This window comes from Balaenoptera borealis (assembly GCF_965194805.1).
Source record: "Balaenoptera borealis genome assembly, chromosome: 20".
In the NCBI taxonomy this organism is placed as follows: domain Eukaryota; kingdom Metazoa; phylum Chordata; class Mammalia; order Artiodactyla; family Balaenopteridae; genus Balaenoptera; species Balaenoptera borealis.
Window position 1 is genome coordinate 6583565 of NC_138879.1, and position 117232 is coordinate 6700796.

Genomic DNA, 117232 nt, shown 5'->3' on the forward strand with positions numbered 1-117232 from the left:
TGTTCCCATATCTCTTCCCTCTTGCGTCTCCCTCCCTAAGAGGCAGCTTTGCACCAGGAGAAATCCCGGACCACCGTTCACTCTGTGGGTGTCAGGTCATCCCGATGGTGACTGAAAGTGCTCTTTATTTTTAAATATTTATTTATTTACGTATTTATTGAGGCTGCTCAGGGTCTTAGTTGCGGCTTGCAGACTTCCCAGCTGCGGCATGTGGACTCTCAGTTGCGGCACACATGCAGGATCTAGTCCCCTGACCAGGGATCAAACCCGGGCCCCCTGCATTGGGAGTGCGGAGTCTTACCCACTGGACCACCAGGGAAATCCTGAAAGCGCTCTTTAAAAAATAAAAAATGACTGTGTTAAGAATCTTACTGGGGAAGGACACAGGGTCAGCTACCCCTTGTTCCCAAAGGAAAAAAAAAAATCCAGTTGCCACTGTGGCTAGACCTTGATAAAACAATCATCGCAGGGCACACTGACTGAGCACTTGATCTCTGCGTTAACCCCAGAGGGAGTGATATCACCACCTACAATCCCTGAGTCACGATGTGCCAAGCAAGGCACAGAGAGAGGGAGGGAATTGGCCAAGTCTCCTGGGGGCAAGTGGCACAGCTGGGACTTCAGCCCACCGTCTGGCCTCGGAGTTCACGCCCATCTGCACCCCACCCTCAGGTCCCCCAGGAAGGGCAGTGGGCCGGCCCGGCTCCGCTCCCCGCCCAGGGTGGCATCCAGGCAGAGGGTGCGGGCACACCCCGCACCCTGCTTTGTAGGATCTCCTGTGATAAGGCCCCTCACTGTGGGAGGACACAGGGAGCCCCAGTCCTGCCTGAAGAACAGGGGTTTCAACTGGGGGTGGGTTTTTGTCTCCAGTGGGACACTTGGCAACGTCTGGGGACATTTTGGATTGACGAAACTGGTTGGAGGGTGCTACTGGCGTCCCGTGGGTAGAAGCCAAGGGTGCTGCTAAACATCCTACGGTGCACAAGACAGTCCCCACCACAAGAGGTCAGCAGTGCAGAGGTCAAGGAACCCTGACTTAGGACTTCCCTGGTGGCGCAGTGGTTAAGAATCCGCCTGCCAACGCAGGGCACATGGGTTCGAGCCCTGGTCCGGGAAGATCCCACATACCACGGAGCAACTAAGCCCATGCGCCACAACTACTGAGCCTGCACTCTAGAGCCCGCGAGCCACAACTACTGAAGCCCGTGCACCTAGAGCCCGTGCACCTCAACAAGAGAAGCCACCGCAATGAGAAGCCCGTGCACCACAACAAAGAGTAGCCCCCGCTCGCCGCAACTAGAGAAAGCCCGTGCACAGCACCGAAGACCCAACGCAGCCAAAAATATAAATAAATAAATAAATTTATTAAAAAAAAAAAAAAAAGAAAAGAAACCCTGACTTAGAGAAAAAAAGTCTATCCAAATGAAACGTCCTGGAGAAAGTCAGAGCTCCCTGCGTTAGCGCCGGGAACACCGATGGACCCCTGGGTGAGATGCCGGGCTGATGAGCCCCAAGGGAAAACATTCTTTTGCTTTACTAGAATTTGGGCCTTTGGCTTCTGCTGGCAGGGGTGGGCCACCTCTGGGGCCTCAAACCCTTCGCTGCAGTACAGAGGGTGCCACTGTGCCGGATGGCATTTGAGGAATGGGCGTGGGAGAGGCGAGGAGGTCCCCTCGGACATCGCGGGGCAAAGGGTGGCGTGAGCCCTGTGAACGCGATACCCATCGCTGCCCATCCTCACCGACCACCGTCCCCTCCTCGGTCACCAGCCTCCCTGGAGCCTGTTGCCTCGTCTTTCCCAGCAAGGAGCAAAACAAAACCACGATGCATCGCTGGAGACGCAGGCGCTGCTGGAAAGACCCAGCCCGTGGGCGTGGAATGTGGAACGTGGAGGACAGGGCCTGGGTGCGGGGACACATCCAAGCAGGGTCGGAAAGCGGCTGAAGCGGTGGCCGGACCCAAGCCTCCACAGCACAGTTAAGGCCCCCCCCCCACCGGTCCATGCACACCCAGGGGAGAGTGTGCCCCTCCTCTGGGACCTGTTCCACTCGGCTGCCGTGACTGGCTACGATGCCGCTTACCGATGCCGCTTCAGTTGCAGCTGCGACAGCCCCGTGCGCTGCAGGGGAATCACCGTCCCGCGTTCCCTTCTGTGTGGCAACCAGATACCGTGGGCCCCAGGGCAGGACTCTGAAGAAGGAACCCCCTTTGCCCTTCACTAGAAACAAAATAAAGTGCTCCCTGGGGTCCAGAGGCCCCTGGGATGGCACTGCCCCCGGGGGAGGCAAAGGTGGCAGCTGGTAACCCACCAGGGCCAGATCAGCACCCACTTTTGGCTCTTCTCTGTCTCCCAGAACCAGAGGCCCAGAGGCCCAGCACCGGGGTGCTAAGGGCCTGATGGTTACCCTCAGGACAGGCATGAGAATGGCAGACAGCAGCAGCGCTGTACGGGGCTCAGAGGCAGGCGAAAGGGTCTGGGCTTTGGAGTCTGCCTCCAGCTCAGGTGCTTGCTGTCTGGGTAACGCCGACTTTGCTCCGCATCGTGCCAGGCCCCGGCCACGGAGCAGCAAGCAAATAAGCCAGATGCAGGCCCTGCTCTCCCGGAGCTGGTACACCAGTGGGAGAAATGGAGCCCTGACAAATACACAGATAAATGTAGAATGACAGTTGTGCAAAGTGACAGGGCCCTATGAGCGGGATAATAGGAGGAACTAACCTAGACTCTGGGGGCGGGGGGGGGGGAAATGGGACTGTCAGCAAGGCCTCCGTGAGAAAGTGACAGTGAAGCCGAGACCCAGGACGAGCGTGAGGCAGCCAGGCGGTGTGTGCGCAGGTGCGGGTGTGTCCGTGTGCCCGTAGACGCACACGCGTGATTGTGGAGGTGTACAATGGAGGGGGCAGTCGGGCAGAGGAGAGAAGATGCTGGAGCTGCTGTCTGGCCAGCAGGCAGAAGTCGCTGTTGGGGAAGTGCGGTGAGCAAGGGCTGGAGAGACGGGGAGAGAGCCTGGGCGGCCAGGACCTTGACGGTCCCGGGAAGGATTTTGACCTTTCTCCTAGTATCACTGAGAAGCGGGGGAGTGGTGTGATCAGATTTGTATTTTTACAAAATCACTGGGCTGCTCACGGCTGATGCCGGGAGGGAGGTGGCCTGGACCCTGGTTGGAGGATATCAAGGTGTCGGGTGAGAGAAGATGGCAGCTTGGAGCGAGGCGATGGCTATAGACTTACTTACCTCTCTGTATCTCTGTTACCTACCTGATTATTTGGGGGAGTCAATGAAATAACACGTCAACATAACACCACAGTTGGGTTCAACGTGAATGCTCGATTAGTGTCTATTACCTCTCTCATTTAGGAGACTCTGGTGGCAGCCTTCACCATGGGCAACAGGTTCTAGGTTAATAAGAGAACCTACTAGGATGATGTGTGAAATGGTTTCTCGGGATCCCTTCAGCAGCTGAACCCCAAACCTGGAAGGGGATGCTGGGGCTTCTTCCTAAGAGACAAATCCTCAATGGGTGCTCTGTTTCCCAATGACTCTCCTTCATGTCCCCTCCCAAGCTATAAGTACCCTTGTCCAGCTCACAGGTAGGGGGGACTTTGATCCCTTGGGCCCTCGAGGGTGACAGGGCTTTAGAAAGTGCTCAGGGCTCATTGAAACCAGTGGGTTCCAACGGGGGTGGGTTTGGAGGACAGCGGAGAACGTCACATACCTCTGATTGAAAATACCGTTGTGCGAATTCCCTGGCGGCCCAGTGGTTAGGACTCAGCTCTTTCACTGCCAAGGGCACGGGTTTGATCCCCGGTCGGGGAACTAAGATCTGCAAGCCAAAAAAAGAAAAAAGAAAGAAAGAAAGAAAATACCGTTGCTCCATGCAAATAATAGTCATTGACAACATCAACACTCAGGAGGGCAGCGATGGCCTTTTATTAGGTAAGGGAGCTTTTGCCCACTGGAAACTTCAGGTGAATGACTGAAGATCTCAATGAGCTCAGAAAAGCCAGAAAAGGGGGAGGGGCCATGTGAGATGAGTTTTGAAGGCGGAGTTAGCCAGAAAAATAAATGGAAGATGGACAGCCAGGACAGAAAGGCAGGAACAAAGCCCAGGAGTGATTGAAGAGCGTGGCACATCCAGAATACTTCCCGTGGTTGAGCATGGCCAGAGCAGGGGCAGGAGGAGGGGACGGGCCAAAGATGAAGCGGGCAAGGCCGGGACTCCAGGCTAAGGGGCCGAGTCCGTATGCAAGGCAATAGGGAGCCATGGCAGGATCTCAAGTGAGGTGATGACACTGATCTGTCTCTTAGAACAATGATGGTGGGAGTGGGTGGGAAGAGAGCAAAGCTGGAGGTAGAGCAGGCAGGTTGCTGCGGCCACCCAGATGGGACACTCCGAGGTCCCAGCCTGCGGGCAGTGGCAGTGGGGATGCAGAGGAGGGTAGGTACTACACGCTCCCCAAGTGCCCGGGCCCCTGCCCTGATGGAGCCTACTTTGATGGCTCTTTGAGGGCATAAAAAGGAGATTTGTGGAGAAGGAGGGGAGGGGTCTAATATGGAGGACCAACAAATTCAACAGAAGTTGGAAAGGGCGTAGCAGGCAGGGAGACCAGCATGAGCAAGGTAGGACCCAGCACCAGCATGTGTTTGAGAGCAAACAAGGAGTCAGGACGGGTGGATGCAGACCAGTGTGCGGGTTGGCGGGGGCGTGGGTGGGCGGTTAGGCTGGGCAGGGGGCTGAAAAGGAGGTTGTGGTGAGCGGGGTACCGGCTTCTACTTCCAGGTCAGAGCTGCAGCTTTCAGAAGTGGAGGAGACCGCAGGCAGGGGGCACAAGGGGCCATGATGTTGCCCAGGTAAGAAGAGGTAAAAGCTGGAGCCCGGGCCGGGCCAGGGCGGGGAGGGGAGGGGGGGGGATGGCCAGGAGACATCGAAGAGGAGACACACTTGCAGAAGTAGAACCGCCAGGACTGAACATAGAGATGAGAGGAGAGGGGAAGTCAAAGACGACTTAGAGGTGTGGGGCTCTAAGGACGGGGGTGTCATTGACAGAAACACGGGAGTCAAGTGGGGGACGTTTGAGGATAGAGATGACTTTATGATAAGTCAGAATCTAAGTAATATGGGCTGGGACCACCTGCTTAGAAGCTCCTCTTATTTTTACCACCATGGGCCATCCTGAGTAGAATTTATGCATGAGGAGGAACAGAAAAGAGAGAGAAAGATAGCTATAGTGTAATTGATTAGAGGCCTCGTGTGCTGAGCCAAATGGATTAGACTCGGGGGTCTGAAATGCAAGGCTGGAGCGTGTTTTCTTTCCTTCCTTCCTTTCTTTCTTTCTTAACAAATTTTGGATTTTCTTTCTTTTTTTTTTTTTTTTGCCTCACCGCAAGGCTTGCGGGATTTTAGTTCCCGACCAGGGATCCAACCAGGCCCTCGGCAATGAAAGCACAGAGTCCTAACCACTGGACCTCCAGGGAATTCCCTGGAGGGTGTTTTCAATCCAAATGACACATCTTCAAACTTACCTGCTTCTCCACGCAGCTCGCCCGTTTGCAAACTGTCCAGCCTCCGTGCGCAGCCCCGGGAGCAGCCTGGGCCAGAGGACGGGACAAAACCTTGGGACCCCGTGCTGGAGTGTTTGGTTTCCACTGAGCTTTACTGGGTTTATCTATTTATCAAATCCAAAGCCGCCGGCAGCTTTCTGCCACTGTTTATTAATAACTATACCTGACACGAGCTCCTTGGGGTCAGCTGGGGAAGCCAGTCCCAGGACACAGGCTGGCATCATGTCTGGATGTGTGCCAGGCCGTCTGAGACAGCCCCAGGGGATAAGCAGCTCTTCCTTACCCAGCTCCTTAAAAGGGAAGTGAACCCCACTGGACTCCCCTTGCCCAGTCTTTGCAGGGGGGCTGCCTGGCTCAGCTTCAGTGGGGGGAAGGAGAAGACAAGAAAGATGATGGCTTCTTCCATCAGAAGCAGGTGGAGCTCCACCATCACCCAGGAAACTAAGGCCCAGAGAGTATAGAAAACACTGACTCCAGGTGGTTCAACAAGTTGGATTCAGAGCTGGGACCAGAATCCTGTTTTCCTGGGGCCCCTGAGGCCAGGAATCTTTCCACTGTGCTTCCTGAGTGTGTAATTGCTGTCGTTCTCACCAAGAATGGAGACTGCAGCGTCTGACCTATACTTTCTTGAACAGTATCGTGGCTGTTACAGCAGGCAGGGAGCCAGAAGGCACACAGACCCAACCATCTTGACCTAGATTCTGGGTTTACGGATCAGGTCTGGTTTGCTAGTGAGGTACACTGAGAGGCGGGCTCTTCTGTGACACAACCCAAGTGACATAGGTGCTCCCCTGCACACGCGGGTGGGCAGCCTGGGCAAAGGGCCAACTCTTTGCCCGCTCTGTCATTGGACACGCGGTGGAGACACCACGCCAGCGACACGAGCCCACAGCCACGATGCACGCAGCGCCCATGGAAACACAAGGCTGCCAGCCGCCGCCCTGGAGACGCTGAGTCAGACAGACAGACAGACAGACAGACAGACCGGCAGAGGATGCTCGCGGCCCGAGCGGGAGGCAGCGTGTCTGTCTCTCGAGCCACGCGGCCGGACGGGCGCCCCCTGGAGGGCCGTGGAAGAGGAGCCCAGGCCGCGAGCCCCGGGGCGCGGGGAGGCGGCGCCGAGAGCTACCAAACGGACGGACGCAGGGCCGCGCCGAAGGCCGGAGGGTCGCACGGGCGGACGCTCGCCGGGAAAGCGGAGCAGGCCAGGGCGCCTCCCCGGCGGAGGCGGCCACCCCTCGGCAGCAGCGCGGAGGGGCGGGGGCGCGGGAGGCGGGAGGCGCCGTCGGGGCCCTCCCCCGGCCCCGCCTCCCTGTCAGCGCCCTCGGCCGCGGGCGCGTCGTTGGTTTCGGGTTGTCAGGCAGCAGCGGCGCAGGCGAGGCTGCGAGGGAGCCGGCGGCGGTGGGGCTGCGGCTCGGCCATGACCGCTGTCGCGGCCTGAGCCCTTCCACCCGCCGCAAGCATGAAGGACAGCGGGGACTCCAAGGACCAGCAGCTCATGGTGAGACCCCGTCAACCTCCCTCTCCTCGACCCCATCCCTGGTCCCCCGAACCCACACTCGCGGGCGGCCTCCGGACCGTACTGTGTGTCCCCGCTAAGAGGACACAGGGTCAGCAGCTGGGAGTGTCCAGAGCAACTTTCCCCGAGTCGTGCATGTCAGGAAGGAGGGCATCGTGGCCACCCTGCTAAGGCCTGGAAAGTTAGCCTGGCTTCAGTCCCATCCCCCTTTACACCTTCCCACCAGGGACCCCCCACCCCGCCACCTGTGCAGATGGGGCTCTGGAACAAGACTGCTCTCTGATCCAGAAAAGCCAGGGGCAGGGAGGGCTTGACCTACCTGCCCGGGGAAGGAAGGTGGGAGTTTCCTGGTGAACCAGGGCATGCCAGCCCGGTGGCGTCAGGAGTTTAAAGGGTTTGGGGATCACAGGTAGGTAGACAAGAGCCCCCAGGTACCAGAGGAGCTGGTACAGGGTTGAAGGTGGCTGGTTATTGGGTTGCAACACAGATGTTGCCCAAGTAAGGACTCTAAACATTTCAGAGAAGTGCTGGAAGCAACCAAGATGGCCCCTCAGAGCCCTGGGGACTGGGGCAGAGGAAGAGGTGTGAGTGGGGGGCACGGGAGACAGGTGGAGGCAAAGACAGGTTTCTGATTGTCACTGGGGCCAGACTGAGTGATGGGGGGAAGACTCAGTGACCCCAAAGCCACTGCTTTCTCCCAGCCCCCTCCCCATCCCTTAACTTCTGAGATCTGGGAAAGGGCTGCCATCACCAGCAGGTGGGTGGTAATGTAACTGGAGGATAATGCAGCCCCCAGAGACTCCCGCCTCTGTAGGGTGAGCTCGCTGCTCCGAAGACGAACCTCAGCCCCAGGCCCCCAAGCAAGCCCGGGGCTCTGGAACATCCTCTCTGGCAGTTTAGAATTGTCTCTTTGAAAACGGCTCACCTTGGCTTGTGTGGCACGCGCCCCTGGGGCAGGGATGGAGGGGCCTTCCCTGCTACCTGTGGAGTTTGGCTGAGGAGGCCGGTGTGGGCGGCCTGACAGGCAGTGAAGTGCCTCTGAGAGTGAAGGGTTCTTACCTGGCATGAGGGCCCGTTAGTTATACCCACACACCCCCCCTTGGTGCCCCTCAAGGGCAGCTATTTCCCCTTGATCAGTAGAAGAAGCAGCTCCCCGTCTGTGGGGAGACCCAGGCCCAGGATGAAGACCCACCATCTCTCTCTGGTGGGAGGGTAGAGGGAGGTGGGAGCTTCCGATGGCACTGTCCCCAGGTGGGAATGCGGTCACAGGTTGTCCGCATGAGGAGGGGATGTCCCCTGGGCCCCCCGTCCCACCTCCCGCCCACATCATTCACAGACGCGCAGACAGCCTGCGCCACTGCCAAGGGCTCCAAGTTCAAAGCCCAGGGGCGCTGCAGGTGCTTAATTTGGGGTGTGACTGATGCAGCCTGGAGGAGCAGACAGCTCTCTCCCTGGGGCACAGGCTCCTGGGAAGTTCATAGACTCAGACAGAGCCCACACTCTGTGGACCTGGTACCCTCGACCTAGATGGTAGCCTTGAACCACTGAGTTTTCCTTAAGATAAACCAGGCTTGGATGGCTGAACAGAGAGGAACCCATGGGGCTGGTCCAGGGGAGGATTCCTGGGGTCCTCTCATCCTTCTCTCTGCGGCCCCTCACAGCCCTCTCCATCTAATCCCAGGGGTCTGGCCTTCCCTCCCAGGTGGCGCTCCGGGTCCGGCCCATCAGCGTGGCGGAGCTGGAAGAAGGAGCCACCCTCATCGCCCATAAAGTAGACGAGCAGGTACATGGGGCTGTGGCTGGGAGCTGTAGGGCAGGGCAGAGGCACCTACTCACCTGGTGGGGGCAGGAAGGGCCCTTCCGCTACCTCTGAACTCTTGTCTGTACTATTGACTACATCATCAAGGAAACCACAGTCCTTCTTCCAGGAAGCCTCCCTAGATTGATCCAAGGAGAGCTAAAAGCTTCCCTGGTCTGGGGGGGAGGGGGAGCTTGAGCCCCTCCCTCCGGCCCTGAAAAAATTCACACACCTTCCGTGTACCCATGACTTGATTTCCCCACCTTAATGGGTCTGCTACCCGTAGAGCACGTGTTCATAGGGTCTAGAGCTAATGCTCATCTCCAGACTCTTCATGTTTTGCAAAGTCTTTGGATGTCTATTTGCTCTCTTGGTTCTCCTGTCAACATGATGAGGTGGGCAGGGCAAGCCCCACCTCCATTTACACAGGAGACAAGAAATATTTATCAAGTACCCACAACACGCTGGGGACAGTGCCAGGAGCCGGGAAACCACGGTGAACAGAAGAGACCCTGTCCTCCCTCCGTTGCCAGTGCAGGGAGATGAGACTTAAATGAAAGAATTGAATCATGAACATATGAGTTTGTAGCCAACAAGGGCTGCAAAGAAATGCGTGGAGATATGAGAATAAGAGGGAACTTGACCTCGACCCAAAGGTCAGGGAGGGCTTCCTTGAGAAAAGGTGCTTGAGCTGAAACAGGAAGGATGAAGAAGAGGTCATTAGGAGTGTGCTGAAGGGAGAAATTTCAACCAGAGGGACGTGCACGTGCAAAGGCCCTGTGGTGAGAGGGATTGTGATACACTTGGGTAACTGAGAAAAGGCCAGCGTGGTTCAAGCCAGAGAGAGAAGGGGCGAGAGGAGTGAGATAAGGTTGGCGGCGTGGGCAGGAACCAGACCGCGCACTCTGTAGACCACGGCCAGGATGGTTTTTGGGGTAGGCAGTCGAGGACTCAGGTTTGGGGTGGGGATGGGCACAGTGGTGGGGGCAGGCTTGGTGCCTGGGTAGAAGCATCATGGTGATATGGCCTCTGGGGACCCCGAGAGCAGCCCCTTGCCTCTGCTCTGTGGCTGCTGCTAGCTTCTCCTGAGTGCCCAGGCCCATCAAGGTGGCGGGAGTGCTAGGGGGTCAGAGGAGTCGGGGTGGCCCAGTGCATTGCACAGAGAGGCGTAAAGTGGGCACCTGCTGGCCTTGAGCCTGGCAGGCCGGACTCAGGAAGCCCAAGGGCCATGGTAAGAAGACCATAGGTGGACAAAGCCTGCGATGCCTGCCTGCCTCGGGGCCCCTGGGGGCAAGTGCTCACCCCTCCCAGCCTCTTCCTTCAGCCCCAGTGAGCTGTGGCCACAGCAGAGCTGGGTGGCACCAGCCTCCTGATTTCTCTTCCTCTGTGCCCTCTTGGAAAAGGGTAGCCTTCCTCAAAGACCTGAAGGAAGGCAGGGGAGGGCTGGGAAGAGCCCATCTAAAGGCCCGGTGGGAGCAGGACGAATGCACACAGCAGCCGTGTAGCGTATGTTCCATCATTTACCCGCTGTGTGGCCTGGGCCATGTTGCTTCCAGAGCCCCAGTTGCCCCCTCTGTAAGTGGGGACGGTAATCATTATGCCTCCTCCGGAGGATCTTCAGCCGCAAATGTGTGCCCGGTGCTTCCCCAGGGCCTGGTACCCAGCAGGCATTTAACAGCTGTGAGTTATCGTCTATAAGTGACTGAGAGTGCCCAGGGCTGCTGGATTGGCTGATGAGAGGGGCCAGCCATGAACGGCCAGAGAACTCGAGAGGAGAAACCTCCTTCCAGGCAAGGCCACTCCCTGTTTTTCCAACTTGTCCCCAAGGATATCAGGTCCTCAGAGGTGGGACAATGATGATCTCTCTCTGGGCTGCTCCTGGCTCCCAGCCAGAGTGGGGGCTGATAGATATTAACTGATGCTGATGGAAACGCTCTGGCCCAGGGCACAGCCCATTGTGTGCCCACGCACAGCAAACACTGGCTCCTTTCTGTCCCTGCCAGTGGAGAGGGAGGCCGAGCTGCGCCTCCGAGAAGGTCCCAAGGGCTGGGCAGTCCCAACGGGGCTGCTCCTTTGTCAGCTTAGACATGGAGAGAGTGGTCTGAGCAGCGTGGGCTCAGGGCTCTCAACACAGACTCCAGGCCCTGCAGGGAGAATGCTAAGCTTCTGGCCCCCAGCATCTTCTCTCCCTGCTGGATTCAAAGATGCACTTGCCTGGGACTTCCTTGGTCCAGTGGTTAAGGCTCTGCGCTTCCACGGCAGGGGGCCCAGGTCCGACCCCTGGTCGGGGAACTAAGATCCCGCGTGGGTTTCTGCATGGTGTGGCCAAAGAAAACAACAAAAAAAACCCAAAGATACACTTGCCTGGGCTGCAGTTTGGGAGAAACCACAGCAAATGGCAGGCTGGGAACCTCCGAAAAACCAGCCGCCGCTCAAGTGCTCCGTCCCTCTGACCAGTAAGGTGAAGTCCAAAACGTAAAATGGATAGCCTCGCCCTCTGGCTAGGTCCTGCCCCCTGACCTCCATCCTCCTCCGGTGACCCCCATGGCGTCTCTGTGGCCCAGGCCCCCCAGGCTTGCATCACTGGCCCCGAGGGAGGCTGGGGGCTGCAGGCTTGGCCAGCCTCACTGATGGGCCAGCTGCCCGGTGGGCTGGCAGGGTGAGTTTGGGAGCATCCCCAGGACAACAGGGCCTTCGAGTCTTTTCCCAGCAAAGGTGCAGCTGGGCCCAAGCATCCTACACAGCACCCGGCCTCCGCTAAAGAGGCGTCCGCTTGGGAAGCGGATCTGCCCTTTACCCGGCTGCCTCCGTTGCTCCCTTGGTTGTGGCCCTCCCTCACGGCCCAGCCCCGCAGAAGGGCTCCCCAACCCAGCCTCTGCTGGCCTGGGGCTCTGGGCTCTGCCTCCTCTGTGATGCAGGGCCTACTTCACCCCTGCTCGTGCTGTCTCGGGCTAGCGGGTGGGGAGCCGCCGAGCAGAGCAGCCCAGAGGTCCCTACTGAAGCCCGGCCCCTGGTGGTCAGCAGGGAGGCGACGCTGCCAAAGCCCACCAGCCGGTGAGTTCTGAGCGGGCAGAGGTGGACCGAGGCCTCAGCCACCCACTGGCTTGGGCCACCGAGAGGGGCCCTAGGACCGCCTTGCTTAGAGCTGGGCGTCATTCTCCTGCAGATGAGGGAGACACTGGCCCCCTGGCTTTGCACAGGTGGACGCTCACTTGGCAGAGTGTCCGCTGGGGACAAGAGGCCGGTGTGCCGGATTCTGGGGAAGCTGGAGTTAGGGTTTGGATTTGTAACGAGGTGGTCCGGGTGCCTGTGGTCTTACCCACCCCCATCGCCCCATTTGATTCGGGATCATTGTCACGGCGCCGTCTTAGAAGTCTTCATGGGCTAACGCCTGCCCAGTGCTTGCCCAGCAGCTGGCGCACAGTCAGGGTTTAACAGATGTTAGTTTATCTCCAGGGCTGACACACGGGATGGTTTCAAGCCCCAGAGGTAAGTGAAACCCTGGCCCACCTCCTGCCCGCCCCCTTCTGGCTTCAGGGCTCCCTGTCTGGAGGTCCCCAATCTGTCACGGCCACACCTTTGTGTTCATGGAAGAGTCAGGTAGGAGCTTGGTCTCCTAGCATCTGGGGCGGGAATAGACCCTGACGCCAGACCCCTCAGGGATGCCACTGATGACCACAAGGTGTGGGGGCGGCCTGAGAGGTCGCTGGGCCCAGAAGTTCCAGAACAAGCAGCTCCCTTCACCCCACAGAGCCCACAGCCTGCTGACCCTCCCCGCAGCCTTCCAGACCATGTTTGTCCACAGGATTTAAGTCACCTGACCATATGCATAATCCCGCAATTAGCCTTTATCTGCTCAAAGCCCAACTGTCACCCCCCCCCCCCGTGCCCCTGGGGTCCTGTCGGAGGAGCCAGAAGACAGTATGTTAAGAACCTGCTCCGCTGTTGGACTTCCCTGGTGGCGCAGTGGTTAAGAATCCGCCTGCCAATGCAGGGGACACAGGTTCAATCCCTGGTCCGGGAAGATCCCACATGCCGCGGAGCAACTAAGCCTGTGCACCACAACTACTGAGCCCACGTGCCACAGCTACTGAAGCCCGCGCGCCTAGAGCCCGTGTTCCGCAACGAAGACCCAACGCAGCCAAAAATAATTAATTAATTAAGAAAGAAAGAAAGAAAGAAAAAAAGAACTTGCTCGGCCCAGCCCAAGAGCTGTTGAGAGGATTAGAGGCGACCCTGTAAGGGAGAGCTGTGCCACGCAAGTGCAGGCTATTGTGAAAGATGAATAAAGTCTAAGGTGACGGATGCTGGGAGCAGCCCGGGCGCCTTCAGCCCCACTCACCTGCCCGGGGGCGGAGCCCTCCCTGCACACCCACCACCTGGATGCTTCTTGGTTCTGTGGCCCCACAGGAGGGTGACCGGGGGAGGATTCGAGAAGTCTTTCCCTCCACCCTTAGCCACCACCCCGCCCATCTGCCCAGCCCCCTCCCGGCCCCAGGAAACCACTTTCCATCTCTATAGATTCGCCTGTTCTGGACAGTATGTGGAAATGGAATCATACAATATGTGGTCCTTCATGTCTGGCTTGTTTCACTGAGCATAAGGTTTTCGAGGTTCATCCACATTGTAAGACCTTCCCCGGCGGTCCAGTGGTTAGGACTCCATGCTTCCAGTGCAGGGGGTGGGGCTTTGATCCCTGGCTGGGGCACTAAGATCCCCCAAGCCACGGGGTGCAGCCAAAAAGTTAAAAAAAAAAAAAGGCTGCATCCACCCTGTAGCCTGGGTTCAAACTTTATTCCTTTTCGTGGCTGGATACTATTCCATGCTACGGTTACGCTGCATTTAGTTGACCCATTCATCAGTTGATGGGCATTTGGGTTGTTTCCTACCTTCTGGCTATTACGAATAATGCTGCCAGGATGCAAGGATTCTTACACTGAGTGCCTGAATGGGTACAAGGCAAGAGTGCAGGTTAAAAAGGCAGATCTGTGGGCCCAGTTCCCCAGAGATTTTCATTCAGTGAATCTGGGTAGTGCCTGGGAATCTGTATTTTACAAGCTCCCAGGGTGACACTGATGAAGGCATCTGTAGACCCATGAGAGATGCAGCCCTAGACGATCTTGGTCACACCTCCTCTCACCCGAGGCCTCAGGGACCTCAGAGTCTTGTAGGCAGGTGGGGACCTGGCCAGGACATCAGCCAGGTGTGACTCTGTCCTGAGCAGCCAGCTGGGCCTTGGTGGCTTTATGAGCTCAGCGTTCTGGTCTTTTCCATCTAGCCTGAAGGCTGTCAGGGCCCAGGGACACCCTTCCTGAGATCAAAATCTCCTTTCCTGAGTACCCACAGGATGGTACTTTTACAACTAGAACTATGACCAGCCATGAATTTTCCTTCTTAAAGAAAAAGCGAACAAAAATCTAGAAACAGCCTTACACGGGTGCTAGCCACCTGAAATCAGGCTTTTGTTTTGCTGTGTCCTGTTTACACCCTGAGAATACAGGAGCTATGGGCTCAGCTCCCAGGACTGGAAATGACGTCTCCTAGGCTGGGGCCTCCCCAGATGCCCGTTCTCTGCTGGGGCTTCCTGAGTAGGCGAGGAGTGCTGGCACGATTTCTTCTCTCAAGGCTATGGCCTTGTTGGTCCTCCCAGACTTCCAACTGGGAAGCACTTGAGGCCCAGAGAGGTGGTGCAGTTTTCCCGAGGTCACACAGCAGTATGGAGCCTGAACCCAATTTGCATATCCCCTTCCCCGGAGATCTTCGCTGCCAGTTTGGAGGCTTGAGGAGGAATAGTCTAGGTCAGAGGTTTTCAACTGGGAGCGATTTTGCTCCCTGGGGGACATTCGGCAATGTCACAACTGGGAGGAGGCTGTGCCATGGCCTCTAGTGGGTAGAGGCCAGGGCTGCTGCTAAACGTCCTACAACACACCGGACAATACCTGATAACAATGATCCAGCCCAAAGTGTCAATAGTGCCAAGATTGTGAAACCCTGGTCTCAGTTTAGCCGTTTGGAGGCCAGAGAGAAGCGGTTAAAACTGCAAAGCCGATCAAAGCCCGGCAGCTTAGCGGTGTGCAGCAGGAAGAACTCCCGACACACTTTGTTCGCGGTATTTCTCACCTAGGAGATGCTGGAGAGGAGCCTGGTCCCTAATGGGGACACAGGCTACGGATGACACCCTCCCCCGAGCCTGAGACCCCCTACTTCCCTTGCAGGTCTTGGGTTTCCAGGCCCAAAGCTAGAACCGTGGAAAGGTCACAGTCGGCATTGAATGAAAAACAGGTCTGGAGGTAGAGGCAGTGGGGGCAGGGAGAGGTCAAGCCCGGGGGCCTCTGCTGAGCTAGGAGGCCTGGACCAGTGGGGACAGAGCCCTGCCGTGCGCCACCCACCTTCCCCACTCCCGGCCCTGCCTCCCAGCCTCCCGCCAGCATCGGGAGGGCCCTGTGTGTCCTGTGTGGTCAACGTGCCCCTTGAAACCTCCCAGAGTCAGGTGCCCAGCATGCCACAGGCATGAACATTTAAGATGCAGAGGGGCTTCCCTGGTGGCGCAGTGGTTAGGAATCCGCCTGCCAAGGCAGGGGACACGGCTTCGAGCCCTGGTCCAGGAAGATCCCACATGCCGCGGAGCAACTAAGCCTGCGCGCCACAACTACTGAGCCCGCAAGCCACAACTACTGAAGCCCATGCGCCTAGAGCCCGTGCTCCGCAACAAGAGAGGCCACCGCAACGAGAGTAGCCCCCGCTCGCCGCAACTAGAGAAAGCCCGCGCGCAGCAACGAAGACCCAACGCAGCCAAAAATAAAATTAATTAATTAATTAATTTTTAAAAAAATAAGATGCAGGGAATTGTGAAAGAGAGCTCCCAGACTAGCCCACCCCCTCAGGGCTGAGGGACGAGCCCGCCTCCAGTAGTGTATCACTTTGTAAGGCTGCTGGAACCAAGTACCACAGACTGGGGGGCTTAAACAACAGAAATATGTTCATTCACAGTTCTGTGGCCAGAAGTCTGAAGGGCTGGCTCCTTCTGAGGCTGCAAAGGAGAATTTGTTCCAGGCCTCTGTCCTCGGCGTGCAGACGGCCATCTTCTCCCCGCGTCTTTTCCCATCATCTTCCTGCCACGCATGTCTGTGTCCAAGTTTCCCCTTTTTATAAGGACACCACCAGTCCTTATAAAGGGACCACATCCTAACTTAACCGATTATAGCTGCAACAACCCTCTTTTTAAATAAGGTCACATTCTGAGGGACTGGGGGATTGGACTTTAATATTTGAATTTGGGGAGGAAACAGTTCAACCAGGACAGGCCCCAGGAAGGCAGCTGTTGGTCCAGAGGCAGGGGCGGGAGGCCTGGCGGTTAGGAGCCTGGGTTCTGGAACCCAACAGCTCTGAATCCAACGAGCTCTGTACTTGGCAGTGCAGCTTTTGGGTACCAATCTGATTCCTCATGATAATCCTGAGATGATACAAGTGCCTACTCTTAAGCTGTTGGGGAAAATGAGAAAGTGCATGCAAAGCACTTAGCACTGCATATGGCACATTCAAAGTTCCCTCCGTGCAGCTTTATTGAGAAAACATTCCTTGGGCAGGTGCTGGGTGCCAGCCTAGGTGACATTTAGGACGTACAGGAGCCTCCCAGAGCGGGGGTAGCATGTGCTCACAGAGGGGCCCCGATGTCTCCTTCTGTGGCCATCTTGGGTCTGTGCTCTCGAGATTCCTGGCAGAGAAGACAGGAGGAAAAATCCCTGCCTTTCTCGCAAGAATCGCCAGTGATTCTGAGGCCGTCTGCCCACAGCCTCCCTCTCACCTCGCAGCCTTGCTAGTGCTTTTCCCTCGTCTGCTTTCCTCACCTCACATTCCTCAGCCAACTCTTACTCATCCTTTAAGACTCAGTGCTGGGGACTTCCCTGGTGGCGCAGTGGTTAAGAATCTGCCTGCCAGTGCAGGGGATACCGGTTCGAGCCCTGGTCCGGGAAGATCCCACATGCTGCGGAGCAACTAAGCCCGTGCGCCACAACTACTGAGCCTGTGCTCTGGAGCCTGCGAGCCACAACTACTGAAGCCTGTGTACCACAACTACTGAAGCCTGTGCACCTAGAGCCCGTGCTCTGCAACAGGAGAAGCCACCGCAATGAGCAGCCCAAGCACCGCAACGAAGAGTAGCCCCCACTCGCCACAAATAGAGAAAGCCTATATGCAGCAACAAAGACCCAATGCAGCCAAAAGTAGATAAATACATAAACTTAAAAAAAAAAAAGAAAAAGACTCAGTGCTGGCGCCACCTCTTCCAGGAAGCCCTCCTGCAGGGGAAAACCTGGATCACGGATCACATGCCCCTCCTCTATGCTCTGATTGCCTCCTGGAGCCCGGCGCTTGTTATTACAATGATCTGTTCCCCACTCCACTGTGATGTCAGAGGCAGGAAACCACATTTCATTTTCTCTGTCCCCTCGGGGGCCCCGCTTAATGCCTGGTACAGAGAAGGTGCCCCGCAGTCGTGGTCACCTGGCCTGAACTCCCTGTGCTGCTCCCTGTGGGCCCACAGCGCCCCACCCCACCCCAGCCCTCCGCGGCTCAGCTCCATTCACCTGGCTGAGGGGCACAAGGGCTCCATTGTATGCCAGAGTGGACCAGGATGGGGGTGGTGCTGTGAAGGGTGGGGCGCGGGCTGGGGCCCAGACAGATGGAGGCCCAGACAAAGCCCTCTTTAAGGGGGGATCGTAGCAGGCGTGCTGACAATGTCCTGATTCAGGAGCCTGGATGTCAAAAGAACCAAATGCCGATGGTGCCATGAACTTGGCAGTGCCCAGAGGTCATTTGAAGGTGATCAGTGGGTGACGGGCATCAGTGCACACAGCTCACCCTCTCCTGCATCAAAGGTCCCTAGAGGGTGGCCCTCAGGCCGCTGGCGCTGCCGGTATGCACAGGAGTTCTGGCACCGAGGGTGAGAGCTGTACATCTGGTCAAGTTCCATCGCGTTCCACTGGGACCCACACCTGGGGACTTGTGGGCGGGCGTATCTTCATTTGGGTCTGAAACTTGATCAGGGCTCCTGCTGCTGGCGTTAGGGCCCGAGCCAGGAACTGGATCCTGGGACAAGCTTACAGGGCACTGGGGCTGAAGCCCTGAGGTGGTAGCTGGGGACAGGTGGGCACCCCAGGTACAGCCGCAGGCCCCGACACCCTGCACTCAGCTCACCATGGCCACCCAGCCTCTGGCAGGCTGTGAGGGGGCCTCAGTCAGTGGCCTCATTCTTTCCCTGCACAAAGCCCCAGCCCCACCTGTCTGGAGCATCCCCTCTAACTGGCTTACCTGGAATCCCATCTGATTGGATAAGACCTCTGGGTGAGGGTCCCGGGTCGGGTCTCCTAGGGAGCTGTCTTACCTCCTCCTTCTTCCCTCCTCCATTGAGAATCCCAGAAGGGGGCCCTGCTGGGACCCCAGGGGTCTTGGGCCAGTTTAGACGCAGTGAGCACAGGTGTGTAGCTACTGGGAGGAGTCTGGTGGGAGCTCCAAGGCTGTGGTCCTCCCGGCACTGGGCCTCCTGAATCCTGGTGCTGGACAGGGGTGCACCCACAGGGACCCATGTGGATCTCCCAGGTCCACGGAGCTGGGCCGGGCTCCCAAGTCAGCCTCCTCTGTCAATCAGCTCCCTCTGCCCCTCATGCCTTGTCTGCTCTCAAGTCCTCTCTGGGCTGTCACTGGCCCTGGCTCCCCTGCTGACCCAGGAAAGGAGCTCCATCACTGTCTCTGCGACCTTGGGTGGCTCTAGGACAGCCCATCCCCCTCAGTGCCTTGTCCTTTGTCAGGACTCAGTTTACCTCCTTGGCCCCGGCGTTCCTGGACACAGAGCATCGTCCCCACTCCTTCCCATGTGCTGAGTGAGGAGGGTTGAGGTCAGTGGTCAGTGTTGACATTGGTATGGGCCTGGGGCTCCCGGGTGACCACCAGCCTCCCCTCGGGTGCCTTTGCAGATGGTGGTTCTTATGGACCCAATGGAAGACCCCGACGACATCCTGCGGGCGCATCGCTCCCGGGAGAAGTCCTACCTATTCGACGTGGCCTTTGACTTCACTGCCACCCAGGTGAGGGACGCCTGGGCCCAGGGACACGCAAGATCCTCTCTCTGCCCTTTGACCCCCTCGGGAGGGAGTCCTTGGGGGACCCTGCCACCGACCCTCAGCCTTCCTTCCATCACTTGCTCTCTCCCCACACATGCAAGTGTGCGTGCGCCTGCGTGGTGCATTCAGAGCCTCCTGCGTGGACACACCCCGGTCAGCACGCGCAGATGCCACCCTACACGGGGACCCACCCAGCACACCCCACAGGTGGCCCCTATGGGAGCTGGAGGAGAGTGCTTGAAGCCCATCTGGTGCTGGGAGGGGAGCTTCGGGAAGCTGACACCCTCCCAGGGACCCCTGTCTTGCCCATCTGCGGGATGCTCCCAGTGGCAGGTGTAATGTGTCCTCGGGGCTGGGGGCTGGGAGCCGGCTGTGGGGGGAGGCGTCTCAGGTGTCCTGAGCTCTCTTTCAGGCTGGCATCCCCCCATGGGGTGAGAGCAGAGACATCCATCCCCCACTTCCCACCCCCACTTCTCTGGGGCCGAGGGCTCCAGGGACAGAAGCTGCTTCTGTTGGGAGCCAGGATGTGCCCGTGGGCCTGTGTGCTCTGCCCTGCCTGTGCCCGGGCCCCTGACGGGTCTCCTCTTTCCTGCAGGAGATGGTGTATCAGGCCACCACCAAGAGCCTCATTGAAGGCGTCATCTCAGGCTACAATGCCACTGTCTTTGCCTATGGGCCCACAGGTGAGGGGGAGCCCAGCCCACGGAGAGGACTGTATGCCCTGGTTGTCCCCTCTGAGAGTAAGCCCCCTTGCCCTCCACCGCCGAGCTAGTCTGGCCCCAACCGGAGCAGGATCCGAGGATGTGGCTGATTAAAACCACCCTCCCCCAGGGCCCTTTGGACCCAGAGCCCCATCCCCAGCCAAGGATGCCATCTTCTCCCCTTCCCCCCACCTCTCTGGCCATCTGGGAGGGTCCAGCCTTGAGGACAGACCCAGGTTTGCCAGGAGCCCCTGCGCTCCCGGCCGCTGCCCTGCTCACCCGCCCCCCTGCTCTGCCCCAGGCTGCGGGAAAACCTACACCATGCTGGGCACAGACCATGAGCCCGGCATCTACGTTCGGACCCTCAATGACCTCTTCTGTGCCATTGAGGAGACCAGCAACGACATGGAATATGAGGTGTCCATGTCCTACCTGGAGGTTGGTCCTCCCTCCACCCTGTTCTGTGAGCTTGGACAAGAGGTCCATAGGACCGGGCTGGCCCACCTCCCTGGGGCCAGGTCACGGGGCAGTTTCCTGGGGTGCTCGTCACTGCTGCTCTCCCATGTGCATATGGTTGGCCTCACTTTATAAAAACTGAGGCTCAGAGAGGTTAGGCAACTAGATCGAGGTCACAAAGTAAGTGAGGGAGCAGGGATTCAAACTCAGGACCCCAGGGCTTTAAAGCCGAGCCGTGCCCATTGTGCCACACTCCAAAGTAGCCTTGTCGCTGAGCACAGACCTCAGCCATCCTCCCAGACGCCATCCTCCTGGGCACACTCCTGAAAGCCAACCCTGTCTGCCCTGCCAAGCTACCTGCAGGCACTCGGTGCATATAGGTACAGGTGGGAACTGCACTTACACGGACAGGCTGGGACCTGCCAGCCTTCGCTATCTTGCCACAGCCTCTGATGCCCACCTGTATGAGTGCTACCACCAGGCAATGAGGGGTCAGCGGGGGTGGCCGTGGGGGAGGCGCACACAGAGGCCAGAAGAGGCAGGAGAGCCAGTGGGCTAGACGCCATCTGGCTCCTGGCCTCTCCGGCTCCCTCCGGGAGCTGATAATCTCCTGGGTGACAGCTCAGGAAGGGCAGCGAGACATTGCTGCCAGCAGCTGCTCCAGCCAGCGTGGTGTTGACTCAGCCAGCAAGATGCACTTTGGGGGCCTGCGAGGTGGGAGCAGGTGAAGGTAGAGTATGGGTTGCCTAGAAACAAACAGGGCTCGGCCATGGGTCAGGTCCCATCCCCTGTCCCGTGCCTGGCCAGCCTGCAGAGGGAGTTCCACTTGGTTCTGATGCCTTCTGTACCCTCGACTCTGGCAGCCCGATGTTTCCCTCTGGATGCTGAAGCCCCCTATGCCACCCCATAGAAAGGAAGGGGTCTCTCTCCTTAACCAGGGTTTCCCTGAGAGGAGCCTGGAGCTCTCGGGAGGGACGGAGAACCTGGCCATTGCCTGAACCTCCTGCCCTTGGTCTCCCGTTAACATCTGTCCCCTGCCCCTCCCAACCTGGCCCATCAGATCTACAATGAGATGATCCGGGACCTGCTGAACCCTGCGCTGGGGTACCTGGAGCTGAGGGAGGACTCCAAAGGGGTGATCCAGGTGGCCGGGATCACCGAGGTCTCCACCGTCAATGCCAAAGAGGCGAGTCTTGCGTAGCCAGCGGGCAGTAGGGAGGGCCACTAACCTCCCGGGGGGCTGGGCAGGAGGGGGCTGGACCCTGCAGCCAGGGAGCAGCTGCCCACTCAGCTGGGCTGGGGCTGGGGCTGGGGCAGACACAGAGAATCCTGGATGACACGCCCCCAGCCACGCCGACCCTGGGGGCTGACCAGGCAACCAGCCTCCCAATTTACAGACAGGCCCTGACCTCCCAGGCCCCGCAGCACACAGGGGGCCGACCCACCCCTGCCTGGACCCCTTCCCAACCTCTCAGATGCAGGACGTGGGAGCATCCCCACAGGTACCCAGGAGTGGCCTCCCTCCCCCGTCCCATCCACCCAGATCATGCAGCTGCTGATGAAGGGGAACCGGCAGAGGACCCAGGAGCCCACGGCCGCCAACCAGACGTCCTCCCGCTCCCACGCCGTGCTCCAGGTGGCCGTGCGCCAGCGCAGCCGGGTCAAGAGCGTCCTGCAGGAGGTGCGGCAGGGCCGCCTGTTCATGATTGACCTGGCTGGCTCGGAGCGGGCCTCCCAGGTGAGGCTAGCTCCCCGTGGGGCTGGGGAGGAAGCTTGGGGGGCAGGGCAGGGATGCTGGCCGCCCAGCTCCCCAAGGGGTGGGGGTGGGGACTGTCCCAGGGAGGGCGGGGATGAGGGGGATCCCGAGGGGAAGGGACTGAGGAATGTCTCTGATGAGCAAGAAGGATGTGGGGGGGGGGGACCCTGGGGAAGCGCTCAAGGGCTGTTTGTGGGAAGGGGCCTGGGAGTGTGGGGATTTCTCCAGGGAAGGAGACAGTGGCTGCCCCGGAGGAGGTGGGGGGAACAGGCAAGAGAATGAATGCGCCCAATGAGGAGCTGGGGCAGGGGGGAAACAACGTCCCTGACTGGGGGCATCGTGGGCAGAGCCGGGGAGGGGCCCTTGCCAAACACATCAGGGAGAGAAAAAGGTCCATCATCCATTTCTCAGCATTTGTCCCCCATCACTAAGCCCTGTCCGCCTGGCCCTGCGCCTGGGCCCGGGCCCCCTCCTGCGGGCAAACTTGGAGGTTTCACAGTCACGTGAGTGCTGGTGCTGGGTGATGTCACCGTTAGCACTGAAGCAAATGCAAGGGACAGGACAGCGCCAGGGAGATGTAACAGGGCTTCATATTTGAACGTGTGGGGTTGGTTTAAACGGGGTGGGGTTGGAGAAACACACCCCTCTCTTCCAGTAAAGGCCTGAGGGCTTCCTGGAGGAGGAGTACAGGGGAGCAGCCAGCTCCCCGCGGGGGGAGAGGGTGTGCCCCGCGGCCACCGGAGTGAGTGGCTCCCAGCTTCACCAGGCTGGCCAAAGACGTCTCCCGAGGGCGGCTGTAGGCAGAGCCTCCTGGGACTTGACACTGTCCTGCTCTCACACCCACTCACATACACCTCAACCCATTTCCTCACTCACAGACTTTCTTATACACATATACATGCTGTCACATATACACATGCAATTCACACACACTCACTCCCCCCCTCCACACACACACACAAACTTCCCTCTTCCCTCCCTGAAGCCTGGCGCACCCTCTAGAGCCGTGTGCCCGTGGCCACGCCTGTTGCCATGCCCGTGGCCGGGCCGGCTCTCAGCTGAGCTGCCTGGGAAGCCACGACCCACCTCTATCGCATTCTCGGCACTGCCTTAGCTGTGCCGCGGGGCTAGCCCCGGGGGGGACGAAGTGCCAGGGTCTCAGCCCTCCTCAGAAGCCTCTTGTCCCCCACTGTTGTTCAGAGGCCTTCGGGTTCTCTGACCTTCTCGAATGCCCTCCGTGACCCCCGGACAGAGGGCGGGACCAGGCCCTCAGCATCTCTCCCTTGCAGGGCCCCGGGGGAGAGGGGGGGGTTTACAACTCAGGATGGCCCAGGGCAGGGAGTCACGCCCACTGCTCGCCCCCCAGACACAGAACCGTGGGCAGCGCATGAAAGAGGGGGCCCACATCAATCGCTCGCTGCTGGCCCTGGGCAACTGCATCAACGCGCTGAGCGACAAGAACAGCAACAAGTACATCAACTATCGTGACAGCAAGCTCACCCGGCTCCTGAAGGTACCAACTGCCGCGGGCCCAGTGCCTGGGCACCCAGGGTGGGGCTGCCAGCGTCACAAAGAAAGATACAGGACGCCCGGCTGCATGTGAATTTCAAATAAACAAAATCTGTCTGGGTATAAGTATGTCCCATGCCATCTTCGGGACATACTTATACTAAAAAACAAAAAACAAAAACTCACTTGTTATTTATCCAAAATTCAGATTTCACTGGGTGTCTTGTATGTTATCTGGTGACTCTCACCAAAAACTGGGCAGCAGGGAGGGAAAAGGGCTGCATCTGACCCCCCACCCCGGGGCTGTGGGTCTAGCGGAACTGGGGGGTCGTCTGGATTTGGGGGTTCAGGTGGTCAGTCAGCATCATGGCTCCCAGAGGCTGCTGTTGGGAGGCCCCGCTCCTGCCTGGGCTCTGTGTTCGGTGCCTCAGCACCCCCTTCCCAGTTCCTCTCATCTTGTCAGCGAGTCTGAGTTAGGGGATTACTATTTCCATTTGCAGATGAGGAAACCGAGGCACTAAGAGGCTAAGTAACCTTCCCAAGGCCTCACACTAGTAAGTGCTGGACGTAGGGTCCCAGCAGAGGTCTGTCTGGGCTGATAGCAGAGCTGCAGGTGACTTAATGCTCGCTGGCCATCGGCCTGCCTGCATCACTGCACTTACAGCCTGGGAGGTAGGACAGTTAATTACTGCCACCCTCGAAACCCAAGGAAGCCGAGGATTAGAGAGGTGATGGAGCTTGCTTGAAGTCGCCCAGCTGGTAACTGCTGCAGCCAAGGGCTTTGTCTCCCGCCAAGCCCGCAGCCCCGCTGTACACTCTCTCTCTGTCCAGGAGGGCATTGCAAGCCCAGGGCAAGGGAGGCGGTGGCCACAGGCCAAATTCAACCTCCATACAGAGGCCCCCTCACCGCCTCACTCCAGCCAAGACAACAGTGCCACCGGCAGTCGGATGAAGGGGGACCTGGGAAGCCAGAGGGGATGGGGGAGGGGCCCAGGGCCCCACGGGGCTCTTCCCCCTCTGGTTCCCAGCCAACCAGGGCCGCTGCCTTTCCTCGTTCTCACGTATGAGAGGAGGAGAAGGGAAGCCGGGAGACCCTGACCTGGATACTCGAAATTTTCAAATATGAACTTTGGCGAAGAAGCTGGAAGAGGGAAGAAGGGGGGACGGCAGAGGAGGAGGGGAGAGTCCTGTGATGCGCGGCACCAGCACCTGTGAGAGTGTGTGTGTGTGTGTGTGTGTGTGCGTGTGCGCGTGTGCGCGTGTGTGTGAGTGTGAGAGAGAGAGGGAAACGCACACACACGCACACACACACACCACGAGGGCATCACGAACAGCCTGGCGGGAGCAGTGTGCAGGAAGGCAGGGCCCTGCTGACCGCAGCCCGCCCTCTTCCCCATCCAGGATTCCCTGGGGGGAAACAGCCGCACGGTGATGATCGCCCACATCAGCCCAGCGAGCAGTGCCTTTGAGGAATCCCGGAACACCCTGACCTACGCTGGCCGGGCCAAGAACATCAAGACCAGGGTGAGGGACCCCTGGTCTGTCCCCCAGGACCCGCCTTCCTGGGCCAAGATTCGAGCCCCTGGACTGATTCCAGGCCCTGCCACCCCACCCCACATTCTCTGGAACCAGCCACCATTGCGCCGGCCCCATTCCCCAGTCCAATGTCACCCCTGTGCCCTCCCCTGTTGCCGGCCGGGAAGCCCACAGCCCCTGAGAATCCCCTTCTTCTTGTTCAAGGTCTGTGCTCCCCCAGCCCCACATCCCCTTCCATCTTCCCGTTTTCGTCTTCAGATACTCATTCAGATGTTTACCTTTCCAAAGCCCCTAATCAGAATAGTCATAATAGAGGTGACCGTTACTACGCACGTATGTCGGGCCCTTTATCAAATCATCTCATCTGATCCTCCAATGAGGCAGGCGTTATTTCTGTCCCCATTTCACAGCTGAGGAAAATGAGGCTGCAGGGAGTTAAGTGACCTCCCAGTCCCAGGGCAGTGGTGACGCCGAGACTAGAGCTGTGTCTGCCTGTTTTCCAAGCCCACGTTCTCACCCTCTCTGGTGAACGTGTGAGAATCCTCGCTATCTGTTAGGACGTTTGTTTCCACCCGTGTGGGTCGAGGGGTGGGAATTCTAAGGCAGAATTTCATGAACATTCTCCCAACACTACAATTCGCCAGCCATTGTTCCAGGCACTTTATGTTTTATCCCAGCCCTCAAGGAACTTAATGATGGGAGGAGACAGGTAATAATAATACTCTGAATTGATAGTTCAGAATATTATTAACAGCAGGAAATGATGCCAGCGATCGGGGATGCGGGTGCTGGTGGGATCCCATGTAGCTCTTTGGAGACTGTGAGAGGGAAACAAGGATGGGGAGGAAATTGTGGGAGAGAGGGAGCAGTTAGGGTAGAGGTTCCGAAGGCAGGAAGGAGATGGTGTCGGTGGTGGGAGTGGGGCAAGTACGATGGTTCCTCGGCTGGAGCAGAAATGTTCCTGATGGAGCAGTGAGTCACAAGAAAATCTAGAGAGAGTGGTGGGGGAATCAGGGCATTCCCTCAAGCAGTAGGGAGCCATTGAAGGTTGGGCAGGGAAGGCAGCATTTTAGGAGTATGCCTCTGGCGGAGACACGTAGTGTTGAGAGGTTGTAGGATCAGAGGACAGGAGTCCATTACTGTCAGGAAGATCAGGGGTAAGCAAGAGAGAAGAGGAACCCGCAGGCAGGCCCTGGCGTCCAGGTGACCGTACCTGCTCCCCTCGCATCCCCACAGGTGAAGCAGAACCTGCTCAACGTCTCCTACCACATTGCGCAGTACACCAGCATCATTGCCGACCTGCGGGGCGAGATCCAGAGGCTCAAGTGCAAGATCGACGAGCAGGGTGGGCGGGGCCAGGCCCACGGCCGGCTGGAGCGGGGCGATATCTGTCACATCCAAGGTGTGTGTGGGGGTCTGTGTCAGTGGGAGCCCGTCTCCCGAAGCCCGTCCAGGCCGTCTCAAATTGCTCAGGGGTCAGGCAGGGCTGGGTTCAAAGCTAGACGCAGATTCTTTCTGGCTGAGTAGCCTTGGGCTAGTCATCGACCGCTCTGAGCCTTCAGTCCTTCAACTGTCAAATGGAATCATGATCTCTGCTTCAGAGACTCGACCTGAGGATTAGATGGTATCACACGAGTGAGTGGCACGTGGGCATTCAGCTGTGTGGGGCGTCACTCTCGGGGCCGCAGTGCAGGGCTCCGAGACTGTGCCTGGCATCGCCAGAAGGGATACGGTGCTCATACATTTTCTGTATTTGCTATGATGATTTTCCAACAGATGGCAGTAAAGTGTCTAAAGGGCACGTTTTATTAGTTGACGGAAAGGTGCTCTAAAGGCTGGCGGAAGCCCGGTTCATACAGAGAAGCTGGGAATCACCTTTGGGTCAGAGCCTGAAGACTCAGTGCGGAAGTGGGATGTGGGAGGGGTGTGGTAATCTAGGAGGTCTTTCTGGAGGAGGTGCTTGCACAGGAAGTCATTTGGGAAGAAAGAGAGGGGAGGGCCCCAGGTAGCCCAGACTTTCCTGGCCTGACCCTTCCTCCTCCACTGACCTCCCCCCACCTGCCGTTCAACGGCCAGCCAAGGTCCAACTGCACAGCGAGAAGGGTGAGCGGGCTGAGATGGGACCGCTGCGGGAGCAGCTTATCAGCGCCTTCCAGGAGCAGATGGACGTGCGGAGACACCTGCTGGAGCTGGAGAACCATGCCATGGAGGTGCAGATCGACACCTCCCGCCACCTGCTCACCATTGCAGGGTAAGCACCCCCCACCCCCTGGGACAGGGGCTGGGAGCTGGAGATGCATGCTGTGCCTCCCACCGTGGCCTGAATCCCGGGTCTCCCTCGGGGGTGGGGCTGCGGCAGCTGGGAGCACGAGAAGTCGCGCAGGGCACTCAAGTGGAGGGAGGAGCAGCGCAAGGAGTCCTACACCAAGGACGACAGTGAGAAGGACTCGGACACAGGTGATGACCAGCCAGACATCCTGGAGCCCCCCGAGGTGGCCTCCGCCCGGGAGAGCATCGCTGCCCTGATGGGAGAGCAGAAGAAGCTGCGAAAGCACAAGGTGCCTGGGGTCTGGGGGTCTGGGAGGGTGGGTTTGAGAGGCCCCAGCAGGAAGGGGCTGGGGGAGGCTTGTGGGAGGAGCGAGAGCTGGGAGCTCAGGCCACAAATCCCCTGTGACCTTACTAAACTCCTTCACCTCTTTGTGCCTCTCCTTCCCATCTGTAAAATGGGAGTAGTCAGCCCTAGTAGAGTTGTTGGGAAGATTAAACAAATGCCTTTCACATGCCAAGGACTCAAAAAATGGTAGCCAATATCATAATTAGGATTTTCCAGATCTCTGCCCTCTGTTCTGGAGCATATCCTCGCCAGGGGGTTTCAGGGTACCATGAGCCCTGAGGGCATCAGCTGAGCTGGGGCTCAGCAGATCCACGGAGCTGGTTCCAGGGATGGGTTGTGGTCAGGACGGCAAGAAGGTAGGCACAGAGGGGCCACTCAGGAGCAGCCCCTGGTTGCAAGGCCCGAGATGCAGCTTCGAGGGTGGGCCCCGGAATGGGGCTTCGGCCGGGAGCCCACAGTCCGGGGGCTGGAGGGGCGGGGACAGGCTCAGCGGCGGGCGAGAGCCCGCCTGGCGCTGACCCCGCTTGGTCCCCAGCTGACGCTGGAGCAGCGCTGCCGAGAGCTGCGCGCGCGCGGCCGGCGCCTAGAGGAGACGCTGCCGCGGCGCATCGGCTCCGAGGAGCAGCGCGAGGTGCTCAGCCTGCTGTGCCGCGTGCACGAGCTCGAGGTGGAGAACACCGAGATGCAGTCGCACGCGCTGCTCCGCGACGGCGCGCTCCGCCACCGCCGCGAGGCCCTGCGCCGCCTGGAGCAGCACCGCAGCCTCTGCGACGAGATCATCCAGGGCCAGCGGCAGATCATCGACGGTAGGGCCCGCGGCCCGCGCGTCCGAGCCACCCACGGGCCCCATCGACCCGCGGAGGGCCCGAGGGCACGCGCTGAGCCCTGCCCCTCCCCCGGCAGACTACAACTTGGCCGTCCCGCAGCACCTGGAGGAGCTGTACGAAGTGTACCTGCGCGAGCAGGAGGAGGGCAGCCTGGAGCGGGCCACCATCATGGACCGCGTGGCCTCTAGGGCCCTGCAGGTGGGCGCCTCGGGCCTGAGCATGCGCACATGTGCTAAGGGAGGGGCCGATGCCCAGGGCAGGGTGTGCAGGTCGTCGGCAGGCTGGCTGGTCCCCAGGGAGTTGACTCCTTCCTTCTTATCCCACCCAAAGCCTTGCCAAGCCTGAGTAAGCTTCCTTTCTCGGCGTATTCTTCTCTGGCACTCGTCCCCGCCCAGGGTCTGAGGGTCAGGTTTGGCTATCTGAGAAATGACAGATGGCCCCAGACGCCCTCCCAGGAGACCAGGCCACCAGGCAGTGCCACGGGCGATGCCTAGCATACCACAGCTTGTCCCTGGGGACCCAGAACAAGCCCACTGCCCTCTGGGGCTCCCAGCCCATATTACAGCCCCAGACACCCTGTGTGCCTTTGTCACCCTGCGCTGCTACCTGGCCCAGGACCAAGCCTTCTGACTGCCCCTTCTCCCCCTCCCCAGGACAGCTCTTTGCCCAAAATTAGCAGAGCAGGAACCTTGCTGACCCCAGAGTCTGACCCAGAGAGCGTGAAGACGCTGAGCTCCGAAGCCCAGCTCCTACAGAGCAGCTTCCTGCCTCCGATCAGCACAGACAGGTGAGACCAGGGACCACTTCCTGCCAGCCCTTCCTGCCTGAGCCACCACAGGCTGTGTCCCAGAGATGCCAGCACAGATTAGGGCTTCCTGGGGAGGATGGAGCGGGAACGACAGGGGGGAGGTGGCACAGGTCTGGAGCCAGGACCTTTGGGTCCTCTCGCCCTTTACATAACAGCTCCCCCCCTAGGGTGGGGGTGGCACTGCAGTGGGACCAGCCTGGTCAACAGATGCCCATCCTCCTCCGCCAACCTCAGTGAAGCCAACCACGTGCTCAAGGCCAGTTCCGGGGCCTGGCAGGTGAAGAGTTCCTCTGTGCCCACCCCACCCCCCATCCCGATTGGCAGCCTGGTGACGCAGGAGGTGAGCACTGGGAACCGCTGGCCCGATGGGCTCCTCTGCTGCAGGTGGGAGTACTAGGGTGGACACCCAGTGGTTGGGATACAACCTTTCCAAAACAGCCCCCTGGGGACATAGGGTCCCTGCTGTGTCCAGTGGCTTCTCTTCCCAACCAATTCGTCTCACAGGCCCCCACTCAGGACGGCCTGGGCAGCCTGAGCGGCCGGATCAACTCCTCCCCTGACAGCAGTGAGAACCTGTCAGAGATCCCTTTGTCCTGCAAAGGTGTGCCCCCTGCCCACCCTGTCAGCCTGAGCCTGGCATCGTCTAAACTGCTCAGATCACCCAGCCCAGAGCCCCTTCCTTCCCTCTGCACTGCTAAATACACCCATGCGTCGGGTGCTGACCATTCTAGAAAGAGAGGCACCAGTGCCCAGAGAGGATTAACGACCTGCTCTGTCCACACAAAGCTGGGGGCACAATCAGAAACCAGAAGGGGGAACACATGGCACTTAGGATCATGCCCCACCTTCCCACTCAGAAATAATTGTAATAGCAAATATAGACCGAATCCCTACCCCCTGGCCATAGGCTATGCCCATTATCTCAGTTACTCCTCATAACCTGGGACTTCCCTGGCGGTCTAGTGGTTAAGACTCTGCGCTTCCACTGCAGGGGGCATGGGTTCGATCCCTGGTCGGGGAACTAAGGCTTGGCCAAAAAGAAAAAAATCCTCACAACCCAGTGGGGTTAGTTTTACCATCCCCAGTTTACAGATGAAAGTAAGGCTCAGAAACTTGCCCAAAGTTTCTTAAACAGCAAGCAAGGGGGGATGCTTTGGCAGAGAAGGGGTGTTGGAGGTGCAGGAGAGGGAGGAATATGTGGCCTTGATCCCGGGTTGGGTGCTCCTTTGTCCCGCCGCAGAGAGGAAGGAGATCCTGACGGGCACCAAGTGCATCTCGGTGAAAGCTGCCCGGCGGCGCTCTCGGGCCCTGGGCGCCGAGGGGCGCCACCTGCTGGCACCCAGCATGGAGCGCAGCAGCCTGTCCCTGCACTCGCTGAGCGAGGCTGACGAGGCACGGCCACCCGGCCTGCTGGCCTGCAAGCGGCCACCCAGCCCCACGCTGCAGCACGCTGCCAGTGAGGACAACCTGTCCAGCAGCACGGGTGAGGCCCCATCCCGGGCAGTCGAGCATCGTGGCGATGGCCCTGGGCCCTGGCTGCGTGGCCAGAAGAAAAGCCTGGGCAAGAAACGGGAGGAGTTGCTGGAGGCAAAGAGGAGGAAGCGGAGGTCCCAGTCCTTTGAGGTCACAGGGCAAGGGGTGAGTCCAGGGGCAAGGATTGGGGGGTCTGGGCCCCTGCCTTGCTGGTGGGGCTCTGAGGGCTGGATTGCTCCAGCGGCCCCAGGGTACCCCTAGCCGTGCACCACCCTTCATGCCGTATCCCCCCAAGCTGGCATAGCAGCTGGGGCAGACCCCTGTATCAGATCCCCACGCAGCTCCCACCTCACCTCACTGCTCTCCAACCAACACAGCTCTCCCACCCCAAGACACACGTCCTGGGGCCCCGTCCCGTGCAGAGCATCTCGGACCACAGGGTGCAAGTGTGTGGGCACCCAGCCCCTGGTACCCGGCATCTGGGAAAGGTCACCCTGCCTATGGCCAAGATCAAACTCCCTCCAAGCCAGAACACAGGTCAGTACCAGCAAAGGAGGGAATGGGAGGGGAGCGCTTGGTCAGCCCAGGGAGGAAGCATGTTGAGCTCCCTGCCCTATGGCTGCCCCTTGCTGGAAACAGGTTTCTTGAAGAATATTTGTGGGACTGGCACCTTGGGGTTGTGCCCCTAGGGAGTTCAAAGCCACTGGGTGATCAGAGGGGATGGAGAGGCATTCCTAAAGCACTGCTCGTGGCCCTTCCCGTGTTGCAGGCCCTGGGGACTCCTCACTCCTCGCTGTCCCCTCCAACCCAGCTGGTGTTTCCCAACGGGCTACCCGGGGGCCCCGCCCGCCCCATGGCACAAGCACCCATGGCAAAGATGGACGCTTCCGACATAACTGAGGGGCCCTGCCTGGAACCGGCCCTCCTGCCCCCAAGACTGAATGGGGTGTAGCAGGAAATGGGAGATGGAGGCTGGGCAGATGGGGGTGACCTGGGAGCAGGAGCTCAGCATCTCAGAAGGCTGGGGCTCCTGAGACCCAGGAACGGTGAGGGTGCCTGCCCAGCACTTCCGTGCTTTCGGTGCCACTGGGAAAGGGAGGTGAGCCCAGGAGGCACGGCCGGGATGGGAGGGCTCCCTGGCCTCCCAGGCCTGGACAGAAAACCCTGCTGCCAAAACCCTGTTCTGAGACCTGCGGCCCGACTTGGCCTCAGAAATGGGGGGGAGGGAACTGTTAATGGGACAGCTCCTGGGCCCACATCTGGGGCAGGAGCGTTCACATACTGTGGTTGGGGTCGGGGAGGGAATCTGGTTTTGTTACTTAGCAGTGGCTTCCACCCCCAAGCCCCCTTTCTAACAATAAAATCCCATTTGAGTCTTGATGGTTGTGTTGGAAACTAGACCTTGTCTGAAATGTGGGGTGGCCATGACTGATTAAGATTCAACCCAACTCCCCACCACCACCAACCCCCCCACCAGTGCCCTCTGGCAGGTTGTACAGCACCAACCTACAAACACCTGGGGGAAAGCAGTTTTCCTCTAGACCCTGAGGTCTTTTCCCAGGAAGGGCAGGGCTATAAGGCCCATTCACATCCCCTCCCACCAGCCTTCCCCTCTGCCCAGACCCCCTCCCAGGAGAGGTCAGAGACTTGGGGTGGTCCACAACCCAAATGAGGTGGTTACCCCCTGCGAGTCGGGACTCAGAAGTTGCTCAGCTAAGCCCCCCAGCTTCAAGGTGAGAAAGCTCCCACAGGGGTACCTAGTGCCTTGACCATCTGGATGCTTTTACCTGCCCTGTTCCCTGTGGAGGTGGGGCCCTCAGGGAAAAGCTAAAGAAAGATGGGGAGCCCCTGACCTGTGCAGCCCTCCTTGGACTGTTTTTACCCATGAACTCCGTGGTTTAATCATCCCCTCGCCTCTCTGAGCATTGGTTTATTCTACCAAGAGCATTACCTTCAAGTCAGCGTGAAATCAGCTCCTGAAACCAGGCATATGGTCTACCACCCCTCGCCTGGATTCCACCCAGCTCCAAGGCCGCCAGCGCCTGGCCACCCAGGGGGCCACGGTAGGCACCTCCGCTGGCCATGCCACTCCTAGTCCCTCTGGCCCATCTCTGCCGGGCCTGTATTTCCCGATCCAGAGGCCTCAGGGACACCGAGCTTCCCGCCCCGGGCCCCGCTTGGCTACTTCGGGGTCCGGATGAGGGGGTGGTAGACGGGCTTCACGATGAGGTGCAGGTGCAGGGCGTTCTCCACCAGGTACTCGGAGTTGCGCCGCTGCAGGTCGGCGTGCGCCAGGAAGTCGCCGGCCTCCTCGCTGCTCTGGTGAAAGCTGTAGGCGTGGCGGACCAGCAGGCGGCCGTGCTGGCGCGTCCCCACCAGCACGGTCTTCTGGAAGCTCACGCCCGCCGCGTCGCCGCCGCTGCTGGCCGGCGTGACCACGAGCCGCGGCCGGCCGTCCTCGGGGCGCGCGAGGGGCAGCGCGGTGCCCGCGGCATCCGCGTAGACGGGCCGCAGGCTGACGGGCAGCCAGCGCGGCGAGAAGAGCACGTTCCACGTGACCCGGCGGCCCGAGTCGTGGCCGCTGGGGCCCAGCTGCGTCTGGAAGCTGGTGCTGCGATCGTCGCGGGCCGGGTTGTTGATGACCCACGGGGCGCCCCACGCGGGCGCGAGGTAGTTGCGGGGCAGGAAGGAGCTGCCGTTGACGTCGAAGAACTTGGCGTAGTGCAGCGGCGAGGCGGCGTGGAACTGGTAGGCCTGCAGCAGGAGGTCGGCCACCGCCGCGCCGTGGCGCGCCAGGGCCGCCGAGCGCGCCTGCAGCTGGAAGAGCTGCGCCGGCGGGATCATGGGGTAGCGGATGGAGCGCAGCGCCCGCTCGGCCACGGCCGGGGGCGGCCGCGCGCGGCCCAGCCACGCCTCCAGCGCGTGGAACAGCTCCAGCTCGTCCTGCAGCACCAGGTCCGAGCGCGGCAGCAGCTGCGCCAGCAGCTCGGGGCTCACGGCGCCCCACTCGGCGCTCCCCGCCACGGCCGACAGGTTCCAGGCCAGGAACTGCAGGCAGCTCTGGCGCAGGGCCTCGTCCCCGGTGCTCACCGCGTAGTGGTACCAGCCCACCGCCGGGCCCGCGCCGCCCGCCAGGTGCGCGCGCATGTAGTCGGCCACGCCCCGCTGCAGGGAGGACACGCCGTACTTGGCGGCCAGCCTGTGCAGGGGGATGGCCTGCGCCAGCAGCACGACCAGTTCGCCGCAGTAGAGGTACCTGCCGGAGAGGCGCAGGGATGGGGCGCGGTCAGGGCGGGCGGGTGGGCCCACCCCGACCCCACCCCGACCCCACCCAGAGCCGCTTTGTGGGTCCAGAGGGCCCCGGCCTTGGTCAGAGAGCATCATGGCCAAGGGTGCCAACAGAAGGGCCCTCCCACGACCATCCGACCTCACCGCCTCTTCTTTCCGTTTCTCGTGGGGACATGGAAATAGCATGCACGTATTGAGCACCTACTAGGTGCCGAGCTCTGTGCTAGAATAAGACAGATGTAGCTCCTGCCATTGCGGGGTTTACTATCTGGACTCATGTGCCGCCAGCTGCTTGCTATGAGAGTGGGCAAGCCATTTAACTTCGCTGTTTGCCTCTGGGACTAAAAGATGTTTCCCAGGCTCCCGTAGAGCGAGTGCGGCCATGTGACTAAATTCTAGCCAATGAGATGTCCGCAGAGGCACAGCGTGGGATCGGGGGAAGGCTGGTTAAATAGAACTGACTGGGGTGGCGGGCAGACCCTTTGGCCCTTCTGTGTTATCCCTCTTACCATTGCCTGGAAGTTGGAAGCAATGACCCGAATTCTGCAGCCATCTTGTCTAAGCCGTTAAATCGGGGTCACTTTCTCAGACTAGAGTGTGAATGGTGCCCCACTAGCAGGAGGCAGGAGATGGGGCAGAGAGATGGCTAACCTTTTTAGCTCTCTAGCCCTCTGGTTCAAAACGTGGCCAGACACCAAAGCCACCCGGAGACATTAAAATAAGAAACGACTGCTTGGGGGACTTCTCTGGTGGTCCAGTGGCTAAGACTCTCTGCTCCCAATTGGGGGGGTGGGTTCGATCCCTGGTCAGGGAGCTGGATCCCGCATGCCGCAGCTAAAGATCCCACGTGCCACAACTAAGACCCGGCGCAGCCAAATAAATAAATAAATATTTTTTAAAAAAGGAAAGAAACGACTGCTTGGCCCAACCCTAGACGGAAAGCCCAGGATCCAGGGTGGGGCCCAGGAATCTACAGTTTTTAAAAGCTCTCACGGCCAGATTTGGAAACAGCTCTGAGGTTAACTGGTAAGTGACATGAAACCACACAGAGCTTCCAGGCCAGGGCGGGGGAGTCACGCTGCATTTTGCAGGAGTGCAGTGGAAGGAGGGAAGAAGGAGGTGGTCGCACGGTCATCCTAGTGACATCCGGGGAATGGGCATGATGTCTGCTAGGAGCCAGGGCTTCCATCGCCCTGTGAGTGGAGAAGCCAGGGACCTGGGAAGTCCTGAAGTCTTCCCCCTGATCCTTCCCCACCTGATGAACTTGTCAAAGACCGCAGCAGCGTCCCGGGGCTCCTGCAGCACCACCTCGCTCTGGTTACTCAGCAGCTCCCGGAACAGCTCGCTGTGCAGTCCCAACAGCAGGCGGTGGGCGTGGAAGACCCGGACCTCGTCGGTGCCCGCAGCCTGGACCCGCAGCACCACGTCGCTGGCATTGCCCTGCCGCAGCAGCTCCTGCAGGCGTTGGAGCAGCGTCTGGGAGTGGTTGATGGAGGTGCCCGTTGACTCCCCGCCGACATCGGTTTTCTGGGCTGCAGCAGGAAGGAACACGGCACAGCCTGAGGAGGCACCCGGGCCCCGGGCAGCATGCTGGGGTTGCGGAGGGACCAGCTAGAGATGCATGTGGTTGGATGTGGGCAGAGAGTAGATGAGCCTGGGGCGGCTGTGTGCTCACCTGTCTGTGCCCGTGAAGTGCGTGGATGCATGCGTGTGCACACAAGCACATTCTGGGTGGGGAAGCTTGTGAGCCTGACCCTGAGCGGACCCTGAGAGGATGGATGCTGTTGGAAGGTGGGCAGATTCCTGGCGGGGAGAGCTCGTGACCCAGCATGGGACAGAATGTCCAGAGCTGGTCTCCATGATGCCAGACCCCTAGGGGAGGGTCGAGGAACCTCTTGGTTCCCACCCTTCTCACCTCCTGAAGAACTGTGCGCCTCACCCCTTGGAAGAGTTGTCCAAAGGAGTGCAGTCACTAACACACTGAGCACTTACTACAAGCCAGACACGCTCCTGGGAGCTCAGAATAGCACAGTGAACAAACAAGCCGGGTCCTTACACTCATAAAAGCACAAGTTAGCTCCTTAGACAGGCGATAAATACACAAATAAGCACTCTAGTTTTAGATCTTGATAAATAAGGGAGGTGATAGTAGTGGGGTGGCAGCTCCTTTAGGTGCAGGAATCAGAGACAGGCTCCCTGAGGAAGTGATGAGAAGGACCCAGCCAGAGGCCCTGGAAGAGGATGGGCTCAGCAGGCTGGGAGGGGAGCGAGGACCTGCCCTAGCCCTGGGTGGGCGGGGAGGGGCTGAGTGGGAGAAGAGGCTGCAGCCTGGAGGGGAAGCTGTTTCCAGGCCCAGCAGCCCTCCTGGGTCCCGTCTACACTGGCCTGCGGGAGACCGGAGAAAGCACAGAGGGCCAGCTTGCCCTGGACAGGACTCTCGGGGTACCTGTGCCTTGAGGCTGGTGTTCCCCGCTTCCAGGCTGGGCGCGCTGGGCCCTTCTCTCATGTTTCCAGGGATACCGTGAGGGTCAGCTGGGGACATGCCCTCGGTGACAGAAAAGTCAGTGACAGAGAACACTGCCGGCAGCTTCTCCAAGCGGAGCACAGTGTGAGGAGCTGACAGCAGCAGATGGGCGTACCCACCCCCCAGAGTGCACACACACGCACACACACACACACACACACACACACTCACACACACACACTCACAGTCCCGAGGCCCACGTGCGCTCTTGGAGAGGAGACTCACAGGAGAGCAGAGCACCTTTGTGTAAGCAAGAGGGAGACAGAGGGAGGAAGAAAGGGTGAGAGAGGCGCCTGAGGTTATTTCCCAGCCCCGCCTCTCCAAGCTGTCACACTGAAGGCCCTGAATGCTGATGGCACCCCACTCGCCTCTACCTGGGCCCAGCTGCCTGGGACAATGGACAGTGGAAGGGTCTTCTTGTCGTTGAGACCCCTGCCTGCCTGCCCAGCCCTCGGCCCCTCGGAGGCAGGCTGCCCTCCTCCACGGAGCTGTGTGATCAAATCCACTCTGCGCCCGTCCTGGCTGGCTGGACACCGCCCCCTCCTGGCCGTGTGTGGCTAAAGCCGGAAGGTCCTGCCCCTTCTCCCTGCCCCCTGCCCACTCACCTGCACGAGTGACCAGGCCCACTAAGGTCAGGATGGCCCAGAAGCTGGCCCAGGACCCAGGTTTGGTGTAGCCCAGCCTAAGCATCTTTGTGCCCGGCCCCCAAGCCAACTGGAGGAAGAGCGAAGCCCAGACCTCTCCACTCACATTCCTCCTCCTTATATAGGGTCCCGCCCAAGGGGCTGGTGCCCTCCCTTCCCCGGCTGGCTTCCCTCCCACCACCCAGCCTCTGCCGTGGATTGGTGGAAACGGGCCCCAGCTGTTGCCCAGGCAACGAGTTAAGCCAGAGAGCAGCAGCCCCAGGGGCTATTGTGCTGCCCGTGGGCCCCTGAGGGGGACAGATCCGGCACCCTCCCCCATAGCTCCTACCACCTGGCACAGCTAGTCATTCCTCTCCTGGGAAGTTTAAGGCTCTCCAAAGGGCAGGCAGAGGACTCCAAAACCAGTGGCCGCCACCAGCCCAGAGGGTCGCCGGGTCCCAGGCGCAGCCTCCACTCTGGCACAGAGCACGAGCTTGCCAGCGTCAGGGCTGGGGAGCCATGGTGAGCCGGCTGCAAAGGAAGGGCCTGGAAGAGGAACACGGCGGCAGCTCAGGTTCCCACCCCTCCCCCTCTCCCATTTTGGGGTGGGCTAGCTCTCCAGAAAGGAGGGGGCAAGGGTCTCAAATAGGGGCCCACGGCGTAACTGATATCATTTTCATGTTCTTCGTTGAAGAATGTTCCTGGGAGGGTGATGGGCCTTTAGGGAGATGGGGACTGTGACCATCACTCCCCTCACCCAGGGTCAAGGTGAGCCAAGATGGCAGGGCTGGGCGTAGAGGAGCTGCACCCGACCCTGTGCACCCCTGCACGGAGCACCCCTGCCCAGAACAGAGCTGGCCGCCTCGCTGGAAGCTGGTCCTCGGCAGGCATCCAACCCCCCTGCCCAAGCAGCCCAAATCCAGACATGGGGACTGGAGATGCCTGGTCACTTCCTTCCTTTAATTCACCTTCCCAAGAGGTCTCAGGTCTCTTGGTTCACCTTGTTGGAAGACTTCTTTTACCAGCTTCTGTCCAACGTCCTAGTGTAATTTTTCCCATCTCAGAGTTCCAAGGAGACACACAGCAGACACAGTACCCCACCCTGACAGTTGGAGAAACAGGCAGAGAGCTAGGTGGCCGTTTCAGCTGGGTTAGTACAGAGGAGAGCTCTTCTAAGGACAAAGGAACAGAGAGAGGAGGGTGGTGTCTAGAGCCCAAGGGGTGTGTGTTAAGGGTGGGCAGGTGCTGGGGAGGCCTCACCTTTTCCAGAAGCAAGTAGGGCCTGGCCCCGATCTTCACGGGAGGGAGTCCTTCCAAGTTGATGAATTGAAATGGTGGAGGTGGGGTGTGCTCCTGAGAGATCCAGCTCAGAGTTTCTCCCGAGGCTGGGTCTTTAACTGGGGATGGGTGGGAGCCCGCCCTCCCTCGCTCTCTGGATGCCAGGGACCAGCTCCATGCATTGATTTCTGCCCCGGGCTGGCACGGAGAGACCCAACAGCTCCACCCCCCTCTCTGGAGCCACAGAGAGAGCAGGAATTGGGTCTGGCACCTGCCTCGTCCGGGTTGGCAGAGCTGTAGCTGTCCAGCCCAGCGGAAACCCCTCCCGGCTGTCCTGACCTTCACGCCTGGTTCCCCTTGTCCAGATCCACCATCCCTTGCCCACTGGCTGCCCGCCTGCCCTTCCCGTGGGCTGCACCACCTCCCTGGCCCCGCTCAGCAAAACAGAGCCTCAGTGTGACGGGGGTCGGGGCCTCTGAGGGCATCCCGGCTTCCACGTGCAATGCTTTCCGCTAGGAATGTTGATGCTAAAAAGACGACGCTAAGAGAACCCACTACTCAGAAAATGGTCTTAACTTCTTAACTCCAGCCTCCTGAGGCTCTGCGTCAGCCCCTAGAGGTGTGGCTGCCTGCGCTGGAATCTCCCACACTCCACCTAGGAGCCAGGGCACCTGTGTCTTCTCAGCGTCTCGGCGATCGTCATGTACACCCCAAGCTAAGGTCTACCTGCTAGAATTACATGGCTGGCATTTCAAGTGTGCAGGGATCGGGGAGGCCCCAGGTTGCCAAGAAGACTCAGGAGGGTCACGTCTGACTCCCCATCTCTGAGAGGCTCCACCTCTTACTAGCTCTAACTTCTGTTATCCCTGAAACCCCTCTACTGATTTAGAAACTGGCTTTCCAGGAATACGCATTCTCTGTTCTCATTTTCTTAGTCTGAGGTTTTCTGGAGTGTGTGCATGCACGTGTGTGTGCTATGTATGTGTGCACACATGTGTATGTATGTGTGGGGTGTAGGTGTGCATGCATGTGTTTTGTTTTGTTTTGGCCACACTGCACAGCATGTGGGATCTTAGTTCCCTGACCGGGGATCGAACCCGTGCCCCCTGCAGTGGAAGGGCGGAGTCCTAACCACTGGACCGCCAGGGAATTCCCTGCATGCATGTGTTTGTGTGTGTGGCGTGCGTGAGAGTCTTGGAGCTGGAGAGAAGAAGGAGGGCGTTCGCCCTGCCCAATCTTGGAGATGGAAGATCTGAGACAATCTGTTTTATTTTGCCCTGTCGATCTGGAAGCTCCATAATTCCTTGAGAGCAAGTCTGAGCTAGAACAGAGAGAAGTGTTACTTCCCACCCGAGGCAAGGGTATGTATAACTCAGGTGACTTGTCTGAGGTTTCACGGCTCAGAATGGGCAGAGCCAGGATTCCAGTGCTGCTTTGCTGCTTGACTTTTCTTTCCACAGCCCGATACTGTCTTTTCTGGGAAGCTACTGTGTTGGCCAAGAAGTTCATTCAGACCTTTGGGTAACATCTTACGGAAAAACCTGAACGAACTTTTTGGCCAACCCAATGTTTCAGTAGTCATAGACGATCCCCGTGGGGCAAGGAATCTCTAGTGCTGGAAAAGCAAGCTTGGGGCAGGATGTAGAGTTTCTGGATCTGTGGTGTGAGTGATCAGACACGGGACGGCGGAGGGGTGGGCTCCCAGGCCCAGCCCCACCCCAGCTGCAGCCTCCCTTGCACCTGTGGCGTCTCCCTTCCTGAGCTAGGGTGCCCCCAAACGCTTAGATTGGGGAAGAGGGAATCCTGAGCTTAGGTTCCAGGCCACGTGGATTCAGGGGGGCAGAGCGTTGCTAAACAGGAAGGAATTGCTCCCTGAAGTAACTGACATGATATTGAAAGCTTCTCCTGAAGCCGGGCTGTCCCGCGGTGGCACACCTGCCTTCCTGCCTCCATCCTGCTGTCCCCCGACTGGAGGGCCTTCCATATCCGAGTGCTGTCTGCCTGGCCCACTTCCCCTCCCCATAAAGCCCGAGCTCACAGTGGCCTCGTGCTGCCTGAGCCCCTGCTCTTCCGGAGAAGGTGGTGGGAGGGAGTGACCAGCGAACAGCTCTGGGGGAGGGACAAACCCACGTTCAATTTCCAACCTCCACTTACTAGCTCTGTGGCCTTAGCATAGTTGCTGGACTTCTCTGAGCCTCGGTCCCCTCTTGTGTGAAACGGAGGTAACCTGAGTTAGCTTGAGGGGCTGCCGGGAGGGTGACACGTGTAGGACAGGGTAGGTCCTCAGGAAATGTCAGCAGAGACCCTCACACCCGGCTGTAAACGGCCCCCTGCTCATCCACAGCCTCCTGGCGCAGGGAGGTGGTGGCCTGAGGAATTATCTGTGCTACTTGCACCCTCTGGGGCTGGAGTCCTGGACACTCTGCCTGGGGACCTGAGTGGGTAGTGCCTACTCTGGTCCCACTGTGCCACCCAGGGGACCTGGCCAAAGCCAGAGGACTCTCGGAGGACTGCAGGGTCAGGCCCCAGCCACCAGGGGGCAGCAAGGCCTCTGTGAGTTCCAGGGCTGCGCGTGGGGGTGAGGCTGGGGGTGGGCGTCCAGGTAGCTCCAGCCCCAGAACTGGGATCTAACTTGGGGAAACCAGCTCTGGGACATCCCCAGAGGGTGAGCGTGGGAAGGGAGTGCTGGCTGGGCCTCAGCTCTCCTCCGAGTCACTCCACACGTTGTCCTGGGTGCCCACTGTGGGCTGCACCGGTCGCTCTTCCCCGCATGGGGTTGGGGAGCTGGCCGGGTGCAGGTTCCAGCCTCTCCAGAGTGCAAGCCACGCCGGATGGTGTTGATTTGCCAGTGACTAATTTTCCTTAAAGGATGGTCCATTTCACCAGGGCCAGGAAAACAACAGCTTGCGAGGAGCCGCTGGGTCTGGGTTTCCCAGCGCTGCTGGCAGCCTGGTCAGGCTTCTGCTGGCCTGGCCATCACGGCCGGCACTGGGCATGGCTTCCTGCCATCCTTCCAGGCCAGCGGCCCCCCTGGGTAGTCTCCTTCTCGTCCTACCACCCGCAGCCACTGCGGCACTGAGTCTTTCAAACCTGGCCCGTGAGGCTTCTCTCCAGATCTGGGTCCTGCCCAGGGCAGCCTCAGCTCTCCCTCCCCAGCACTGGTTCCCTCCCCCCAGCCCCCTCTGAGTCAGCTCCTGGAATCTGTCTGCCTTTCCCCAAAGGCCTCAACGCCCAGGGTTTGACCCCCAGACTGAGCCCAGGCCGGTTCCCAAAGTGCCCTGGAGCACGAGGCAGCCCAGCCAGAGCCCTGATGCTACCCCCTCCGCAAGGTCTCCCTCCCAGCCTCGCCCCTCCCCTGCCTGTGCACCGCCCCAATCCTGCTTTGCTCCAGGCAGCGACTACTTTACAGACTGATTCCCCTCAGCCTCTGCCCCGCCCTCTCCTTCCTCCTCCTCCCTCCTCCCTCCACCCCACCGCTCTGCGCGGCAGGCTCAGGACTGCTGGAATAATCCTGGGGCAAACAACCGCTCAGAGAGCTGGCGATGATGAGAGGGAGCTGCTGGGACCACCAGAAAAAGCCACAGGGTGACCCAGGACTCAGGACCCAGGAGCATGAGACTTGCAGGACAAGAGACAGGTAAAGCGCCCGGGGCCAGGGTGGGCGGGGGGAGTACGGTGGCAGGGCCAGTAAGGAATCTAGAGTCCGGGAGTGGCGAGCTTGAAGCGGAAATGGAAACATCAAAAGCTGGAAGGTGAAACCTAAAATCCTAAAGTGTGGGCTAAGAGGGGCAGGGACCAGAGCGTGAGGTTGGTCCTCATCCCGGACCGGCCACCTGCCTGCTGTGTGTGATGGCAGGCAGGTCACCTTACCCCCTCTGGACTCAGTTTCCCCATCTGAAAACCGGGTCCGTTCCAGCTCCAATAGCACTAGGAGAGGGTGCTCTCTAGCGTAGAAAGGAGCGGAACTTAGTAACATCTCTCCTTAAAGAGGGGGGTGGCTGTCGGGTAGAGCAGTGCAGCTGCCGTGAGTTACTGTGGGTCAGGATCACCCGGGATGCTTTAAAAACACAGCTGCCCAAGCGCCGGTGCAGACCCTCCAGCTCAGGCTGCCTGGAGCAAGGCCCAGGGCCCCGGTATGTCACAAGCGCCCCACCCCCAAGCCCCCTCCTGACTGTGCCTAGCAACCTGTTTAGGGCCCTGCTTTCCAGGCTGAAGGTCCTCCAGGAGCAATAGGATGGAGAAATAATTTCTGTGTCAGCAAGAAACGCCACTGAGCGCTTCTTCCCATCAATGCAGGAGCCGGGCCACTACGGGGGTGGGCTGGGGTGGAGTGGGCTTGGCAAGAGGGATTACCGTTTGGCTGGGCCTGACCAGAGGGTCTGCACAGAGTGGGGGTGAGTAAAGCCCTCAGGGTCAGGGTCAGGGTAGGGCTGCTGCCCGGCCAGGCTGGAAAGGAACCAAATGCTCCAACCCACCCTCTGCGCTTCCTAGCTGGCCAGCTGCAGGTGACTCTACCGTTCACACCCAATGGCAGTGGGCTGAGCCAGGAGTTTGAAGGCGATTGGCCGGAGATCCCAGAGAGGTCCCCATGTGTGGCCGGGGTCATCCCTGTCATCTACTACAGCGTCCTGCTGGGCCTGGGGCTGCCTGGTGAGTGGGGAGCTGGGTCTGGGGTCCTGGGTTTGCCCAGAAATTGGGGTTCTCCTTCAATGGGTGCCAATCCTCTGGGCTGACCCCTGAAACCCAGGATCATAGACCCCAGGGCTCTCCTTGCCTTTGAGGGGTGATCTGGGTCACTGGAAAGCCAAGCATAGTGGGGAGTAAAAGTGAGGGGCCAGGAGCTGGGGTGCTCTATAGCTAAACCCAAGTTTTCACCACAGCAGACAGCCCCCGTCTACCCCCAGGAATGGGCACCTCCTAGGATGACTAATCTCGTGCAGGACTGCCCCCAGCTCCATCAAAAGCTTCCTGTACCATCCACTGCGTTCAGAGAGCAGAGCTGGGGGTCGGGTGGGGTGTGGATGCAGGAAAGGACGGGTGGAATTAGGGAATTGCCCATCCCTGCCCGTTGCCAGGGAAGCTGGTGTGTAAGGCAGTGGCCTACGGTGCATGACTGGACAAGGCAGGGCTGATCTGGTTCACCTTCCAGGCAAAGTGAGGTTTAAGAAGGGTCTAGAAAGAGGAAAAGAGAAGCCAGAACCAGCAGGTGGGGAGGGACGATGAGAAAGCAAATCCGAGGAGCCCTTCTAACGCCTCTGACCTCTCCCCTCCCTGACCTCGGTTGCCATCAGTCAACCTCCTGACCACAGTGGCCCTGGCCCGCCTCGCCGCCAGGACCAGGAAGCCCTCCTACTACTACCTTCTGGCGCTCACGGCCTCGGATATCATCACCCAGGTAGTCATCGTGTTCGTGGGCTTTCTCCTGCAGGGAGCCGTGCTGGCCCGAAAGGTGCCCCAGGCTGTGGTGCGTGCGGCTAACATCCTGGAGTTTGCTGCCAACCACGCCTCAGTCTGGATCGCCGTCCTGCTCACGGTCGACCGGTACAGCGCCCTGTGCCACCCCCTGCACCATCGGGCCACCTCGTCCCCAGGCCGGACCCGTCGGGCCATCGCTGCTGTCCTTGGTGCTGCCCTGCTGACTGGCATCCCCTTCTACTGGTGGATGGATGTGTGGAGGGACGAGGACCCCCCCAGCACACTGGACGAGGTCCTCAAGTGGGCTCACTGCCTCATCGTCTATTTCATCCCTTGTGCCGTTTTCCTGGTCGCCAACTCGGCCATTGTCTGCCAGCTACAGAGAAGGGGCCAGAGTGGGCCTCGGCCCCGGGTGGGCAAGAGCACCGCCATCCTCCTGGGTGTCACCACGCTCTTCGCCCTCCTTTGGGCACCCCGGATCTTTGTCATGCTCTACCACCTGTACGTGGCCCCCGTCTACAGAGACTGGAGGGTCCACCTGGCTTTGGATGTGGCCAACATGGCGGCCATGCTCAACACAGCAGTCAACTTTGGGCTCTACTCCTTTGTGAGCAAGACTTTCCGGGCCACTGTCCAAGAGGTCATCCATGACGCCCACCTGCCCTGCACCCTGGGGTCACAGCCAGCAGGCATGGTGGCGGAACCTGTGCTGAAGCCTGCAGGACTCCCCAGAGGGGCAGAACTGTAGAGGAGGAGCCCATGCAAGGAGCTTGGGGTGGCTCACCGCCAGATTACTGGGGTCTTTGTGGTTGCTCCCACAAAATGTTATCAACACCCTACTTTGCAATCTGGGGATGGAAGGAGAGGCTCCTTCCTTCAGGGGTGGCTTCCCAGGAAGCTAAATTAATGTTGGTTGAATGAATGAATGAATGAATGAGTGAATGAATAGATGGATGGATGGATGGATGAATATGAGTTGTTTCCAGGCCACCCCTTCCTGGAGCCCACCTCTCATTCCCTGAGTTGATTACTTCTCTGGCTTCTAGTGGCAATGCCGGGGAGAAAGGGAGATGTCTGCAGGATTCCAGGCCTTTCCTGGGCTGCAGGAACCAAATGCAGGGGGCCGAACAATGGGAAAGGGACTGCCTGGGAAAGGGAGTGGTCTTTTTTTTTTTTTTTTTTTTTTGAAAGGGAGTGGTCTTAAGCAGATTCAATGCCCCAGCCCTGGGGTGACATAACCTCTGGGGTCTCTAGCATCCTGGACTGATTAAATCCCTGCCCTGGAACCAGAACAGGTTCAGGGGCCCAGAACAGCCCTGGGGCTGCACTTTTCATGGTTGCTGAGGACCAGGACTAAGAAAGAAAATGCCCTCTTAGCTCAGGGGCCAGGAGAGCGGGAAGGGGGATCCCGGCCACACCCCTGAGCTCACTCCTCTTGGAGAAGAAGCCTCTTTCTCCACCAAGGGGAGGAAGGGAGATGGCTCAGCCAATCTGAGACTATGAGGGGCTCTGCTCGGCCCCTCCCAGCCTCTCCTTTCAGCCATGCCAGCTGGGAGAGGCAGCTAGGAGAGATTAACAGACAAACCTCCCACCTGCTCCAGGCACTGGGTAAACACATTAGCAGTCTGCTTTCTGCTTTCAGATCAGACTGAGATGACCTTTCCCCTGAATGTGAGGTCCAGGCGGGCCCCCATCGGCACCCAACCCCTTAATGGGATCACAGAAAGGAAAGAGCCAGTTGTGTGCTGGGCAAACAGTTGGTGCAAAATAAATGCACTTGGCTTTCCCCCTTTCCTCTCTACTTCTCCCCACAGCAGGAATGTCCAGGAAGGGATTTTCAGCCACACCCAGAAGGAGGAAAAGGCAGGTCCCCAATCCTTTATCCACAATTCTAAACTCCAAAAACTCTGAAAACCAAGACAGTTTTCCTGAGTTTGCCACAAACACACCAGAATAGATACAAGACCACGTATATCTTGGTGCCGTCCAGCTGCATAGGTTCCACTGCAGACTCTCAGTGGGTGTGATTTTGCAACAACTCCCTACACCCTGCCAGAATAGAGATCTGTTACTTTATCTAAACCACACATTACCTTCCTCTATTCTGAAAAATTCTGAATTCTGAGACACCTCTGGTCCCAAGAGTTCAGAGAGAGGATTGAGGACGTGTAAGTCCCATCACTTTTGCCACAGCAAGGTCTCAGCTGGCCCTGAGTGGGTCTGGGGCATGGCAGATTCCCCCATTGTTACCGAACCAAACTTAGGTCCGCTTGCCTGCTCACAGTAAAGCCAATCTACTGACACCCGGTTGTGGTGAAGGAAAGGGCAACATTGATCGCAGGGCGCCAAGCAAGGAGTTCAGGCAGCTAATGCTCAAAAGGCTGCAAGTCCCCGATGGCTTTTAGGGAACGGTTTTTAGACAGGGTGAGGGAGAGGGTTGCAGGGTGAGTGATCAGCTCGTGGACACTCTTCTGATTGGTGGGTAGTGAGGTAATCAGGAGTCAACATCATCAACCTTCTGTTTCCGATTGGTCTGGAGTCTACATGCTTGTGGGCAGCATACAGTTAATTTCTTCCTCCTGGTAGGGGTTTCAGTATCTGCAAAACAGCTCAAAGGACTTGGCACAGAATATTATCTATAGCCCTTGAGGAGGAACTAAAGGTCCTTGACTTTGTTTAACGACTAAACTATTATTATTTTGTCTTGTTTGACTGTTTTCCTTTTTTCCAACAAATGTATTTCCATGTAATTTAACATACCAAATAAGGAGTTCGGGCCTTTTAAGCCCTAGCTGCCTGGACTCCTTGCTTGGTGCCCTGCAATAAATGTTGCACTTTCCTTCACCACAACCAGTGTCCGTAGATTGGATTTACTGTGAGCAGGCAAGTGGAATCAAGTTTGGTTCGGTAACACTATGTGCAAACAGACGTGTCCATGGGTAGAACTGATGCACCAGAGCTTCATTCCTTGCTTAAGGGGGAGGGGGTGCGAGTCCAGGTACCCCAAGAAGGGGCACAAGAAGATGAGATGATGCCTTCCCCAGCCCAACCCCAGGGGCCAAATCCACCCTACAGAGGAAAGGTGCTTTTGATGCAGAATCAAATGGAATGTCTTGAGGGAGAGACCCGCCTCCCCCTCTGTACGAAACCTGTGGGGCCCTGCAGGAGAGCTGCCCAGTGCCAGGGGAGACCCTTGGCATGGAAGGCAACTGCGGTGGGGCAAGATTGGAAGCCTGGGACTTTCTTGGTGGTCCAGTGGTTGGGACTTCATGCTGCCACTGCGGGGGGCATGGGTTCAATCCCTGGTCAGGGAACTAGGATTCCGCGTGCTATGTAGCGCAGCCAAGAAAAAAAAATGAAGATGGGAAGCCTCTTTCAACTGGCTGGTGGGCTGTCTTCAAGGAGACAGAAAGATTCACTCACCTGTCCCCAAACACCAGGGAAACCAGGTAGCTCCAGAAACAGGTGAGGAGGCTCTATTGAGGCAGGTAGCATTTTGCACTGGTGGGGGATTCAAGCCATGGGAATGTGGGTGTCCCTATTAATGTGACCTCACTTGTACCCACAGGCTGGAGCGACATCAGTGTTTTCAAATAACCCAGTATCCTGAGTATTGCAACCATTTTACAGACAGAGGAAACGGAGGCACAGAGAGGTTCAATGATATGCACGTGGCCCTAAGCTGGTCAAGAGCAACAGTGAGACTCAAATTCATGTCTACTGTTTCGTTCTCAGTCCACCCGTCACCTTGCAGGTGGTCTCGGGTGCAGAAGGTTAGAGGAAGGGCAGCTTCAAGGCTGTTTGCATCACTTATAACTTTTTGGTTCTGGACTTAACAGATTCAGGAACCAATATCATATTTCTCTAATAAGATGCATTAGGTAGCAGTTCCTTTTTAATATTTTCGTAACTTTTAATAAAAGGACGAGATCATCACTGTGATAAGCATGTCACTGAAATGGGAATGAAAAGTATTCTTAAGGCTGCTCATGGGCTTCCCTGGTGGCGCAGTGGTTGAGAATCTGCCTGCTAATGCAGGGGACACGGGTTCGAGCCCTGGTCTGGGAAGATCCCACATGCCGCGGAGCAACTGGGCCCGTGAGCCACAACTACTGAGCCTGCGCGTCTGGAGCCTGTGCTCCGCAACAAGAGAGGCCACGATAGTGAGAGGCCTGCGCACCGCGATGAAGAGTGGCTCCCGCTTGCCGCAACTAGAGAAAGCCCTAGCACAGAAACGAAGACCCAACATAGCAATCAATTAGTCAATCAATCAATCAATCAATCAATCAATCTTTAAAAAATAAAAAAAGACTGCTCATGTTTCCTTTATGCATTTCTATTGTTAAACTCTCAGTGGCTTCTGGAGAACAAGACAGCGGAAGTGTGGGTTACCCTTCTCGCCTCCATCCCATCTGCTGAAATAGCTTGGCTAACGGAAATGCTTTTTGGAATTCTAAGTTTTTTCCTTACAGGTCCCCCCCCAAGCCCCGCCCCACACACAATTTGTCAGTTGATCTTATGTTCTATTTTTAACCCTTTGTTAATATTTAAAGGCAATTATGTTTCTAGTGTCTTTCACATCTTTCCAAGTCTATATATGATTTTTGCTGTTTTCTGGTCTCTACATCCATGTGTATTTGTTTTCTAGGGCTGCCATAACAAAAAAAGCCATAGACTGAGTGGCTTAAACAACAGAAATTCATTTTCTTAAGGTTCTGGACGCTGGAAGTCCAAGATCAAGGTGTCGGCAGGTTTGGTGTCTTCTGAAACCTTTTCCCTTGGCTGGCAGATAGCTGTCTCCTATCTGTGTCTTAAAAAGCCCTTTCCTCTTTGCGGGCACATGCCTGGTGTCACTCCTCTTCTTTTAAGGACACCAGTCATATTGGATGAGTGGCCACCCTAATAGCCTTATTTTAACTTAATCATCTCTTTAAATTCACATTCTGTGGTACAGGGGGGTTAGGGCTTCAATCTGTGAATTTAGGGAGACACAATCCGGCCCATACACTAAGGTTATTTTTCTTCTCTTTTCTTTTCTTCTTCTTCTGGTTTTTTTTTTTTTTTTTTTTTTGGTCCCTGTCACACAGCTTGTGGGGTCTCAGTTCCCGGACCAGGGATTGAACCTAGGCCTCCACAGTGAGACCGCTGAATCCTAACCGCTAGGCCACCAGGGAACTCCCCACTATGGTTAATTTAAAGAAAATTGTTGGTTTGGTTGCATACCCAGCTCTTGATGAAAGGAATTTTTCTCTTAGCTTTATAGGAAATGTCCCTCCACTTTTCCTTCTGGTTGGTGTAGCAGGATTCAGCCTCAGTCTTGTATCTTTCAACACGACCGCTCCTTTCTCCCTGGATTCTTGGAAGATCTTGATTAAACCGTAGTGAAGATGTATCTGAGGACAAGTGTCTTCCTTCAAGAAGCTTTCCCGGAGTCTGCTACAGAGCTTTTAAATTCCACACTGAGAGTATCTTTTCGTTTAAAAGAATTTTCTTCATTTTCTTCATCGTGATTGGGTTGTTGGCCCCCTTTCCCCTCCACCGCTCTTATTTGTCATCAGGCAGGAGAATAAATGCGTCGTTTGCCACATTTCCTGGGTTCCCTTTAGTGCTCTCACCTCCAATAGCGTTTTTTCCATTCTGCGTCCGGCTTCAAGTTTGCACGACCTGCGGGCATCGCCAAAGACTCCCTGTTATCCGCGCTTCCTTCCTCTGCTTCCTCACGTGATACCAGTGCTCCCAGGGGCTTCTGGGAGCAATCTCACTCCCCCAGCGCCACCCCCACCCCGCCCCATTTACATTCCCGTCCAGCCCGCTTCGGGCTAGTTGGGTAAAGCGCCCCACAGCTGTCCACGTCCTCCTGGGATGGGGAAAGGTGGGAGGGGACCAATCGCCAGGCTTCTGGAACATCTGCTGTTTTCAGCAACCTGGCCCAGGGGAGGGGGTCCCCCCGCTCCAGAGAGCAAAACTATACTTTTCCACTGAATTAAACGTTGAGCGTCTTGGTCGGCCAGGTTATAGATATGCCGGCAGGGACAATGGGACAGTCTTTGACATGAGGGTGTCTTGGGAATCTTGACTCCCCCAGCCCCAAAGCCCTGGCTCCTTTGTCAGTGGGGAAGCTTGGGCTCCTTAGAGGGTCTTACGGCCCAACTTCCCCCTTCGGCCTGTCGCTATGGGCTCAGACAGCAGAGGGCGCTGCAGGACTGGAGGGACGGACAGACTGGCCTGGGAGCCTGGGGGCGGGGCTTTAAGCCAGATTTCTAGGCAGATCCGAGTTATTGCAAAGAAACGGTGTCAGCCCCGTGAGCCACGGCCAGCGGGGCGCAGTTGGGTGGGAGGACTCCGCTGTTCCCCTGGTCACACCCCTCCACCCTGAAGCCACGAAGCCACGTGCTTCCTCCCCCTGGGGTTGGGGGTGGAGGCGGGCGGCAGGTCACTGCAGTTTTCTCAGATCCTTCTGGTGGTTGGAAAGGCTTCCTGCGCGAGGCACTCTATGAAGGGCCCTTTCATCACCCTCGTCCCTCCCCTCTCCAGAGGCAGGGTCCGGCCAGCCCCTCCCCCCCGGTCTCAGATTCAGCTGCCTGCCTTCTCCAGTGTGCGGAGCTCAGCCCGCCTGGGTTCAGAGCCCCAGGGCTCCAGTCAGTCCTCCGGGGTCCCAAGTTCCACCAGCGATTCCTGCCTATGGCGACCACTTGGGCATCCTGCCCCCTAAGGGAGTTTGAGTCTTGTCACCAGCCGAACACGACAAGGATGGAGGGAAAGGGGCTGGGAAGGTGAGGAGGGAGGGAGCCTGCCAAACCCCACAGTGAGTCATGAGCAGAGCTGGGACCCAGGGCGGAGGGAACCAGGGTGGGGCTCCAACGACGCTCCCGGTCCTCTAGCCAGGAGGACCTGGGGAGGCTCTGGGAGCACCTTTGGGGGCAGGAAGCCAGGCCTGGGCTGAGGGGCGCCACGTTGAGCGGAAGGGAAGAAGGGGAGGTGGGGGGGGGCGAATCCAGAGCATACTCCCGTCTGAGGCCAGCTCCCAGGCCTTCACACCTCTACTCAAGGAGCCTGGAAAGGGGACCCACCCTGGGGAGAAGGGGGCCTGCCCGCCTGGCACTCCCTCACCTTCTCCTTGAAAGGAAAGCTCAGGCCATCCTCCAGATCCTCCTGGAGAAAGTGGCCGAGGGCCTGACTCAGCCTCAGGGCTGCCCAGAGTCCCCCCAACCTGCCCTCCTTTACCTCCGTTTCCTCCTCTGGGCAGGAGTGGGGAGGGGGTGTTGAGGACACAGTTGGTCTCCTTCCCACAGGTCACCCCTGACCTCTGAGCCCAGGTCCCCATCCCCATGGCCAGGTGTGAGGGGCTGCGTCCTCCCCCCGCCCCAGTCTGGCCTTGGGCGCCCCTCCCACTGGATTGCCAGTCCCCCGCCCCCTCCACAGCTGCTGGAGGTGAAAGAGTCAACGAGGTCTGTGGCATTTCCTTCCCAGGCTCCTCCTGGATGTATATTTAGCAGACAGGGCAAGGCCCAGGGAGAGGAATGCCCAGATGCCCTGGCACTGTAGCCCCTGATCTGCCACACCACTCCTGGGGGGGGAGGGGCGATGGAGGGGAACGGGGCAGGGATGTGTGAGTTGGCTTTAAACGGAAGGCTGTGGTCTCAGAGAGGATTTCGAGGCCCCGGTAGGAGAGGGCAGGACATTGCTCTTTTTCCAGGGAGAAGGACTGAGTGACCAGGTCTCCCAGGGACACGGGGGGATTGTGGAAAAGAGGGCTGGGATCAGAGCGCTCACTGTGGAGGGGCCCTGGGGCAGGGCTCGCTGGGAGAGTTCCTTCCGCCTACTGAGCCCCAGTGCTGGCCCCGGCCAGGGGGCCGTGGGAACTGAGGGTCTCTGGCAGGGTGCCCCTTCTGGTCCAGGCACCCACCCGGCTGGCTGGATGTGGCGAGAGGTGAGATGGCTGGGGTGCACTGTGCCGGGAGCTGCCTGTCCCCTTTGGGATAGCAGACGTTGCCACCAGACATTGCATGGGGTGGGGCTAGAGCAGAAGAGTTTTTCTAAGTTCTCCACGGAGAGCACTTCCAAGGGCTCTGCCCTGGAGAGCGTGATGTTGAGAAATAACTGGAGGTGGGCTGATTGCAGAGTATTTTGACTTTGAGAGGGTGGAAACTGTGAAGCAAGTAATCCAATTCCTCCAAGAACCTCTGGGACGCTCTGTTCTTGGGGACTATGCTTTGTTTGCATGTTTGTTTTTTTTTAATTGGAGTGTCTGCACCCTTCCCAGAGACCCAGGGAGAATTCTGCAGATCTTTACCTCTCACCCCCAGGGCTTGTCACCAGGGGCCCTCCTTTCTTCCCCGGGTCAATGGAGCAGTCCAGCCAGATCCCAGAGAGCCTCCCACTTGTCCTAGAACTCAGTTCCCTGACCCACTGACACCCACTGAGGCCTGGGGTACGCGCATCTTCGGGTGGGGCCCCCTCAGCCAGCAGAGAAATGGGCCCTTCCAGAAAAGATCCAGGGGTTGCCTGCCATCAAGACATGCCAGTGGTTACAGGACTTAGTCTGTTTGGATTCCCCTGAGCAGGGGTCACCACCCTTCTAGAACTTTCTGTGTCATGAACCCTCATGGTGGTAACTAACCCAAACCCCTTCCCCAGAGCGCCCTCTCTACAAACTATAAGGACGCAGTTTGACCTGATAATTCTTTCTGGGGGGAGACTGTAAAAGTAGGGAGATGGATGCAAGTGAGCTGGTCTGCTGTTTGATGCAAAGAGCACACAAGTGTTGCGGTGGGACACAGTGGGGAAGCCACTGGGCTGGCACCGGGGCACCTGGGTTCCAGGCCCTTCTCTGACACCAACGCACTGTGTGACTTTGGGAAAGTCATTTCCAACCCCGGGGGTCTCGGTTACTTTGTCTGTAAAATGTGGAGGTTGGACCAGATGAAACCAACGGTCAAGTCCATTGGCAAACTCCTGAGTCTTCCATGAACCTTGGTTCAGAGTAGAAGAGGCTGCTGGATGGGAGGCATCTCACAGAATAGGCAGCATCTTCTGAGCATTTTCCATGGACCAGGCACTAGACTGAACATTTTATTTGCACCATCTCATAGACTACTCACAATAACCTGCAGGAGGTGAAACCGTGTAACTCGGATTAGGACTTGAACCCATGTTTAACTGAGATCGCACACCTGGTCTCAGGATTTAATGAAGCTCAGGTTCTTGATGTCTCACCACAGAAAGAATTCAGTGAGAGACAAAGTGATAGGTAAGATGTAGATTTATTTAGAAAGATACACATTCCACAGACAGTGTGGGCCATCTCAGAAGGCGAGAGCGGCCCCAGGGTCTGGGGTTGTCAGTTTTTATAGGGGTGGGTAATTTCATAGGCTAATGAGTAGGAGGAGTATTCCAGCTATTTTGGGGAAGGGGTGGGATTTCCAGGAATTGGGCCACCACTCACTTTTTGACCTTGATGGTTGGCCTTGGAACTGTCATGGCACCTACGGGTGTGTCATTTAGCTGATGTGTTACAATGAGTGTATACTGAGGCTCAAGGTCTAGTGGAAGACGACTCCTCTGCCATCTTGGACCTATTTGGTTCTAATCAGTTTATGTCGTGTCCTCAGACTCTGTCATTCTTTCGAAGGTTATACCCTGCCCCCTTCCCTCCTGTTTCAGAGGCAGGAATTATTGCATGCATTTTCTAGATGGACATACTGAGGGTCAAAGAGTTAAAGCAATTGGCCTAAAGAACATACCTGGTTAGTGGGGGAGGCAGAACTCGGATCAAGGCCCGTTTACCTCTGCGTCCCGTACATCTAACCATTGTGCAAGGTTCAGGGAGACGCTTGAGTTAGCGTGGAGCCCAGGTCCAGAAGGGACGTACAGCGCATAGTCTGCACGTCCAGACACACACGAGCACACATCTCTTTACTCTCACTCTTGGAGACAGGTAAGAACAGGGAGTATTAATAGTTTGGTGCAGCCGGAGACTGGTGGGGGGGGGAGGGGGCTGTCGGCAGTGGGAGATGAAGCTGGAAAGGTGGGTTGGTGCCGGCGTGGAGGCCACTCTTTGTATGCAGGCTGAGCTTCTGAAGGTTCTTAGGATCAAATTCTAGAAGGATCCCGCCGACGGCATTCTAGACAGGGGATCGATGAGTTAGGAGGCTGGATGCCCCTTAGGAGACCACTGGGATGGTCCAGGCTAGAAAGTGAGTCCAGGACAGAGGCCCAGATGCTCCTGTCAGGCTATGCTGAGTTTGGAGGAGACCCGGGGACAGAGGGAGGGAAAGCTCACCCCCTCTGTGGCCCCTGGAACACTTCTGGGGAGAAGGAAGGTTGTGGAAGAGGCTGGACATGGAGACAGAGGAGGATATTTTGCCTGTGTTGTGACATAATCCCCCATGAGACGGTCCCTATATTACACCCTGGGTTTCCACCGCTACATAAGTTGGGGGGTTCAGCTCTCTCCCCGCCCCACTGATCAGCCTGTGCCCGTCAGGGCTTAGCCCTGAGTGCAGGCATGCAGAGGTGTCCCTCTAGACTCTGGACAGGTACCTAGAGGTGGGCTGAAGGGAAGGCAAGGTTGGGGGCGAGCAGAGATCCACCCCCCCCACCGGCAGCCCTGGTGGCCTGGCCTCCCCCCGCTCACCTCCCCTTGCTCACTTTGCCACAGCTGGCGTTTCTAGTGCCGGGGGCGCTGGGGCCCGTCCTTATAGGGCTCATGTGATGGCTACACGTAAGGAGCCAGAGGCCTGGGGGAGGCTGACCCAAACACCGCCCCCTTCGGAGCTCAGAACAGTGGCCCGGAGCAGGGCCGGCCGCTGAGGTCAAGAGGCTGGAGGCTCTTCCCTTCTCTGACCACCTCTCCTAGCCATGCCCCCTCCACCTTGAATCTTCCTACCTTACGTGCCTAGAATTCTGGGCTCTTCAGAAGCCCAGAATTCCCCAGCTCAGCCACATTCCCTGGCTCCTCTGACTCCAATATGGGAAAAAACGAAGGCCACTCAAATGAGAGCAAGCAGAGGCTATTTATCCAGAGTGTGCTACACAAGAAGTCGGCCACCATCACCCGCGCGGGACAGGGAGGGGAAAGGTGTCCTAGTGGGGCAAAGGGAAGGTGTCAGGTGTGCCCTGATTGGAGGCTATGGGCACAGGGAAGCTTAGGGGGGCTCACTAGAAGTGGGGTGTCCTTGGGACTTCCCTGGAGGTCCAGTGGTTAGGACTTGGCGCTTTCACTGCTGGGACTCAGGTTCAATCCCTGGTCAGGGAACTAAGATCCTGCAAGCTGCACGGCGGGGCGAAAAGAATAAGAATAAGAATAAAAATAATAGAAATGGGGTGTCCTATGTGACTGGTTAGAGGTGCATACCTGGTTTTCTCTGGTTGGTCCTAAGCTGAAAGCAGGGATGAGAGTTAGGGAAGCTGTCAATCATTAATCAGTTCTGGCCATTTGGGGCGATTGCTACAGGGGTTATTGTTTGGCTTCCTGGACCGGTTGTTGGAGATGGCGGTCTGATTCCCTGCAAGTCCAACTTACAGCTAGCAGGCCGGCTTCCTGGCTTGGTTGCTGCAGATTGTGGGTCAGAGTTCTATTTTTATAGATGCTCTGGCCATTATCCATCTGTATAGCCAGTCTCTCAACAACAACCCGTGAATATCACTCTGGTTTTTCAGGCAAACAAACTAGGAATCGAAAAGGCTAACTGACCTGCCAAAGTCCCAGAGCCAGTAAGTTTCAGAATTTGGAGAGGAGCCCACTGGTTTGTGCTGATGTTTTTTCCCCTTCAGTCTTCTGAAGGCAAGGGTCCTGCCCCCTAGTCTCCAGCTCCTATGCCAGTACTTTGAGCACGCTCTCAATAAATATTTACTTAAAGGAACTCATACTAATGTTTGAGGCAACCAAGTAGAAATGCAAAGAGAGAGTCGGGGGCGGGGAGTTCCCTGGCGGTCCAGTGGTTAGGATTCCAGGCTTTAACTCTCATGGCCCGGGTTCAATCCCTGGTTGGGGAACTGAGATTCCGCAAGCCATGTGGCGTGGCCAAAAAAATAAATAAAATAATAGAATAAAATAGTAAAGAGTGGGGGATCCTGGCTGAAGAGGCACCTGCAGTTAGAACTGCCGAGCTTTTGGCCACCTTCCCCCCTGGCATCCCGCAAGCATCTCTGCACTCCCAGCTTGGAAGCTGAAACCACAGGCTGAGACTTGTGAGTCTGGGCCAGTTGGACCGGGAGGGAACTGGCCTCTGGGAGACAAGAGCTGTCTGCCCACGGGCCTGTCCACCCCTCTGTTATTATCAGCGTACTGGGGGGTCTGGTCCAACCTCGCTGAGTGAAAGGGACAGCCAAGAGCTGAGAAGGACACTTCCTCCCAGGAGCTGGCCTGGGGGCATGGCCAGGTGGTGGGGATGGGAGCCTGGGGCCCCGCTGGAGGCAGAATTCTAAGGTGGCCTCGTCCCTGTCCTCAAGAGTTATTCCATAATTATATCATGTTACACAGTTAGAGAGATTCCTAGTGTGGAGAGAACCACACCGCAGGGCAAAGGCAGTGGCCTGAGGGCAGGTGGCCTGATGGGTCAGGTGATGGGGGTGCTCAGACACATGGCGGGGGGGGGGGGGGGGGGGGTCAGGTGACCTGGCTGCCAGCGGGTTCTGTACTTGCCCTGAGACTCTCCCCGAGCCCTAGTTTCTGTATCTGTGAAGGGAGGCGTTGGCCTGAGTAATCTAACCCTACCAATTATGATCCAGATTCCCTTGAGGCCAGGATTAAGGCCAGCTCCCCAGGGTTACGCAGGTCAGGTGGGTGTAGGTGGCTCCTTGGTCCCGGGGAAAGAGACAAGAAGAAGAAATCATTTCCGGATGTGGGTGTGGTGTCCGCAGGCCCGTGTGATTCCCTCAGGGCCCCTCACCCCCTCACCCCAGCCCCCCACCCCACCCTCCACAGCCTCAGTTCCTCTACAGCCTCAGGGTAGAAGGGCCACACCTAGGAAGCAAAAAGACGTGTGGCCATTGATATTTCCCGAGGCTTGGCTCTGCTTTCCTCCCGGGCCCTACAGGAGGAGGGGTGTGGTCACAATTGATATAGGCTTTTTTTTTTTGGCCACGCCTTGCGGCATGAGGGATCTTAGTTCCCTGACCAGGGATAGAACCCGTTTACCCTGCGTTGGCAGCGCGGAGTCTTAACCACTGGACCGTCAGGGAGGTGCCCTGATAAAGACCTTCTGAATCCCACAGCCTGGGGAGCATCCAGGAACCTGGCTCACTGCAAACAAGGTTGTGCCTCGGGAGTCTGAGCCCAGGCCGGGGAGGTGACTGACCCCTCGTGACCCCACATCACGGCCCTTCTGACTTCCGGGTGGACACAACTCGCTGCAGGAGAAAGGGAGTGGGCGGGGCCCTCCAAGCAGCCGCCTTTAGACATCTCAGTGGCTCTGCCAACTTCAGCTTTCTCTCTTCTTTCTTGTCTCCAGAAAGGCATCCCACAGAGGACTTGGTCCCTGAAAAGCTAAGGAAAGAAAAAAGCATGCAACTAACGATTATCATACTAGGTGAAGTAAGTCAGAAAGAGAAAAACCAATACCATATGATATCACTTATATGTGGAATCTAAAACATGACACAAATGAAAGTATCTATGAAACAGACATAGAGAACAGACTTGTGGTTGCCAAGCGGGGGAAGGGGGAGGCAGGGAAGGATTGGGAGGTTGGGGTTAGTAGATGCAAACTATTACATATAGAATGGATAAACAACAAGGTCCTACTGTATAGCGCAGGGAAGTATATTCAACATCCTGGGATAAACCATAACGGAAAAGAATATAAAAAAGAACGTACGTATATGTATAACTGAGTCACTTTGCTGTATAGCAGAAATTAACACAACATTGTAAATCAACTATACTTCAATAAAAGAAATTTTTCTTTTTGGAAAAGAAAAAGAAAAAGCGTCATGTAGGCTGGGCAGACAGAGGAGAGACACAGAAAACAAGCTGAGGATGCAGAGGGTGGAGTTCTGGGAGAAAAGGAAGTCGTAACCCGTTTAGCAGCCAGGATGAGAAGATGCAAAAAGAAACTGGACTTGGGAGACAAACCTCTCCTTCGGCAGAGGAGCTGCTTGGTGCCAAATCAGATCTGGCAAAGGGCACGCAGATTTCATTACAGACTCAGTTGTGGATTATTGGTGCTGATGGAGAGAAGGGAGCCGTGGTCCACAGGCCTCTGTCACCTCTCCAGGCTTCCAGCAGTGGGTCCCCTGGCCTCTCTCCTCCAGGCTTGTCCCCTCCTCTCTCTGCAGCCAGAGTCACCTATTTATTTTATTTTATTTATTTATTTTTTTTTTTAATTTTTTGGCCACGCTGCACAGCTTGTGGGATCTTAGTTCCCTGACCAGGGATCAAACCCGTGCCTCCTGCAGTGGAAGCGTGGAGTCCTAACCACTGGACCGCCAGGGAAGTCCCTCCAGAGTCATCTTTCTCGATGCAGTCCTGACCCTGCATATAGTCACTGCACAAAGCCCTCTGCTGGCTTCCTATTGCCTCGGGTGAGGTCCTGCCCTTTCTGGGGCCTGGCACCCAGCCTCTCAGCCCATCTCTCCCCACATACTCCCTCCCAACCACACTCCAGCCAAGCTGTCAGATTCCCAACACCTCCTCAGTGCCTGACAAATGGATGTTACTATCCATTAAATTCGTACCAAGTGCACAAATGATAACAGGAAATCTGGCCAATTGGAGAGTTTCCTTTTCGTTTTGGAATTCCGGGCAGGGCAGGCGGCACCTGCATGCACACCGGCCTGAGTGCCTTTGCTGTGTTACTCTGTCCAGTGACGCTGCAGAGAGTGTCTGGGCCCCAGGGAAGTGGGCGGCCGCCTGGGCCTCAACCACCCCCATCCTTTGCTCCCTGTCTGTCACTGGATGCCCTCCATGGGGTCCCAGAGGAAAGGAAGGGCTGCAGGCCCAACAGATGGCTTTTGGTGGGAGCTCTGGATTACATTGTTTGACTACCTGGACAGGGGCCCCTTTGAGTCCTCCAGGCCCTGAAACTCACCAACAGGAGTAGAGAGCAAGGTCGAATCTGAGATGGGTCTGAGATGCCAGCTCCTGGGCGGGAAGGAGGAGAAATCTGCACAAAGCGTCCTTCTGCAACGAGGGGCCCCAGCGGGGAGGCCTGCAGCTAAGAAAACATTTTTAGTGGTTTTTGCTGCAGGCACCTACATTCCTGAATAGCTAAAGGGGAGCAGGCCCCAGTTGGGGGCAGGGAGAGGCACCTCACCTGGCCTTGCTACAAGGAGCAGGCATTGAAAGGAGCTAGAAATGGCAGCAAGTTAAGGACAGACCTTCAAGGAAGCCTGGAGCCGACAGACAGGGCCCAGCTTTCTCTTGGGGAGTAGAGAGCTATGTGCAATGTTGAGTTTCTGCTTGGGGGGTGGGGGGCGGTCCTGTCTCCACGAGGCTTTCAGAGAAAGGAATTTGCAGCTGAGGGAGAGGAGTGCCTTTCCTCTCTATTCCTAGATTCCAGAGTGTATCTGGAAAGAGCTGGGGCCAGGCACGTTGGTTGCCCGACCATGGCTGGGTGGAACCAAGTGGGGCAGCTCTTTGCTTAAGAGACGAGAGTCTCTTTAGCTCCAAAGGACACCACTCTGGATCCCAGACCCAAAGCAACAGGCATTGTGGAAGGCAGACTTCTAAGATGTCCCCTGGGTGTTGCCCTTGAGATTATTTTTCATTAAATGGCAAAAGGGATTTTCAGTGGAATTAAGATTACTAATCAGTTGACCTTCAAATAGAGGGGTTACCCGGGTGGGTCCGACCTAAATTGAAAGAGCCCTTTATACATACATACATACATACATATATATATATATATATATATATTTTTTTTTTTTTTTTTTTTTTTTTTGCCTGTGTTGGGTCTTCGATGCTGCACGTGGGCTTTCTCTAGTTGCGGGGAGTGGGGGCTACTCTTCGGTGCACGGGCTTCTCATTGCGGTGGCTTCTCTTGTTGTGGAGCACGTGCTCTAGGGGAGTGGGTTTCAGTAGTTGTGGCTCGCTCGGGGGCTCTAGAGCACAGGCTCAGCAGTTGTGGCGCACGGGCTTAGTTGCTCTGTGACATGTGGGATCTTTCCGGACCAGGGATCGAACCTGTGTCCCTTGCATTGGCAGGCGGATTTTTTTTTTTTTTTTTTTTTTTTATGGCTGTGTTGGGTCTTCGTCTCTGTGCGAGGGCTTTCTCTAGTTGCAGCGAGCGGGGGGGCCACTCTTCATCGCGGTGCGCGGGCCTCTCACTATCGCGGCCTCTCTTGTTGTGGAGCACAATCTCCAGACGCGCAGGCTCAGTAATTGTGCCTCACGGCCCCAGTTGCTCCGCGGCATGTGGGATCCTCCCAGACCAGGGCTCGAACCCGTGTCCCCTGCATTGGCAGGCAGATTCTCAACCACTGCGCCACCAGGGAAGCCCGGCAGGCAGATTCTTAATCACTGCACCACCAGGGAAAGAGCCCTTTAAAAGCAGAGGGTTTTGGGACTTCCCTGGTGGTCCAGTGGTTAAGACTCTACTCTTCCACTGCAGGGGGCGCAGGTTCAATCCCTAGTCAGGGAAGTTCCTCATGCCGCGAAGTGTGGCCAAAAAAAAAAAAAGTAGAGTTTGTCTGATGGCAAAGGGAGAGTCAGAGTCAGAGATTCTAAGCAAAAGAAGGATTTGATGCACAGTCAGTGGCTTTGAAGATGGAGGGCTGCAAGGAAAGGACTTGAGAGCCAACTCTAGGAACTGAGACTCTGTCTCAGCCAGCAAAAGCACAGGGACCTCAGTCCTACAACCACAGGGAACTGGTCCTGCCAATAACCTAAATAAACTTGGGAGTGAATTCTTTCCCAGAACCTCCAGTAAGAGCTCAGCCTGGCCAACTCCTTGATTTTGGCCTTCAGTCTTAAGCAGAGACCCAGTCAAGCCCACCCCAGACCTCTGACTTACAAAACTGGGAGCTAATAAATGGGGCTTGTTAAGCCTCTAAGCTTGTGGTGACTTGTTATTGGCAATATAAGTGCCTACACGGTGAAGGTTCCAGGTCGTGCATGTTGACCCAAGTGAGAAGGAAAAGGCACGATTCCGATTTCACCCACAACCTTGGGGTTGCAGCCTCTTCCTGCACTCCGGCTGTGCCCCTCCTCCACACAGAGGCATCGAAATCTTTGTCCATGTAGCCTCTGCCAGAGGCCCCAGCTCCAATCACTGGGCTAGGAAGTTTGGGAACAAACTATTTATCAATAGACAAATTACAGGTGAAGGGCACAGCTTCTTAGGCTTAATTATCCATGTTTCTTATACGTTTGCTTCTCTGCTAACTTTTCCTATATTTCTGCCCATTTCTGAAACTGTTGGATCTCTCAGTCCTTGACAAAAGCAAAATCCCTTCCAGCAAGTTATCTAGGACTCCCTGTCAGGACCCAGACTATTCTTCCAGAGAGTCCCTTAAAACTCAGAATGAATTGTTGTCTCTCTCTTGGTCCCATGACCTAAATGACTTGATTCATCCTGTGGCAAAGATGGTTAGCCGTCCATCCAAATCTCTGCTCCCCTTCCATAGTATAGAGTTTTCACTAAGGAGCTGAGACTACATTTCCCAGCTGCCCTTGCAACTAGGGGTGGTCATGTGACTGGTTCCCACCAATAGAATGTGAGCAGAAGAAACGTATGCCAACACCGTAAGAAGCAGGGTAAGAAGCAGGTGTGCCTCCCCCGTACACCCCTTCCTCTTCTACCAGCTGGATGTAGATGACAATAAGACCCTGGAGAATGGCAGAGCCCCGAGATGGAGAGAGCCTGAGTCCCTGGATCACCATATGGAGGAAAGCCACTGGCCAATAAATAATGCCTGGCTCGGACTTCCCTGGTGGCGCAGTGGTTAAGAATCCACCTGCCAATGCAGGGGGCACGGGCTCCAGCCCTGGTCCGGAAAGATCCCACATGCCACGGAGCAACTAAGCCCATGCGCTACAACTACTGAAGCCTGCGCGCCGCAACAAAGAGTAGTCCCCGCTCGCCGCAACTAGAGAAAGCCCGCGTGCAGCAACGAAGACCCAACACAGCCAAAAATAAATAAATAATTAAAAAAAAAAAAAAAAAAAAGAATGCCTGCCTCGGTGTGTTATATGAGATATATGAGTAAGAAATAAATTTCTAAGATATTTAGACCATTATACATTTGGGGATCTATTTATTACTGCTTTTTAGCCTACCTTTTACAATACACACCCCTCTACTAGGCCTGCGACCTGAATCAAAGTGCACAAGGTGCTGACTAAACTCCTGGGATGAAAACTTCCAAATATCCCTGTATTTCACTGCCTTTGGCTGACTCCCATCCCCGTCCTGGTTCACACTGTCTGCTCCAAAGTCTGGCTGACTCAGCTGGCCTGGGCCACCATCCATCTGCTGTCGGTGAGTGCCTGGCTCACAGAAAAATGCACATTTATTCCCCCAAAACAGGGTTCCTTTTTCAGCAAAGGTGGTGTAGCAATATATTTGGAGAAGCGAGCTACTATTCAGCACCCGGGCCCCTGGTACTTTGGGACGCAGCCAGGGAGCAGACATCTTCAGACCCAGCTCTCTAAGTGAAAGGTGCCAGCGCTTGGAGAAGAGGTGGACCAGGGTAATGGAGGGAGGGAGGAAACCAGAATGAGGTGACTACTCTCTCAGAAAGCAATTAAGCATTTCTCGGTAGCCTCAGGGACAACCTCAACTTTTTGTACTTTTCCCCCAGGGAGGCGGAGGCGTGGGGGAGGAGAGCCTCTGTAGCTGCAGCTCTTGAAAACTCTGCTTTGTGATGTGGCATTGAGAAGACTCCGAGAAGCTCTCCGCAGAAAGGCAGCCCCACCCTGCCCTCTGCCTGGGGATGCCCGCTCCCCCACCAGCCGCGGGTCTCCGGTATAAAGACCCCATCCTCTGCCTGAAGCAGCAGCGCGGGGAGCCCTGGAAGGGACTGCAGTGGGGACCGAGATGCAAGAGGGCGCCACCCCACTGTCCATACCTCGAGTACAGTTCTGAATCCCCAGCCCCAGTAGAGAGGACAGGCTTAACTGTGAACAGTCACGCAGCCTAGAACAGGTCCAACAGGAGTGGGGCTCTGTGGTAGCTCATGGATGCCACAGCCCAGCTCCCGTATGGGATCTAGATGCCCTGGAGGTCATAAACTTACACAGCAGCCCATGCTTCAAAGGGCTCCAGGATGACTCTGCCTCAGCAATATCCAGGGCAAATTTGCTTTTGATTTGAGTCTGGAAATAACAATGGCAGACTCCCCGGGGCCCAGGAATCTAGCCACTGGCTCCTCCTGGCTTTTCCAGTCCGTGAGCAAGATGCAACCAGATGCATAGCCTGGAACAGAGGTTAAATGACAACGACCTGACCTGGGCTGCCCCACAGATGCCCAGAACCCACTCAGAGAGGGTCAGCGAGGGTCCCTTGGCCTCCCCATACCTCTAGGTGGGCACACAAGAGCCCTGAATCCTCCATGTGCAGCCAAAGGGGCGCCCCTGCTTCCCATCCCAGGCAGCTCTTGGCACTAACCCTGAAGTGGCGATGAGCTGAGGAAGCAGGGCTGGGCGCATCTCATGCAAGATACACTTAGAGATTTTTTTTTTTGGCTTCACTGCGCGGCATGCGGGGTCTTAGTTCCCTGACCAGGGATCGAACCCACACCCCCTGCCATAGAAGCGTGCAGTCTTAACCCCTGGACTACCAGGGAAGTCCCCATTTAGAGATTTCAAGTGCGAATCTTTTCCCGACTTCCCCTGATTCCTTCATCGTGGCTCACCACCCTTTCTGCCCAAAGTCCTTTCCAACAATTTAAATCCTGCCTTCTCTACACCCAGCTTGGTTCCCCTCATTCTGTCACTTATAACTTTGGACTCTGCTCTCATTAGTTCCTTCCAAATGTCCCGTCTCCGAATCTAGCTGGGTTCTTTCCATGCCTAGTTTGCAAACATGTCTGACCTGATCCTAACCTGCAAGCCCCATCTCTCCCAAAGGTACCAGGGGGCTGGGGTTTGACAGGTGCAATGATCCAGTGCACGGGTGCTGGGTGCCCACAGGGAATGCCAGAGACCAAGGTCTTCCCAGGACTGACAGCTCAGATGGCTCCCGGGGCAGAATAACCTGAGCCGGCTGCCCTTTCCTTCTTGTGAGTGACTCAGCAAGAAGCTGGCAGACGAAAACAAATCTAGTCCTGGATCTTGCAGAAGGGGTAGCAGGCAAGGCCATGGCCTTAGGCTATGTAGGGAGAGGTACTGAGGCTAGCGGCAGAGCTGGATGCTGAAAATATGCTCAATCTCACTTAGATTAAGAGCAGTCAAATGGAAACTATACCCAGGTCCAGTTTTCCACAAAGCAGATTGGCAAACATCAAAGGTTTGATCACGCACTGAGTTGGCAAGGGTGGGGAAAGGATTTCTCATGCTTTGCTAGCGGGATTGGAAAACCATACAACCTCCATGGAGGGTAATTTGGCAATCTTTATGTAATGCACAAATTCTTTAACCCAGCAATTCCACTTCTAGAAATGTGGCGTCTAGCTGTGCCTGTGCATTGGTGAAATGACAAGTGGCATTGTTTGTAAGAATGACAAGAGATTGGAGGTATCCTCCATAGGTCCACACTCATGGTATGCCCAGGTGATGGAATACAGCAGCCAGAACAAAGAATTAGAACCATGGATGTATGGATATGGAAACACACCCAGATGCATTGTAATGTGGGAAAACGCAAGAAAAGCAAAGCAGGAGAAGAACAGGTTATGAGGCTATCTGGTTTCAATTCTCGATGAGTGAATGAAATGGTATGCTACAATTTGGGTAAAAAAGGGTAAGAAAAACAGTACATATGCTTGTCTGGTTGTATGTACCGAAGAATCTCTCTGGATGGATACCCAAGAAACCAGTTTCATCGGTTTTCTAGAAGCACACATTTTCATTATATACCTTTTTGTAACTTTAAACTTTTGAACTGTGTGAATATATGACCTATTGAAAAAGAAAATACAGTTTAAAGTATGTACTCCCCACCTCCATAATGGAAAGGAATAACTCCAGTACTTGAGAGGCAGCTACTAGTTCCAGGACAGCTTGAGGTGGTGGAGGTCATTCTGTCTTATATTCACATGGTGTGTTATATTCTAATTTTGATGAAGTCTAATTTGTGATGTTTTTCTTTCTCTGTATTGTGCAATTGGCACCATGTGTGAGAACTCTTTTGCTTAACTCCAGGTCATGAAGATTTTCTCCTGTTTTCTTCTAAAATTTTATAGTTTTACATTTAGATCTATGATCCATTTTGAGTTAATTTGTGCACAAGGTGTGAATTTTAGGTCCCCCCTTTTTTTGCATACAAATGTCCAATTATTCCAGCACCAAGTGTTGAAAAGACCATCCTCTTCCAAGGTATTACTTTTGCCCCTTGGGTTTTTGTCTGTTTCTGGATTCTCTGTTCTGTCTCATCGACTGATGATGTCTGCCTGTTTGCTTACACCACATTTTCTTCATAACTGTGGTTTTATAATGTCTTAAATTTGGGTAGGGACTTCCCTGGTGGCGCAGTGGTTAAGAATCCGCCTGCCAATGCAGGGGGCACGGGTTCGAGCCGTGGGCGGGGAAGATCCCACATGCCACGGATCAACTAAGCCCGTGCGCCACAACTACTGAGCCTGCGTTCTAGAGCCCGCGAGCCACAACTACTGAAGCCCACGCGCCTAGAGCCCGTGCTCTGCAACAAGAAGCCACCACAATGAGAAGACTGCGCACCGCAACGAAGAGTAGCCCCCTCTGGCCGCAACTAGAGAAGGCCTGCGCACAGCAACGAAGACCCACCACAGCCAAATAAATAAATAAAATTTTTAAAAACTGAATAATCTATTTAAAAAAAAAAAAGTTGGGTAGAATGATTTTAAGTCCTACCACTTTATTCTTCTTTTTCAAAATTGTTTTGGCTATTCCGATTCCTTTGCCTGTCCATATAAATTTTACAAACATCTTGTCTCTATACAATCTTTCCTTGTTTTTATAGATCTAGAGTGTTTCCAACACACCAAGCAATTCTCCAGTCCCCAGAGGACACCAACAGAGTGTCCTACAACTTTAGCTCAGTTCTGACATTATCCACCGGAAGACAGCATCACATCCCACAGCATAAGGGTTCAGTCCCACCCAACTCCCACCCCACCATCCCCACCCCCGCTTTAGACACCAATTGCAAGTCCATGTTATTACATGTGCTTCTGACCATCCAGCTATGAATCCGAGGTTCCCATGACTCCCTTTTGGGGTTCGATTAATTGGCTAAAGCACTTCACAGAACTCAGGAAAACAGTTTACTTAGTAGAATACTGGTTTATTACAAAAGACATTACAAAGGATACAAATGAACCACTAGGTGAAGAAGTACATAGGGTGAAGTCCCGAAGGGCGCCAAGCTCAGGAGCTTCTGTCCCTGTGGATCTGGGGTGCATCATCCTCCTGGCACGTGAAGGCACCACTCCAGAAGCTCATCAAGTTTGTTGTTCAAGAGTTTTTCTGCAGCTTATCTCCAGCTCTGCTCCCCAGTGGTAGATGGAGCTGAAAGCCGCAACCTTCTATTCGCTTGGTCTTCCTGGTGACCAGCCCCATCCAGAGGCTATGTAGGGATCCCACCCTAGGTCACCTCATCAGCACCAACTCAGTTGTGTTCCAAAGGGCTTGTTACGAATCACAAAAGATACTCCTATCACTTAGGAAATTAAAAGTGTTTCAGGAGCTCTGTGTCTAGAACAGAAGACAAAGACCAAATATATTTATTATACCACCAGGTATAGACTTGTGCTACCCCAACTCTCTTTGTTCTAGGTAGGACTTTGACACTCAGATCAGACTTTGAGGGGGTTCTAAGGGTGGGAGAAATGCGAATTTTATAGAAAAACTCAAAACCGGACATTCACCTGCTTCCTGGGAGAACAGATTGTATTTTACCTGAGGAACACAAAGAATGCAAATTTGCTTTCTTTTACTCACTGAGTTGGTAAGTGGTTACAAAAAGATTCACAGACTGCTGAATGCTCCCCTCTAGGCTGCAAGGCCAAGTCTATTCACTCTTTGACAGCAAAATGATCACAACACTTCTGACTTCACCTGCAAGATATTACTTATCCATTGGAAACATGTTTTTCATCAAGGTCAAAGAACTAAAGTGGAGAGGGAGTCTGTGTGGTCTTCTTCTGTGATTGTCAAGTCTGAATATACTGCCCTCCAATTCTCTGGTTTCTAGAATAGACAAGGCTGCAGCTCAACATGGAAGCTAAGAGCAGAGTTGAAGTGGGAGTAGGTCCCGCCTGCTCCACTGGTCCCCCTGGAGCCCGGAGCCGGGACCACCCTCTCCCCATGGCCTCCTTCCTGGGACTGGAGCCCTCGCTGTCCTTCAGCCCCTCCGCTCCCAAGTCCTCTGCTCTTGCGCTAGACCTGGGGCCCATGCTGCTCCCCTGTAAACTGTCCACTTTGCTATCGGCCCTGCCCGTCTCGTGGAATTGTGGTGAGGTTCAAATGACCAAGCACAGAAAACATCTGGAAAGCTACAGCCCAAACTGGCTCCTGTAGGGAATGGAAGGGGGAAGTGGAGAAGAGAGATCAGGGACATGCCTCATCTTCAAACGACTCTGATCTTGTTTCAAATTTTTTTTTAACAATTATGAATTCCTTTCGTGATTAAAAAAAGAGTTTAGAAATGTTTACAGTGACTAAATATGTTACTGTAATAATGTATTTTGTGGTCTTCAAAGAGTTTCCAGCCTTGTTAAGCTGCCAGCTACTCTGCTATGCCTGTGTGGGGGTCGGTTGGCCCAGCTGTGGATGCCAATGAGATCAGCTGGGGTGGAACCTGGGTTCCAGGGGAGGTGGGGGCTAGAGGTGTGGCCCCATGGGGCTGTGAGGATGGCTCCTCCTTCCTCCCTCTGAGCTCCCAGGTATGGGACATGTGTTTCTCCCTGGCTGTCTGGCCAGACCAGCTTGCAGGCAGGAGCTGCGGTGCCAGAGAGAAGGATGATACAGAACAGAATGGAGTCAGCACAGAACACATTTTTAAAAAATCAATCGCCGGGACAGCAGCCCACCAGAGTAAGGGAGCTGGGCGCCAAGGCCATCATCCCAAGAAGCCAGCTTGCAGCTGCGGGTTCTGGGCATACTGATGGCTCAGCAGACACTGGGGCCAGCCTTGGCCAACTGTATTCAGTGCCCAAGGGCACAGCCGGGGGCTGGCACACCTTCACCAGGAAGTGAGGAGGAATGGAGCCGTGTGCATTTGTACTTGTTTATTTGCTGTTTGAAGCTCCTCGCACGTGGGTGTGGGTGTGAATTTCCCCATGTGGCTGGAGTCCGCCCAGGACAAGCACTTCCTTGCTCACAGCCCCTCCCAGGTCTGGGAAAGTGGCTGGGGGCACGGTCCATGGAGAACCCAGGAGACCACAGGAGCAAGAAAAGGGACCTGATAAGGAGACTACTGTTGTTCCTAACAGGGGCGGTCCCCACCCACTGTCACTCTGCTCATGATAGGAGGGCAGGTCCCCAGGATGACTCCGAAGAAGTGGGAGAGAGGCAGGGATGGCAGGGAGCCCAGGGCCCTCCAGCGAGCTGAGTACACCCGGTCACACTGAGCTCAAGTAACAGTGGCTCTCACCCCTCCAGAATTTACCTCCTGTCCCTCAGGCTCCGCAGTCATTTGGTTAGTAAGTGACAGCAGCTCACCGGAAATTCTTCATGTGCTGGGAACAAGTTCTATCCATTCCTTCTGGGCTGCCCAGGACCTGTTGGACAGAGGGAACCGGTGGTTCTCTGCTGGGGACTGCAGCTGCCCAGTGACCAATGGCTCAGGGCAGGAGTAAGAAACAACCCAGGTCCTGAGTCAGCACCACTTAAGACCTCAACCCACTCTCGTTCTGAACAAGTCCAGCCCATCAGGTTGGGAGAGACACCCAAACATCCCCTCCAACAGACTGTCGCTTACTCAAAACACAAATCTCCTCTATCAGCCCAAACAGAAATCATCATGCAGAGGGCAGCTTGAGGGCTTCCCTAATTCAGGAGCCAGCAGTTTGTTTTTTATGTTTTTTTATAAATTTATTTATTTTATTTTATTTTTTTTGGCTGTATTGGGTCTTTGTTGCTGCACGTGGGCTTTGCTCTGCTTGCGGAGGGCAGGGGCCACTCTTCGTTGTGGTGTGCAGGTTTCTCATTGCAGTGGCTTCTCTTGTTGCGGAGCACGGGCTCTAGGCGCGCGGGCTTCAGTACTTGTGGCACACGGGCTCAGTAGTTGCGGCACATGGGCTCAGTAGTTGTGGCTCATGGGCTCTAGAGTGCAGGCTCAATAGTTGTGGCACTTGGGCTTAGTTGCTCTGCGGCATGTGGGATCTTCCCCGACCAGGGCTCGAACCCGTGTCCTGCATTGGCAGGCGGATTCCTAACCACTGCGCCACCAGGGAAGCCTGCCAACAGTTTTTGTAAAGGACCAGAGAGCAAAGACTTTTGACTTTGTGGCCACGTGGTCTCCATCACAACTACTCAACTCTGCCATTGCGGCATGAACACAGACAGACAATACATCAACAAATGGCTGTGGCTGTGTCCCAATAAAACTTTATTTATAAAAATGGGCCAAGGGCCAGATTTGGCCTGTGGAGTATAGTTTGCTGACCCCTGTTGTAATTCACCAGACCCCTGCTCAGGCAGGTCTGAGCAGCCTTTAAGACTGGCCATCCTCCCTAAACTCTGGACCTGCAGTATCCCTCAAGAGCCCAGATGTCCATCACTGCAGAGAGGAGAGTTTGTATGGGGGGAGAGGAAGCAGATGTTTGCTGAACTGAGCCCTCCACCCCGACCCCGGAAATCACTTCACCTTTGCCCAATTTAATTAAACCTGATCAGATATCTCCCCAGTGAACAAGTGTTTGTGGCTCCATAAATCACCAAGGTAGGCCCCTTACTTACAGAGATGAACAAGGAGTGACCCTTCTGCAGGGGGTATGTGAGTCTAGAGAAAAAGCTGGAAGCCTGAGGAGGGACCATGGGGCTTAGGATCAAGCTGCTGTGGGAAAAAATGGGTTCAAGTCTCAGAGCTGCTGTCACTTACTAACCAAATGACCTTGAGCAAGTTACTTAATCTCTCTAGGCTTTATACTTTCCTTGATTTATAAAATGGAGATAAAAACAGTCCTTGGTTCCTGGAGCCCTGAGGTTTAGATCAGATAATACATGCAAAGCATTTAACAACTAACATTTTGGGGGCAGGGCCGTACCTGCAGCTATGGCTGTTAACTTACTCAATGGGCATCTTCCATGTGTCAGACCTGTACTAGGAACTGCTAGGTTAAATCTTATTTAATGCTCATAGCAACCCTATGAGGTAGCTCTTATTATCTCCATGTTACAGGTAAGGAAACTGAGTCTCAGAGAAGTAATAATTCACCCCAGGGCACACAGAGTTAGTTATAGTCAAAAGGGAAGTGTGAAAAAAGAATCTGAAAAAAAAAATAGCTATATATGTATGTATAACTGAATCACTTTGCTGTATACCTGAAACTAACACAACACTGTAAATCAACTATAGTTCAATAAAAACAAATAAAGGTTTTTTTTTAAAGGGAAGCATGATATACAAGAAGAAATGTACAAGAAGAAAAGGATGGGAGGGGGCAAGGGAGCTGCGGAACGTCTGAAGGCAGTGGGCAGGGAAGCAGCTCCATTGGAATAACTGCGTTTTCACTTTCTGGGGAGGAAGGGGGAGTTGCCTCTGAGCCTGTCTCTTGTACACCTGCCAGTCTTTCCCAGGAAAGGACAGGTTCTTTGGGGGTTGTTGGGTGTATATCCCAGTGCCCCCTGTACTGGGTTGGGTGGTGTCTCTCAAAAATTCACATCCACTCACCTGGAAACCCAGGTCATGACCTTATTTGGAAATAGGGTCTTCACAGACAAAACCACAGTCAGGATTGACATGGGATCAGACTGGATTAAGATGGGCCCTAAATCAAATGAGGGTGTCCTTGTAAGAACCAGAAAAGGAAACATGGCAGGCGACTTAGGGACAATGGTGATGTGGAGATGGAGGCAGAGACTGGAGTGATGTGCCTACAAGCCAAGGATTGCCGGCAGCCTCCAGAAGCTGGGAGAGGCTGGAAAGATCCTTCTCTAGAGCCTTCAGAAAGAGTGTGGCTCTGACGACACCTGGATTTCAGACTTCTGGCCTCCAGAACTGTGAGAGATTAAATTTCTGTTCTTTGAAGGCTCCCAGTTTGTGATAATTTGTTACAGCAGCTGCAGGAAATTAACACACCATGTGTGAACTTTTGAGGGTAGTTCCTGGTGTCCAGGTGCCCGGCACACTCTGAGGTCCACAATGATGTTAGTAGGATAAGAGAAGGGACAGGGAAAGGACACAGGAAGGGAGAAATCCACCGGTGGGCCAGGGTGGGTTTGGAAAGTCAGGGAGTGTAATGCAAGTTTAAGGGAAGCCACTGCTAGGAGCCAGGAATAGGGGTGAAGTTAGGAAATAAATGGGAGGCGAGGCTGGCCAAGCAAGGATTCATCTCCTCTCTGCCTGAGAACTGCAAATAAACGGGGCTGGTGACAAGTTCTTCATTAAAGAAAGATGGCGCATTCAATGAATGCATTGTTTGGTCGGCTTCCCTCTTCCATTTCAAGCTGCCCTCACCACCCCCACACCAGGGCCTGTGCCTGCACAGCTGTCCAGCAGACAATCTGAAACCACTCCCACGAAGCCATTCAACTTCTAGGTCAGGATGTGGGAGTAAAACCAGGCTAGACGGTGGCCATGTATAGACCTCTATGCTGTGGCTCTGATCTTGGTGCCCCAGGGCCTGTGCTCTACCAGGATTCCCATTGTCCAGGGCAAGCCAGCAGCACCTGGGTGACAAGGGAGGGGACTAAGGTTTCCCAGCAGGTTTTCGATTGAGAGGTTTCTTCCTGCCCCCACACTTCACCAAAGGCTGTTGTCATAGCAACAGCCCTTCTAAGCTGGACAGCTCAGGAGCCTGAGTAGTGGGACTGTTCCTTAATCCGAGTGGTAGCTTGTCTCAAAGATGGTGACCAGGGACTTCCCTGGTGGCACAGTGGTTAAGAATCCGCCTGCCAATGCAGGGGACACAGGTTCGAACCCTGGTCCGGGAAGATCCCACATGCCACAGAGCAACTGAGCCCATGTGCCACAACTACTGAGCCTGCGCTCTAGAGACCTCAAGCCACAACTACTGAGCCCGCGTGCCACAACTATTGAAGCCCACGAGCCTAGAGCCCATGCTCCACAGCAAGAGAAGCTACCGCATTGAGACGCCCACGCACCACAACAAAGAGTAGCCCCCGCTAGATGCAACTAGAGAAAGCCCGTGTACAGCAACAAAGACCCAGTGTAGCCAAAAATAAATTAATTAATTAACTAAAAAAAAAAAGATGGTGGCCATCAATTCCTGCCCTCCTATGTTCATACGACTGCCCCATTGGGAGGTAGAGTTCATTTCTCCACTCCCTTGTAGCCACGCTGCCCTGTGGCTGCTTTGACCAAGAGAATATGGCAGAAGGGATGCTGAGCCATATCCACACCCAACTCTTGAGAGGACCGGCCATTTCTACCTGCTCTTGGAGTTGTGAGCTGCCACTTAAGAAGCCAGGGACAGGAGATTGGTTCAAGATGGTGGAGTAGAAGGACGTGCACTCACTCCCTCTTGCGAGAGCACCGGAATCACAACTAACTGCTGAACAATCATCGACAGGAAGACACTGGAACTCACCAAAAAAGATGCTCCACATCCAGAGACAAAGGAGAAGCCACAATGAGATGGTAGGAGGGGCACAATCACAATAAAATCAAATCCCATAACAGCTGGATGGGTGACTCACAAACTGGAGAACACTTATACCACAGAAGTCCACCCACTGGAGTGAAGGAGCCCCACATCAGGTTTCCCAACCTGGGAGTCTGGCAATGGGAGGAGGAATTCCTAGAGAATCAGACTTTGAAGGCTAGCAGGATTTGATTGCAGGACTTCGATAGGACTGGGGGAACAGAGACTCCACTCTTGGAGGGCACACACAAAGTAGTGTGTGTATCGGGACCCAGGGGAAGGAGCAGTGACCCCACAGGAGACTGAACCAGATCTACCTGCTAGTGTTGGAGGGTCTCCAACAGAGGCAGGGGGTGGCTGTGGCTCACAATGGGGACAAGGACACTGGCAGCAGAAGTTCTGGGAAGTACTCCTTGGCATTAGCCCTCCCAGAGTCCGCCATTAGCCCCACCAAAGAGCCAGGTAGGCTCCATTGCAGGGTCGCCTCAGATCAAACAACCAACAGGGAGGGAACCCAGCCCCACCCATCAGCAGACAAGTGGGTTAAAGTTTTACTGAGCTCTGCCCAACAGAGCAACACCCAGCTCTACCCACCATCAGGAAGCTTGCACAGCCCTCTTAGATAGCCTCATCCACCAGAGGGCAGACAGCAGAAGCAAGAAGAACTACAATTCTGCAGCCTGTGGAGGGAAAACCATAGTCACAGAAAGATAGACAAAATGAAAAGGCAGAGGACTTTGTACCAGATGAAGGAACAAGATAAAACCCCAGAAAAACAACTAAATGAAGTGGAGATAGGCAACCTTCCAGAAAAAGAACTCAGAATAATGATAGTGAAGATGATCCAGGACCTCGGAAAAAGAATGGAGGCAAAGATCGAGAAGATGCAAGAAATGTTTAACAAAGATCTAGAAGAATTAAAAAACAAACAAACAGAGATGAACAACACAATAACTGAAATGAAAACTACACTAGAAGGAATCAATAGCAGAATAACTGAGGCAGAAGAACGGATGAGTGACCTGGAAGACAGAATGGTGAAATTCACTGCTTCGGAACAGAATAAAGAAAAAAGAATGAAAAAAAATGAAGACAGCCTAAGAGACCTCTGGGACAACATTAAACGCAACAACATTCGCGTTATAAGGGTCCCAGAAGGAGGAGAGAGAGAAAGGACCCGAGAAAATAGAAGAGGTTATAGTTGAAAACTTCCCTAACACGGGAAAGGAAATAGCCACCCAAGTCCAGGAAGTGCAGAGAGTCCCATAGAGGATAAACCTAAGGAGAAACACGCCGAGACACATAGTAATCAAACTGGCAAAAATTAAAGACAAAGAAAAATTATTGAAAGCAGCAAGGGAAAAACGACAAATAACATACACAGGAACTCCCATAAAGTTAACAGCTGATTTCTCAGCAGAAACTCTACAAGCCGGACGGGAGTGGCATGATATACTTAAAGTGATGACAGGGAAGAACCTACAACCAAGATTACTCTACCCGGCAAGGATCTCATTCAGATACGATGGAGAAATCAAAAGCTTTACAGACAGGCAAAAGCTAAGAGAATTCAGCACCACGAAAAAAGCTCTACAACAAATGCTAAAGGAACTTCTCTAAGTGGGAAACACAAGAGAAGAAAAGGACCTACAAAAACAAACCCATAACAATTAAGAAAATGGTAATAAGAACATACATATCGATAATTACCTTAAACATGAATGGATTAAATGCTCCAACCAAAAGACACAAGCCTGCTGAATGGATACAAAAATAAGACCCATATATATGCTGTCTACAAGAGACTCACTTCAGACCTAGGGATACATTCAGACTGAAAGTGAGGGGATGGAAAAAGATATTCCATGCAAATGGAAATCAAAAGAAAGCTGGAGTAGCAATACTCATATCAGATAAAATAGACTTTAAAATAAAGAATGTTACAAGAGACAAGGAAGGACACTACATAATGATCAAGGGATCAATCCAAGAAGATATAACAATTATAAATATATATGCACCCAACGTAGGAGCACCTCAATACATAAGGCAACTGCTAACAGCTATAAAAGAGGAAACTGACAGTAACACAATAATAGTGGGGAACTTAAAAATAAAATAAAATAAAATAAGATAAAAAAGACCCAATGCAGCCCAAAATGAATGAATAAATAAATAAAAATTTAATAAAAAAAATAGTGGGGAACTTTAACACCTCACTTACACCAATGGACAGATCATCCAAACAGAAAATTAATAAGGAAACACAAGCTTTAAATGACACAAGAGACCAGATAGATTTAATTGATATTTATAGGACATTCCATCCAAAAACAGCAGATAACACTTTCTTCTCAAGTGCACACAGAACATTCTCCAGCATACAACACATCTTGGGTCACAAATCAAGCCTCAGTAAATTTAAGAAAATTGAAATCATATCAAGCATCTTTTCTGACCACAACGCTAGGAGATTAGAAATCAATTACAGGGAAAAAAATGTAAAAAACACAAACACATGGAGGTTAAACAATACTTTACTAAATAACCAAGAGGTCACTGAAGAAATCAAAGAGGAAATAAAAAAATACCTAGAGACAAATGATAATGAAAACACTACGATCCAAAACCTATGGGATGCAGCAAAAGCAGTTCTAAGAGGGAATTTTATAGCTATACAAGCCTACCTCAAGAAACCAGAAAAATCTCAAATAAACAATCTAACCTACACCAAAAGGAACTAGAGATAGAAGAACAAATAAAACCCAAAGTTAGCAGAAGGAAAGAAATCATAAAGATCAGAGCAGAAGTTAATGAAATAGAAACAAAGAAAACAATAGCAAAGATCAATAAAACTAAATCTGGTTCTTTGAGAAGATAAAAAAAATTGATAAACCATTAGCCAGACTCATGAAGAAAAAGAGGGAGGACTTCCCTGGTGGCTCAGTGGTTAAGAATCCGCCTGCCAATTCAGGGGACACAGGTTTGAGCCCTGGTCCAGGAAGATCCCACATGCTGCGGAGCAACTAAGTCCATGCACCACAACTACTGAGCCTGTGCTCTAGAGCCCATGAGCCACAACTACTGAGCCCGCATGCCACAACTACTGAAGCCCGCGCACCTAGAGCCCGTGCTCCACAACAAGAGAAGCCACCGCAATGAGAAGCCTGCGCACCGCAACGAAGAGTAGCTCCCACTCGCCGCAACTAGAGAAAGCCCTCATGCAGCAACGAAGACCCAACACAGCCAAAAATAAATAAATGAAAGAAAGAAAGAAAAAAGAAAGAAAGGAAGGAAGGAAGAAAAAGAGGGAGAGGACTGAAATCAATAAAATTCGAAATGAAAAAGGAGAAGTTACAACAGACACCACAGAAATACAAAGCATCCTAAGAGACTACTACAAGAAACTCTATGCCAATAAAATGGACAACCTGGAAAAAATGGACAAATTCTTAGAAAGGTATAACCTCCAAGACTGAACCAGGAAGAAATAGAAAATATGAACAGACCAATCACAAGTAATGAAATTGAAACTGTGATTAAAAATCTTCCAACAAACAAAAGTCCAGGACCAGATGGCTTCACAGGTGAATTCTATCAAACATTTAGAGAAGAACTAACACCCATCCTTCTCAAACTCTTCCAAAAAATTACAGAGGAAGGAACACTCCCAAACTCATTCTGTGAGGCAACCATCACCCTGATACCAAAACCAGACAAAGATACTACAAAAAAAGAAAATTACAAACCAATATCACTGATGAATATAGATGCAAAAATCCTCATCAAAATACTAGCAAACAGAATCCAACAACACACTAAAGAGATCATACACCATGATCAAGTGGGATTTATCCCAGGGATGCAAGGATTCTTCAATATACACAAATCAATCAATGTGATACACCATATTAACAAACTGAAGAATAAAAACCATATGATCATCTCAATAGATGCAGAAAAAGCTTTTGACAAAATTCAACACCCATTTATGATAAAAACTCTCCAGAAAGTGGGCATAGAGAGAACCTACCTCAACATAATAAAGGCCATATATGACAAACCCACAGGAAACATCATTCTTAATGGCAAAAAACTGAAAGCATTTCTTCTAAGATCAGGAAGAAGACAAGGATGTCCAGTCTTGCCACTATTATTCAACATAGTTTTGGAAGTCCTAGGCACGGCAATCAGAGAAGAAAAAGAAATAAAAGGAATATAAAATGGAAAAGAAGAAGTAAAACTGTCACTGTTTGCAGATGACATGATACTATACATAGAGAATCCTAAAGATGCCACCAGAAAACTACTAGAGCTAATCAATGAATTTGGTAAAGTTGCAGGATACAAAATTAATGCACAGAAATCTCTTGCATTCCTATACACTAATGATGAAAAATCTGAAAGAGAAATTAAGGAAACACTCTCATTTACCATTGCAACAGAAAGAATAAAATGCCTAGGAATAAATCTACCTAGGGAGACAAAAGACCTGTATGCCGTAAACTATAAGACACTGTTGAACGAAATTAAAGATGATACAAACAGATGGAGAGATATACCATGTTCTTGGATTGGAAGAATCAATATTGTGAAAATGACTATACTACCCAAAGCAATCTACAGATTCAATGCAATCCCTATCAAATTACCAATGGCATTTTTTACAGAACTAGAACAAAAAATCTTAAAATTTGTATGGAGACACCAAAGAACCCAAATAGCCAAAGCAGTATTGAGGGGAAAAAACGGAGCTGGAGGAATCATACTCCCTGACTTCAGACTATACTACAAAGCTACAGTAATCAAGACAATATGGTACTGGCACAAAAACAGAAATATAGATCAATGGAACAAGATAGAAAGCCCAGAGATAAACCCACGCACCTATGGTCAACTCATCTATGACAAAGGAGGCAAGGATATACAATGGAGAAAAGACAGTCTCTTCAATAAGTGGTGCTGGGAAAACTGGACAGCTACATGTAAAAGAATGAAATTAGAACACTCCCTAACACCATACACAAAAATAAACTCAAAATGGATTAAAGACCTAAATGTAAGACGGGACACTATAAAACTCTTAGAGGAAAACATAGGAAGAACACTCTTTGACATAAACCACAGCAAGATCTTTTTTGATCCACCTCCTAGAGTAATGGAAATAAAAACAAAAATAAACAAATGGGACCTAATGAAACTTAAAAGCTTTTGCAAAGCTTTTAGGCAGAAGACCTAAATAGACATTTCTTCAAAGAGGACATACAGATGGCCGAGAAGCACATGAAAAGCTGCTCAACATCACTAACTAGTAAAGAAATGCAAATCAAAACTACAATGAGGTATCACCTCACACCACTTAGAATGGGCATAATCAGAAAATCTACAAACAACAAATGCTGGAGAGGATGTGGAGAAAAGGGAACCCTCTTGCACTGTTGGTGGGAATGTAAACTGATACAGCCACTATGGAGAACAGTATGGAGGTTCATTAAAAAACTAAAAATAGAATGACCCAGCAATCCCACTACTGGACATATATGCAGAGAAAACCATAATTCAAAAAGACACATGCACCCCAATATTCATTGCAGCACTACTTACCATAGTCAGGTCATGGAAGCAACCCAAATGCCCATCGACAGATGAATGGATAAAGAAGATGTGGTACATATATACAATGGAATATTACTCAGCCATAAAAAGGAATGAAATTGGGTCATTTGTAGAGACGTGGATGGATCTAGAGACTGTCATACAGAGTGAAGTAAGTCAGAAAGAGAAAAACAAATATCGTATATTAACGCATATGTGTGGAACCTAGAAAAATGGTTCAGATGAACCAGTTTGCAAGGCAGAAATAGAGACACAGATGTAGAGGACAAATGCATGTACACCAAGGGGGGAAAGTGGTGGTGGGGGTGGGGGTGGGATGAATTGGGAGATTGGGATTGACATATATACACTAATATGTATAAAATGGATAACTAATAAGAACCTGCTATATAAAAAATAAATAAAACAAAATTCAAAAATTGAAAAAGAAAAAGAAACCAGGGACATTAAGAATCTGCCTGCCAATGCAGGGGACACGGGTTCGATTCCTGGTCCGGGAAGATCCCACATGCCACGGAGCAACTAAGCCCGTGTGCCACAACTACTGAAGCCCGCACACCTAGAGCCCGTATTCCACAACAAGAGAAGCCATCGCAATGAGAAGCCCATACACCACATCGAAGTGTAGCCCCTGCTCGCCTCAACTAGAGAAAGCCCACTCGCAGCAACAAAGACCCAACACAGCCAAAAATAAATTAATTAATTTTTTTAAAAAAAAAGGAAGCCAGGGACATACTGCTGGACAGAGAGGCCACGTAGGGGAGCCCTGAGCTTCCACCTCAGACATCCAGCCCAGTTGGGCCTTCAGATGACCACAGCCCCAGGTGCTCTCTGATACAGCTGCACAGAGGCCCCACTCCCATGGCCAAGGAAGAATGGGCCAATTGAACCCCATCAACCCACACAACCATGAGAGACAAAAATATTGTTTTAAGCCTCTACATTTGGCAGTAGTTTGTTTACGCAGCTCTCAGTGGTAGGAATACTCTGAAAGAGTAACCCCAGTCTTATTCCCTGGCTACTTTGGGGCAACTGAACCCCCCCCACCCCATACTCCAAGTCCATGATCCCTCATTGATGATTTGGCCCAGTGGTGTCCCTGGTAACCGGCCCTGGTTACGAGGCTGAGTTGTTGGGTGGTGCTGCTCCTCCTAGGATTGGTAGGAAATCTTTACGTTAAAATCAACAAATATCTGTAAAGCAGCTAGGAGGTCTGTGGCACTCTGAGGAGCTCAAAGAGACATACAATACAACACTTTTTGTTTGAAGAGCGTTAAATAGCTTAGCAAGCATGCTAACTTATTGAACATCGTTTTACCCGTGACAACCATGAAAGAGCAAGGCAGGCATCATTCCTTTTGTTCCTGAACAGGAAAGTACACAAGACCACACAAATAGAAGCAGCAGAGCCAGAGCTGAAAGCCAAGTCACCTGGCTAACTACCTGTCCACAGCCCTCCTTCGCGCTGTACCCTGATTGTCCCCAAACCATCCAGATAGCAGTTTGGGGCTCGGTCAGGCCCATTTTCCCAGGTCAAAGGAACAGAAAGCTGGGGAAGAGAAAGTGACCACAGGTGCAACATATGTGTTATAATTATGGGCCCTAAATTTACTTTCCAGAGTTCTGCCCTTAGTTGTAATAACTTGGCAGTTACTTACCTTGCTGAGCCTGTCTCTGTCCCTGTAAAGGGAGATGCACTTCTGCAGAGAGCTGCTGTGAACCCAGGGGGAGGGCGGGCTCTTGCGACTGTCTCCAAGGACAGAGCGCGTGGAAGTGGCCCTCGGGGATTCTGGAAGCTAGGTCACCGAATGCAAGCTCTCCGCCTTGCGCTGCATGAGTAGTGTGACCTCCCCTCGCAGCCATGCTGTGAGGAAGCCCAAATCAGCCCACATGGGGAGAACCGCCCAGCCAAGCCTTTTCTGAATTCCTAACCCAAAGAAACCATGAAAGATAAGAAGATGGCGGCTGTTGCTTGAAGTCACTAAGTCTGGGGGTTATTTGCTGCACAGCAATAGATAACTGGAAGAGACTGGGTTGGCGGGGGGCAGTTAGTAGGTTGAATGGTGTCTCTACCTCCCCTTCTCCCCAGCCAAAAAAACAAACAAACAAACAAGAAAAGATACATTCCCCTGGAACCTCAGAATGTGACCCTATTTGGAATAAGGGTCTTTGCAGATATAATTAAGATAAAGATCTTGAGGGAGTTCCCTGGTGGTCTACTGGTTAGGATTCAACACTTTCACTGCCATGGCCTGGGTTCAGTCGCTGGTTGGGGAACTGAGATCCCGCAAGCCCCACGGCACAGCCAAAAATAAAAGACAAAGATCTTGAATATGAGATCATCCTGGATTGGGATGGGCCCTACATCCAGTGACAAGTGTCCTTATAAGAGACAGAAAAGAAGACACAGAGACACAGGTGCTGTGAAGCCAGAGGCAGAGATTGGAACAAGGCTGCCACCAGCCAAGGAATGCCTGGAGTCACCAGAGCTATAAAAGGCAAGGAAAGAACGAAAAATAAATTTTAAAAAAGGCAAGGAAAGAACGAAAAATAAATTTTAAAAAAGGCAAGGAAGGATCCTCTCCCTAGAGCCTTCAAAGGGAGCATGGCCTCGCTGACACCTTGATTTTGGACTTCTAGCCTCCTGAACTGTGAGAAAGTAAATTTCTGTCATTTTAAGCCACGAAGTTTGTTGTAGTTTGTCGTGGCAGCCCTAGGAAACTAACACAGAGGTGAGAGGCAGTTCAGGACCTGCTGTTATCATGACCGTAACTGTATTTTATGACTCCTGAATCAGACGCAGAACTGACAAACAGAAGTGCTCCTCTGTTCCTCGTGGGAACAAGAGGACGGAAGCTGTGTGGTCAGGACCTCTTGGATGATGAATGATGCCTGTTTGTCATGGCCAGACCCAGAGCAGACAAAAGATCAGGGCAGGAGGCAGACAGGAGCTGTCTATCTGTCGTAGTTCCTTACAGAAAAGTTCACCTAAAACAAAAATAAGCAAAAGTATGAATGACCTGTGTGTGTGTGGTGGGGGTCTCAGTCTCTTGACCCTAGAGTTCAGGTTACCTCCCTCTAATCCTCATAATTCAACTTTTTGGCAGAGGCTGGCCAAAAAATCCTTCTCCAAAAAAATCTTGTGCGGATTTGGAATGAAATCGTCATGCAGCTGGAGTTGGTGTAACTAAAATACGATGCTTCACAGAAGCACGGACATCTGCAGTGGCAACAGGTTTTGAAAAAAGGGGCTGCAAACTTCAGTGCCAACAGGGCCAGGCAGGTAGCATAAATGAGAGAAGGCTGAGTGTGGGAGACAATAGGGAGGGGTGAAGAGTGGGGCAAACGGAAGGGCTCCAGCTGATGCCTCTTGTGTGGGAACGTGGCCACATCTTCCAGTTTTCTAAGAGAAGCTGGAAATCTAGATTTCCATATAACATCTGATTTTTAAGTTCTAGTGATCAACGCAAATTTTAAACATTGGGTGGATAAAATGAAATGTGTCTGGCAATTCCCTGGTGGTCCAGTGGTTAGGACTCCGTGCTTTCACTGCCAAGGGTCCAGGTTCAATCCCTACTCAGGGAACTAAGATCCCACAAGCCCCGCAGCATGGCCTAAATAAATAAATATTAATAATAATAATAATTTAAAAAATGAACCGTGTCTGTAGACGGGATTGGGCCTGAGAGCTGCTGTTTGTGACATCTGCATCTGTGACCATCTAACCCAGTCTGGCACCATAGATGCCTTGCAAGTCTCCTCACCCTCCTCACAGTGGTTCAGTCATCAGTTCTGGAAGTTCTGACTCCACCATGGAACAGGGCGTGCTTCTGACATCTCCTCTCCACCACCAGTGCCGTCAGCTCCCCATCCTCTCCCACCTGGACCACCAACCCTGGATCCCAAGAGACACCCCTTTGGGGGCCAGGTCAGGCCTCGGTGGTCCTGCCCCAACCTCATCACCAGCCTTCAGTCCTCCCCTCTCCCTCCATGGTCCCTTTTCTTTTCTTTTTTGGCTGCACTGCTTGGCATGTGGGATCTTAGTTCCCCGACCGAGGCTCTTAGTCCCCCTGCGGTGGAAGCACGGGAATCCTAACCACCGGACCACCAGGGAAGTCCCACGGTCCCTTTCATGAGCCACACTGGGTTACTCGTTGCTTTCTGAACCCACCAGGACCCCATGGCCTCCAAGTCTCCTTTCATGCCGATCTCTCTGCTTAGAATTCCTTTCCCTCCTGCCTTTGAATTCCTCTCAGAGTTCCTGGCTCAGCTCAAATCTCACCTCTTTTCTTATTCTCTCCTGGATTCTCCCACCCTCATTCCTGGCGTCCATGGAGTCCCCCGTCTTCATTCCCGTGGACTTAATGTACGTCTGTGACTGATATCACCCCGTATCTCAGCGACTGGTTAATATTGACCTTGCTGATTAGATTACACATGTCTGGAGGCAGAGACTGACTCAGTTTCCTTTGTACCCCATGCCCCTGGCACAGCCAAGGAAGAATTTGATAGACAAATTTTGTGACCAGAATCTAGAACCCACTGGAACCCATGAGAAAGTTCCAATGTGAAAGCTTGGGAAAATGACTGCGACATCAAGGACTTTTAAAGTGACCTTGGGACTTCCCTGGCGGTCCGGTGGTTAAGACTGCGCTTCCAGTGCAGGGGATGCAGCTTCGATCCCTGGTCAGGGAACTAAGATCCCACATGCTGGGCGGCAAGGCCAAAAAAATAAATTAAAAAAAATAATAATAAATAAATAAAGTGACCTAAAGAACTGTCTCCCTGTGCTGCCATCACAATGGCAATGCCATCAACTAGGCTGGCCATTCTAACCATCGACACCCATTATTGCTATACGACTGTAATCAAGGACGATACCAACTCATACATACACAGGGATTTACACATTACATAGCATGTGCTGTGGGTTGAATTAAGCCCCCCACTCCCCAAAAAAGATATATTGAGGTCCTAACCCCCGGTACCTGTGAACGTAGCCTTGTTTGGAAACAGGGTTCTGTAGATGCTATCAAGTTAAGATGAGGTCATACTGGATTAGGGTGGGCCCTCAATCCAGTATGACTGGTGTCCTTATAAGAAGACCATGTGATACAAAGCAGACATTGGAGTGATGCAGCTGCAAGCCAAAAAAAACAAAAAAAAACAAAAAATGCCAAAGATCGCCAGCAGCCACCAGACGCTGGAAGAGACAAGGAAGCCTTCTTCCCTAGAGCCTTCAGAGGGCACATGGCCTGGCTGACAACTGATTTTGGACCTCTAGCCTCCAGAACTGTGAGAGGATACATTTCTGTTGTTTGAATCCACCCACTTCGTGGTACGGCTGCCCTGGCAAACTCATACAGCATGTTTACATCTATTCTTTGATTTGATCCTCCCAACTGCATGTTACTATCGTGATAGCCAGCCTCCGTGATGGCCCCAGCGGTCCCACCTCCTGGCATTCACTTCTCTGTGTAGTTCTTTTCCACACTGAATAGGGCCGACCTGTGTCACTATAAGCAGATAGGGTAGGGGGTCCCTGGAGAAAGAGAACCAGGCATGGCTTTCTTGACAGAAGAGAAGCCATTTTAAAAAAAAAAATTTTTAATTAATTTATTTTTATTTTTGGCTGCGTTGGGTCTTTGTTGCTGCGCACGGGCTTTCTCTAGTTGCGGTGAGCGGGGGCTGCTCTTCGTTGCGGTGTGCGGGCTTCTCACTGTGGTGGCTTCTCTTGTTGCGGAGCACGGGCTCTAGGCATGCAGGCTTCAGTAGTTGTGGCACACGGGCTCAGTAGTTGTGGCACACGGGCTTAGCTGCTCCGCAGCATGTGGGATCTTCCCAGACCAGGGCTCAAACCCATGCCTCCTGCATTGGTAGGCAGATTCCTAACCACTGCGCAACCAGGGAAGTCCGAGAAGCCATTTTTGGTCAAAGCCATTTCGTGATCTAAGCCTGGCCACAGTGCTTGCCCTTGAACAGGTCACAGTAATTAATGGTCTTAAGGGAACAAAAGAATGCAGAGACAAAGGACTATTATCGGGCAAGAGAATTAACAATAGTAAAGATAATATATCAGTTGTAAAGACTGCCAGTTCTGTTTCAATGGTAAAGATTAGCCTGAGGTGCTCAACCACCAAATCAACGGCACCTAAGGGGTGACGATGACCTTTTGCGACTTCAGTCCACTAAAGCTTGGACTCTGTCCGCTGCCCAAGCCTTTCATGAAAATGCATGTACCCTTAGTTTAAACCTTCCGCAATTTTGCTGTTCGGAGAGACACTGCTTTGGGAAAGATCCTTGGTGTTCTCTTTACTTGCTGCAGGTAATAAATCCTTTCTTCTCCTGATCTTTGGCTTGGTTGTGTCTTTCGGCTTGAACATCCACCAAGAGGCGAACCCAGTTTTTGGGTAACATAACCAATAAGATCTCGTGCAAATAACAGTGCGTGCCTTCCATGATTCAGTCACTATGTTCAGTTTCTGCCTTGCCCTCTCTCGGAACACTTGCACTGGGAAAAGCCCACAGCCTGAGGCCACTCAAACAGTCTGTGGAGAGTTCTTGTGATGAGGAACTGAGGCCTCCAGCCAACAACCAGCTCCATGTGAGGGCGCCATCTTGGAAGCAAATCCCCCAGCCCCAGTCCAGTTATTTATTTATTTGGCTGCTTTGGCTCTTAGCACTCGGGATCTTTTGTTGAGGCTCATGGGCTTCTCTAGCTGTGGCGCGTGGGCTTAGTACCCCAACCAGGGATCAAACCTGGGTTCCCTGCCTCGGAAGGCGGATTCTTAACCACTGGACCGCCCGGGAAGTCTCCCAGCAGACATCTTGGCTGCAGCCTCATGAGACACTTCAAATAATCTGGACCTCCCAGATAATCCACTCCCTGATTCCTGACTCCCAGAAACTGTGTCATAATAAATGCTTATTGCTCTTGTGGCACTAAATTTCACGGTAATTTGTTACGTAGCACTAGGTAGCAAATATGTGTTTTCCTATCTCAACCGAGGCAGTGTGCATGGTAGTTAAGAGGTCAAGTTCTGGAGTCAACTATCACTTACTAGTTACTGACTCTGAACAAGTTACTTTGGCTTCTTTGAGTTTCCTCATTTTATAAGCATGTAGAACAATTGTATCCACTTTAGAGACTGTTGGGAGGAACAAAGGAGTTAATACATAACTTATAACAGTCCCTGGCACATAGTAAACATTAGCTACTGTTATTATATGGGTGAGAAAAGAGCTGCTTAGCGGTTGGGCTGCGTCCTGGACCCAGGTCTCCTGACTTCCTGCCCAGTGTTCATAGTTTAATTGAATGCCTGGGGATAGACGCCCTGTGAGTCTATCATTTCTATCATTCTCTCCCCCTGCAGCTGGCTGTTTTAGCTGCAAAGCCCTGTCAACAGCTGGCTGCACACATTGTGCTGGTCGTGGGGAGACAGCCAGTAGGGGTCAGACTGTGGTCCAGCCCCGGGGAGAACTCCTCAGCCTTTGCAGGAGGAGGGTTAAAAAGGCATGCAAGAGTGATCCCTGGTGGTCCAGTGGTTAAGACTCCACGCTTCCAATGCAGGGGGCACGGGTTCAATCCCTGGTCGGGAAACTAAGATCCCATGTGCCGTGCGGCAAAAAAAATTAATTAATTAATTTTAAAAAAAGAAAGGCATGCAAGAGCAGGCAGCAGCAGGCTGGGTACCATCTGAGGGGGCTGCTCTGGATCACATTTCGTTGCCAGGGTGGGTCCAAGAACAGGAATGAGCCTTGGTTAGGAATGGCCAGGAGAGTGGGACAACCGTTTTGAAATGCAATACGGTTATTAGGGCGAAAGTGTTGTCAGGAGTAAATCTCTCTGCACGGCTGCTTTCGTTTAAGCAGATCAAAATGACCTCGGACAAGCAGAGGCCAAGGAGCCAAAGGCTCCCCCTGGAAGAAGTACCCACTCCCCTTTTCTTCTCTTAAGTCTGTGGCTCCTGCCCCACACCTAATAATAGGAAACAGTGAATGCCTGTAGTAAATGAGGCAATGGGGAAAAAAATCAGAAATAAGAAAAAGCAGTGGCATTTGAAATTTACCTTTGAATGAGCAGTGTCACCTATGAAAACTGGATGCAAAGAATTTCCAGGTGTGCTTGTAGCTTTCCAAAGACTCCTCGTGGCAAATGTAGCCTTTTGGAAAACATCAAGTGAGGTCACTGGGTGTGGTTTTTCCAAAACTGTCACTGAAGAGTGGTAGAATATGCCACCCCAAAATATGCCTCTTAGGCACAAGGATTATTTTGAGAAACAGCACACAGAGGAGAAACTCTAGAAGCAGAGCCACAATTACCCTTTGGCAAGAGAAATCTACATTTACAGAGGAAATCTCCATTTGCAGTGGTGTCTCCCTCTCTGTGCCAGGAAAAGAAGGGTGGCACTAAATCCTGACAATCTTATCAATGGAGAAGGTGTTGACAGAAATCTGCATAACCTTACTCTTGTTTATCACGATGCTTTTCCTTTTTCCTTTTTTTTCTTTTTTTTTTTAATCTTTTGGCCATGGCACGTGGCAAGTGGGATCTTAGTTCTCCGATCAGGGACCGAACCCGCACCCCTGAACCCACGACCCCTGCATTGGCAGCATGGAGTCTTAACCACAGGACCACAGGGGAAGTCCCCACACACCTTTCTTTTGTCTTAAGCTGAAGATGGTATCTAAGTCTGAATTCTAAGCCACCTCTTTGAGTTACTCACTTTTCCCCTGGTTATTCCCCATGTATACATGAGGTAAACATGTTAATAAACATCTGTTTGTTTTTCTCTTGTTAATGTGTCTTCTGCTACAGAGTTCCCAGCAGAGAACTTAGAAGAGTAGAGGGAAAATTACTCTTCCCTGCTCTACATCACCAAGACCTAAAATGGCCCATAACAGCATCCAAGGCCCTCACTTCATCTGACTTGCATTTTCTCTGGAGCTCTACCATGTCCACAAAGAGGAGTCTGGGTGAGAGGGGGCAAGACCAGACATCAACAGAAAATAATTCAAGATAACTGCCTCTGACCTCCAGGGAGAGGAAACCTACAAGGGGTCAGCTCCTGAAAAATGTTTCTGAGGGCTGGTCTTTGGGGACTGGCTCACACTTTCTTCTTGCGCTCTGGCTCCCCTCCCACCTCCGGGATCCTCATCTTCCAACAGACAAGAGTCTGGGGGCTTCAGATTATGGGTCTGGCCAATGCCTCTCACTGCAGCATTGCCCCCCTAAGGACTCCGCACTCTAATGCACCCTCGTTACTTCTCTCTCCATGAAAACCCCGCTCCCAGGAGTGTGTTCGTTTAATCATGCTGCTCTCCAACCACTCACCCTCCAGCTGGCTGCTACTCCTCAGCCCCAGTTCTGTTCATCACTTTACGTTCCTGGGAAGCGTCTGCTTGTCTTCAAGATAGATTTGTATTTCGGTGACTCTCAAATTCTATCAGACACAAGCATCGCTTGGAGAACTTGTTAAAATACAGAATCTGGGGCGGATTCAGAAAATCTATAGTCTTCTTTACATTTTTATTTTATTTATTTATTTATTTATTTATTTATTTATTTGGCTGCCTTGGGTCTCAGTTGCGGCACACGGGCTCCAGGACGTGCGGGCTCAGTAGTTGCAGCGCGGCTTTAGTTGCCCCACGGCATGTGGGATCTTAGTTCCCTGACCAGGGATTGAACTTGTGTCCCCTTCATTGGAAGGCAGATTCTTAACCACTGGACCACCAGGGAAGTCCATTAATTTTTATTTTATATTGGAATATAGTTGATTAACAATCTTGTGTTAGTTTCAGGTGTACAGCAGAGTGATTCAGTTATACACATACATGTATCTATTCTTTTTCAAATTCTTTTCCCATTTAGGTTATTACAGAATATTGAGCAGAGTTCCCTGTGCTACAGAAAATCTATAGTCCTGATCATAAGCTCTAGGTTATGATGAGACTTGAACTCGGAGGAACCATGCCCTAACTGGGATGATTTCAGACCAGACTGGAAAAGATTTGGGACAGGAGCACAAGACAAAGGAAGAGAAGGCTAATAGTGACTTCCTGATCCTTAGTCATGCCTTCAACACTGGAGGGCCAAAGAGTGGATGTGCGAAGGAACAGAAAACTGCAAGGCTCTCATTTCCTGGAACGCATCCCTTGTGGATCTGTTCTCTGCTTCCCACCCTGGCTCCACCCTTATGTTGCAGGAAGGGGGACCCCTCCCAGGGCCCAAGAGTGGGCTCTTGTCTAACACTTGGAAATGAATTGTCCGAGGAGACACACATGCTGACAAAGCAAGAGACTTTTTTTTTTTTTTTAGAGATGACATCCTTCTCCAATGGCAAAGTTCCAGGGTGTTTTTTTTTCTTTTCTTCTTTAATTTTATTTATTTATTTATTTTTGGCTGTGTTGGGTCTTCGTTTCTGTGCGAGGGCTTTCTCTAGTTGTGGCAAGTGGGGGCCACTCTTCATCGCGGTGCGCGGGCCTCTCACTGTCACGGCCTCTCTTGTTGCGGAGCACAGGCTCCAGACGCGCAGGCTCAGTAATTGTGGCTCACGGGCCCAGCTGCTCCGCGGCATGTGGGATCTTCCCAGACCAGGGCTCGAACCCGTGTCCCCTGCATTGGCAGGCAGATTCTTAACTACTGCGCCACCAGGGAAGCCCCCCCTTTTTTTTTAAACCTATTTTTTTTTAATAAATTTATTTATTTTATTCATTTATTTTTGGCTGTGTTGGGTCTTCATTGCTGCGAGCGGGCTTTCTTTAGTTGCGGCGAGCGGGGGCTACTCTTCTTTGCAGTGTGTGGGCTTCTCATTGTGGTGGCTTCTCTTGCTGCAGAGCATGGGCTCTAGGCGTGCAGGCTTCAGTAGTTGTGGCATGCGGGCTCAGTAGTTGTGGCTCGCGGGCTCTAGAGCACAGGCTCAGTAGTTGTGGTGCACGGGCTTAGTTGCTCCATGGCATGTGGGATCTTCCCGGACCAGGGATCGAACCCATGTCCCCTACACTGGCAGGTAGACTCTTAACCACTGTGCCACCAGGGAAGCCCAAAGCAAGAGACTTTAATGGGAAGGGGCGCCCGGGTGGAGAGCCAGTGGGGTAAGGGAAACCGGGAGAACTGCTCTGCCACATGGCTCGCAGTCTCGGGTTTTATGGTGATGGGGTTAGTTTCCGGGTTGGCTCTGGCCAATAACTCTGACGCAGGATCCTTCCTGGTGTCTCGAGCATGGCTCAGCCAAGATGAATTACGGCAAGAAGGATTCTGGGAGGTTGGTAGGACATAGGGGCTGGCGTCTCCTCTCTCCTTTTGACCTTTCCCAAATCCTTCCGGTTGGTGGTAGCTTGTTAGTTCCACGTTCCTTACCAGGACCTCCTGTTAAGAGAACTCATGCAAGTGATTACTATCTTGCCTGGTCAGGGCAGGTGGCTTCGGCCAATGGTTCCCCTAACGCGTTCATCCTCCAATGGCCCTCATTCCCCAAAAAGCAGGGAACCTGCCCGCCTGGCTGCGACGACACAGAATCCTTCATGGGCCATCCGTGCCAGTTGAGTTTTGCCTCTATTCCACCTTCCTCTCCTCATAGGTGACTTGAACAATTCTTGGTTTAACCTTGGTTCTCAAGGGCAGTGTGCATCATTAATCATATTTGGCAGTGGGGAGAGGGGATTTTTAAAAACAGGCACTTAGGCTTCTTCTTGGCTAGAGACTCAAATTCCATAGTCCAGAATGGAACCGAGAAATCTGCTTTTTAAACAAACACAACAACTGACCCTGAAGCTGTGCGCTGAAGTTTGGGAAAGCCTAAGGACCAGCTTGTTTCCATTTTTGTGAGTTGCTTTCTCCCTACACAGACCGGCAGTGGAGGAAGACGAGCCTGGGACCGGAAGGTCCCAAATCACTGGTCACTCCAGCCAAGGGTTCTCAGATCCGTGGTTTCATGTAATCTCTACAGCAATCAGCAGGGGAAGAGGGGCAGGGATTATCACCTCATTTTACAGAGGAGCAAGTTTCGTGCTCTTTGGACAACTCTGTTGCCCTTTCCAGCTCTAAAACTCGATGATTTCATGGCAGGAGATCAAAACACCAGGTTTAAGCTTTACGTCCATCACTTGTGACCTTAGGTAGGCTCTCTTCCCAACTTGGCCTCCAGTTCCCACATGAGGATAATAAAACCAGGCATGATCTCAGGGGGCTTCTCTGAGGGCTCTCCAAAAACAGGTTAATCACGGGGGTTTAACTTTGTTGTAAATTGGGTTTGACTATGACCCTAATCTTTTGTCACCCAAACTCGGTCTTCATACTTGATTGTTTGCACTGCAGAATCAAATCTTCCAGTCTCAATTTAGGAAGGAAGGAAGGGAGGGAGGGAGGGAGGGAGAAGGCTCTCAGAGGAAATCCATCATTTGGATTTAAATTTGAGGGACTGCCCCAGAATGCCAGTGGATGGGTTAATGTGGCAGAGTGGGTATGAGGACAAACTATAAAACTAAAGGAAAATGACTACGGGTTGTGTGGTGTGAGTGACAGCAAGAATGAAGGCTGTTGTATCCAAGGGCTGAAGTATAGATTGTTTATGGCCAGTCCCCACTTTAGCAAAACCACAACTGCTATTAAGACACTCAAATGCACCATCAGTGGTTCTGAACTTTGGATGATGATTTGAACTCTGCCTTATCATCAGAGGGAAGGCAAACAGCACGTCTACCGAAGGGGCTGAAATTTCAGCTGCTGCCAGGCGTCGCGGAGCTCCATCACAGTCCCAGAATAGCGCAGCTCGGTTCCCAGCAGCCTCAGGCTGCACCGCAGCTGGGCTTCCGGCAACGGAGCTGGAGTCAAGCCTCAAGCAGCGGCCGGAACAGCTGGGACTGAACTCCACCCAGATGCCAGCTGGCTGGCCCTGCCCTGCTGGAGGCGCCATCTATGGTGAGTGCAGGCAAGTCTGGCTCTCCTGTGGCACCCTGACTCTCCCCCCGTCCCCTTGGGGTCCTGGCTGAGTTTGACAGGAAGGACCCTCAGGGTGCCCTCAAATCCCAGGCGAAGGGGTGGGGGCTTTGGGTGATCTAGGCTGGTGGCTGGCGAGGCTGATGAAGGGCTGAGAGTTCCTGAAGGTGGGCAGGCTGCGGTGTGCACAGAGAGGACGTGACCACAGCGGGCTGGCGGCCACCAGGGGAACCGGGTTGAAGAAGGGAGAAAGGGCAGAGAGGGAGACACACAGCCGTGCCACAGGCCAGGCGGTTGCCCAGTGCAGCGCCGTCGTGAGGCTGGCTTCCGAAGGTGATGGGATTGTTGGGAGAAGGGAGAGTGGCTGAGAAGGAAAGCTGCAGACTAGACAGCTGGTCAGCCCTGTTTCCAGTGTCCTTCCCCTGTACTGGCCCACGTAGACCTTCCATCTATTTATTCCCTCGCGAATTTTTGTTTTGGCTGCACTTCACTCCATGCAGGATCTTCCCTGACCAGGGATCGAAACTGTGACCCCTGCGGTGGAAGTGCGGGCCGCCAGGGAAGTCCCCCTGGCAACTGATCGAGGCCCTGCCACGGGCAAGGACGGATCGGGCACACATCTTTCCCTCGAAGAGCTTACACCCTGGTTGAAGACATAAGACATGTACATAAACAAACATTCGTAGAGCAGAAAATGAGCTACATAAGAGATACGAAAGCGCTTTGGGCCATAGAACAGCGAAGTTAAAACCAGTCCAGCAGAGTTAAAACCAATGGGTTCTAATCCAGGGCTAGTCCCTTAGCCTTTATGAACCTCAGTTTTATAAATTTATTTATTTATTTATTTTTGGCTGTGCTGGGTCTTCGTTTCTGTGCGAGGGCTTTCTCTAGTTGCGGCGAGCGGGGGCCACTCTTCATCGCGGTGCGCGGGCCTCTCACTGTCGTGGCCTCTCTTGTTGTGGAGCACAGGCTCCAGACACGCAGGCTCAGTAGTTGTGGCTCACGGGCCCAGCTGCTCCGCGGCACGTGGGATCTTCCCAGACCAGGGCTCGAACCCGTGTCCCCTGCATTAGCAGGCAGACTCTCAACCACTGCGCTACCAGGGAAGCCCTGAACCTCAGTTTTAAATTGAACTCCTAGGGTTGTCAAGATCAAATATATGTAAAAGACACGGAAAAGTGTACAGTGCTACACAGAGGTAAACTATTATGGGTGTTGTTGCATTATTAGATCAGCCAGTGTTTGTGTTTCTCTGAGCTTCTCGGCCTGGGATTCTGGGAGCCAGGGATCTGAGTGCGGAGCTCAGGACAGCAGCAAGGCCAAGCCTAGACCCGGAGCCCACCCCTTCCCCCGAGAAAAGGCTGACGGCATCCCTCAGGTCTGGCCCATCATTCCACCCATTTTATTATGCGTACAGAGAACTATCCTAGGGGCTGCAGGGAAGGCTAGCGTGAAATCTGTTCCCCACTGAGCCTATCATGGAATTACGGAGGCCAGATATCTACGTATAAAATATACTTAACCGTGCAAAGCAGCGCAAGATTGGCAAATTCATGCTAGAGGGGAAGCTTTGGGAGAGCAGAGGAAGGAGGTCTATGGGGCGGGGTCACCAGCAAAAGCTTCTGGGAGAAGCAGAAGGCTTTAAAGGGGGAATAGTTCAGAGAGGCCGGGAAGGGGCGTCCTGGATTGAGAGTGGGGGACATTGTGAGTGAAACCACAGGAAGGTCAGTCCGGTGGCCAGACCCGGAGCCGACCTCTCAGGCTGGAGTGGCCGTTTCCTGTGGGGAAGAGGAGGGAGAGGAGATGGCCAGTCCAGGTTGAATGCAGCCTGCAGGGGCCTCAAATGCTGGGCAAGGGAGTTAGATCTTTCACTTAGAGGCAGTGGGAACCACTGAAGGTCTTAGGAGCCGAGAATGCCAGGGGGAGGTCGGTGAATGCCCCACAGCAGAGGGGGTTTGCAGGTGACTGGAGGTGTCAGGGAACGGAAGGAAGACTGCAGGCAGGGTGATTAGGTTGGGTGTGTGTAACCCCAGTGGGAGGGTGCGCTTGCCCTGAAATGTTCTCACAAGGGGGGCGCGGGGGGGTGTGAGGGGAGACTCTTCCTCAAGGAAGGGAAGGGGGACTAAACACTGCTGTGTACACATTTCTTTTCTGTTTTTGGAAGGGGCGGGTCGAGGGGCCTGAATCCCTGGACACTTGGCCTTGACCCTGGTTCCTAGATTCACTCAGTCTATTGACGGAGGTTCTCCAGACCTGGGCAGCTCAGAAAATGCAGCTCTCTCCTTCCACAGGGAGCTGGTTAGTGGCCACTGAGCCATGGGCAGGGAAGCGGGGGAGAGGGAGAGGCAGATTTTGTGGCCGCCATGGACGGGCTCAGCGTCAGGTGACATTCCAGCAGGTTCTGCCCTAGGCCCGTTTCCGGGTACCCGCCCAGGGGGATCATCCATGGGCAGCGGGTTGTGGTGAATAGGTGTTTATCTCGCCTGCACCCTGGCCCCTGGCTTCCTGCTTCTTAAGGGGCCGCCTTGGTACCTGGGTCCTCTCAAAATGCCAGCTGGTACCAGGCTGCTCCAAGCAGGCAGTCCTAGGAGCTGAAGAGAAGAGGAGACTTAGCCAGACACCACAGCCTGGGCAGTAGCCGGTTAATGCGGAGCGCGGGAGCAAGGAGAGGTCAAATGCAAAATCTGTTTGCCAGCTGGTTTGGGGGCACCCAGCTGCCTAGCGCAAGATTCCAGGCGCCTACCTGTCAGGGGGCCAAGAGCCCCACCCTCAGCTCAGCGAGGGACTACGCCTGCTCCACGGGGCCCAGGGGGCCAGGCGCCAAGACCAGGGACACTCAACCCTCTAGGCAGGGGGAAGCAGGCCTCCCAGTCCCCGGAGGAGGAAATGGCTCCTGAAAGAGATTCTGCACACTGAACCGGCAATCCAGGACTCCTGCTACCCAGGCAATAGGGAAGCCCCTCTAGGGAGCAGAAGTGACCTCAAGCACCCCTGGGGCCGGCTCACCTGCTCCTCCAGTGCCCCAAGTTGGGTTGCCAAGGCCCCCTACGCTGCACTCTAATGCAAGGCGTTGCTGGCCCTGGGGAGGTGGTGTCTCCAGCAGGTACTGGGCTTGCCTGCTTCCCAGGAAGGCCTGTGGCCAGTGGGCAGGGCAGGTACGGCCCTGTTTGCATGGTGTTTGCAGTGGTCCCCCCCTTCTCCACCCCAGGGTGATGGGGAAGGTCAGCAGGGGGCTGCCCTCCAGGGGCCATGTCTCAACTCTTGCTACTAGGGTTCAAACCATAGGATAAATGGATCTACCGAGTGTCAGGCTCGGTGCCAGATACTGGGAACAACAAAATGAGTGAGACATGTCCCTGCTCTTGAGAAGACAAGAACTGAGAAGGCTAAGATACACTGAGATAAATGATAAATAAACAAATGCATACTAGGCTGTGGGTAAACAGGGCAGCTCACAACGGCTCATTCTGGGGAAGGTGAGGAAAACATGGCAGAGAAAGGGACATTGGAGCTGAGCTTTGAGGCAGGGAAGGTTTTAAAAACCTTTGGTCAGACAGGGAAAGGGGATTGGGGGAGGAAAGGAATAGCAGAGGAGAAGCCCAGAGCATGGCACAGCGAGGCTACTCTGATCATGGTAAAACAGGACCGAAAGAATGTTGGAGAAGCAGCTTCTACAAGAGTTTGGATTAAACACTGCTAGGACTTTTTTTTTTTTTTTTTGGCCATGATGCGGGGCTTGCGGGACCTTAGTTCCCTGACCAGGGATTGAACCCGCGCCCCTGGCAGTGGAAGTGTGGAGTCCTAACCTCTGGACCGCCAGGGAATTCCCATTTCTTTTTAACTGTCAGGGCTAAGGCTCAGAGGGGATGGACCAGGAAAGGAGAGGCTGATTACTGAGCATCTGAGTGCCAAGCTTGTGCGAGGCCCATTGTAGACATGGCTTCGCTTGGATGTTACAGCAAGGATTGGGGGTGGTGCTATCCTGACCTCTTTATAGTAGAGGAAAGTGGGGCTCAGAGCAGTGAAGTGACTTGTCCAGGTCATACAACTGGCAAGTGGCAAAGTTACACCCCACCTTGGGCCTTGTCACTAGCTTAGACTCAAGCAGCTCAAAAAGGAATTGTTCCAATGAATAAAGGTAGTTTCGATCGGCCGGCGGCCAACAGGAACTCACGCACCATGTTGGGAGGGAGGGGTACAGACACCATCCACACAATCCATTAATCCAAGATCTATCTGAACAGTGGGAGGGCAGTGTCCCTATGGGACCACTTCTCAAAGTGTTACCTTTTGGTGAAGATGGGAGTTCATAAAGGCTTACATGCCTATGTATTATTACATTGGGCGAAGGGTATCTGGGGGCGCAGATGAGTCTGCGGTTGGAGTCTTTGACGCAATGGCACCTCCCACCGAACTTCTCTCCCGGCCACTGGCCGTGTCCATCAGGACCCACAGCCATCCGGCTCCCAGGGCTGGGGGTGGGGCTCTCAGGATTTCCACCCTCCAGTGTTCCTGTTCTTGACAGGCCCTGGGGCATTAAAGCCAAGGGTACCAGGGATCCTGGAGCCTCAGAAGCCCCAGGTCATCTGCCCTGAGGGCGTTGCTTTGTCCTGAAGGCATATCCTGTTCCAGAGTGAGACGGGGTGGAAAGGGGGAGAGCAAACCGTTCTCAGAAAACAGTCCTACATTTCCACTGCCATCACGGCACAGGGCTGGCTGGGGGCGGAGCTCATCCACTGAGGTGTCCAGGCCTGTTTCCAGACCACCGCCAGTGGGTGGCCAGGCACCGGATACCCCATCCTGGCCCCTGCCTGGGCCCGGAGGGAGGGGGGAGACTTGCCTCATGGGAGAAGTCTCTGGAGGGTGAAGGGGTTCTCCACGAATCGAGACGGATCCTGAATTCACCTGTGTCTCCCTGAGGTCACTTGTATCCTGGTCTCCCCACTACTTTCCCCACCCCTTTCCCAGGCTCCTAGATCTGGCTCTAAACATATGCTAATGAGGGACCCCTCCCAGCAAACTGGTTTCAGCGTTGGTTGCCTAGTTAATGAAAACTAGTCAGAGGTCAGAGTGACTGATCTGTTTCGCGTAGGTCTGACCTACTGCTCCCCCTTTCAGGGTGGGCCCCCCACCGCCTGGCCCTTACACACCTCTGCACGTGCTCACGTCCGGTGTGTGTGTGTGCGGGGGGGTGGTCCCTGAGATGCAGGAGGTGGAGTTAGGGGAAGGAGACCAAAGGCACAGCAATGCGCTCTTCCTCTCAACATTGAAAAGAATTGAAACAATTCAATCCTCACATTTTCCAGGCCAGCCAGAGAGGGTCAGGCGCAGGAAGAGATATAGGGTTCTAGAAAAGCAGGGCCTCACCGCCAGCCCAGGCTGCTAAGCAAACAATCCCTCCAGGAGTCCGAAAACTGGTGTGCGAGGGGAGGAGCTGGCCTGGGGTTTATCGCTCCGGCAGCTCCGGGTGATTCAGGGAGTTTGACTTCTGGTTGTCATAGATGGAAGCACGCAAACAAACAGCCCGGGAGGTACCCCTCCCCTCTGCCTGCGCCCTCCCCCACCTTGCTACCCCCGGCCCGAGACCAGCCGCCTCCCCCCACGGTTCCCGCCCTCCTCCCGGGCGCTCCGGGAAGAACCAACACGCCCAGCCGCCCGCCGGGCCACCGGCTGACTCCGACCGCGCGCCGCTGGCGATCCCCCAGGCAACTCGGCGTCACGAGAACCAGCACCCCGGAGACCCGGCGCCCGGCCCTGCCTCCGCGTCCCCTGGGTCCCGGCCAGGCGCAACAAGCACTCCCTTCTCGGTGCGCCGCGGCCCCTCCGGGCCTCCGGCGCTTGCCAACTAGGCCCGGCTGCGTAGCCCACCTCCCGCGGAGCCCGCAGCCCTGGGGGAAGGCAGCCGGAAAATCTCTTGTTTACTGGGCCGGGGTGATCCTAGATTGGATTCGCTTCCCCATTTCGGCAGTTCCCCTTCTGCTGATTCCTGGGGCCGGAGAGGAAAGGGTGGCAACCCGCTGATGCACCCCGGGAGAGGGAGTGAGGTTGGGGTACGGGGAGGGGGGAACTCGAACTCGTGGAAAAGTCCCCGGGCGGCGGGAGGGGCAGGACTCGGTGGCCAGGCCGATGTGTCCCGGAGCGCAGAGACCGCGGGGGCCGGGTTAAACACTGCACCTCGGGGAACTGAACCGTGAAGGCTAATTAGGACAGGTCCGAACAGGTAACGGGGACACGGGGAGGGGAGCGCGCGCTAAGGAGGACCGAGTCCCGGGCGATCGCAGGAAACCCAGGCGCGGGGTAGTCGGACCCAGGGCGACTTCTGCCCACGGTCCCGAGTGGTTCTGGGCCCGGCCCACGGCGTTAGGGGCGCGCGCGGTGGCGTTCCCACGCACACTTGGTGACCCGGGTGCCGGGGAAGGATCGCGCGTGCAAGAGGTGGACGCTCGGTGTGTGGTGTGTCCACGTGTGCAAGCTCGGGGAGGGCAGGGGGCGCAGAAGGCGCGACAAAGACAGACTTGGTATCTGAGTGTGCGCCTCGCTCTAGTCCGGAGCGGCGAACTGTGCCCCGCGTGTGTCTCACGGGAGAGCCACGACGAAGGTGACAAAGACTAGGTGTCCGCCCCGGAGAGACGCACCAAGGTGGCCCCCGCGCGCGTTTGTGTGCGCGCGCGCTGGGACTTGGGGAGAGGGAGAGCCCGCCCGCGAATTGTGTTGGGCTGCACCCCAAACCGCTTTCCGGAGAGAAAACCGAGTCCCGAAAGTAAGTGCGCGTGAGTGTGCGCGCGCCCGCGTGCGGGGGCGTGGCAGTAAACAGCAGCAACCCACAAGCCGGCTTGGCCAGAAACTCCGATCTCCCTCCCCTGCCGGAAAGTGCGTCTAGTCGGAGCCTGGAGGTGAGTCGGGGATGGGTGGGGGGAGGGCCGGCCGGGCTTTGTTACTGTGTAAGCGGATTGCAGGTACCTGGAGCGCCGCGGGCGCCCGATAAGCCCCTGAATGGAGGTGATGTCACGGTGATGCAGGCGCCGGCCCACCCTCGCGGCGAGAAAGGAGCCGAGCGCGGGCAGAGGCCAGCGCGAGGGCGAGAGACGGAGCGCAGCCAGCTCCGAGTCCCGGGGAGAGGCAGGCCCTGCGCCCCGATCCCCCGCCTGAGCCCCGCCACCTCAGACCAGGGTGGGGCCTGGCCCCGCTCTCTGCGCCGAGCCCCTCCCACCCTCCCCGCTCGCGCCCCGCCTGGAGTTGGCCCCAAACGCCGCGCCGGAGCTGGGCCGGCGACGCGTCCCAGGTAAGGGCTGCAGCCTGCTCGCTCCGCCCTCCCCTCGGCCGCCGGGAAGAGTGGGGTCGGGCTGGTGGGGAGTGGGCGAGGGCTGAGGCCCAGGGGTGGAGAACCGGGGGGCGGAGGACACCGCTCCTACTTCGCTCGCTCGCAGAAACTTTCCAAACCGGAGCAGGCTGGGGACTGGGGGTGTGGGAAGCCCGGCGCTGGGCTCGGAGTTGGCGGCGAGGGAGAGCTCCACGATCGGGGTCTCCAAGGACTACCCCCTCCGCCCTCGCAGCCTCTCTGCGTGACTCCGCGGCCAATAGTGACTGGGGGGCCGGCGCCCTCTCCGCGGCCCGCTACCGTGGATGGGGAGGGCAGGTTTCTGGGACCAGAGGAAATGGGAGAGAGGCTGGCCCCCCTGTTCCTTCTGTTCCGCCATCCAGGGGAGCGTGGGTGTGGACCCCGGTCCCGGCGAGAGGTAGGGAGGGGAGGGCTTAATCTTCCTGCGGGAAGTTCGGAATTTCGGTCAATCGTAGACCCTGTACCTTTGGCGGCGTGGCTTCTAGATCCCTTCCCTTTCCCCGCTCCTCCCTCACGCCCCACGGGGTTTCCTGCGCCCTTCCCAGCCGCGGAGGTGGAGTTGCGCCTCTCCAGCCCCAGACCCACAGTTTTAAACCCAGCAAAACGCAGTCATTGAAAAAACTCCACGCTCTTGATCCTAAAGCTCAGGGACCAGAATATGTTGAAATCGGGTTTTGTGCTCTTGGAGGTTCCCTGCCTGGGCCTTTATCTGTGGCTGGGGGAGGGCGTGCCGCTGGGGGGTGGGGCGCATTCCGGAGTGGCTTTCTAGAGCGGACCCTTGCGTTGAGGACTCACGTGTTTCAGAATGCTCAGGGAATTGGGGGCCAAATATCCGCCCTCGGTGTGAAGGGCTAAGCCTGGGGTTCCTGGAAGCCCTCTACCCCACCCCCGACCCCACCCCCCAACTTGGGCACTGAAGTAGTAGCCCCGAACAGGTACAGGCACCTCCGACCCCTCTTCTTATTGGTTGGTTTAAACACCAGAGTCCCCTGAACGGAGGAGTAAGATGACAGGACCTAACCAGGGGCAGAGAGGAAGGAGGAGATGGATGGGAGAAGGGGAGGATGTGGGAAGGCTGCCCGTGGGTCCATCCGTCTCTCTCCGTGGGCTGCTGAGTGACGGCAGACCCGGGAGGAAGGAGGCTCCTCTGTGGCTCTGCTGGGCGCCTCGGAGAGGGACCTCTACGTGGTCATGGCACCCTTGGAGGTACCTGGCTGTGGCTCTGTATCTTACTCTGTCCCTCTGAGCCCAGGAGACAGACCGAGGCCGCAGTGTGAAGCCCATGTTGCCCTTTTCAGGATGGTTCTCAGGCTTTCGTGTAGATGGTCGGGGAGTGAGGAAAGGCGAGAAGGCCTGGCTGCCTCATCCTTGCTGGGTGAAGCCCAGTCGGGGCTGGCTGGGCCTCCGAGCCACCGCTCTGCTGAGGTCTCTCTGCCTCCCCTGGGAGAGGGAAAGAGGGAGGAAGGGGATTCTGGAACGGGATTGGGCTGACTCAGACCTGAGCTGGGGGCTGAGTGGCTGAGCCTAGGGAAAGGCCGATTTCAGAGGTGATTAAAAATACTTGTATAACTGATTCCAGGGAGGTGAAGCAAAAGGGCCCCTTTGTCCAGAAAATAATCTGCAGCTCGGCTGGGCTGCGGCCATAGTGTCGGGGGGACTCATGGAACTGAAGGAGGTCCCCCTCTTTGGTCCTACTGAGAAGCTTTTTTAAAAAAAAATATTTATTTGGCTGTGCCAGGTCTTAGTTGCGGCATGCGGGATCTTTAGTTGCGGCATGTGGACTCTTAGTTGTGGCATGTGGGATCTAGTTCCCTGACCAGGGATTGAACCTGGGCCCCCTGCATTGGGAGCTCGGAGTCTTAACCACTGGGCCACCAGGGAAGTCCCCCCTACTGAGAACCTTAAAGCAGGAGACGTGACTCTAAAGTGAAGAGGCCGGACTGGGATGGGGAGAAATGGGCACCAAATCCGTTCAGCGAATGCTTTTCAAATGCCTACCATGTTCAGTGCAAGACTAGATGTTGCAGGGGATGCTAAGATAAGCAAGTCTTGTTCACTCCCCTCAGACCTTACAGCCAGGTAGGGGAGACGCCTACGCACACGATTCTAACGATCAAGGCTCAGAAGACAGCCTGGAAGTGCAGGCTCTAGGGACCCGCAGGAGGGAGAGTCTCAAGGCAGAGCTGGTCTGTTTCATCCAAGTCCTTTCCCCCTTGGCCGCCATCTTCAAACACAGCATCCCTTGGCTGGCTGAATCTGCATTCCTGGATGTTGAAGGACACTGGGCTGAGCTTTCTTTAAGTCTCCTGCTGGCCGCCAAGGGTCGCTGTCCCAGGCAGTGGACAAGAGCCAGGCCCAACGGGTCCAATTTCCCCACTTGAGTTGGTGTCTGCCTGTCTGTGCACTCCCCCACTTTGAAGTTCCCATGTTGGTGGGACCGACAGGCTTGAAGGGTAAGGTCCAGGGCCAACAGCAAAGTTGAGAAGGAAATTGGGGTGAGGGCTGTGAAGCTTCTCTGGCCCTGGCCCAAGTTCTTATGAGGTGTTGGATTCTAGCAAGGTACAGGCAGGTATGGCTCTAAGAGCAAGATAGACCAAGAAGAGGGATTGACATAGTGGTCGCAGACTAGATGGGAGCGGGCTTGGTGTTTTGTAATGACGTGGCCGTTATAAGATTTGAACTTGTAGCGTGGACTTTTAGCATTCTTTCCCCCACATCCAGCCAGGCCTTAGACTTTATCTGGGAAAGGATCTCCATTAGGCCTTACCTTTGGCCTTGGTCTTTAGCCGGGGATGAATGTGTGCTCAACAAATCGATTGCCTGTGCTTTTTTGCCAGACTCAAATCTTAAAGCGCAACCCTTGTTATGCCCTCATCATGCAAAAAACAGCCTTCAGTGGCTCCCCACTGCCTTTAGAATCAAGCCCTAAACTCCTTCCCTGTAGTGTCTCTAATCTGTAGCCAGCCAGCTGCAACCTCCCTTTACAGACTCAGTTCATACTTGGTGAATTTGATTAGAAACTGAATAAAATGCTGTTGAGAGGTGTTCTTCACTCTGTCTTTTCTGACCCCCTCAGCTGGGAAGAGCTTCCTCCTCTGTGTTCCTGTAACACTTTTCTCTCCCGAGAGGTAAATTCTTTTGTGTGACACTTACCTTATTCTTCTTTGGGTAGTTTTCTTGTAGACCTACCTTTTGGACTGTGTTTGTTCATCTTTGTATCTTCCACTGTGCGTCTAGGGGAACTACTGGGCCTGGTCCCCCTAGACGCACAGTAAATATTTGCTGATTTGGAATATTTGTCTGTTCTAAACTGGGACCTGGCGGAGGGAGATGGAATGAGCAGCTCTTGAAGATGTGCAGATTGCCAGAGGCTAAGTCTGAGTGACCATTCTCAGGGTTCATACCACATCTCCAACTTCACCCCAAGGTCTAGCTGTTTTGCTGTGAGCCAGAAATACTCATGATGGGGTTGAATGCTTAGGATCCCATAGCACGTTATCCATAAATTATCTCCTGGAGTGGTTCAATATTCCTTATCCATTAGCCCTCTCCGATTCCTCTTTTCTCTTCCCAGCCCTTGTAAATAAAGTACAGTTTGTGCTTTATTGATTTGCTATTACACAAAGTCCCCTACAAGAGCTTATTTAAATCGTGATGTAGGGGAAACATGCTTTTGCATTGGAAGTCGAGAGAAACTAGCTGCGTTACAGTACGATTTATTTAGGAAAACAATAATAAATTCACAAAGGAGTGTTAATTTATTAAAAGTTAATGGTAGGTGTTGTTTGGGGAAAAGCAAGCTTAATTGACAGATGAGGTAGTAGTTGGGAAGGCTGAGAGACCTAAAATATTTTCAAGGAGCATGTAGGATATCTTAAAGGACTTTGAAAGTTGATCTTTATTATGTCAGTTTCACTTAATTTGTGAGTTTTATTTCCTCTGACTTAGTAGCAGTGTCCTTCCCTTTCTCAATCATGGAGAGACAGTTCTGTTTGCCTGTTATACATTAACTAACCAGGAATGGTGAAAACATTAAGGGCTTAGCGGTGTGCAAATCTACACTCCACCTCCAAATGGGAAGAAAGAGAGGTGGTGGGGAAGTCGGATCATGCCATTCCCCTCCCAGCCACTAGTGGTCACTATCAGCCCAGGAAAGCTTGGTTGCTGTCTTTCTGGAAAGTTCCTGGGTCCAAGAGGTGAGAGAGGAAGAGGCAGGGTTACAACTAGTTACTTGAACATAATAAGGGGTGATTTAAATGTGGAGTCCCTGCATTTCATAGAATTTTGGAATTTATGACTTGCTTTTTAGAGCATTTAAATGTTCTGTTCTCCAGGTAAATTTAAAGTCTTTGGGTAGAAAACTCACTGATTTGGTCTTTAATTTCTCTTAACCTGCCACACTCTTTACCTCCACTTCACACAAGGAAAATCCAGTTGGTATTGAGAGCAGGGGTTTGGTTTTCTTTGGTGCCAGTCTACAGCATTTAGTAAGGCTGCTGTCCGGGACCGGTCCAGTGAGTTGTTGCAGTAGTAAGTTACCTTCCTGGTGTGAATAAAAGACATCTTTCTTGCCTTCTAGCTACAGTGCCTCAACACCTTCCATTATAGATTAATTTCTTTGGGTTTTGCTTTGCCCTTGCCTGGTTCTTGCTTTTAAAACGTTAATGCCTCATAGGAGGATTTTTGTATTAAGTCATTAACTCCCTAGCTGGGAAATTCGTTGATTTTTTTTTTTTAATATTTATTTATTTACTTGGTTGCTCTGGGTCTTAGTTGTGGCAGGCGGGCTCCTTAGTTGAGGCACGTGAACTCTTAGTTGCGGCGTGCATGTGGGGTCTAGTTTCCTGACCAGGCATTGAACCCAGGGCCCCTGCATTGGGAGCATGGAGTCTTACCCACTGTGCCACCAGGGAAGTCCCAGAAATTCGTTGATTTTATTCTTGAGACTCTAGCAACTGAGCTTCCAAAGAACTTTGGATTCTGAGGAGAAGCGTTGGCACTAAAAGTGGGAAAGTGAAGGGCAGAAAAGGGCAGTGGTAGGGAGGCATCAGGGGAAAAGTGTTGATACGTACAACTTTTCAATCATCTCTTCACTTTCTCCGGTTGCAGTTTGTACCTGTTACAGGTGCTTGTTAAATACTCACTGAATGAATGAATGCGTGGCTGATTTGCCGTAGACTTAGGCATCACAGGGACAGAGTGGAGGGGCGTGGTGTCTGGCCATTTGAACTCTGGAAGTCCCGGGGCAGAGAGGAACTGAGTGCCCAGTGAACTTGCTCACAAACCTCAGCCCCCAGCCCACCTGCAAGAGCTCAGGGAATATCTGGGCCCAGGTTATGATTTGGGGGAGGGGGAGGGGCCTGAAAATTCAGCACAGTTTCCTCTTTTTCCATGACTGGGAACAGGGATGACAGGTTTCATCTCATTTGCCTCTCTGGTCACTTGGTACAAGGCCCAGGAGTTCCGTGTTAAGAACGATTCTGAAGCCCAGAGGCACAGGCAAGATCAGTGTGCCGTGGTTCAGGATGGGGGGAACGGCGCCTTGTGTGTCAGAGTCTGACCCGGAGGACTGATTTTGCCTTTCCTCCCCTCCGCCTCTAGGGACCCAGCTGGGGCCTGGCCTGGGAGCCAGCATGGCCATCCAGAAAGCGGTGCTGATGTGCCTGGGACTGCCTCTCTTCCTACTCCCAGGGGCCCAGGCCCAGAACCACGCCCCATCTGGCTGCAGCCCGGACCTCAGCCCCCTCTATTACAACCTGTGTGACCGCTCCGGGGCTTGGGGCATCATCTTGGAGGCAGTGGCGGGGGCGGGCATCGTCACCACCTTTGTCCTCACCATCGTCCTCGTGGCCAGCCTCCCCTTCGTGCAGGACACCAAGAAGCGGAGCCTGCTGGGGACCCAGGTGTTCTTCCTGCTGGGGACCCTGGGCCTCTTCTGCCTCGTCTTTGCCTGCGTGGTGAAGCCTGACTTCTCCACCTGTGCCTCTCGGCGCTTCCTCTTTGGGGTCCTGTTCGCCATCTGCTTCTCCTGCCTAGTGGCCCACGTGATAGCCCTCAACTTCCTGGTCCGGAAGAACCACGGGCCCCGGGGCTGGGTGGTCTTCATCGTGGCCCTGCTGCTGAGCCTCGTGGAGGTGATCATCAACACGGAGTGGCTGATCATCACGCTGGTGCGGGGAGGGGGCGGCGAGGGTGGCCCTCCGGCCAATGGCAGTGCCGGCTGGGCCACCGCCTCCCCCTGTGCCATCGCCAACGTGGACTTTGTCATGGCGCTGATCTACGTCATGCTGCTGCTGTCCTGCGCCTTTGCGGGGGCCTGGCCCGCCCTGTGCGGCCGCTTCAAGCGCTGGCGGAAGCACGGGGTCTTCGTGCTGCTCACCACGGCCGCCTCCATCGCCATCTGGGTGGCGTGGGTCGTCATGTACACCTACGGCAACCAGCAGCGCAAGAGCCCCACGTGGGATGACCCCACGCTGGCCATCACCCTCGCCGCCAATGCCTGGGCCTTTGTGCTCTTCTATGTCATCCCTGAGGTCTCCCAGGTGACCAAGGCCAGCCCGGAGCAGAGCTACCAGGGGGACCTGTACCCCAGCCGGGGCGTGGGCTACGAGACCATCCTGAAAGAGCAGAAGGGCCAGAGCATGTTTGTGGAAAACAAGGCATTTTCCATGGACGAGCCAGCCTCAGGTGGGTCATGGGACACCCTCCCCAGGTGCCGTTTTATTTTTTTTTAATTTCTAAAAATTTTTGGCCACACCATGCAGCCTGTGGGACCTTAGTTCCCCAGCCAGGGATTGAACCTGGGCCACAGCAGTGAAAGTGCCGAGTCCTAACCACTGGACCACCAGGGAACTCCCCCCAGGTCCCCTTTTATTCCAGGTGGTTTACTGCAGGACAGGGGGCTGGTCTCCTGAGCAAAATGGGAGGTTCCTGAGATTATCCAGAATTTTCTGCCTTAAAGTCCCTAAATCCCATTTTTTTAAAAAAATTCTTTATTTATTTTTGGCTGCGTTGGGTCTTCGTTGCTACGTGCAGGCTTTCTCTAGTTGTAGCGAGCGGGGGCTACTCTTCGTTGTGGTGCGCGGGCTTCTCATTGTGGTGGCTTCTCTTGTTGCGGAGCACGGGCACGCAGGCTTCAGTAGTTGCAGCACACGGGCTCTAGGACACGCAGGCTTCAGTAGCTGTGACACATAGGCTCAGTAGTTGTGGCTCTAGAGTGCAGGCTCAGTAGTTGTGGTGCACAGGCTTAGTTGCTCCGAGGCATGTGGGATCTTCCCAGACCAGCGATTGAACCCATGTCCCCTGCATTGGCAGGTGGATTCTTAACCACTGTGCCACCAGGGAAGTCCTCTAAATTCCATTTTTCTTAAGGATTTTTTTCCTATACTCGTGCAATTCATGAATATATTTTCGTTGTAAAATTTTACACATTACAGGTAAAATTTCCCTCCACTGTCAGTTCTACCCCATTCCCTCCTGTTCTATCCCCAGAACTGATCACTGTTGACTGATATTTTCCTGCTAGGAGCCTCAGTTTCCTCATCTGTAAAATGGGGATAATAATGGTTCCTGTTTCATAGGATTCTTTTGAGGATTCAATTAATGCATCTTCTGGCGCTTGGAAGATACTCTAGAAGTATTAGCTATTAGCTCTGTGTATTACTAGTATTTTACTGTCCTTTTATCCTTCCAGAGCTTGTTTTTCCACTATGTACATATCCATAGTCTTAGTTTCCTTTTAAAGTCTTTTCAGTTCACAATTTTTTCTATTTCATAAAATCGCGTGTGCCACATGCTGATCTAAGCAGCACCCACTATCCGATAGCCAGCTTGTCCCCAAGCTCCTGCCCCGGCTCTTTGTTAATGGGATGGGCCTCTCCTGAGGTGCCAGGCAGCCCCAGAGCCTTGGTGGTTGGAGCTGAGGGCGCCTCGGATGTGGAAGCGGCAAGAAGGCAAGAGAAGCCCCTGCAGCCTGGGTCAAGCCCCCGTCAGAAAAAGCTTGGGAGGCAGGAGGGGGTGGCCATTCTCCAGGAGACTTGGCCAGACGTGCTCCCAGCTCCCTAAGGAAGGAGCCTTTTTCTGGCATTTGTTCATTGTAAGGACCATTAGCGTTTATTGAGCACAAACTGAGTGCCAGGCATTGAGCCTTTCCGGATGTGCCCTGTGGCATGCGTCTCACGTGCTTTCTTAGCCGGCTGGTCACAGCCCCTTCATCTGCTGTGACCCGGAAAGCCTGGACGCTGACCCCCTACTCTGCTGATCGAGGTGTTGGGGGCTTAAGAGTTGACCTGGCTGATTGTTGAGCGCTACCTCTGGGACCTCTGCCAGGGGTCAGAGTCAGAGGCAGGGGAGGTTTCAGAATGAGAACTCTCTGCCTTTTCTCTACAAGCTGCGATCCCTGTGATCCCTGCCTTGGGGAAAGGAGTGATCCTCACCCCGTCAGGCCCTGATCTTTGACCTGCCCAGCGGGGTGGCCCCTGGCATCCGCACAGCCTGGTGCCAAGTGAGGGGGGAGGGTGGGGCAGCTGGTGAGGTTGGGGACGAATGTTGGGAGGAGCCTTGGCGGCCCCCACCTTTGCTGTCACCCGCTGCCTGTTTGCCGGGCCAGAGAGTTCTCAGCCTTTGTCCTCAAGACAAACACTTCTGGGCCTGTAAGGGTTTTTTTTCCTTTTATTTTATTTTTTCTAAATGGAAAAATCAATTGAGTGAGCCCAGCACTTAGGAAGCCCTATAGAGTTGTGGTCCCTTTAGAGCCGCAGGGCCATCAGCCGGCAGGAGACGGGCATCCGCTGCCCCGGCCCTCACGGCTCAGCCCTCTCCCCGGCCCTCAGAATTGGTCAGCAGCTTTCCTCCGACCCAGCGCCCAGCAGTGCAGGACAGATCGGGAAATCAGCACCCCCGAAGGCACAGGGAAGTGTTCCCAGAGCTGAAAATAGTTCTGGAAACTTGCCAAGGGGCCACAGGACAGGATGTGCCTTCAGTCCCCCTGGTGGAGCTCTGGGTCCTGGGCAAACAGCACCCAGCCCTGCCCCATGCAGACTCTTGGGCAGTGGGGTCTCTGCTTTTTTTACCCTGGCGCCTGGCAGCTGGCCCGCAGCAGGAGAGGCCAGAGCTGGAGGCTGGCCATCCTGGAAGGCGGCCGAAGGTCCATGTGCCCCTCTTGGCCTCTGGCCCCAGAGGGCGGAAGGGGATGTGAAGGTTGCTGACGGGACGTTTTTTCGGTGGGAGGGGGTCTCGTGCTGCAGGAAAGCCCAAGGGGAAGGCAAGCATTGTGCTCTCTGTGCATCCAAACAAAGGGATGCTGGGCTCCACGGGGTGGGGTACACCTACAGCCTCAGCCCCAGGGCTGGCCTAGCCCCCTGTTCCCTCTCCCTGCCTCCTGGGGGGCCCTGCTTGAGAGCAGGAAAGGGAGCTGAAAGTCCAGCCCGGAACAGCTGCTGTGTTTCCTTGCAGCTAAGAGACCAGTGTCACCGTACAGCGGGTACAACGGGCAGCTGCTGACCGGTGTGTACCAGCCCACCGAGATGACCCTGATGCACAAAGCCCCGGTGAGTGAGGTCCCCGGGTGTGCAGGGTGGGTGGAAGCGGAAGGGAGAAGGCAGGCTCTGCATCCAATGCGTCAGCCTGCGGGAGCCCGGGACCCCGGCTCCTGATGCCTTCTTCCTGGGGTTGATGTTCCCGCTGCCTTTCACGACACTGTGGCGGGACCTGTCTGCCCTGTGTCGTCGGGGCGTCAAACACCCACTGAGGACAGCTGCTCAGAACGGTCTCTCTCTGAGCTGGTGGGAGCTGCCAGCTTTCCCCTAAGCAGCTTAGGGGGGGACAAGGGGGGGGCCTCAGCCAGGTAGGTGCCATTCTTGGTGGACAGAGGACCACAGGGCAGGTCTGGGTAGGTATTAGCTGCTCGACCACAGCTGTCCCAAGAGGGCCTCCTGCTCCCTCCCCCCCACCAGCAGGCAGCAGCTCTTGACCTGACACCTCCCCTGGGTTCTGGATACCAGATGCTCCATTAGCCAAGGGAGGGCGGGTGGGAACAGGAAGCCGGTGGGTTAGAGTCTTACTCACTCCATATACGTGCCTCCTCCCCGGGTGGCTGGCAGTCGCTCTTGGGGAGACCCCTCGCTCTCCGGAGCCTGAACCTGCAGCTAGGTTCCAGGAGAGGGAGGCTGTGGCCAGGAGCCAGGATAGGCCGAGGAATGAATCTCAGAAGGGCATGAGCAGAGTTGGCCAGCGCCCAGACACCCAGGGTGCCCCACCTGGCCACCCCTCCCCACCTGTGTGCATGGAGTCGTGCTCCTTCAGGAAGGATCTGAACTAACAGAGATTTCATCTAATGGTGGCTCCCAAAACATGGTCCCTCGACCCCCAGCGTTACCATCCCCTGGGAACTTGCTAAAAAGGCGCAGGGGCCAGGGGTGTGATGGAGCCAATAGTTACATCTCTTCAGCTATGTCACTTTGATAACTTGGAGTTATCCAAGCCATGACGGGAGTAACCGCCCACAGAGATCTGCCAACACTACAGATCAGGGTCGTTAAACATTCACCAGATCACCGCGGGGTGGGGCCCCCTAGGCATGGCTGTGGCTTCATAAACAGTCAGGTGATTCTGACGCACAGCCAGGTTGGAGAACCCGTCCTCCATCTAGATGTTCCAGGAGCTACGTGGGGAGGGGGAGTTGGAGATGGTAAATGGGTTGGGAGGACCACCCAGGTCTGAGTTGATTCAGAAGGCGGCTTGGGGCCCTGGAGCTGCGGGGGTTTGGTGGCAGCTCTTTGCCTAGGGATGAGGCAGGCGGGGCCTGGAGCTCACCTTCCCTCCAGGGTGGGACCTGGGACCCATGCCTCAGCCTCACCCGCACAGGAACAGAACCAACGCAGCTCCGACCAGAATCCAGGCAGAGACTTTGGATTTTAAGTCTCCAAAACTTAAAACTCTCTCAAACCCCAAACCATTCGGGGTTTAAGTCTCTAAATCAGACTGCTAGATAAGAAACGTGTGACATGCCTGGGGCCTGACAGAAGAGTGTTCTGGGCCCGGCACACCAGCCATGATGCTGTTGGGGGGATGTAATGCTACCGGGGGTACTCGGGTAAGAGTCTTGGAGGAAGGGAGCCTGGGAGCGGAGCCGGGCGGGTCACAGAAGCCCCGTGTGTTTCACCCTCTGTTGGGCCCCAAGGTTTAGGGAGGGGAACAGGGCTTGAGAGGAAGATCCTTTTGGAAAGAGCCATCCACTGTGTGAAGCCCCGGACCATGGAGGTGGCTGGGAGCCTCATTTCCATGCCCAGAGGGTGGCCCTCTGCAGGGTGAGATAAGGGGCTGGAGGTCAGAGGTGAACTCCTCCGTTTCCAGACTCCGGAGTCATCCATCCCAGGCCCGGCTGGAAGGGGGCGGAGGGGGAGGACAGGGAGGGAAGGGGGGGCTGCAAGCACAGCCCTGCAGGAAGCGGAGTGGGAGCGTGTGTGCATCCGCCCGGGCGGAACCCAGCTGTGAGGCCGCCTGTTCTTCCCTCCAGTCTGAAGGAGCTTATGACGTCATCCTCCCACGGGCCACTGCTAACAGCCAGGTGATGGGCAGTGCCAACTCCACCCTGCGGGCCGAAGACATCTACGCAGCCCAGAGCCACCAGGATGCCACCCTGCCGAAGGAAGGCAAGAACTCTCAGGTCTTTAGAAACCCCTACGTGTGGGACTGAGTCGGCACCAGGAGCAGGCGGGCAGATCTGGGGACCTGGCCCCGGGCGAGGGTCTTCCTGGGAGCCCGTGCTCTCCCCTCCCCTTCCCCCTCGCCAGCTCAGGACAGGTCATGGGCCTCAGCCGGGAGGCCCTCCCCCATCTGCCAGTGTTCGGCTGGGCGTCCCCGTGCCCCTCACCCACTCCTCAGTGTTTGTGGAGTCCAGGAGCCAACTCCGGCTTCGTGTCAGGGTCACCTGGCTTCGTGTCAAGGTCACCTGCGGCAGCCACGCTCCAGCCAAATAGCGGCGGCCAGTCAGCACCTACGTTCTCTGGAGTCTTCGGAGAGATTCCTGCAACCTTGAGAGATGTCCCAGGCGCTTCTGTCCTGGGTCTCGCTCCTCTGTGAGGGGCAAGGGTGCCTAATAAACACGTTTCTGCTTTATTAACCCTTCTCCTGGGAATGTCGTGTCTGATCTGGGCTCTCGGTGTCTGACGAGCCACTCCTCCACCCTGGCCTGTGGGCCTTTCCTCTTTCTCCTCCTCCCTCTGAATCCAGCTCCCAGGAAAGCCGCTGCTGACTTTTCCTTCTGTGCAACGAAGTAGCTGACACCTCTCCCCAGGGAAGAGTTCTTCAGCTAAGCCTGGGTCCGTGTCCCATGTGATCAGCATGGACCTCTGGGCCCGGCTCCTGGCTCGGGTCTCGTCCAGCATGTGGGCTTGTGTGAAACGAGGCAGCTTTCCTCTGGGATGCCCTCCACTGGGGTCGGGGCCGGGGGGGCGGAGCAGGGAGTTCTGTGGAGGGTGTTTGTAAGGGAAGATGGGCTGGCTTCAGCCCCTTAGTGGGAAGGGTGGTGCAGACCCGTCAGGGGATGGGGTGGAGGAGCCACTGCTCCGTCTCTCAGATCACGCTGTGCGCGTGTGTGTGTTTTGGTGGCCAGGAGTGATTCGCAGAGGACCAGGACTTGTTTTCAAAGGTGGGAAGGGGCGGGCCAGGTTCTGGTTGGTTTCACTCCTGGGCAGGAATTTAAATGCCCATTTGCTCAGTCCTTTATGGTAAAACCTTTCCACAGTGGCTCATTTGAATCCTGGGGGCTGCCCCTGAAAGATGGGTAGCACAGTAAGTACTTTCTCTCCCTTTTCCAGAGTCAAGATCCCAGAACCAGACCATTTTAGGGTTAGACAGGGCCTTGGGGGTAAGTGATCAATGTAGCTCTCTCACCTCCTCTGACAGGTAAGCAGACTGACCCAGAGAGGCCACAGAGCCTCTAGAAGTGGCCATGCTGAGACTGGCCAGGCTTTCGCAAGACTCTGACTTGTAGCAGGTCTCGGTGGCCTGGGTTCAGACATGCAGCGGTGCTCTGACCCTTTGCAAGGGGGTTGCCAAGTCGGCTCCTCCCAGCTTTGGGAATGTTTCTCCCCAACTCGCCAGAAGCTATTTTCTGACACCGGTTGTAGGGAAAAGATGTTTCTGTTGGAAGAGGGCAGAAAGGTTGCTGGAAGAAAAAAAAGAAAAGCAAACTTCTCCTTCGATGTCAGATTGCACCAACTCCCCTGGAGACTCGAACCCTTTTCTTCGTTGTTCAAACACTTGTTCTTTCTGGTTACTTTAGGCTCAGTCCCTGAAAAATAATACAAGATGGTAGACGCCCTCTTCCCTGGACCGCACGTCGTTCTGCTGTCCTCATTCCTCTTGTGTCCAGGCTGGGCAGGGCCCTTGTCACTGGAGCGGGAAGGGCCCGGAGGCCACCGATCTGGAGCAGTGGAGTCAGGGGCCGTGTGAAACCCTGGGGCACGTGGCTGGGGCTATGGGCCAACCCCCCTCCCTGCCCCCGCAATTCCTGCCCAGCCCAGCCTCTCCTGGTCCCCAAGTGACCTGAGACCACAGGAGCAGTCTGCAGACACCCAGCCTCCCTCTGGACGCCCTCCCCCAACATCACAGCCCCTGTGCCCCCCTACTGTGGGTCTCCAGATGGCCATCTTTCCTGGCCATCTTTCGGTTCCAGCCTCAGCCTGTCCCACCCTGCTCCAAGGCGAAGCCAAACCATGGCGAAGCTGGCCCTTGCCCTTCTCACCAGCTCCTCCTGCCACCACCTGGACGGTGGAAGGCCGCTGAGCTGGGCAAAGCTCACTCAAGACCTGGACAGATCGTGCCTCTCTTCCTGGCCTGTGGGTCCTGGATCTGAGCCCCTCTGCATCACCACCTGATACCTTCATTGAACCAGGTCCCATCAAGACAAAGTAGGGGGTAGGGCTGCATTCTCAGGGGTCAACTGAGAGTCCTGGGCCAGATGGACCGGGGTCTAGGCCTCTCCCAGGACTGAGACTTGTGGGACTGGGGGCAGCCCCTGCGATAAGTGGTGTCCAGGACTGAAGATTGTGCCATTTCCTGATGGGCAGATGGCTAGGTTTCTGCCTCACCTTGGGCACCTCGACAGCGCTGGTGCCGCTGTCATCACCCATGACATGCTCCACCAGGTCCTGATGGCCCCCGAGGGAAGTGGGGGCATCCTGGCGACCTGCACGATGCTGGCACCAACAAAGATGTGCACACGGCTCCAGACTCGTGGGAACGAGATCTCTGTAGTGTCTCCTTGGCCTCCTGCCCTTGGGTACCGGAGCTGGCTCATCCAAGGGGCTCAAGGCAGGTGTGTCCCCGGAGCTCACCTCTGCCTGCTGAGATGAGAGAGGATGAGCACAGCGCAGGTGCTGACCCCATAGGCGGCCCCACAGCCCTCACCCCCACCCCAGCGCCACCCCCCTGCCCCCAGCACCACCCCCCTGCCCCCAGCACCTGTGCCTTTGTCGCCAGCGTATTTCTCCAGGGCTAAGTTGGGTGAACAGGCCCTGCAGAGACTGATGGAAGGGGAGGGGGGAGCTCTGAGCGCCCCGGACTCCTTGTGATCTAGGTTAGTAGCCCCAAATCCCTCACAGTGAATAAAGGCTCTATCTCGCTTTTCGAGCTGATAGTCTCGAGTGAGTCCTGGCAGCGCCAAGGGACCACGGGGAGCAGCCTGCAGTGAATGTGGGTTTGTTCAGAGTCTGAGTCCCCTGGAGGCCTGCGGGTGAGGCCGGGGAGGGATGGGCTTCTGAAAGATGCGAACCTGCCCGGATTCAAGTATACCCCCCCCCCCCCCGCCACCCCGTGGCCCTGCTTCCTCCAGTCTATGGCCAAGTGAAGAAGACAGAAGTGTTCCAGCTGCATCACAAGCCTTGAATGGAAAAAACCAGAATAGGCCAGGACCTGTTGCAGGTGACGTCAGGCCAACACCTTGGTAAACGGCACACCCATTTCTGTCAAACCATGTAGCTCGGGGCGGAGTAGTTTGGACTTCATCACTGCTCAGGATTACATGACCTTATTCTCTGTTTGTGAGGAATTACTACCGCAGAATCCCTGTGTGTTCATTAATTTGTCTGGGATTTATTAATATATATTTTTAAATCCAACTCCTTGCCTTCTAGACCAACAAAGGCTGTTTGATTCCAACTAAATATTTTTCTTGGTTGGGGATTTGTTCTAAGGGGAAACCAGGCCTCCCAAACAGGCCAAGCCCAAGGTCACTGTCTCCCCACACTCCCCCTCTCCCCCCAAACACAAGGCCTGGTGATGCAGGCATGGGGCAAGAGAGGGGACCCACCTTTATCATAATCTTGCTGCCGCCTGGTAGGCTGGTGGGGAGGGAGGTGGGAGCACCGCTGGGTAAACTTCTGGGCTCATGGGAAGGCAGGCGGGAGCCGGGTATAACCAATACCTCCCTTGAGTCAGGAGGACCTGCCAAATGCCACGCCCAGCATTCAGTTTACACATGTGGTTCCTGAAGTCTTTCAGGGTACCTCACAGTTCCTGTAAGAGCAAGAAACAGGTTAAGTGACTTGCCCATGGTCACACAGCTAGTTAGGGTCCGTTAGCCTTCCAATCCATTCTCACCAGGTCTAGCACTTCTAGCTCCAGGGGGACCTGCGGTGCTCAGGCACAGGTGCAAGTGACCAGACTTTGTTTCCTGTCTGCCGTCTGCACTCTGGGCCCTCTTGGATGCTGCAGCCCCCGCTCACAGCAGCCGCATGAATTATTTAGCATGTGTACCAGCCCCGGTAATGCTCTGACCTCATCCCCCTAGGTCTCAGGGCGGGGCTCTGACCTCGGTCTCCTTGAGGAAAGGCTGCTGAAGGGCAGAGGCTGGGACGTGGGTCCCTATGGGATGTGGGTGACCGAGGGGACATCAGTACCCTCAGGGAAGTGGGTGGGGGCCAGAGCCCAACTGCCCTTGTAGCAGGAGGCAACTCTGCAGAGGAGAGAACGCACCCCAAGAATCAGATGGCCACGGGTTCGGATCCAGGCTCTGGCTTACTAACTTTGTGACTCGGGGCAGCCCTCTTGACTCTCCCTCAAGTTTCCTCATTTGTAAAATGGAAGTGCTAACACTCTGAGTTCATATTTAGTGCTGAGCTCCTCAAGGTCGCTCCGTGGAAGTCACGGCCAAGGATAAGCATCCAGGAGCTAGCTGCCTCCTGTTTCCTGCCCAGGCAGGCTGCCCTCCAGGCCAGGTTTCACCACCTTCTGCCCTCTGGAGGTGCCACATCTTCCCTTTCCTCTGCTGTCCCTCACGGGTGCCCAATGGATGGGACAGCAGGTTGCTGGGATTGGAGGGAGACACCAAGGAGAGGGACAGACCCTTGGCAGAGCCTTGACTGGCAGGGGTTGGCAACCAAGATTTTAAGAGGGTCACCTGGGCACAAGAAGTCAAGAAGGCAGGTTGAAGAGCTAAGGTTGAACTGCTTTCAGTCCTTAAGCAAATGCTTATTAAGCCCCTACTCTGGGGACCTAGCAAGAGCTGATCCCTGCCCACTGGGGGCTCACAGCCTAACTCCTCCTTCACTGGGTCAGACCCAGGGGCTGAAGTGGATGTGGTGATGGTGGGTTCCATCCCGGATCCATGCTGGCATTAAGCAGGCGGATCACACTTCCACCAGGCCCCTCCCGCCCCCGTCCCTCCGAGTGGCACCTCTGCTGTCAACAGGGCTCCTCGGGTGCCACCCGGTTCTTACTAACTCCCGGACTTTGGGCAGCTTCCCTCACCCTGCCATACAGTGTTTCCTCATTTGTAAAATAGACCCCAGCCTCCAGCTCTGCCTAAGCCCTGGATCTGGGGCCCCCAGCAGTTGATTGAGAGGGGCCCCGAAACCTTAGGGCTGTGCTGAGGGTGACCCCAGGGGCCTCGACTCCGGGTCTGGAGGAGAGCTGGGCGGACGCGGGGCCACCACCTCCTGGCGGTGCCTGGAGCAGAGGCTCTGGGGGCGGGGGGCCGAGGGGCGGGGTCGGGGAGCGGCGAATCCCAGCCAGCTCTGTGCTCCTTGCCCCGCCTCTCCGGCCCTGCCCTGAGGAGGGGGAGGGGGGAGGGGAAGGGGGGAGCGGGCCCCCGAATGCCGCAGACGCCCCACTGTCTCCCACGCACCTGGGGTGGCAGGAGGTGGGGCTGGGGACCGAGCCCCGGGCGCCCGGACGTCACTGGCCAGCGAGGACCCGCCCCCCCAGCCCCCAGCCAACCCGGGTCCGCCTGCTGCTCCCCTCCCCCGGCCCCGCCCCGACACGCCTGCAACCTGATCCCCGCCGCCGGGGCAGCCGGCCCGGACCGGTTGTCTCCACTTGTGTAGCCGTCTGGGCTACGGCCTGCCCGGGGCCGCCGAGTCCTGCCCCTTCTCCGCCTTTCAGGGCCCGGCCCGGCCAAGACCCGGTCCTTCCACTCATCTTCTCCTCTGGGGACCTTTTTTCCTCCCCCTCCCAGGCTGCGAGCCCCGGACCCGGGCCGATACCTACAGCGTTCATCCTTGTATCTCTGGGCCCAGCACAAAGCGGGGACCAGGGAAGCGGGCCCCTGTTCCCTTGAGAAGAGATCCCCTCTGGGAGGCTCGCTGCGCTCATAAAGTTTGGATGGGTGGGTGTGATGGGGCCCGGCGAGCCCCACTGCCTCCTGCCTGCCTTGCCTCTAGGGCGGGATTTCTCAGACTGGCGCTACTGACGTTTGGGCCCAGATCATTCTCCGTGGTGTGGGCCGCCTGATGCAGTGTAGGACACTGGGTAGCGTCTCTGGCCTCCACCTTCTAGATGCCAGTAGGCCACCATCCCCCTTAGTTGCGACAACCAAAAATGTCTCCGAACATAGCCCGGTGTCCCCTGGGGGCAAACGCCTGGGTTGAGAACCACTCCTGGCGGTATTGCAGTGGGCGTCCAGCCAGGGCACACAGGGCCCTGGGTCTGGAGCTGGAGGCACACCCCCCGGCTCCCCACCTCCCCACTCTGTTCCAAGTCCAGGACTCTGATGGGCTTCCCCTCCCCGAGCTGGTTTGCAGGAGCCTCAGGCCAGCCTGGGGACTATGACCCCTCAGCCTGGCGACATTCAGGCAGCACGTGACCAGCCAGCTCCTCTCACTGTGCAAACCCCTTCTCAGCTCCTCCCCTGAGGTGGGTGCCGAGCAGGGCCCTGGGGCCGGGGATGCGGGAGACTCAGATGCTTTTCTGTCACTAACTGTGTAGTTGGGGCACCAGAAGGGCAGCCTCTTACACACGAGCGTGCACACACACACATATGCATACACATCACACATACACACACGTACACACGTGGAGGTAGAGGGTAGGGGAATGGGGTTTTCGGAGCACAAAAACTATAGGCCCCGGCTGGGGAAGATTCAGTTCGGCCCCTTAACCAGGCCCGCTTGGGGCTGGCCCTCACAGCCAGGTCGGGGGTAGAGAGAGGGTGGGGTACCCCCCCACCCCATATGCAAAGCAGAATTTTCAAAAGGATCCAATCCCAGCCGGAAGTGGGGAGGTTTTACTAGTCCCTTCTTTCCCCATATTCATATTTTCCAGTATCTGCATAAAGAGACAGACGACATCATAACAGGTTAAATAGGAGGGGACGGGTCCCCAGGACCAGGCAGATGAGGGACAAGAAGGTTTTTCACTGTTTCCCACCCCCACCTTTCCCTCCTTGCTTCCTTCCCCTCATTCCTTCC

At 54.8% G+C, this 117232-nt stretch overlaps 4 protein-coding genes and 1 long non-coding RNA gene across 16 annotated transcripts; 3 read left to right on the forward strand and 2 right to left on the reverse strand.

Annotated features, from left to right (window-relative positions):
* The first annotated feature begins 6872 nt into the window (after window positions 1-6872).
* Window positions 6873-32055, forward strand: KIF19 (kinesin family member 19). 3 transcript variants are annotated; one of them, XM_082373543.1, is made up of 20 exons: window positions 6873-7061; window positions 8782-8862; window positions 18849-18959; window positions 19591-19678; window positions 19998-20134; window positions 21213-21338; window positions 21696-21890; window positions 23275-23421; window positions 24819-24941; window positions 26190-26355; window positions 27030-27204; window positions 27313-27511; window positions 28103-28373; window positions 28471-28592; window positions 29048-29181; window positions 29437-29542; window positions 29707-29803; window positions 30443-30840; window positions 31053-31212; window positions 31445-32055. In XM_082373543.1, exons 1-20 carry the CDS (start codon window positions 7023-7025, stop codon window positions 31573-31575), a joined length of 3006 nt encoding a protein of 1001 aa, XP_082229669.1. In that variant the 5' UTR covers window positions 6873-7022; the 3' UTR covers window positions 31576-32055. The 3 variants fall into 3 exon arrangements, with proteins under 3 accessions (XP_082229669.1, XP_082229668.1, XP_082229667.1); XM_082373542.1 differs by lacking the exons at window positions 6873-7061; window positions 8782-8862; window positions 18849-18959; ... (1 more) ...; window positions 19998-20134; window positions 21213-21338 and having other exon boundaries at window positions 21500-21890; window positions 29410-29542; window positions 31068-31212; XM_082373541.1 differs by lacking the exons at window positions 6873-7061; window positions 8782-8862; window positions 18849-18959; ... (1 more) ...; window positions 19998-20134; window positions 21213-21338 and having other exon boundaries at window positions 21502-21890; window positions 29410-29542.
* A 537-nt stretch (window positions 32056-32592) lies between these two features.
* Window positions 32593-38341, reverse strand: BTBD17 (BTB domain containing 17). The gene is made up of 3 exons (XM_082373544.1): window positions 37093-38341; window positions 35219-35495; window positions 32593-33931 (listed from the first exon to the last, which is right to left on the reverse strand). The coding sequence occupies exons 1-3, from the start codon at window positions 37175-37177 to the stop codon at window positions 32857-32859; spliced, it is 1437 nt and encodes a 478-aa protein (XP_082229670.1). The 5' UTR covers window positions 37178-38341; the 3' UTR covers window positions 32593-32856.
* Window positions 38342-38417: 76 nt separating this feature from the next.
* GPR142 (G protein-coupled receptor 142) lies at window positions 38418-48355 on the forward strand. The gene is given in 6 exon segments (XM_082373552.1): window positions 38418-41053; window positions 41878-41972; window positions 41974-42025; window positions 42880-43038; window positions 43680-47785; window positions 48114-48355. Coding segments are annotated over 4 exon segments (1125 nt in total). The 5' UTR covers window positions 38418-41053; window positions 41878-41930; the 3' UTR covers window positions 44552-47785; window positions 48114-48355.
* Window positions 48356-66146: 17791 nt separating this feature from the next.
* LOC309618979 lies at window positions 66147-98251 on the reverse strand. 2 transcript variants are annotated; one of them, XR_014238698.1, is made up of 4 exons: window positions 98165-98251; window positions 68493-68604; window positions 66824-67072; window positions 66147-66577 (listed from the first exon to the last, which is right to left on the reverse strand). It is a non-coding gene; the product is annotated as an uncharacterized lncRNA (long non-coding RNA). The 2 variants fall into 2 exon arrangements; XR_014238699.1 differs by lacking the exon at window positions 66147-66577 and having other exon boundaries at window positions 66587-67072.
* On the forward strand, window positions 91071-113177 carry GPRC5C (G protein-coupled receptor class C group 5 member C). Of its 9 annotated transcripts, XR_014238697.1 has the most exons (7): window positions 91071-91186; window positions 104145-105230; window positions 107997-108091; window positions 110059-110208; window positions 110775-110863; window positions 111362-111411; window positions 111829-113177. XR_014238697.1 is itself a non-coding variant. In XM_082373545.1 (6 exons), the coding sequence occupies exons 1-5, from the start codon at window positions 91144-91146 to the stop codon at window positions 110823-110825; spliced, it is 1425 nt and encodes a 474-aa protein (XP_082229671.1). In that variant the 5' UTR covers window positions 91071-91143; the 3' UTR covers window positions 110826-110863; window positions 111829-113177. The 9 variants fall into 9 exon arrangements, 7 of the variants coding, with proteins under 7 accessions (XP_082229671.1, XP_082229672.1, XP_082229675.1 ...); XR_014238696.1 differs by having other exon boundaries at window positions 110775-111411; XM_082373545.1 differs by lacking the exon at window positions 111362-111411.
* The last annotated feature ends 4055 nt before the right edge of the window (window positions 113178-117232 follow it).

Excerpts from the sequence above, each read along its gene's own strand:
- KIF19 (XM_082373543.1), top strand. The coding sequence starts at position 7,023 with ATGAAGGACAGCGGGGACTCCAAGGACCAGCAGCTCATG. Across the intron at positions 8,863-18,848 it reads CCCATAAAGTAGACGAGCAG|ATGGTGGTTCTTATGGACCC; the intron begins GTACATGGGGCT and ends GTGCCTTTGCAG. Across the intron at positions 27,205-27,312 it reads CACCTGCTCACCATTGCAGG|CTGGGAGCACGAGAAGTCGC; the intron begins GTAAGCACCCCC and ends GGGCTGCGGCAG.
- BTBD17 (XM_082373544.1), bottom strand. The coding sequence starts at position 37,177 with ATGCTTAGGCTGGGCTACACCAAACCTGGGTCCTGGGCCAGCTTCTGG. Across the intron at positions 35,496-37,092 it reads GGGCCTGGTCACTCGTGCAG|CCCAGAAAACCGATGTCGGC; the intron begins GTGAGTGGGCAG and ends TTCCTGCTGCAG. Across the intron at positions 33,932-35,218 it reads GTCTTTGACAAGTTCATCAG|GTACCTCTACTGCGGCGAAC; the intron begins GTGGGGAAGGAT and ends CCTCTCCGGCAG.
- GPRC5C (XM_082373545.1), top strand. The coding sequence starts at position 91,144 with ATGCCAGCTGGCTGGCCCTGCCCTGCTGGAGGCGCCATCTATG. Across the intron at positions 91,187-104,144 it reads TGCTGGAGGCGCCATCTATG|GGACCCAGCTGGGGCCTGGC; the intron begins GTGAGTGCAGGC and ends CTCCGCCTCTAG. Across the intron at positions 105,231-107,996 it reads CATGGACGAGCCAGCCTCAG|CTAAGAGACCAGTGTCACCG; the intron begins GTGGGTCATGGG and ends GTTTCCTTGCAG.